Below are 104,551 nucleotides of genomic sequence, written 5' to 3'. Positions count from 1 at the left end.
AATGACCAAGGAATGATACATTACCTCTCCTAAATGACTGAGGAAAGATACATTGCCTCTCCTAAATGACCAAGAAAAGATACATTACCTCTCCTACATGACCTAGGAAAGATACATTACCTCTCCTAAATGACCAAGGAAAGATACATTGCCTCTCCTAAATGACCAAGGAAAGATACATTACCTCTCCTAAATGACTGATGAAAGATACATTGCCTCTCCTAAATGACCAAGAAAAGATACATTACCTCTCCTACATGACCTAGGAAAGATACATTACCTCTCCTAAATGACCAAGGAAAGATACATTGCCTCTCCTAAATGACCAAGGAAAGATACATTACCTCTCCTCAATGACCAAGGAAAGGTACATTACCTCTCCTAAATGACCAAGGAAAGGTACATTACCTCTCCCAAATAACTGAGGAAAGATACATTGCCTCTCCTAAATGACCAAGGAAAGATACATTACCTCTCCTTAATGACCAAGGAAAGATAAACTACCTCTCCTAAACAACTGAGGAAAGATACATTGCCTCTCCTAAATGACCAAGGAAAGATACATTACCTCTCCTAAATTACTGAGGAAAGATACATTACCTCTCCAAAGCAAGAGGGCCAAGATGGCCCTAGGTCGCTCACCTGCGAAACACACCATAACAGAGTAAACATGTTTGACCTAGTGATTTAATGGAGATACATATTCTGGCCGATTTAAATTAAGATTTAACCAAAAATGTGGTCTCCCAAGATTAAACAAGTATTTTCTTAGATACGACCTAGTGACCTAGTTTTTGACCCCAGATGACCCATATTCAAACTTGACCTAGTTTTTATCAAAGCATTCATTCTGACCAAATTTCATGAAGATCAACTGAAAAATACAGTCTCTATTGCATACACAATGTTTTTCTTTGATTTGACATATGACCTAGTTTTTGACCCCAGATGACCCATATTCAAACTCTACCTAGATTTCATCAAGGCAATCATTCTGACATAATTTTATGAAGATCAACTGAAAAATACAGCCTCTATCGCAAACACAAGGTTTTTCTTTGCTTTGACCTAGTGACCTAGTTTTTGACCCCAGAGGGCCTATATTCAAACTTGACCTAGATTTTATCATGGCAATCATTCTGACCAAATTTCATAAAGATCAATTGAAAAATACAGCCTCTATCGCATACACAAGGTTTTTCTTTGCTTTGACCTAGTGACCTAGTTTTTAACCCCAGATGACCCATATTTGACCAGATGACCCATATTTGAACTTGACCTAGATTTCATCAAGGCAATCATTCTGACCAAGTTTCATAAGGATCAATTGAAAAATACAGCCTCTATCGCACACAAAAGGTTTTTCTTTGATTTGACATATGACCTACTTTTTGACCCCAGATGACCCATATTCAAACTCGACCTAGATTTTATCAAGGCAATCATTCTGACCAAATTTCATGAAAATCAATTGAAAAATACAGCCTCTATTGCATGCACAAGTCTTTTCTTTGATTTGACCTAGTGACCTAGTTTTTGACCCCAGATGACCCATTTTCGAACTCGGCCTAGATTTCATCAAGGTAATCATTCTGACCAATATTCATGAAGATCAATTGAAAAATACAGCCTCTATCCTATACACAAGGTTTTTCCTTGATTTGACCTAGTGACCTAGTTTTTGACCTCAGATGACCCATTTTCGAACTCGGCCTAGATTTCATCAAGGCAATCATTCTGACAAAAATTCATGATCAATTGAAAAATACAGCTTCTATCTCATACACAAGGTTTTTCCTTGATTTGACCTAGTGACCTAGTCTTTGATCCCAGATGACCCATTTTCAAAACCGGCCTTGATTTCATCAAGGCAATCATTCTGACCAAATTTCATGAAGATCAATTAAAAAATACAGCCTCTATCACATACACAAGCTAAATGTTGACGGACGACGGACAGATGCCGGACGCTGGACATCGAGCGATCAGAAAAACTCACCTGAGCATTGCTCAGGTGAGCTAAAAACTGATGAGGAAAAGTACATTACCTCTACCAAATGACTGAGGAAAGATACATTACCTCTCCTAAATGACCAAGGAAAGATACATTACCTCTCCTAAATGACCGAGGAAAGATACATTACCTCTCCAAAAAAACTGATGAGGAAAAGCACATTATCTCTACCAAATGACTGAGGAAAGATACATTACCTCTCCTAAATGACTGAGGAAAGATACATTACCTCTCCTAAATGACCGAGGAAAGATTCATTACCTCACCAAAAAAACTGATGAGGAAAAGTACATTACCTCTACCAAATGACTGAGGAAAGATACATTACCTCTCCTAAATGACTGAGGAAAGATTCATTACCTCACCAAAAAACTGATGAGGAAAAGTACATTACCTCTACCAAATGACTGATTTTGTTTGTTTGATTTGGGTTTAACGCCGTTTTTCAACAGTATTTCAGTCATATAACGGCGGGCAGTTAACCTAACCAGTGTTCCTGGATTCTGTACCAGTACAAACCTGTTCTCTGCAAGTAACTGCCAACTTCCCCACATGTATCAGAGGTGGGGGACTAATGATTTCTGACACAATGTCGTTTATCAAATAGTCATGGAGAACATATGCCCCTCCCGAGGATCGAACTCGCGACCCCGCGATCCGTAGACCAAGGCTCTACCTACTGAGCTAAGCGGGCGGGTACCAAATGACTGAGGAAAGATACATTACCTCTCCTAAATGACTGAGGAAAGATTCATTACCTCACCAAAAAAACTGATGAGGAAAAGTACATTACCTCTACCAAATGACTGAGGAAAGATACAATACCTCTCCTAAATGACTGAGGAAAGATACATTGCCTCTCCTAAATGACTGAGGAAAGATACATTACCTCTCCAAAAATAACTGATGAGGAAAAGTACATTACCTCTCCTAAATGACTGAGGAAAGGAAACATTACCTCTCCTAAATGACTGAGGAAAGATACATTACCTCTCCTTAATGACCGAGGAAAGATTCATTACCTCACCAAAAAAACTGATGAGGAAAAGTACATTACCTCTAGCAAATGACTGAGGAAAGATACATTACCTCTCCTAAATGACTGAGGAAAGATACATTACCTCTCCTAAATGACTGAGGAAAGATACATTACCTCTCCTAAATGACTGAGGAAAGATACATTACCTCTCCTAAATGACTGAGGAAAGATACATTACTTCTCCTAAATGACCAGAGGAAAGATGACATACATTACCTCTCCTAAATGACCAAGGAAAGATACATTACCTCTCCTAAATGACTGAGGAAAGATACATTACCTCTCCTAAATGACCAAGGAAAGATACATTACCTCTCCTAAATGACCAAGGAAAGATACATTACCTCTCCTAAATGACCAAGGAAAGATACATTACCTCTCCTAAATGACTGAGGAAAGATACATTACCTCTCCTAAATGACCGAGGAAAGATACATTACCTCTCCTAAATGACCAAGGAAAGATACATTACCTCTCCTAAATGACTGAGGAAAGATACATTACCTCTCCTAAATGACTGAGGAAAGATACATTACCTCTCCTAAATGACTGAGGAAAGATACATTACCTCTCCAAAAAAAAACTGATTTGGAAAAGTACATTATCTCTACCAAATGACTAAACACTATTGATGTGATAAATGACTACAAATAACAAGGCTCTATTTCTGAACAAATTTATTTCAACAAAATGTTAGTTGATGGTTAGTGCATAGATACCTGAAGTATATTTTTCTTCAACAACATAACACAAATATAATTGTTACAAAAATAATTAGTCAAATTTTGTATATTTACAAAGGAGAGGTGTATTATGTTTTGGAAAACTTAATGCCTGGTGCCATACGGATTTCAAATATTTTCCACATTATAAAGCACTTTTTAAAGTGACATTGTTGGCACAATGGTGTCACATACCGAGATCTGATCCAGAAACTACTGGTTTACTTCTAAAATTGGCGCATACTGAAATTGCTGACCTATTTCATTTTATCCTAGGCAAGTTTTCCACGGCAAAAAGCAAATTCTATTAACATGAAGTATGAAAAGGTCAGGTGCATGGCAACAGATCAATATTTGTAAAAGTAAACTGTACAATGAAGAAAATTTCTTCAATTTACTGTATACAAAATAAACTTCACAAAAAATAATTTAAGAATCATTTTGCATATATCACATTTTATCGATAGGAATACGGTACACTTAGGAAGATTGGCAATTCCTGAATGTGTAACTAAAAACAAACAGTATTATTCAGAGGTATTACTCGATGATATAATTCATGACTTCATAATGAAGTAAACATTTTATAGTCATAGAGGTAGATTAGTCTCACTACTAATTTGGTTACACCCCTAAATACAGCCATTTCAATTATATTACAAAAAAAACTTTCTACTTTTTTTTGTCAAGTTTTGCATAAAATTAATTAAATTTTGACAAGTCTAGAAACTAACATATGACTATTATGTGATGCAAACATAGCACATTTGTGCATATAGCACAATATTTGCATATATTGTGGATATTACAAGAAAAGCAAGTGTAAATTAAAATTATGACTTTCTTTTTTCTATGAAGCATTGATCTGATGGTTCTTTAATTATAAGACTAATGGGTAAGAAATAATAAGTTAAATATGCAAAAGTGTTAAAGCCAGTACATTGTTCCACACATGGGAAGACTTGTGAAGTGAAATCCACAATAGCTTGTGTGTTTTGAGACATTTCAGACAAGATCAGAGATAAATATGTTTTAATGAATATAGGATGAATAACAGTCTGTTAGTACTTGTCAGTACTTTTGTGTCAAAAGAAAAATGAAGTTTTCAAAGTGGATATTGTGAGCAAAACTATTATAATCTCCCTTCAGGAAGTATATAAGATATCTTGATAAATGTCTGCTAAACAATTATTTGAACCAAAACAAGCAGTTTAATATTTGTCATGGAAAATGATGCTTTTTACTAACACAGATGCCAGTTTTTGCAATAAATATTTGATGAGCTATATATATAATTTACACATATATTGGGACTGTCAATCATTTATGGCACTTTGTTAGTTACAAATTATTGCATAGTTTTATGAAGCAGAAGCACCATTACATAAATATTACATAGCAATTATTTTGTGAATTCATTTGAAATTCTACATCTCAAACTGGCTATCTCAAAATTCCAGCTATCTTGAAGAAATTTTCAAGTCCCTTCCCGTAAACATACTGTGCAAAAAATGTCATTTTAATTCGAATTTCAGTTATTTCGAAGTAAAATGCTCGATCCCTTGGAGTTTGAGATACCTAGGTCCAACTGTATTTAGTATTTTACCTCACTTGCATATCCCTATATAAAATTTCTATTCTGTAATGGATAAAATTTTTCAATGTTAGCAATGTAACATGATGATGTAACACCCCTAAAATAGCACATAAGTCGAACAAGATACATGGCAACACCATGAATCCAGGCTTGACATGTTAAACTTTGATATGAATACTAATTTACAAATGCTAGCAACTGCTCAGTTCTAACATATTTCACAATTCTGTGAACTAACTGAAGATTACAACCTTATCCAACCTTTGTTTCAATAAAAGCTATCTACACACCAAGTTTGGTTATTATTATTATTATTATTATATCAGATTTATATCCTGACAACAGGTACATCCAAGCGAAAATCATTTTTCTATTTTAGTAACAATGACCGGCTCTGACAACAGGTACATCCAAGCGAAAATCATTTTTCTATTTTAGTAACAATGACCGGCTCTGACAACAGGTACATCCAAGCAAAAATCATTTTTCTATTTTAGTAACAATGACTTCGACTCCAGTGACCTTAAATGCAATCCCAACTCTCATCTACACTTAGGCTTCCTACAATCCAAGTTTCACCACTATAATCTCATTCCTAACTCAAATAATTGAGTGCATATCATTTCTCTATTTTAAGTGACAGTGACCTTCATCCAAGTGACCCCAAATATTATCGCAGTTTTTGTTTCTATAAAAGCTTACTTTGCGCCAAGTTTGGTGACAATAGGTGTACCAGAACTGAATATATTGTGCGAGAGCCTGGCCTGTTAAGTATGTTAATCTGCTTAAGAAAAGTAAAAAATGAAGCAAAATAACAAACCTCAGTATTTTCATGAAATTGGGGCTTGTTTCTATTTTTAGTAAAAATGACCTTGACCTTAATCCTAGCTACTGAAATGCAATCCCAATTGTCAACTCCACCTACACTACCTACAAACCAAGTTTCACCACTAAATCTCATTCCTAACTTAAGACATTTTTCTATTTTTAGTAAGTGACCTTGACCCAAGAGACCTCAAATATTATCCCATCATTTCCAACTAAGCTACAAACCAAGTTTCACCACTATAAAACATTATGGATCAGATAATATCACACTGAATAAAGAGGGAATCATGAAAATCAGGTATAATATTTTTAAATAAAGTTTTAAGATTAAATAATGACAATAAACATGTGTTTCCATCATGACCGTAATAGACCGGAAATCTGAAACTGCAAAAAAAAGGGCCGATATAACAGCTTGAGTCATTATTAAAACATGTTTATTGGCAATTTTATTAAATATTTACTTTTAAAATAAACACATAACAATGATATAATCTTGTCTGCTATAAAAATTACACGTCTGTGTGAAATGGTGTGCATGTCAGTAAAATAATGCGCAGCAGGGCAGACTCTAAGATGGCAACAATTGTGTAATCCTGTAACAAACAACTGTACAATTGGAATGGTTTCTATAAAGATTCCTGACATTCTGATATTGTGAGCAATCCTCATTACTTGTAGGTTTTCATGCAAAGGCGATTTTTCTTTAGTTAAATGGTAACTTCTATTCTCTCAAGTCGAGTCCTTCACTCAAATATAACATTTTCTTATCATTTTTATAGTAGGTATTTAAACATTTTTTTCTCCAAAAATGCCAGCAGTCATAGGTTGCTACAATAAACACATTTTTTCTTAACAGCCAATATCAATGTAATTCAATAGTTTGAAAATTATCTGTTCTTCATACAAAGCCCTGCTCTTTATAAATGTGATCTTTGTGTTATCTAGCACTATTTACTTTGAATACAGACATAAAACAAGATAAATGAGGTGTGTTACAACACAAGGCACCTTACTGTCAAAATGACATTATGCAACAAATGATGTAAACAGATATGCTTTCTGCATCTAAACACATAAAACATGTTTTTCTCAATAAATGAAAGTAACAAAATTTAAATGTGAGAAATATACTCATCTGAAAAAACAAAACTTTTGTGACTTTCCTTGATGATATGATTCAATTATCATTTATAAACTAACATTAAGACTCAACAAATCAAAAGAAAAGAATCTTGAAATATCAGTAACATTTTGAGCATAAAATAAGGAACAGACAATGCCAAAATTATATCCCCTTGCCTTTTATGGGTGATAAACAATCTACTGTTTAACCTTTAGCCTGCTGGTGGCAAGTGATTTTGCCTTTGCGACTAGTGCAGACCAAGATCCGTGCAGGCTGATCATGGTCTGCACTATTCGCTATTCAGTCAGTAAATTTTCAGTGAACACCCATTTAATTAGTAAGTGGTACTGCTCAAATTGAATGATTGTCCAGTTCATTTTAGAAATTTAGCAGGGTAAAGTTTAAAATGAAAAGTGGAAAAAGTTATAAAATGTTGCCTGGATGTGATTAAGCATCTTTAAAGTGAGCGCAAGTAGAAGACTGGCCACACTGATGATGCACATATTGTTTCTTTGTAAATGTTATATATTTTTTTTTAAATAAATGACAGAAATTGTCGTCTGCTAAATATTCTCTATGAATAAGCTTAATGTGACTGGATCTTCAAAACATTTCTGTACTTGAATTGTATGTTACTTGAAGAAAAGGAAGAGCTTCTTGTATGAAGTTACAATCAGTTTGTCTATGTACTCTAAAGATCTTCTTTAAACCTATTTCTAAAATGGACTGGTCCATCATTCAATTTGGGCAGTACCAATTATTATTCAAAGGTGTGTTCACTGAAAATTTACTGACTGAGCAGCGAATAGTGCAGACCATGATCAGCCTGCACTGAAATGAATAGCACCCAGTGAAGATCAAGATCAGCCTGTACGTCCGCAAAGGCAGAATCACTTGTCGCCAGAAGGCTAAAGGTTAGTTATATATTGTTAGAGATTTATTCAAGAAACAAAAAAGGTTAATAAAACAGAGATATATGCCTACAAGAAATATTTGTTTTATTAAATGTGTGTTATATAATTTTGTCATTATTCCCCTTTAAGAAGGAAATGCTGAAATTGGTAGGTGGGTCAAGTTCAGCAGTTACATTATACATGTATTATAAAAATAAGATGGTCATTCTTTTTTGAAAATCCCTCCCTAGCTAAGTGACAAAATGAAAAATTACTTCCAGTCAATATCTGGAGTGTAAAAAGAAGATCAGCTGTAAAAGTACCTATTACACATGGTCAAAATAAAACTGACCACCTTTTAAGTTGGAGGAAAATATACATAAGCTAAACTTGGTGAATTGGTGGATAGTTGAAGCTGTATTTCTTTGGGCAAGTTGACTGTGGTTCATGGTAGTGATGATGACTGGATCTTCTGCCAATCAGACCATTCTTCTCTCCCTTTTCAAAATTTGATAAAGAGTTGTTTCCCTTGGTATGGTAGTATCCACTCGGGTAGATTGTCCCATCCATGCATGACCTTGGAGTAAAATCTTTATTCAGGCAAATTTGAACCTGGTCGATCAGGTGATATACACTCCCATTTTTCTGAAATGATACAAAACATTTAAACATCTACTACTCTTTCAATAGAAGAAAAGCTTTGCATATATTATAATTATAAGCACATGATGTGGGGGAAAAACAGATCATTCAAATACATATGCACATTTTTACTTATCACCTGCTTATACATGTAAGTATGAACTAGATGTTGTACAACAAAAGGACTTAGGTTCACTATAGACTTTTATGACCTACACAATTTGGAAAATTTTCAAATTGGTGATAACTGAAAAAGAAAAATACATTGCTGAGTACCAGAATGTGTATGTTTTACTGTGAATTTAGTTTTTTCCAAAACAGATTTATTATTTTTGTTCCAAACTGAAGGTTTCTCATATCAATAATGATAAAAGTATTTTCATTTACATCATATTTTTTATTCGATAGTGAATAAATTATAAAATATTGCATGCAGTTTGATGAAAAGCCCGTCCCTAGATTTGCCACCTAATGCCACTCTTTGCCACTTATTTCCATGAAAAAAGGGTGGCAGTTGGTGTAAATAGGTGGCATTAGTTGGCGTTTGGTGTAATTCAGCTCTTTTTTCCACCTAAGTGGTAAATTTGCCACCAAAAGCCACTTTATTTTGGTGGCATTTAGGTGGCATTAGGTGTAAATTTGAACATAGTTTTTCTTTATGGTGGCAGAAAGGTGTAAATTGGTGGAAAGTAGAACATAGCTTTTTTTTTATGGTGGAAACTGAGTGGCGTTTAGTGGAAAATAGGGACTTAGCAAATTTTCTTGGTGGCGAATAGGTGGAAAAAAAACTTAGAAATTTTTGTGATGTTTGATTTAAAAGAGAACTGTAAGATATTGGATTACCCTGTACAAAAATCTTCACATGGACTCGGGTTGGAATCAAGGTATAATGCTAAACTTCAAACTTCAGGCCTAATTGACACGGAACCTGACTTTGCTAAAACTCTACATTGACAACAGCTCGTAGAACACAAAATGCTCCCTGCCCCCTTCATACATTCAGTAACTGTACAAGAAACAGAAATCACTTGGTCACTGTGCACTGGACATTTGATGTACTACCTTTAAACCAATAATTATGGGTCATTTACCAGTCATAAGTGACTTCTGTATCAAATGTGATCTTAGACAAAAGCATTCTCTAGTTATTGGGCAAAAAAAGTTCTAATGTTCTGGGTCAATGTAACCTAGATCTTTGACCATCGACTGACCTCAAAATCAGTAGGGGTCGTCTACCGTTCATGATCAACCTCCCTATTTAGTTTCATGATCCTAGGTCAAAGAGTTCTCAAATTAACATCTGGAAACAGCTTAACTGTTCCAGCTCACTGTGACCTTGACCTTTGACCTACTGAACTAAAAATCTTTAGGAGTTATCTGCTAGCTATGTTCAACCTTCCCATTTACTTTCATGATCCTAGGCTCAAGAGTACTAGAGTTATCATCTGGAAACTGTTTAACTGTTCCAGGTCACTGTGATTTTGACCTTTGACCTACTGGCCTCCAAGTCAATATGGTCACTGCTGGTCATGACCAACCTACATATAAAGTTTCATGATCTTAGGCCCAAGCGTTCTTGAGTTATCATCTGGAAACCGATTGGTCTACATACCAAATGACCGACAGACTGACCAACATCTGCAAAACAGTATACCCAGGCTCCTTCTTCAAAGGGTTTCATTAAAATGAGAATAAGTCTATGCTGACTGTAGCTGGACAAAAATAATATTCAGAGTGGTATACAGAAAATTTGAATTTTTGTTATTTTGTGAGACAGAATATTTATTACTTATTATATCTTTGCATTATATTCAATGAAAGACAGAAAAAGGTGGGAAATAGGTGGCAACTAGTGGAAATTGGCTGTACTAGCTGAATCTGAAAAGATCTTTTTAAATGTGTCTGCAGTGTATTATTTCTGCATGAGTGAAAGTTGGTTAAAGATAAGATTAATGATAGATCAAGTTACAAGCTCCCACACAAGTGTATAGAAACAATCCCAGGTGGAATTTGGGTCAGTTAAGATTTATATATGCAGGCAAACATCAGGTCAGATGCAAAGAAATAGTTCTTGCCTTTTCTCTTCATTAATTGAAAAAAAAGAAGTGTTTATAAAAAGGATGTTTTTACAATAGCTTTTCAACTTAAGGACTTGACACCTTCTTTAGCTGACCAAGAAAGTGTGTGTGTGGAATCAATTTATCTGTGTAGTAATACCAAATTTTGAAATCTGGCATTTGATGAGTCAGCCTGGGAGAAACTGGAAACACATTGTGAGAGGTAACAATATTATACTGCTTATTTTTTTTTTTAATTATTACTGTCTTTAGCATTGTCTTAATTACTTACTCTTAACAAATACTTGAATTTGAAACAACATTTACCAAACTGCTTTAAATTAAAATCAACAAATCTCCTTTTATGTCTTAGGAAGTTTGGCAGATGGATAAATCCCAGATATATTTTCTGGAATATAGCTCAATCATGTTTATAACACTGCTTGTAAAATTGTATCATTTTGTAATTACATTTGTATTTACATTATTGATTAGCACTTAGGATACAATATGTACTTTAAACTGTTCATACCAGGTTCCTTCTGTGAAAAAAGTGCAACTTTGTGACATGATATGCCTTCCTGACTGTATATACCTGGGCAGCATACAGCTTATTGCGGCATAAAAGAAACATATCAAGATAATTTTGAATCGGGTAAATATTATATGTTTTTATAAAAGCTAATGTTTAAATAACCCTTAATTTTTAAAGAAATACACTAATTAATAGAATTCCTGGCATATATATGATAAATATTAATTATAAATGTGATGAAAAACCCAAGTGCTACTATTACCTTTTGCCAAAGGCGGAGGGATATTATTTTTGGCGTTGTCCTTTCTTTTTTATCTGTCCGTCAGATTAACTGAAAATGCTTGTAATTGGAAAAATATTTTTATAGCTTTGTCTACAGAATCACTAAACCTCATGTAATTATTATAAGCTAATTAACACTGCTTAACACTGCTCAATTATTTACCTAGTAAAAGAAGTATTTCCCCTTGATTTGGTAAAAAATGGGGATTTTTCCTGTATCTATTGATGGAACTTCATGAAACTTTACAAAAATGTAGATCACTACAGGACAGCATTGAATGTGCAATTTCCATCAGGATCACTTCAGTAACTAGAGTTATTGCCCTTTAATTGTTTTTAAATCCGTAAATTCTTACATAACAAGTAATCCATTGATAAATATTCATGAAATTTGACACAAGGTGTAAATCACCTTAGAGCAATGGTGCTTCCACATCTTTCATCAATTCTCAAGTTCTTGTTATTGATTCAAGATGCATATATTTCCACAAAACAATGTAACTGTTTGAGTGAACAGAATTTTTTCTACAATGTAGGTTTTGATTAAACTTCTCACAGTTATAATAAAGATGTTGCATATTACTGTGAAATCGTTTTTATTCATGTAGGACGAATTTTCGCGTATTTCGCGCTAGAACGGATGCGTGAATTTAAGACTGTGCTGTTATTATTTTTCAATTTATTTTTTCACTTATAAATTGAAAATGTGCGAATTAAAGCTCGCACGAAAGTCCTTTTTACGTTTGCGTGAAATTTCATGCCAGCGAATTTAAATGATTTCACAGTATTTTACATAGATTAAGTTTGACAATGTAGAGCTTTTTGTTATGTCAGTGAGTTAGTTTAGTCTTTCGATTTCATATATTTCCTAGAGGAAATTTACAATTTTTCTGCAAAATTATTCAGAATGTTAGAAAAATATATCTATTAATAGATGTATGGTTTGCTGTTACAGATTGTGTGCTGGAAAAATGGCCTTAAAATCCAAAGGAGTGAAATTTGGAGAGTCATTTGCCATCTACTTAAGCCATCCTGGAATATGAAGAAATAAGACTGCATTGACAACATCCTGATCCTCGTGTTCAGATCTTTTGTGATTTTTTGTGAAGAGTCTTTGATTTTTCATAAAAATAAAAAATATATTAATATAATATGATTTTTGCTTATTACCAAGTTTTTTTCCATTTCAGCAGGTGCAGCCGATTTCCACTAGTTGCCATGTATTTTCCTACTATTGCCAGCTATTTGGTGGCATTAAGTGGTAAATAGGACTGCCACCATAGTGGCGGTTTGGTGAAATTTTGTCCGCTTACTGCCACCTATTAGGTGGCGATTGGTGGAAGTAAGTGGCGTTTAGTGGAAAATAGATTTTACACCATAATGGTGGCATTTTAGTGGTAATTTGTCTAAATACTCCACTTACTGCCACCATGAAGGTGGCTATTGGTGTAATTAAATGGCAAACAAATTTTCCACCATAATGGTGGCATAATGGTGTAAATCTGTCTAAATACTCCACTTATTGCCACCTAAAGGTGTACACAAGTGGAAAGAGGTGGAATTTAGTGGAAAACGGGTTTACCAGTCTGTCCTGTTCATTTTTTCACCATTTTGGTGGCATTTTAGGTGGCATTTTGGTGGAAAATTGTCTAAATACTCCACCATTGAAAAGGGTGGCATTATAGTGGCAATTCTAGGGACGGGTGATGAAAACTTGGAATTTACTCCATTTACAGACTTTCATTTTTTAACCATTAGCCTGCTAAATTTCTGAGATGAACTGGTCCATCATTCAATTTGGGCAATACCATTTAATATTCGAAGGGGTTTTCACTGAAAATTTACTGACTAAATAGCGGACATGCAGGCAGATCTTGGTCTGGGCTGGTTGCCAAGGCAGAATCACTTGCCGCTAGCAGGCTAAAGGTTAAGCCATTTTTGGGCAAAAGTGAACCTTCTCCTTTCTGTAAAATACTGCCATACTGGAAGGACTAATAACCAGTTGCCAAAAAAGCGAATCTTTCAAAACTGTCATTAAACAAGAATGATGTCAAAATTTTATGCCCCCTGAAAATACTTGACAGAAGAACATACAAAATTCAAAGCAAGGCCATAAGTCCAAAAAAAATAATTGGACATGAAAATGCCTCATTATGCACATATGCTGATGATGTAGTCCAAGTTTCATTTCAATTGGATGTAAACTGTATGAACAGTTGAACAAACAATGTTCTGATGTAGCTGTACTATTTCAAAGTCCAAAGAAGGGCCATAACTCAAGAAAAATTAACTTGACATCAAAATCCTGAAAACATATGCATGTCTACTTCATTTTAATTTACACCAAGTTTAATTTCAGTTGAATGGAAACTGTAGGAGGAGTTGAGTACACACTGTTCTGATGTAGTTGTAATATTTCAAAGTCCTTAAAAGGGTCATAACTCCAGAAAATATTAGCTGACATGAAAACACAGCAAAAATATATATCTATCTTCAAGTTTCATGTCATTTGGATTGGAACTGTAGGAGGAGTACTCTGATGTAATTGTAATAAGTCAAATAAAGGACTGGAACCCTAGAAGCAAAGTAACAGACATGAAAGATCTGAAAATATGCACATTTCTACTTTAGGTTGATGGTGTATACTAAGTTTCATATCAGTTGAATGAAAACTATAAGAACAAGAGCTGTCGGAGGACAGCTACGCTCGACTATTCAACAGCCTTGTCAACTGAATTAATATTAAAGTTGAAAAGGGGGCATAATTATGTTAAATTGAAAAACAGGGTTATGGAACCTGTACAATGCATATCAGCTCATGACAATGGATTATTGTGTGAAGTTTCTGTCCATTCCCATTAGTGGGTATTCGGCCGATTTTCGAATATTCTAACATTCGTTCCCATCCCTAATAACTACAGAAAGTAAGTTTTGTTTAACATAACAATTCACCTCCTCTATGACAGTACACTGTATAACTGGCTCAAATCCAATTGCCTTCTTCACAGCATTAACAAAGTCGTTATACTGAAATGTAAATGCATTCAGAAACAACCTAAAAAACATTGGCAATATGTTATTCTGTTACAGTTTGATTGTTTTAAAGACTCATGGAAACTTCAATAAGAAGTAAAATGAATTTAAAAAGGTTTCAATTTATTTGTAATTTTAATGAAATCTTCTTAACAACACAGAAGCTACTATATGAATTTGATAACCTCAGCCAATATATTCTGCACAGGTAAATATTAGAAGAAGCTATATAACTTACACTATACTGAGCTGTTTCACTTGGTTTCACACCACTGTCGGCCAGCATTCTGCAACAGCCAAACAACATTAAAATTAATGTCCATAAAAAGAGTATGTCTCTCTCTTACCAATATTTTCACCTTTGTTTTCATAACATAGTTGAGAGATCTATTTGATGTTATACAGAACATATAATATAGTTAATAAATCTATTGAATGTTATACAGATTTGTCCTTCTTTCCACTTCCACCTCACACTGAACTCTCAAAGTTTACGCTAATTTTTGTTTAGAAATCCTTAACAAAAGATAACATATACGGCAAAAGGAGATATATTTCACATTTATTTTTCTTAACATTTTGGGTGCTGACATCCAGTAAGCATTGTGAACTTTTCAAAACCCTTAAAATGATGTTTTGAATTTTATAGTTGACAATGCAATTTAAAGAAGAAATAATGCTTTCCAGGTCAACAGAGCAAAAAAGCACACAGTATGAGTATAGATATGTGTGCCTTTGACTTCTGAGAATAGACTTGTGAATTTGCATAATTGGTGTTTTTAGTTTGAAAGAATATATTTTACAATTGTATTTCATTTCCTGTGCCCGATTTTTTTTTCATATAGATATATAGAATATAACTAGGATTATACACATGACTGACAGAAAAGCTGCAAGTTTAAAAAGAAGTAATGAAATATGTTAATAGAATTAAACCAGTTGAGAGTGTATTGATAAAGAAAGACCTATGAGAATAGAATGTACTACCAATATCCGCAGAATCATACACCTGAAAACAATGCGATATATTTGTGCCGTTGAGTTTTAAAGTTTAAATTAGTTGAGTTTATTCATTGTTATAACAGTAAGTCAAAGGATAGCGGTGGAAGAGCGATGGTAACAGATAAAATCTAACAGACACTAGTGACAGTGTGCTTGACAATACGAAATCCTTTTACATAATATATATTACTTTACATACAAAAGCTTTATCAAAATGTTTGAAAAAGGGGCATAACTTTGTAAACGGCAGGTCAGAGTTATATAACCCGACCTGGGGTTGATGATGCCTAAGACTTATGAAGAGTTTGAAAACATTCAGTCCAATAAGACCTCTTTCTGCTGTCAGTTAAAAAGGGAAAAAATTTCACACAAAAAGTGAGTCATAGTTATAAACCTGCCCTGTGATGTCACCTCATGATGCTATAAGATTATGCGTGTGGAGAGAAAATATTTAGTGAAGTAGTTCCTGAGAAACTGCTAACATGCAAAACTTTCATAAAATTTCGATATTTGAAAGGGGCATGATTTTGAAAAAAACAAGAGCTGTCACTAATGGTAACAAATGCCCCCGCAGCACCTTGACCTTTGACCTGGTGACCCCAAAGTCAGTAGGGGTGGTGTACTCAATAAGTACTATCAGCATGTGAAGTTTGAAGGTCCTGGGTGCAGTGGTTTGCGAGTAAAAAGCCTTCAAACAAAAAGTTAACGTTGGCTTCTGTGACCTTGACCTTTGACCTGGTGACCCCAAAGTCAGTAGGGGTGGTGTACTCAATAAGTACTATCAGCATGTTAAGTTTGAAGGTCCTGGGTGTAGTGGTTCCCGAGTAAAGTGCCTTCATGCAAAAAGTTAACGTTGTGACGAACGAACGAACTAACAAACGGACGGACAGTTGAAAACTAATATGCCTCCCTTCGGGGGCATAAAAATGTAAGCTAGAGTTGTGAAACCTGCTCTGTGAGATCACCTCATATGCCAATGAATAGCAATAACTTAAAAACATTCAGTCAAGCAGTTTTTGAAAAATCTGCTGACATGCCAAAAGGTTATGTAGGCCCAGTATGGCTCACCTGAGTAAACCAGATGTTTCAAACTTGACACAAATAGCACTAAGACATTATATTCTGACTATTTTTCATGCAGATCAAGTAGAAAATGTGGCCTTGATAGTGTTAACAAGGTTTTTGTAAGACTTGATCTAGTGGTACTTTTACTCCAAACTTCTAACTTGACCTAGATTTCATCAAAACAAACATTCTGCCCAAGAACCATGAAGATCAGTTCAATAATGAGGCCTATGGAGTATACATTTTTTTGCTAGGATTGGACCAAATTAGTGAAGTGACTTATTTCATTTCTTCACATATGGCAAAGTTGTGAACTTAGCCTTGAGTTCATTAAGACAACCATTTTGACCAAGTATCATGTACTGTCGATATGTACCCTCCAGAGTACAAGCAAGGTTTTCCTATAATTAGATCCTCTGTCTTAATTTTTGACCCCAAATGATTCAATACTCTGACCATGCTAATGTATGTAGTATTTCTTGTGTAACAAGCTTTATATGGTTCAAAATTGTGACCCAAGATGGCCAAGATTTCACCAAGACAAACATTCTGAGCAGGTTTCATGAAGATCAGGAAGAAAATGTGCCCACTACAGTATTAACAAGGTGTTTCTATGACTCTGAGTTGACCTAGTATTAGATTCCATATGACCAAGTTTCTAACTTAACTTAGATAACATAGAGACAAACATTCTGACCAAGTTACACATATATTAGGTAGAAAATGTACCCTCTACAGTATTAACAAGGTTTTATATGATTCTGTCCAATTTTTGATCCCATATGACTTGTTCCCAACTTGACCTAGATCACACCATGACAAATATTCTATCAGGTTTTGTGTAAATCAGGCACAAAAATCTACAGTGCTGACAAGGTGTTCCTTTGATCTGTCTAAGTGACCTAGGTTTTTACCCCAACTTAAACCTGTTTCAATCTTGACCTAGATTTCATCAAGGCAAACATTCTGAACAGGGGTCAGTTAAAAATGTTACCTCTGGTGTTTTACAAGGTTTTTCTATGATATGATCTGGTAACATGGGTTTGGACCTCAGATTACCCATTTTTGCAGTGATTAAGACTTTCTCAAATACCCTGACCAAGTTTCATCTAAATCCGATTAAAAATATGGTATCAACAGTGTTAATAAGAATTTTCTGGTACATGACCTAGTGACAAAGTCTCTGATCCCAGATGACCTCATTTTGAAGCTCAAATAGATTTCAGTAAGGCAAACATTCTGACAAAGTTTCATGTAGATCAAATTGAAAACGTAGCCTCTAGAGAATTAACAATATTTTCCTTTTAGTTGACTTTGTAACCTAGTTTTAAACTTCACCTACAATTCTTCAAGTCAAATATTGTAGCCCTATTTCATGTAAATCAGGTATAAAATATGGACCCTATAGTGTTAACAAGGATTTTCTAGGACTAGACCTACATACTCACACCTCAGATGATTTATCTTGTACATGACCTAAACTTCACCAAGTCAAATATTCTGACAAAATTCGATGTAAATCATGCTAAAAATATGGCTTCTATAGTTTTAAAAAACTTTTCCCAAAATTACGCTTTGTCACCAAGTTTTCGATCCATGATGATCCAGTATTGAACTTGTCCAAGATTTTATTCACAGAAACATTTAGTTTTATTCAGATTGGGCCAAAGCAGTGACCTCTAAATTGTTAACAGTTCAAATGTTGACAACAAACAAAATTATGATGGACATAGTTGAATACAGGGCAGTAACAAAAACCTTGAGCAATATGAAGTGAGCTAAAAAGTGGCATAATTTCATTAAGACTTCAGCTAGAGTTATGAAACCTGCTCTGTGAGATCAGCTAATGATGTTAAAGAATTGAGTGGATTTTGCAAGTATTCAGCCAAGAAGTTTTTACATAATCACAACTGAACCTTGAGCTTGAAGCCAAAATTAGCAATATGACATTTATGAAATAAAGCCATTCGACTCTCCAACATATACAAGATGCACATTTCTTCATAATTGAGCTGCCCCAGGAGAAAACCAACATAGTGCATTTGCGACCAGTATGGATCCAGACCAGCCTGCGCATCCACACAGTCTGGTCAGGATCCATACTGTTTGCTTTCAAAGACTATTGCTATTAGAGAAACTGTTAGCAAACAGCATGGATCCTGACTAGACTGCGCGGATGGGCAGGCTGGTCTAGATCCATGCTGGTCGCAAAAGCACTATGTTGGTTTTCTCATGGTGAGGCTCAAATTTAACTTACGTTCCAATGTCGTACTTGCGATTTAAGTTTAGAGTTGTTTTAAAGTATTTGTATTCATTTGAAGTTGCCTTCAAAGAGGTACAACAAGTTCCGTGATGTTCCCACTCATGTTCCCTACAGCGTATTAAAAAACATAGATTATTTAAATTCTCAAATACAATTTTATCAATTTTCCTTGACTAAGATTAAAGAATTTTTCTGGTAACCTGACCATCTAGACTACCATCAATGCAGAACAGCTGAAAAAAAGTAATAGAAAAGGACAAACAGTCATGTCAAATTCTGTTTTCAAGTTCAAGTTTTTAAACTCTGTCTACAATACAAGAGCTCGTCAAACACGAAATGCCCCACCTTGATGCATTCAGTAATTGCACATGGAACAGAAATTATATGCTCACTGTAAACAAAAGTTCTACCATTCTGGTTTAATCTGACCTTGACCTTTAACCTATTAACCTAACAAGAGATTACAGAGTGATCTTGGTGCCATCCACTGAGCCATTTTTGAATGTTTCAAACTTCAAGACTAGCTCAAGGTCAAAGTCAATGTCAAATTTCAATTCGGTACAAAACAATGTGTATGTGGTCCAAATTTGATAGCTGTGGCATGCGGTCCAAATTTGAAGCCTGTAGCTTCAGAAATGTGAAAGTAGGTCACTATGTCAATCTCAAGAGCAAAGTTCATTTTGGTACACAAAACTATGCATGTGGTTCAAATTTGAAGGCAGTAGCTTGAGAAATGTTAAAGTAGGTCACTAGGTCAAAATCAAGGTCAAATTTTATTTCGGAACACAAAACTATGCCAGTGGTCCAAATTTGAAGCCTGTACCTTCAGAAATGTGAAAGTAGGTCACTAGGACAATCTCAAGATCAAAGTTCATTTCAGTACACAAAACTATGCTTGTGGTCCAAATTTGAAGGCTGTAGCTTGAGAAATGTGAAAGTAGGTCACTAGGTCAAAATCAAGGTCAAATTTTATTTTGGAACAAAAAACTATGCATGTGGTCCAAATTTGAAGCCTGTACCTTCAAAAATGTGAAAGTAGGTCACTAGGTCAATAACAAGGTCAAAGTTTTTTTCGGTACACAAACCTATGCATGTGGTCTAAATTTGAAGGCCGTAGCTACAGAAATGTGGAAGTAGGTCACTAGGTCAAAATCAAGGTCAAATTTTATTTTGGAACAAAAAACTATGCATGTGGTCCAAATTTGAAGCCTGTACCTTCAAAAATGTGAAAGTAGGTCACTAGGTCAATAACAAGGTCAAAGTTTTTTTCGGTGCACAAACCTATGCAAGTGGTCCAAATCTGAAGGCTGTAGCTACAGAAATGTGAAAGTAGGTCACTAGGTCAAGATCAAGGTCAACTCATGTCAAGGTTCATCTTGCCACTCAAAACTATACATGTGGTCCAAATTTGAATGATGTATGTTATGGACATGAAGGTTCTAAGTTTTTCCCTATATAAGTCTATATGAACTATATGACCCCTGGGGTGGGGCCATATTTGACCCTAGAGGGATAATTTGAACAAACTTGGTAGAGAACCACTAAATGATGCTACATTACAAAATATCAAAGCCATACTCTTTGTGGTTTGGAGAAGAAGATTTTCAAAGTTTTTCCCTATATAAGTCTATGTAAACCATGTGACCCCCAGGGCGGAGCCATATTTGACCCTAGGGGAATAATTTGAACAATCTTAGTAGAGGACCACTAGATGATGTCATATACAAAATATCAAAGCCCTAGGCCCTGTGGTTTGGACAAGAGCTTTTTCAAAGTTTTTTCCTATATAAGACTATATATATAAACCATGAGACCCCTGGGATGGGGCCATATTTGACCCCAGGGAAATAATCTGAACAATCTTGGTAGAGGACCACTAGATTTTGCTACATACCAAATATCAAAGCCCTAGGCCCTATGGTTTTGGACAAGAAGATCAGAAACTGTTTTAACTGTTCCTGGCCAATGTGACCTTGACCTTTGACCTACTGACCTCAAAATCAATAGGGTCATCTGCTGGTCATGGCCAACCTAATTATCAATTTTCCTGACACTAGGCCCAAGCGTTCTAGAGTTATTGCCTGGCCACCATTATACTGTTCCTGGTCACTGTGACCTTGACCTTTGACATACTGACCTCAAAATCAATAGGGGTCATCTGCTGGTCATGACCAACCTCCCTATCAAATTTCGTGACCCTAGGCCTAAGCGTTCTTGAGTTATCATCCGGAAACCGTTTTACTATTCAGGGTCACTTTGACCTTGACCTTTAACATACTGACCTCAAAATCAATAGGGGTCATCTGCTGGTCATTACCAACCTCCCTATCAACTTTCATGATCCTAGGCCCAGGTGTTTTTGAGTTATCATCCAGAAACCGTTTTACTATTCAGGGTCACTGTGACCTTGACCTTTGACATACAGACCTCAAAATCAATAGAGGTCATCTGCTGGTGATGACCAACCTCCCTATCAACTTTCATGATCCTAGGCCCAAGCGTTCTTGAGTTATCATCTGGAAACGGATTGGTCTACATTCCGACCGACCGACATCTGCAAAACAATATACCCCTCCTTCTTCGAAGGGGGGCATAATAACTTTCCCAATAACTAGAATTAAGACTAAGCAATTTCATGTCTTCCAAAATATAAATATTTTGAGTGTGAAAATTTACTCAAAAAATCAATAACAACATTTTAAAGTTGTCTAAAGAGTGATCACTCTTGTTTGTCCCTTTCCGTTCAAAAAGAGTAGCGACAAGACCAGACATAATAATGTTGAATGTTCAAAGACCAAAATGCTGAGCAATAAAATCATGTAAACGGTTTCCAGCAAATTCTATCTGGTCTTGCCCCTCACAACAAGTAAAATGTGCATTTATTCAGGATTTCCATGCTTCATTTTCATAACATACATTTAAATTCTATAAATGATCCCTCTAAAGATGGCATTTCCAACAACAAATTCAAAGAGCAATAAACTAGGGATTGGATGCAGACATATTTCATGTACAATTGTGAAAGAATGAAAGAGATATATTAAGAGCTTAAAAGTTAACTATCACTTTGCCATTCTAATACAAATTTATTGATTACACTGCTTGAGAAATCCTTTTCAATTTTTAGTGATATGCAAGAAAATCTCAACAAATGCACATTTTTTCCATTTTCTACACTTTAATATACAACTTACTGTGAAACATTGTATTTTTTATTGAGATTTAGACCTGCTGTAAAGTAATTACGTTCCCCTGAAGTTGAGTCAAGATCCGTGCAGCACGTGCCATGCTTGTCCCATTCATGTGCCCTTCATAAAACATAAACAGTCCATGAAATATAGGTAAAATTCTTAATACAGAATTTGAAATAACTGATGTATAAGGCATGTCATGCCAGCATGTACAAAACTTCAAGTGTTGGTACACCCTGTGAGCAGTATTCAAGTTTACTGATACAGACAACTTTAATGAGTCACAATCAGGCAGTTGTTGTATAAACAGCAAATCAAAATGAATATGAGGTTTTTGCTGATATTAAACACTATGTATAATGCAACAGTGATATAAATATTTTCCTGTTAGCAAACAAACAGGTTTTAAATGAAAAATATCTCTTAACCACAATAAAATGCTGTGCAGAAATACAATTGTTGGTCATGTCTGTTCAAGGTCAAGGTTGAAATGTGAGATACAATGTCAATAAAGGATTATTTTGTGCCTGCTCTTTATTGTTTTACCCCCTGGAAAGATTTTCAAATGACTTGCAACAACTTTAAATCATAATGAGATGATGTGCAGAATGCAAATTTCAGTCATGTTGGCTCAAGGTCATGCTCTACTGCATTTGCAAAGGTCATATAGGGATTACCTTGTTTGCTCTGTATCTTTTCACCCTCCTAAAACGATTTTCAAATTACCTGCCATAAATGTAAATAATAAAACATGCAGAACACAACTTTCTGTCATGTCTGTTCAGTCATTGTTGCAAGAAGTGATCGAAGGTCAAATAGCGGTTGTTCTGTTTTTTTCATGTCTGCTGTGAACATTTTTACCTAGTGAGATTTTGATTTAGCATTTGTATTTGTCTATCTTACAAAACAATTGAGCCTCACCATAAGAAAACCAACATAGTCAGGATCCATGCTGTTCGCTTATGGTTTCTCTAATTGCAATAGGCTTTGAAAGCGAACAGCATGGATCCTGACCAGAATGCGCAGATGTGCAGGCTGGTCTGGATCCATGCTGGTCGCAAATGCACTGTTGGTTTTTTCATGGCGTGGCTAAATTCTCTGTGCTATGGCCAGATACCATGTTTTAATTCACTTTTCTATTTAAATAAGCTGCTTAGGGAGATACACACTTTTTTTTAAAAGCAACCCTTAGTTTCTGAGCTGATATGAAGGTATACAAGTATTTAGTAAGACTTAAAAGGAATGCTTTTTCAAAAGAAAACATGTGATAATACTTATGACTAAGGTTCTTCCTCTCCTAACACTCATATTAAGACTTAACCACTAGTGTAACATGATAAAACTTCCAACAAGTAGTGTGTGACTAGTAAGACTGTTCTCTGTGTTATGTCTTACTTCCAGTCTGTATATATTGTACAGCTTGCATAGTACATGCTACTGAAAAGATTATCATATTATATATATATATGGTCTAGTGGTTAAGGTGTCGGCCGCTTTACCCAGGGGTCATGGGTTCAAGCCCCATTAGGATCACGACCATGACTTCTCATACGACACCAGTACTGGTTTTTCCAGGAAGCGGACTAGAGAGTGATTAAAGTTTAAAGCTTTTATCACAATCGAGCTAAAATAAATTAGTATAAACTAAATTCTGCCACACAAATATTATAAGTGCAAGTTATAATTATTTACAATGGCCATTGGTGTGGTTTCTGCTGACTTACTTACTCCATGGATTCTTACTATATTTGACTTTCAACCTGAAACATTTTACTGCTACTTATGAAAGAAACTGTCATGTTTAAATGGACAATAAACTATAAGAATAATAAGACCACAATACTGATATTACAATCTTTATACTAAAACAACAACATTCTAAGTAAAAACAAGAGGACCATGATGGTCCTGAATCGCTCACCTGTTCCCACATGACCCAGTTTTGAGTATGATGTCGTTTTTTCTATTATTTGACATAGTGACCTAGTTTTTGAGCTCATGTGACCCAGTTTTGAACTTGACCTAGATATTATCAAGATAAAAATTCTGATCAATTTTCAGGAAGATCTATTGAAAACTATGGTCTCTAGAGAGGTCACAAGGTTTTTCTATTTTTATACCTACTGGCCTAGTTTTTGACCGCACGTGACCCAGTTTCGAAAATGACCTAAATATCATCAAGGTGAACATTCAGATCAATTTTCATGAAGATCCATTGAAAAATATGGCCTCTAGAGAGGTCAAAAGGTTTTTCTAATTTCAGACCTACTGACCTAGTTTTTAACTGCAGTTGACCCAGTTTCAAACCTGACCTAGATATCATCAAGATGAACATTCAGACCAACTTTCATACAGATCCTATGAAAAGTATGGCCTCTAGAGAGGTCACAAGGTTTTTTTATTATTTGACCTACTGACCTAGTTTTGTAAGGCACGTGACCCAGTTTCAAACTCGACCCAGATATCATCAAGGTGAATATTCTGACCAATTTTCATGAAGATCCATTCAAGGGTATGGCCTCTAGAGAGGTTAAAGGGTTTTTCTATTTTAAGACCTACTGACCTAGTTTTTGATTGCAGTTGACCCAGTTTCAAACTTGACCTATATATCATCAAGATAAACATTCAGACCAACTTTCATACAGATCCCATGAAAAATATGGCCTCTAAAGAGGTCACAACGTTTTTTCATTATTTGACCTACTGACCTACTTTTTGATGGCACGTGACCCCCTTTCAAACTTGACCTAGATATCATCAAGATGAACATTCTGACCAATTTCTATGGAGATCCATTCATAAGTATGGCCTCTTAGAGAGGTCACAAGGTTTTTCTATTTTTAGACCTACTGACCTAGTTTTTGACCGCACATGACCCTGTTTCGAACTTGACCTAGATATCATCAAGATGAACATTCAGACCAACTTTCATACAGATCCCATGAAAAAAATATGGCCTCTAGAGAGGTCACAAGGTTTTTCTATTATTTGACCTACTGACCTAGTTTTTGATGGCACATGACCCACTTTCGAACTTGACCTAGATATCATCAAGATGAACATTCAGACCAACTTTCATACAGATCCCATGAAAAATATGGCCTCTAGAGAGGTCACAAGGTTTTTCTATTATTTGACCTACTGACCTAGTTTTTGACGGCACGTGACCCACTTTCGAACTTGACCTAGATATCATCAAGTTGAACATTCTGACCAATTTTCATGAAGATCTCATGAAATATATGGCCTCTAGAGAGGTCATAAGGTTTTTCTATTTTTCGACCTACTGACCTAGTTTTTGACCGCATGTGACCCACTTTCGAACTTGACCTAGATATGATCAAGTTGAACATTCTGACCAATTTTCATGAAGATCTCATGAAATATATGGCCTCTAGAGAGGTCATAAGGTTTTTTTTTATTTTTAGACCTACTGACCTAGTTTTTGACCGCATGTGACCCACTTTCGAACCTGACCTAGATATCATCAAGGTGAACATTCTGACCAATTTTTATGAAGATCCATTCACAAATATGGCCTCTAGAGAGGTCACAAGGTTTTTCTATTTTTAGACCTACTGACCTAGTTTTTGACCGCACGTGACCCACTTTCGAACTTGACCTAGATATCATCAAGATGAACATTCAGACCAACATTCATACAGATCCCATGAAAAATATGGCCTTTAGAGAGGTCACGAGGTTTTTCTATTATTTGACCTACTGACCTAGTTTTTGAGGCTACGTGACCCAGTTTCGAACTTGACCTAGATATCATCAAGGTGAACATTCTGACTAACTTTTATGAAGATCTTATGAAATATATGGCCTCTAGAGAGGTCATAAGGTTTTTCTATTTTTAGACCTACTGACCTAGTTTTTGACCGCATGTGACCCAGTTTCGAACTTGACCTAGATATCATCAAGGTGAACATTCTGACCAATTTTTATGAAGATCCATTCACAAGTATAGCCTCTAGAGAGGTCACAAGGTTTTTCTATTTTTAGACCTACTGACCTAGTTTTTGACCGCACGTGACCCAGTTTTGAACCTGACCTAGATATCATCAAGATGAACATTCAGACCAACTTTCATACAGATCCCATGAAAAATATGGCCTTTAGAGAGGTCACAAGGTTTTTCTATTATTTGACCTACTGACCTAGTTTTTGAAGCCACGTGACCCAGTTTCGAACTTGACCTAGATATCATCAAGGTGAACATTCTGACCAATTTTCATGAAGATCTTGTGAAATATATGGCCTCTAGAGAGGTCACAAGGTTTTTCTATTTTTAGACCTACTGACCTAGATTTTGACCGCACATGACCCAGTTTTGAACTTGACCTAGATATCATCAAGGGGAACATTCTGACTAATTTTCATAAAGATCCCATGAAAAATGTGACCTCTAGAGTGGTCACAAGCAAAAGTTTATGCACGGACGCACGGACGGATGGACGGACGACGGACGCTGCACGATCACAAAAGCTCACCTTGTCACTTTGTGACAGGTGAGCTAAAAACCATAAAAAACTTAAATTACAAGCACAGATCATTAACCCTTACCTTGCTAAATTTCTATAATGAACTGGTCCAACTTTGAATTTGGTCAGTAACATTAATTGTCAAAAGGATTACTTACCAAAAAGAAACTGACTGAAAGGCGAACAGTGCAGATCTTGATCAGACTGCACAGATGTGCAGGCTGATCAGTGATCATGATCTACACTGGTCGCAAAGGCAGAATCAATCGTGTCCAGTATGGTATGGGTTAAAAGAATCATTTCTCTTTTTCAGTATAAGGCTGGCATACACTTTTAAGGTATATATAGCTTTTCTTACACTTTTAAATATTATCCATTTTAGTTTTAGTAGATGGGCCACCCTTTTGTTATAGTGTGAAGGAATTACTGTACTGCTTCAGCAAGCCAGTAACACAGAACAATGCAACTGTCATAAATGTATTATATACAAGAACAATCATTTCAATAGCATGGAACAATACAACTATCATAAATACCACAAAAATCATTTCAATAACATGGAACAATACAACTGTCATAGATACCAGATACATCAATCCAGTAGCATGGAACAATACAACTGTCATAGATACCAGATACATCAATCCAGTAGCATGGAACAATACAACTATCATAGATACCAGATACATCAATCCAGTAGCATGGAACAATACAACTATCACCAGATACCAGATACATCAATCCAGTAGCATGGAACAATACAACTGTCAAAAATACCACAAAAATCATTTCATTAACATGGAACAATACAACTGTCACAGATAGCAGATAAATCATTCCAGTAACATGGAACAATACAACTATCATAGATACCAGATATATCATTCCAGTAACATGGAACAATACATCTGTCATCGATACCACACACATCATTTCAATAACGTGGAACAATACAACTGTTATAGATACCAGATACATCAATCAAGTAACATGGAACAATACAACTGTCATCAATACCAGATACATCATTCCAGTTACATGGAACAATACAACTGTCATAGATACCAGATACATCAATCCAGCAATATGGAACATACAACTGTCATAGATACCAGATACATCAATCCAGTAACATGGAACAATACAACTGTCATAGATATATAAGGCATTCCAGTAATATGGAACAATACAACTGTCACAGATACCACAAAAATCATTTCAAAAACATGGAACAATACTAGATGCCCATGGGCAACATGTTGAGCCCATCAGCTGTCAAAAGGACTAAGTTATTTAAGAACATCTCCATCCATGGCTAAGTTACAGCCCAGACAAGAGAAACTGCATCAATGTTTGACCTTTAACCCCTAAGTGTGACCTTGACCTTTCAACTACTTACTCCTGACAGACTGTCTCATTGAGGCAAACAATTGTGCCAATTTATTTAAGTTTAAGTTTTAAAAACCTTTGACCTCCAAGTATGACCTTGATCTTTAAAGCTACCAATCTGGATCCTGCACGCAACACACCATGTCATTGAGGCAAACATGTGCAAAGTTATTTAAGAATCCCTTGATCCATTGATAAGTTACAGCCCGGACAAAGTCAGATGGATGAATGGACGGATGCATGCACGCACACACCCACACACACTGAACCGCCATGGTGACAACTTTGTCAAGCTCACTGCCAGCGGGCTCGACAAAAACTGTCATAGATACCACATAAACCATTCCAGAAACATGGAACAATACAACTGTCATAGATACCAGATACAAGACAGAAATGCTTTAACTAAAAATAAAAGACTTCCAAGGGTATTCATTACACCTCGACACCAAGCTGTACTTACCAAAAACTATAAGGGCTTGTGTCATTATACAGGTTTGGCCAGTAAGTCCTCAGTTCCTGTGTCAAACTCTGAAATACAATACAAAATATCAATCTATAAGACAACATAACCAATATCACTTTACAAGGTAAAGGTCCACTAGTGAAACTACGGGTCAGAAGTTTGAGCCCAAACTCCTTAAATAAAATTACTTTCATTCTATCTGACTTTAAATCAATACATAGAAGTTTTTTTTATATTGGAGCAACTTCTGTATCTTGAGCTATCCTTCAAAACCTTACGTGACACATACACTTCAGGAGAGTGGCCATACTGGTAACTGGTTCTAAATGTGAATAAACTTAGTTTGTTTGTCAGATTGGTTTAACAGTGGTTTTCAATGGTATTTCAGTTTTAACTTGGTTCTGTTTACTTTTCCAAGTCAGCAAAACTCACAGGTAAATTAACCATGAAACATTCATTAAAAGTAGAAAGCAGACATAAACAACTGAGTGTATCAAATGTCAGGTCAGATACCTCTTGTTCGTTTTTTTCCATACAGTGCAGAAAGGTGAACACTTCATTTAATTCTATCATCACATCAAAACACATTTGTTAAGTTCTCAGATGCTACAGACAGCTATATTGTAGCGCTCTCACATTTATTCAATTTTTTAATGAAGCTTTCACAAAACCTTGAGGTAATCAAGCTATGGTGAATCTTATTTGAACTTTTAGTATTCATCAAATCAGACACCACTTTAATATATCTGTAACTAAATCAGACACCACTTTAATATATCTGTAACAAGAGCTGTCAAAGGAGACAGTGCACTCGACTACTTTGATGCTTGAAAGTGAAATATGGCATATCTGAGGAAACTAGAGCTATCACTGAAGTGACTTACACCTCTCCCCATGCAGATGATGATGATGTTGGATATTTCTCTGCAAACATTCTGGTATTATACTGTTTATACTGCTATTTCTCTGCTAACATACTGGTATTATACTGTTTATAATGTATTTCTCTGCTAACATACTGGTATTATACTGTTATTTCTCTGCTAACATACTGGTATTATACGGTTTATACTGCTATTTCTCTGCTAACATACTGGTATTATACTGTTTATAATGTATTTCTCTGCTAACATACTGGTATTATACTGTTATTTCTCTGCTAACATACTGGTATTATACGGTTTATACTGCTATTTCTCTGCTAACATACTGGTATTATACTGTCTACATACTGCTATTTTTATACTAACATACTGGTATTATATTGTTTATACTGCTATTTCTCTGCTAACATACTGTTGATACTGATATTTCTCTGCTAACATACTGGTATCATACTGTCTACTTACTGCTATTTCTATGTTAATATACTGGTATTACACCATCAACATACTGCTATTTCTCTGCTAACATACTGGTATTATACTGTTTATACTGATATTTCTCTGCTAACATACTGGTATTATACTGTCTACATACTGCTATTTCTGTGCCAACATACTGGTATCATACTGTATATACTGATATTCCACTATTTCTCTGCTAACATACAGGTTTTGCACTGTTTATACTGATATTCCGCTATTTCTCTGCTAACATACAGGTTTTGCACTGTTTATACTGATATTTCACTATTTACATACTGGTATTATACTGTTTATACTGATATTTCACTATTTACATACTGGTATTATACTGTTTATACTGATATTTCACAATTTACAGACTGGTGATTGACAATTTACTTACTGCTATCTTACTGAAGTCAAACGGCCATGAATTGTTGCAGCTGGTTGGTCCCTTGCTAGCTCCTAGTGATGGCCTGTATCAAGGAAAAAAAATTCCATTAAACTGTATGTGATAAAGGAAATAACTTTTTCTGTACGTTTGAACTACTGATAAACACTGCATACTTGAGTATCAATGGTTTATGTTTTTTTATTGGAATTCTGGATAACTCAAGCCTTCTGCTACCGGTAATCCCCTTGCGACGTCAAGTGATCAGTACTTAATTGTCAATTAAACATTCAAAAAAAGGTGTCCATAAGACGACCTGCTCCCCTGTTAGACAGTTTCAAAGTTCGAAAAGAGCTTTAATTTTCTTTGCAGTCAAACAGGACTTCTATCAGACTATTACAATTAACTTTAATATGTTAATGATAACAACTTGTCAGCAACATTTATCCAAATTTTCTAAGTAAAAAGGGCCAGAATTTGAACTGATATCAACTGAGTACAATCTAACTTGATAACACAAGTACAACTGATTGATTGATAGTATCCCAATACATACAGCGTGACAAATAATTACATGTGAAATTTTAAACAAATTTCGGAGTTAAAAAGGGCCAAGATTTTTCAATCCAATACATACAGTTGTTTCTGAGATACAGTTTAAAAGTTAACTGCATATAAAACTCTGTCTGAAGTTTCTAAGTTGAACAAGAGCACCGCCTTGCGGGTGCTGACGCTCATCTGATTTTTTTTGTATAATAGAAATATTGTCCTACCCATGATTTTCTAAGTCTAAAAAGGGCCATCACTCTTGCAAAAAGCAGGATAGAGTTATGTTTCTTGAAGTACAGTGTCCACTTATGATGGTGAAAAACTGTTGCAAGTTTTAAAACAATAGCTTTGATAGTTTATGAGAAAAGTTGACTTAAACATAATATTCAACCAAGAAAATGATTTTTCTAAGTCCAAAAGGGGCAATAATTATTGCAAAAAGCAGGATGGAGTTATGTTGCTTGCTGTACAGGGTCAGCTTATGATGGTGAACAAGAGTTGCAAGTTTTAAAGCAATAGCTTTGATAGTTTAAGAGAAAAAGTTGACCTAAACATAAAACTTAACCAAGAAATCTGATATTTTCCAAGTCCAAAAGGGGCCATCAATCTTGCAAAAAGCAGGATGGAGTTATGTTTCTTGCTGTACAGGGTCAGCTTATGATGGTGAACAAGTGTTGCAAGTTTTAAAGCAATAGCTTTGATAGTTTAGGACAAAAGCTGACCTAAACATAAAATTTAACCAAGAAAACTGATTTTCTAAGTCCAAAAGGGGCAATAATTCTTGCAAAAAGCAAGATGGAGTTATGTTTCTTGATGTACAGGGTCTGCTTATGATGGTGAACAAGTATTCCAAGTTTCAAAGCAATAGCTTTGATAGTTTAGGAGAAAAGTTGACCTAAACATAAAACTTAACCAAGAAATCTGATATTTTCTAAGTACCAAAGGGGCCATAAATCTTGCAAAAAAGCAAGATGGAGTTATGTTTCTTGCTATACAGGGTCAGCTTATGATGGTGAACAAGTATTCCAAGTTTCAAAGCAATAGCTTTGATAGTTTAGGAGAAAAGCTGACCTAAACATAAAACTTAACCAGGCAACGCCAACGCCGACGCCGACGCCGACAACCGCTCAAGTGATGACAATAACTCATCATTTTTTTTCAAAAAATCAGATGAGCTAAAAAGGGCAATTATCTACCGGGTACATTAAATTCAACCAATAATTATCAAAAATGGTTATTTCAGAAAGTCTGATGACTTGGAAGCCTTGTCTTAAGTTTCAATCCAATATACCAAGATGTAACTTACAAGTCATGCAATTTTAATCAAGGTATGACTCTGACACCCAAGTAAGTAGATAGCTCTCATTATTCTTTTAACAGTCGAGCTTCTTTAGGTAAAAAAGCTATATTCCATGTAAAAATGAAAAGAAGAAAAATTCACTGTAAGTATTTCTCAGACAAAATTGGAGAACATTCATTAGTTTTTAGCACCTGCGGCCGCTTCCTGTGAAATGTATGTCTGGGAAAATAATTATGTTAAAAAAACGCTTTTAATTTTGTTTTGTTGGCCTCACTTTTTATTCATAATGAAGTCTGTGGTAAGTTTATTGCCCAGGGTGCTTGAAGCTGTAACTTTCCTACATGAAACAGACCATGACAAATGTCTTTAAATGTGTTAATCATGGCTACCGAATATATTCCATCTCATCCAGAGGCCAATCATAACTATGACAACTTGATTAGCAGTTGTGTGCTCTCTGTAAGCAGACTAAGCCAGATGAGAAGCCCCTGATGCAAGGACATTAAGGCCTTTGGTTACCCTGCTAAATCTCTAAAATGGACTGGTCTATCATTCAATTTGGGCAGTACCATTTATTGTTCGAAGGGGCGTTCACTGAAAATTTACTGACTGCATAGCGAACAGAGCAGACCATGATCAGCCTGCACTGGTCGCAAAGGCAGAATCACTTGCCGCCAGCAGGCTAAAGGTTAAAACATCAATTAGCTACCACAGAAACTTCTTTATCCACAACATGTCAGCTTGGAAAATATTTTGCTGGAAACCAGGTTGGTTCGGAGGGTATAGAAGGTGTGGGGAGGGGTTGGGTGTGGGGGTGCCATACTGGTGCTAAATGTAGGAACATTAACAGGAGCACTATCAACAATAAAATTTAATCAAAGAAAAATAACAAAATACATTTTAGGACATAAACTATTCTAACTGATAAAAACATGTTAAGTTTACTTCTATCTGTAAAATGTTAGAACACAACCTCTGTGTAACATACATGAAAACTTGCAGAGTCATTTTAGAGCACATCCTCTGTGTAACATACAGGACAACTTCCACAGTGATTTCAGAAAAACCCTTCGGTGTTACATACAGGACAACTGCCAGAGTTATGTTAGAACACAACCTCTGTGTCACATAGAGGACAAATTCCACAGTGATTTAAATTTAGAGCACATCCGCTATGTTATATACAGGACAACTTCCAAAGTCATATTAGAGCACATCCTCTGTGTTTCACACAGGACATTCCAGTCATGTTAAGAAACATTATCAGTGTTACATACAGGACAACTGCAAGAGCCATGTCCTCTGTGCCCTTAAACAATCTGACAAAATTCTGGTGAAAAATGAAACAAGATATGCTCAAGTTAGACAGCAGACAATTTTTGTAGATACCACCAAAACAGCTGGTATGGATGATATAACAAGAGTGCCAGAATGTCACAATATATGCCCAGCATAGCAAATTTCTTTATACTAGCAAATGTATTTGCAAATGGAATTTTAATTCTGTGGTTGTGTAGTAATTCTTGTAATTCATTTGTTTTTGTAAGTCCACAAAAAAACTCCTTACCAGCTAGAGATACCTTAAAATACACCTAAAATTTGAAAGTAACATCAATGTTGTACCACAGAAGTGGTCTTGGTTTTTCCCTAAGGTCAATTATCAAAAAGTTACAATATAAGTTTCTTTAATGTAACAACAAAGGGAAGTTAATCTTAAACAAGAGGGCCATGAAGGTCCTGTATCGCCCACCTGACCTATTGACCTAAAGATCATAAAGATTAAAATTCTGACCAAGTTTCATTAAGATATGGTCATAAATGTGGCCTCTAAAGTGTTAACTAGCTTTTCCTTTGACTTGACCCGGTGACCTAGTTTTTGACCCCACATGACCCAGATTCGAACTTGACCTTAAGATCAAGATTAACATTCTAAGTTTCATGAAGATACAGCCATAAATGTGGCCTCTAGAGTGTTAACAAGCTTTTCTTTTGATTTGACCTAGTGACCTAGTTTTTCACCCCACCTGACCCAGATTTCAATCTGACCTAATGATTGTTAAGATGAACATTCTGACCAATTTTCATTAAGATATGGTCATAAATGTGGCATCTGGAGTGTTAACTAGCTTTTCCTTTGATTTGACCTGGTGACCTAGTTTTTGACCCCACATGACCCAGACTTAAATTTGACCTAAAGATCATCAGGATTAACATTCTGACTAAGTTTCATAAAAATACAGTCATAAATGTGGCCTCTAGAGTGTTAACAAGCTTTTCCTTTGATTTGACCTAGTGACATAGTTTTTCACCCCATCTGACCCAGATTTGAATCTGACCTATAGATCATCACGATTAAAACTCTGACCAAGTTTCATTAAGATACGGTCATAAATGTGGCCTCTGGAGTGTTAACTAGCTTTTCCTTTGATTTGACCTGGTGACCTAGTTTTTGACCCTACATGACCCAGATTCCAACTGGACCTTAAAACCATTAAGATTAACATTCTGACGAAGTTTCATGAAGATATGGTCATAAATGTGGCCTCTGGAGTGTTAACTAGCTTTTCCTTTGATTTGACCTGGTGACCTAGTTTTTGACCTTACTTGACCCAGATTCAAACTGGAACTTAACATCATCACGATTAACATTCTGACCAAGTTTCATGAAGATACAGTCATAAATGTGGCCTCTACAGTGTTAACAAGCCTTTCCTTTGATTTGACCTGGTGACCTAGTTTTTGACCCCAGATGACCCAATACCAAAATCGTCCAAGATTTTATTGAGGGTAACATTCTGACCAAGTTTCAAGAAGATTGGGTCCAAATTGTGACCTCTAGAGTGTTAACAAGCTTTTCTTTTTATATGACCTGGAGACCTAGTTTTTGACCCCAGATGACCCAATATCAAACTCGTCCAAGATTTTATTGGGAGTAACATTCTGACCAAGTTTCATTAAGATTGGGCCAAAATTGTAACCTCTAGAGTGTTAAGAGTCAAATTGTTGACAACGACGACGACGGACGGACGGACGACAACGGACACAGGGCGATCACAAAAGCTCACCTTTGAGCACTTTGTGCTCAGGTGAGCTAAAAAAAAAAAAATTCTAAGTCCACATAAAAATCCTTACCAGGTAGAGATATGTCAAAATTCACCTCAAAATTGAATGTGTATGTTGTACTACAGAAAAGTGGTCTCGATTTTTCCCTACGACCAGTAAGAACAAGAGCTGTCTCCATAGGATGACACATGCCCCCGATGGCACTTTGAATGAATAGTTATGGCCGATGTTAGTGTTCAGGACCTTTGACCTACGGAGCTGGGTCTTGCGCGCGACACGTCGACTTACTGTGTCACACATTCATGCGTAGTTATTTGAAAATCCATGCATGAATGACAAAGATATGGACCGGACACGCCCATCAATGCACTATCATGAAAAATGACCTTTAACGTCTAAGTGTGACCTTGACCTTTGAGCTATGGACCTGGGTCTTGTGCACGACACGTCGTCTTACTGTGGTACACATTCATGCCAAGTTATTTGAAAATCCATCCATCGATGACAAAGATATGGACCGGACACGCCCATCAATGCACTATCCTTGAATGTCTAAGTGTGACCTTGACCTTTGAGCTACGGACCTGGGTCTTGCGCGCAACACGTCGTCTTACTGTGGTACACATTCATGCCAAGTTATTTGAAAATCCATCCATCGATGACAAAGATATGGACCGGACACGTCCATCAATGCACTATCCTTTAATGTCTAAGTGTGACCTTGACCTTTGAGCTACGGACCTGGGTCTTGCGCGCGACACGTCGTCTTACTGTGGTACACATTCATGCCAAGTTATTTGAAAATCCATCCATCGATGACAAAGATATGGACCGGACACGCCCATCAATGCACTATCCTTTAATGTCTAAGTGTGACCTTGACCTTTAAGCTACGGACCTGGGTCTTGCGCGCGACACGTCGTCTTACTGTGGTACACATTCATGCCAAGTTATTTGAAAATCCATCCATCGATGACAAAGATATGGACTGGACACGAAAATTGCGGACAGACTGACAGACCGACAGACCGACGGACCGACAGACCGATGGACCGACAGACGGTTCAAAAACTATATGCCTCCCTTCGGGGGCATAAAAAAGATACAATATAAGCTATTTATAGTAACAACAAAGGGAAGTAATTCTAAACTAGGGACCTGGTTCTTATGCATCACACTCCGTCTCGTGATGGTGTAAAATTGTGACAAGTTACATCAAAATCCCTCCATGCATGAAGTAGAAATGCTCCAGACAAAGGCATTCTTGTATCTGACCTTCAACTTAATAGACCTATGGACCTGGTTTTTTCATATTACCCTCTGTCTCATGGTGGTGAATATCTGTTCCAAGTAACATCAAAATCCCTCCATGCATGAAGAGGAAATGCTCCGGACAAAGTTGTCATTCTTGTATCCTTTGACCTTTAATAAGTGTGACCTTGACCTTAGACCTAGGGACCTCCTTACTGCGTATGACACTCCATCTCATGATGGTGAACAATTGTGCCAAGTTAATCAAAATCCCTCCATGTATGAAAAAGAAATGCTCCAGTCAGTCATTAATGAATTTGACCCAGTCAGTCATTACTGAATTTGACCTTTGATCTCTAAGTGTGACCTTGACCTTAGACCTAGGGATCTGGTTCTTGCATAAGACACTCCGTCTCATGATGGTGAACATCTGTACCAAGTTACATCAAAATCCCTTCATGCATGAAGAAGTTATCCTCCAGACAAAGTTTGTGGACGCCACCCGGCTGCGTATAAATGGACGCATAGAAAGGAATACAGGTACTGGAAAGAAAACTTCTACAAATAGTTCACCATGGGCCCTGTGCTCTGCTGAGGTAAAAAAATTAACAGTTAATGCCACATCTAAAAGTGAAATGGAGTTGGTAACTGAGTTTCAAGAAGCATTGCAAGCATGCAGAAAAGATACATGTACTTACCACAGACCATGAATGGTCCAAGTTTTCACCTGTGCACCTATATGACACACATGATGCTGAAACAAGGAAAATACATCTTTCATATTTGATGGAACAAAATAACTACACTTTGTTTCCTCAGTGACACTGAAAATACAAATTTCAAACCTTTAGCCTGCTAACTTTTTAAAATGGACTGATCCATCATTCAATTTACACTACCATTTATTATTCAAAGGAGTGTTCACTGAAAATTTACTGACTGAATAGCAAACAGTGCAAACAAAGAGTTTGGTCTGCACTGGTCGCAAAGGCAGAATCTGACTTGCCACCAGCAGGCTAAAGGTTAAAGTTTTATAACAATTAACTGTAAGTATTTTCCTGTTAACATGAAGAGAATGTTGTACATCGATCACTATCAGATGAATATTTGAGCCGTTCCATGAGAAAACCAACATAGTGGGTTTGCGACCAGCATCCGCGCAGTCTGGTCAGGATCCATGCTGTTCGCTTTTAAAGCCTATTGAAATTGGAGAAACTGTTAGTGAACAGCATGGATCCTGACCAGACTGCGTGGATGCGCAGGCTGGTCTGAATCCATGCTGGATGCAAACCCACTATGTTGGTTTTCTCATGGCACGGCTCATTTTATGAAATATTCAACAGTATACCAGACCCAAATTATGAGCAGAGAATATTTTTGTGTTATCTAATGTTGAACATTTGAGTATCTGGTGTTACACTGACTCAACAATTTTTAGAACCATTTTCTGTACTGAGGTAACATAATAATTCAACATAGGAAATTTGCCATATTACAGGAGCCACATGAAAAAAATCTGACCCGATTTCATTGTAATAAATGGCTCAGTTGGTGAATGACAGGCAATTCTTGAGATGTTTATAATTTAAAAAGAATCACCTACTACTCCTGCACGATAATTTAAACGACAACATGTTTGTATTATCGTTTGATTGTTATGGTTCTCATGCATCATTGAACCCAAAAAGATTGTCAATGATAGAAGTTAAGTGCATACTGTAATGTTATACAAAAATATTTTCTGTACTGAAATGTTTTAATGAAGAAAAACCATAATTATCAAACATGTTATCGTTTGAGTTATCATGCGAATCTATATTTTACTTGATCTAGTTCAGGAACTATCACAACTGGGTATATGAATAATTTCTATCAAACATCTACAAAAAATCCCCAATACCATTTGTATAGTACATGTATGTAATTAAAAGTTCTACTAAACTCACGGATTGTATACATGTAGGCACTGGCAACATTTTAAGGTGTTAAGCTTAATGTAGACTATGCATGTATCTTAGACAGTTGGTAACCTATTTCAAAGACAATAGACTAGAGTTATCGTTATCTACAAAAATATTTACTATCTGAAAATGGATCATGACAGAACATCATAGCAACAAAGAGTCATGTTAGGCTGACACGATTTTTTCATTTATAGATTTAGAACAAGATTATAAGAATCTTTCACTGGTCGCGGGTAAAGATGGGAATATCCGGCACGAGGGTAACTGTTTAGGCGGTAACGAGGCTTCCAGCCGAGTTACCGCCTAAACAGTTACCCGAGTGCCGGATATTCCCATCTTTACCCGCCACCAGTGATTGATTCTTTTTCTTGCATACCCTATTCTGCAAAAAGACACTAGTATGAATTTGACACGAATTATTTTCGAAGCACTATATTTTTATAGTAGCGTATGAATTTACGCATTCATTCATAATGCGCAATAATATGTAAAGCGCCTCTTTTCAAAGGATGGGATTTAACACTTTGTTACGAAATATAATTCCAAATATTTCATCTCTTTATTTCCGACATATGCTGAAATAAAACACGTTTTAAACACACAAAAAAATCTATAACCTTTCAAAAATACATAACATCATTTTGATTATAACAAGTCATTTGTGAACAGATTTAACATCGGCGACATGTGATGACCTAGATATCCACATTATCAACTGAAGTCGCCATCTTTGTGAAATTTGCTTGAACGAGAACAAACAGAAAACGGCTAAACATCTTTAACACAAGGATTTATCATGTCAGCAACGGTCAGTTATTTATTTTCATTGCCGTTGGATTGTTGCAAAGTAATATTGAAGGTGCCTCCAGTTATAGTTGTGCTGGAAAACAGGCTAAAAGCGCAATTTGCTGGCAGAGCCACGAAGGCAGAGTGGTTAGAGACACTTTGACTGCTTGAATTTACAGCGGTGTTAGTCTGGATATTTGCTGTTGAAGACGTTGCCAAGAGATTTGAAATGGATTTCTGTTGGACATTGGTCAGAGCACGATAGTTATTCAGTGAACTGGCATTTTTGTGTCCTGTCACATGGACGGCGTGTGTGTCTGGAACTTCATTTTCAAGTAGTTTTTGACAAAGCCTTTTTCGGACAGAGGTGTTAGTAATGCGTTTTCCGAACTGAAGCTCAGGCAAATCAGCTTTGGCAGCCATGGATTTAAGCAGGTTGTTAAGCTTATTCCTTCCAATCGGACCACGTAGAAACCATTGATCCTTGACAGCAGGTGTTCTGGTGTGTGTGACCACAGCCAAGTAAAATGGGTCTTCATCTCCTAAAGAAGAAATACTGACAGTGGTAAGTTATGATAATTTTATATAAAATATAATAGATCTAGTTCAAAATATCTTACTGACTTCCGTGTGGTTTTATTAAACATAGGACTGGGACGCTTACTTGGTTAATCGTTTCCGATTTGATTATAGGTAAAATCACTTTTCATTCTGCAAAAATGCAAATCGCTCTCTAAAAAACATTAGGAATCATACTTTTTCTGATCAGCACATAGACCCGCAGTATATTTCCGCTCAAACACATCAATCAACATAATAATATCGGATTTGCCTGCGTGATATATAATTAAAATGAAATATATCAAAAATAGTAATGACTTATTAATAATCACTATGACACTGCTTGCAAACGATATATTTCGCAAATTTGCTCGAAGTGAAGTCATCTGCAGGAAGTACTTTCATACGGTCGTCAATATTTCAATATGGCGGTTCGATTCAATTTCATTGTACATAATGATTTACCGGTTTCAAAATTTTTAAATTGTCCCAGCCCTAATTAAAGACCATTTAGACTTGCTACACACAACTCACCGTGTTCTTATTAGCACAACTTGAATTGTTAATAGTTGCTGCCCAAAGAATAAAGAAAGAAGTGGCATGGGGTCTGTCCGGTTAATCAATATATATGTGCTATTAACAGCCAGCATAAGTCAGGCGGCTGCTTAAAATTAAGGTTTTGAAGTATAAACTTTTATTGAACAGTTAAAATTAAAAAAGAAAATAAGAAATCCTAACAGATAATAAAACTTAGATGCAAATCTGATATTGTGTTATTTTGATCCTAAAATGATTCATTTCATGTTGTATAAAGAGTTACCAGAGAAGTTTTCAGGTCTTTGTTTAGCATAGACTTTATATGTTTCCACAGGGCATCTGTCAGTTCCTGTTGCGTACATTCTTGGCTTTTGACGGCGGATGTTGGACGGATCAATACCAGTGCGAGTTTTTGTCTGGCGTTCATTATACTCAAGGTACTCTGTTCCAGTGGCACTGTCAAATCCAAGCTTTACATCACCCCACATCAGTTGCCTGGATAAATTGGTTGTTTCAGGTAAATGTTAGCAAAAAATCTTTTAATGAGAAAAGTTGATTTATTTAAAATCAGTTTTCATTTTTACACCAAAATCATCATAAAGTCATAGCAAAATTGATTTTATATGCCAGAAACCAATATTTACGTGTACACAATATGTATGTTTTTGCCAGAGCTGGCAGAAGTCATCTTTAGCCACAATTTATAATTCAGAATGGCTTTTGTTGAAATTGTATACATGCCTGTGCTCAGTTCCACCTCCTCGTATTCCGAAATGCAAAGTGTTGTTGTACCAAGTTGTATTGATGAGTGATTCTGGACAGTGGTTGCCTAACTGACCTGTCGCATATAATTTATCTAACTCCTCATCGCTTAAAGTGTCTGCTGCGTGGTCCCTGTTACCTTTGCCTTTTCTTTTTAGTTCTTTGCCCTTGCTTCTTAGGGTTGACATGCATAAAGAAAACTCTTTCCCTCTGGCGATGGATGTCGGATAATTGTTTTCTTGCAAGTGCCTGTTTAACAGTATTTGTAAAGAATTCTAATATGTTTGTCTCTGTTAAAACATGTTTTTTTCTATTCTGTGAAATCATTAATATTCGTGGGGGACTAATTTTCGGATATCGTGGTTGAGTCAATCCACATAATTTAATCCCAACAAACAAGTAAAATTCCCATTCATTTTATGTTTCAAATTTGAAATCCACGAATTCATATGCCCACGAAATCACCGTTTTGACCAAACCCACGAAATTTCATGCCCATGAAATTAAATGATTTCACAGAACATTATTCAGATACATGTGTGGAACAGATATATGTTTTGCATTGTGGGTAGATTTTTTCTTGTGAGTTCAGAAAAAAAAAAAAAAAAAAAAAAAAAACAACAACAACATTATATTAAACCATGTGTTTCAATAACATTTTGTCTGTCGGTATCATCTAGTCAAATATCGAACCTTTCTTAAGAAATATATAGCATTCACCCTTGTTATGCTGGACAGGACTTATTCCAACTTTGCAACCAGTGTAGATCTTGATCAGCCTGCACATCTGTGCAGTCTGATCAAGATCTGCACTGGTCGCCATTCAGTCAGTATCTTTTAGGTAAACACCTGTTTAACTGTCAATGGTACTGTCCAAAATGAAAGACGGACACTTTCATTATAATTTATAGAAATTAAACTGGGTAAGGGTACCTCCAACTGGTGAAAGATTCTTGAGGAAGTAAATTTATGCCTGAGTAACAGCTTTGAACCAAAAACATAGATAAAAAAATTCTGTTATTGTTGTAAATTACTATTTTAAACAAAGTTTTATTTATATACTTTTAGGGCGAATGTGGACTAAGTGTATATTCACTATAAACATCCAGATACCTACCGGTCAAGACTGCTGATCATGCCTCGGATTGTAGATGGCTCATACTCTTCACCATTTTTTCTGCCGGACCCTAATTACAAATTCCTGCAGATATGTGTCTAACTCAGCAGGAGGAATAAGATGCACCTGCCTGTTTTCACCCTTTTCGGACAGAAAGGACACGACTAAAGCAACATTAGAACGTGTCTTGTCTTCAGTACGCTTGTTTTTAAGACTTTCTCTGTACGCTTTTGGATTTGAACTCATGGGTGCAAAGCGGTTGTTTTGATTATTTGCTGATGATCCAGGTACTTGAGGTAGTGTTTTCTGGTCTGAACATTTTTCCTGAATGCTGACATCATTTGAAATACCAAAATCATCATCAAAGGGAAGAATGTCATAAAAATCTTGGAAAGGATCATGATCAGTTGTCAGTGGACAAGGCAGTGTGGCGGGCACATTTTTAGCAATAGGTGTTAAGTCTTGCTCTGGTTGTGTTTTTAATGAACCAGCACAGGCAAATTTGTCGGGATTGTAGCAATTGAACAGTGCTTGAAAATCATCATCAGGGAGCCCTTTTACTAATTCATGTCTTGCAGCAGTTTTCACCTCTCCAGTAAAGTACATGTGTACTTTGTACATGCAGTACGTGCCTAAGGGCCTAATTATGTCTATGATACGCCCCTTTTCACCTACGGACCCGATTTGGACAACGTCCCCGATTTTGAACTCTCTTATGGTATTGACAGTAGACATGTTTGTTTTGTAAACAATGAAACGCTGACGGAAATTGTTATGGCTTATTTTATAAGTGTTTACTCTTTTCCATTTTTTTTCATATTGAATTGTACTTTTTGACTAATTGCTAAATGAGAAGGAACAAATAATTATGCTTTTTTATTTTTATTTCTATTTAATTTTGTCTCGTCTATGACGTAGTTTTGTTGAATTAAAAGGAGTTCCGAAAGTAGTCCGTGTTTACGTCATTTAAAGCGCGTGACTCATCTTACACCCTGGGGTGTAAGATGAGTTTTTCTAGCACCGGTGAAAACACCGGAAATCCCCATCTGGTATGCAAGAAAATGTCAGATTATTAAAATGAGACATTTTTCTTCCTTATTTCACAATAAAACTGATTGTAGGAAGGTTACATCTTATCTTAAATATTTCATTTTTATTAACATTTACAGTACATTCCAGACATTAATATTTTCCTATTATATTAAACATGGTCCTCACATCGTGTGACACATGCTCCTTGAAAATGCTAGGAAGAATAATATTATGAAGTTGAACAGGTTTTATTAAAAAAGTAAACAGAAATGTAATTCCAGACGATACGCCGTCTCCACTTTATGTTGATTATGTATACAAAGATTGAACTGAGATAATTTAATTCCACAAGAAAGTGTGATGGCCAGATGGATTAAAAGGCAGACAGACAGTTCAAATATTATCAGCCAGCCATAAAATTGCCAAGTGGCATAATTACCCCAAAACATCTCTCTTCAAAATTATCTCTGAACTTGTACTGTTTTTTACTATTTTCAATAATACATAATTATACAGTCACCCTGTAGCAATAATTTCTTTTTGATCTTTTGCAGTGCCATCAATTTTCTATGTCCACCCACTTAGCTCAGTAGGCAGAACATACGACTTGTCATAAACCCTGGGCAGTAAGAATGTTCTCAGAGAGGATCTAACAGGAATCTGAGGTCATTCTTCTTCACTTTCTCATGTGAAGCAGTCTCCATCTACTTGTGGAGAACAAGTTTTTACATACTGAACTTAGAGAAATATTATGTGCATTGATTACAAATAATCTAATTTACAACTTTTAAACAAAGTGCTTCCATGACCCATACACTATGGTACATGTGATCATCACATCTACACTACTGAAATACTTTTAACAAAGTGAACAAGGGTGACATAGTCACAAAAAGCGCCTGTCGAGAGCTTGTTAAGTTGTCATTTTTGAATCTGACCTTTGACCTCTAAGTGTGCCTCTGACCTTAGATCTAGGGGCCTGGATCTTGTGCATGACACTCAGTCTCATGATGGTGAACAATTGTGTCAAGTTACATCAAAATCCCTCCACGCATGAAGAAGAAATGCTCCGAACAAAGTCATTCTTGAATTTGATCTTTGACCACTAAGTATGACCTTGACCTTGACCTTAGGCCTAGGGACCTGGTTCTTGTGCACGACACTCCATTTCATGGTGGTGAACATTTGTGCCAAGTTACATCAAAAGCCCTCCATGCATGAAGAAAAAATGCTCTGGACAAAGTCATTCTTGTATCTGACCTTTGGCCTCTGTGACCTTGACCTAGGGACCCGGTTCTTGCACATTACATTCCATCTCATGATGGTGAACAATTGTGCCAAATTACATCAAAATCCTTCCATTCATGAAAAAGAAATGCACTGGACAAAGTCATTCTTATATCTGTGACCTTGGCCTAGGGACCTGGTTTTTGAGCAAGACACACCGTCTCATGATGGTGAACATTTGTACAAAGTTACATCAAAATCCCTCTTTGCATGAAGAAGAAATGCTTTGGACATAGTTTGCGGACGCGGCCTGCTTGCCCATCTGCCAGCCCATTCCCATCTGCCCACCCATTCCCATAATACTTCCAGTCTTTCAGACATGCTTACAAAGATCAAACACCAGTGATAGCAAATAGAAAACTGTTAGCATACCTTATAAATGTTAGAATAAATGCAATCAGAAGTTTGAACCAGAAAAAATAATGAGATTATAATAAAATAATACCTCTCTGTGGGCATCAGCACAAGTGCCAGGAGGCCAGGCTTGAGCAAACATGAAGTGATCCCATTGCTTCTCATTGCTTAAACAAAGATGTAATTCTGGTCAGTAGAAAAAAAGAATATACCGGGTAGATTTGAATATTTCCTTAAAATCTAAAACCCAGACTACAATGTCTGAGGGACTGATCTGATTATATGACTTAAATACTTAAGAGCAATAAAATGTATAATTTAAGCAGTGAAAATAAAGAGTCTAGAAATTACAGAACTAACACAACCTCAAAATTTCCACTGGAATATCTTTTGTCATATAAAATATATAAAACCTTACCAAGTAACAAACTGGGACGGGAGCAAAAATAGACCAGTCAATACCACACTAGCCAGTACATGTAGGTCAGATTTCATAGCAAACATCCTATCTACCTTTCTATAGTACACTGAAAACACACACACAAAAACAAACATAATAAATTTGCAAAAGTGCACTGCAATGAATATTTCTATAAACATAAACAAAATTTTAATGTAAACAAGAGCATATTTACAAATAAACTTTGATAATGTGGCAGTTGACCTAAATCCAATCGACACTGAATATTTTCCAATACAGGTAAATCCAATATTTGCTTTTCAATAGATCTATGACGGATTATTTTTGAACATCCCTGGACTTATTAGACTCAACTGCCACATTATCAAAGTTTATTAGTAGCCTAATTCATTTGTCATTCTGATCAGAATAGACATGATAGACAGTTTTTTGCCAAAACTCAATCCTATTTTTACAAAAAACCTGCAACAGACCTTCAGAACAGATATTATTTTTCTTGCAAGGCAAAAACACAATAAAGAAGTCCTTGAATAAAATTTACCTTTCACAGTTTAAAGGTAGATTTAAAATACAACTTTCATTTTCTGTATGATTTCATCATAAAATTTTCCAAATGAACAAATTCATTACGACAGATTGCCTTTATCATGCTCGGCACGATCGATTCTGCCTTTGCGACCAGAGCAGATCAAGATCAGCCAGAACATCCGTGCAGTCTAGTCATGATCACCATTCAGTCACTATTTTTTTGGTATGCACCCCTTTCAACAGCTAATGGTACTGTCCAAATTGAAAGATGGACAAGTTCATTATAGAAATTTAGCAGGGTAAGGGTTAATGTTTATTGAGTGTAAAACTGACAACTGTACTGGTTTCTATCATGCAGCTGAAGCTGATGTAAAGACAACATGCTGGACTATTCAAAGATGTTTACCAACATTTTATTGTTACAAGACAAGATATGTAAAAGAAATGTTTTTCTTGGAGGGTTGAGGGGAGAGAAAGCAGAGTAGAGGTGTGAAGGGAGGGGGGGGTGCAGGAGGTATCATAGTGTGATTATAAACAACAATGTGAGACATGAAAATGTTTAAGGGGGAGGGGGACAGAAGTTTATCTGTGTGTGTGTGTGTGGGGGGGGGGGGGGGGGGGGGGGGGGGTATGGAGGATACTAAAAACAATACAAGATAAAAAGAAGTGGGAGAGATGTAAAAGGGATAACAATACATTAGCAGGTGAGATAGAAGTGTGGGGATAGGATTATGAAGGCTACTAAGAAAACATAAAAAAAAAAATATGATATTACCCATTATGACAAATGCAAAATAAATAGATGTAGGGAGGAGGGGGGAGAATAAAAGCAAAAGTTAGAGTGAGGAATGTAAAAGAATATAAACAAGAGCTGTCTGTAAGTCAGCCAATGTTCGACTATTTGAATTGTTGACCCAGAAGCAGGAATATTATCCTAAATGTTAAAACATCTATAGAGTTTCAATCTAGTATCGGCATTATTTTGGAGATAGTAATTTGCATGCAAAACTTTCACCTTGATTTTCTAAGTCCAAAATGGGCATAATTTGGTCAAAATACATGTCAGAGTTATGGGCCTTGACCTAGTGAGGTTGGTAAATTGACCTAGAAAAAGACAAGAGCTGTCAAAGGAGACAGCGCGCTCGACTATTTCGATGCTGGAAAGTGAAACTGGGCACATCTGAGGAAGCTGGAGCTGTCATTGGATTGTTTAATGACTCCAATGTGGATGAAGATATTGGACAATAGCTTCAGTCTGTGTCAAAATTATTAAAAGTACCATAATAAGAGAGATAAAGATAAAGTGTATCAAAACATTAAATAAGTATAATTCTAAACAAAAAGGGGCATAATTCATGACATATTGGCGCAAGAATGATGCACCTTGTGTCATATGATGTTGGTGATGATGTGGAACAACTACTTCAAGGTTGAATCAAATCCATTTAGTAATAACTGAGATAAAACGAAAATGCATCAAAATTAACAATAAATTCTAAGTAAAAGAAGGGCATAATTCATGAAAAATTGGTGCCAGATTTATGGACCTTGTGTCATATGATGTGGGTGATAAGATGGAACAAATTTTAAGTTTGAATCAAATCCATTTAGTAATAACTGAGATAGAACGGAAGTGCATGAAAACTTTAACCTGAAATTCTAAGTAAATAAGGGGACCGGGGATAACTAATGAAATATTGGTGCAATAGTTATGGCCCTTGTGCCATATCATGTGGGTGATGATGAGGAATAACTATTTTAAGTTTGAAACAAATCCATCAAGTAATTACAGAGATTAAGAGAAAGTGCATCAAAACTTTAACCATGATGCGGACGCGGAAGGACACCGCCGGGTCAAGTAGGACATCTCTCCCTACTTCATATAGTCAAGCTAAAAAACTATGTGTCAAAGCTATATTATTTCGGCTACCATGGCAGTCTAATGCATACCATAACAAGAGCACAGCCTTGCGGGTGCAGATGCTCATCTGATTTTTTTGTCTCTGTATAATAGAAATATTGTCCTACCCATGGTTTCCTTAGTCCAAAAGGGGTCATAATTCTTGCAAAATGCAGGATGGAGTTATGGTACTTGCTGTGCAGAGTCAGCTTTTAATGGCGAATTACTGCTCCAAGTTTTAAAGCAATAGCTTTGACCATTAAGCACAAAAGTTGACCTAAACGCAAAACTTAACCAAAAAATCTGATATTTTCTAAGTCCAAAAGGGGCCATAATTCTTGCAAAAAGCAGGATGGAGTTAAGTTTCTTGCTGTACAGAGTCAGCTTTTGATTGTGAACAAGTGTTGCAAATTTTAAAGCAATAGCTTTGATAGTTTAGGAGAAAAGCTGACCTAAACACAAAACTTAATCAAGAAGTCTGATTTTCTAAGACCAAAAGGGGCCATAATTCTTGCAAAAAGCAAGATGGAGTTATATTTCTTGCTGAACAGAGTCAGCTTTTGATGGTGAACATGTGTTGCAAGTTTCAAAGCAATAGCTTTGACAGTTTAGGAGAAAAGCTGACCTAAACATAAAACTAAACCAGGCAATGCCAATGCAGACACCAATGCCGACGCCGATCAAGTGATGACAATAACTCATCATTTTTTCTCAAAAAATCAGATGAGCTAAAAATGGGGGGTGCTATAACCTCTATTGTATACCAAAGGTCTACCACAGATGCCTAAAACGTACCAAGAAAATGAGGGTCCTGATTACCAACATCGTACAGGACTACCAGGATTTTTTAGATTTTTCTTGAATCTATAATTATGTTTTGTTTTTTTTACAGAATTTACTATGAAGTATAAACTTTCACTAATATTGCAACCATATTCATATACAGTGACCAGATTTATTCATTTGAATCATTTACATGATATATTGCATTATATTGCGCAATAAATCACAGATGTCATGTGCTCTTGAAAAGAAAATGAATCACCTTGTGTCCAATAATGTACTAAAATTATTGTTAGGTGTAAAAAAAATTGTTTGTTTCCGGTATCCTACCCTAAATTTTTGGCCTGACCATAAATGTTTTTATGGCCTTGGAGAATATTTTTTTCAACTTTTTAACAAAAAGTTGCAAAACTGCACTTTTTATGCTTAAAACATGGAATCAAAACATTAGAAATCAACTTACTGATGCTCTAAAGGCATTAACCCCTTATTTGCATTCATTTTTTGTCACAAAAATTATTTCCAAAAAGTCTCCCTTAATAAAAAGAAATTCCAAAAAAGTAAATTTTCCCACCTACCTACACTAATTTTTTGAGCATGTTACCGGAAACAAAGAGTTTTTTTTTTAAGCCTTATCACCAACTGTAAATAAGGATGCATTTCAGGCTAATCAGGTCAGAGAGATGGCCTGTTTGTCCCAGGCTGGTTTGTTTGAACCAGGCTGGTCCAACTGACCCATAACAAGACATACATGTACACATAGGCCAAATGAACTATACTTGTCATAAATATCAAATTGTACGTGTTGAAAGACTTGTAAAAATACATTCGCAATCTTGTTTTGGCGTGTACGCTTACTTCCCAGTATATAAGCTGCCTTGACTAGATTTTTGCCACAGAACGAAGAGAACATGGAACAGATTTAGAACTGTCAGTAATGCAGGAGTTATTTGCATCGAATTTACAGTAATTTTCAACTTTTATACGTTATTTTGCTGAGTTTCATCAGTTCGCAGCCATTTTGCAATTTTCCCAGCTGTATTATGATCATGTGACTGAAAGCAGCCATCTGATGCTGGCAAAAGCAGGGAGATAACCGAAACAGTACAAAGGCATATTTTAGTTACGGATGCAGGGGATACGAATATGCGGTTGCATCTCAAGTCAGCGGAAGTCAGTAGGTTTTCTTCCTCCTTTATCTCTCGGATTTTACAAATGGCCGAAATAAAGATTTTTCCAACGTTACAGTTACATAATTATTTCATTTTAAGAATTTTATCAAATCTATGGTGACGTAAGTGTACAAGATAACGTACCTGTTTTCAAAGTGATTCGCAGATTGTTGTAACTGTCAAATTAATTGAAATTCCGTTGCACTGCATAAGTAAAAGTTCAGGAAACCATAAGATGTCCTTACCATGATGCAAATATCCGCACAATGATTGTTACTGGTACTGATGATAAACCCGGACAGATGATAAAGTCGACCACCTTAGAAATATTCGATTGCAATCGGTTATTTATAAAACTGAACACACCATCTAATAGTTTTCACTTACAACACCAACTGGTGTAAACAAAAACAAAATTGGTAAATATTCTGTATAAATAAATGACTTACATTTATTTGTATAAAAACTATTAATCCAAAATTACTGGGGAAGAGGGTGTTTTTTGCGCATGCTCACTGTCGAAACATGAAGGCCTGACATTTGGTAACTTTTCATTACTTGATCAGGAATGACTGTTGCAGCTTTTTGGGGAAAGTTTCAATATAATAATACCAAGAAAATTTTGTAAATGACAAAGTGTTCGAATTTATCATCAGTCAACGTTCATACAGTCCCCATTTTACATACCCCTTTCAGGGCCTCACTTCGTGTGCGTTTGCTTACTAAATATAAATTTGAATTATGTAAAGTTTTCAGCAAAGGTTAAGCTTTATTTTGATACCGACCATTGATTACAATTTGCAGAAATAAAAAAGTTACAGGTAAAAAGACTCATTTTCTGTTCGGGTTTATCATCAGTACCAGTACTCCTCTTCTAAAACCAAACAAGAGCACCGCCTTGCGGGTGCTGACGCTCATCTGATTTTTTTTGTATAATAGAAATATTGTCCTACCCATGATTTTCTAAGTCTAAAAAGGGCCATCACTCTTGCAAAAAGCAGGATAGAGTTATGTTTCTTGATGTACAGTGTCCACTTATGATGGTGAAAAACTGTTGCAAGTTTTAAAGCAATAGCTTTGATAGTTTATGAGAAAAGTTGTTTTAAACATAATATTCAACCAAGAAAATGATTTTTCTAAGTCCAAAAGGGGCAATAATTATTGCAAAAAGCAGGATGGAGTTATGTTGCTTGCTGTACAGGGTCAGCTTATGATGGTGAACAAGAGTTGCAAGTTTTAAAGCAATAGCTTTGATAGTTTAAGAGAAAAAGTAGACCTAAACATAAAACTTAACCAAGAAATCTGATATTTTCTAAGTCCAAAAGGGGCCATAAATCTTGCAAAAAGCAGGATGGAGTTATGTTTCTTGCTGTACAGGGTCAGCTTATGATGGTGAACAAGTGTTGCAAGTTTTAAAGGAATAGCTTTAATAGTTTAGGATAAAAGCTGACCTAAACATAAAACTTAACCAAGAAAACTGATTTTCTAAGTCCAAAAGGGGCAATAATTCTTGCAAAAAGCAAGATGGAGTTATGTTTCTTGATGTACAGGGTCTGCTTATGATGGTGAACAAGTATTCCAAGTTTCAAAGCAAAAGCTTTGATAGTTTAGGAGAAAAGTTGACCTAAACATAAAACTTAACCAAGAAATCTGATATTTTCTAAGTACAAAAGGGGCCATAAATCTTGCAAAAAGCAAGATGGAGTTATGTTTCTTGCTATACAGGGTCAGCTTATGATGGTGAACAAGTATTCCAAGTTTCAAAGCAATAGCTTTGATAGTTTAGGAGAAAAGCTGACCTAAACATAAAACTTAACCAGCCGACGCCGACGCCGACGCCGACAACCGCTCAAGTGATGACAATAACTCATCATTTTTTTTCAAAAAATCAGATGAGCTAAAAACCATGCGTCTAATGATTTATGGTTCATAAGGCCTATGTATACATGTCTTATTATGAGTCAATTGAACTAGCCTATTTCAAACGAACCAGCCTCGTTCTGAACTTTCTGAACTTCAAAAAGGCCAGCCTCTCTCTGACCTGATTATTTTAATAATAACAGACTAAGACCTGTGTAACTTCCTACAGTATTAGAAGTCAGTTACCTTTAGTAGTAGTAGGCTTTACATTCATTATTTTAGTTGAATTTCGTAAATAACAAAACTCTTTTTCACTCTAATATGTTATTCATAAGAAAGAAATGACGCATCATCAAGTAGCGTCTCAATTGTAACCCATTTCCTACCCTGTCTTTGTTGTATAAAATGGCGTTTCTGTATTAAAGGGGAGTAACTTAGTAAGGCGCAGTTTGTTGCAGGGTTACTCGATGACTGTCATCCCTCTACGGAGACAGCGACAGTCAAAAGTTATCACGCTGTCCCGAAACGTTCTATTATTTGGACTAGATTCATAGTCAGAGATACCCAGACGCTATTGTTTATGAAATGCCAGATCATTGTGGTGCCTGGGCTGTCTTGTATAAGGTGTAATGAACGCATTGCATATAGGTTCCACATCTAGGCTACATGTTTAAAATAGCCCATTTTGTGAAATAAAATTAGTCTACTATATTGTCTTCTAAACTACAATGTGTTCCATTTTAAGTCTTTTATGATATTTGAGACTGTGCCCAGAGTATTGCTATAACTGTTTGTTACAAATTTTGCAGCTTGTCTTTGAATGTTTTCTAGTTTGGCTATATCCTTCTGATGGTAAGGATACCATTACACTAGAAGTGTTCTAAAGTTTATAAGCAGCTGCCTCGGTGGAATTTTAAGAGGAATGTGTGTTTTAAGAAACCTAAGCTCTGACTAGCTTTATTAGAAATTTTATTTACATGTGGATACCATTACTTCCACGCCTAAATAGATGGCTTGCCGCATGAGGAAGAATTGACCTCATGACCGATATTGCAGAAAATCGATATCAGGGGAGACAACAGCTATATGGTATTGGTAACAGGTGACCGGTATTGCGATGTCGATATCAATAATTGCCTCCGGGTATCAAGTGTAATAAAAGAGAAGGTTTTTCATAAGATAATTAAACAAGCTTAATTGAAATGCCACTGGAGTTACAAACTATGGAAAAGGGATTTTTCATTTTTATTAAAAGAATGTTTAATATGTAATTTTCTGAACCATAGCATTTTCAACATGTTATTTTATAATAATTAAATTAATTTTTATATCAATATAACATATCTATCGGCAATAAAAACCATTTTTTCATATAAAATCATATTTTCATATTAAATCATATTTTCATATAAAATCATATTTTTATACATATTCTTATATAAGAAGAATGTATATATTAGGCTAACATGTTTAACAAATCGGGTGAACATTGCTATCTGTAAACCATTTAGATTCGAGTTAAAGGCAGATATCAAGTCAAGTCAATACTTTTTTTTTTTTTTTTTTTCAAGTCAATACTTTTATTCAGAGTCACAGTTTACATGGTGTAAATACATGTGAACAAATAAATACACATAACTGATAAAGTTCATACGGGAGTGGTAATTTCTAAAGGGGAAGTGATCAAATCAAGAAGACACTTTAAACAGAGAAAAATGATGAAAAATATCAATAACATAATGTCAGATTTAAATAACAAGTAGAAATAAAAGACAAAAGCAAAAATAGAAGTTGAAAAATAAAACAACAAAAAACAAAGATTGCTTTCAACTTATATGGCACGTTATTTTTGTTGTGTAATATAGAAGTAGCTAGGTTTGCATATACTCTGTTTTGATTGGACGAGTTCGATGAAGTCTTATTTTTTAATTTTTTTTTTCCCCCATTTTCAACCAAATCTGAAATGTAAATGACCCTTAATCTCTAGGAAAAAGGTTTTGAATTTTTTATTCTGAAATGGTTGAACATCATACGTATATCAATTCAGTAATTCTTAACATACTGGCAAAATAGGAAGTTTAATTAATCGAAAATTATGGTATGTTTGGAAAATTAAAAAAAAAGAGAGTGGCAATTAGAGTGGTACAGGCATTTTGCCGTATTCAAGCAGACATTACTAATTTTAATATAACTTCACATATTCCACCAAAATAATTATGAAAACTGTTTGCAAAATAAAAAATATGCGAAAGATTAAAATCGCATGATAATTATACCTTGTAATTACAAAAAGAAAATACCCGTAATTCAAAACGCAAGTATAGCCTTATCAGTGTTATAAACGTCTGTGCTGTTTTAACGTTCCTTATTTAGAGGTAATTGGCAAGTTTTATTACAGGTCCGATAAAAAGTATTTATGCGTGATGCATACAACATTTTATTACTTCTATAAACTATCATTCAATAGGATTACAGTATAGAAATTGGTTTCATGTAAAATTATCTTGAACTAAACATGTACAATAAATTATGAAAGTAAGTTAATCACGACGACATTTATGATAACTGAAAAGATCATGAAACCAGGTAAAATTTTCACGAAAACAAAAATATATCATTAAGTTACTGAAGAAAAATTCAATTCTGTTTTAAATGCAGATATTATTTACATTGCAAAAACATTCTTGTACACAAAAAATACTCCGGACATATTTTCCACCTTTAATTTGATCAAGGCGGATCTTGAATTTATTTACTAAGATTTATTAAGTAAAATATATACAAAAAATTCTATATTTTACCTTTTTGTACTGTAACTGAGTAGAAAAATAGCGACAGTTTGCATATGTGATCCAATAGCCGATAGAAAAGCTATCTCTTTTTAATGTTTAATTGACATAATTGGCATAATTGACACTGATATTTAAATGTATATGAAATAAGGTGAGAACAACATCATAAGAAGAAATGCGCATCTCTTTCTTATTAGAACCGAAATATTAATTGCAATATTTAATTGCATTTCTTATATTGTTAATATGTGATATTAACACAAAATGAATTACTCGCGAAGTAAATTACATTAAACGATTAAATCATTACTTCAACCTTTTGATCACAATACCGCATGTTCACGCGGCGTAATAACATCGTCTGCTTATGACGCTACAACAACAACTTCGCGCTGAAGTTAATTTTTCTTCCAAATTAGTGGAAATTAACCGTCTGAGAACGAATCAAATTTTTATTTCACAAAAATGAAATAAATATCATTCAAAAGATAAATTCAATGAGAGTAGAAAATGTTTTGCAGCTAAGCTTTCATATCAATGGTTTTATACAAAAAAAAATGCTTGGAAGAAACGCATGTATGAGATTTTTGCACATTTTATATGGAAAAAAGAAGGGAAAAAATGACGAAATGATAGCATTAAACTTCATGTGAAGAACGAATAAAAAATTAAGATAAAATTTAATTAGAAAAAACCTTGTGATGAATCAAATGTTGAACTTTGGTAATATTTTTGCACCTAAGGTTTCTTATTTTTAGTAATTTTGTTATTAAGTAAAACGTGTACATGCCCTTCTTATATCTATATAGAAAATCTGACCGCTATCGATTAGTGGCCGGAGGAATATTCTTCGGTATTGGTGACAACAGACAGATGCTGATTGTGCAAGGTGTAGACTGTATTTATAGGTTTTCTTGGCCTTAGAGACATGCGATGTGTGGCATTTGTTTATTTGCCAATGTCCTTTTGTAGCTGAGCTGAATCAGTTTGCGAATTTATAGTACTATAAAATTCACAGTCATCTGCAAAAAGACGTCACCAACATTAAATCACCCCTATTCGATGTACATACGTATCGAGTGTACAATATACTGATTATTTAAGATTAGGGTTAGGTTTAATAGGTTTAATTGTGTACATTTAATGCGAGCGTGTACTGAATTCGGGAGAATTAATGCCGACCACAAAGACGTACGTTGGAAGACACAGACGCAGATGTGTCATTCATAAATGTCAAACAGAAATAGAAGAAGTTCTAAGAGTGACCATTGAGGTACGCCTGATAAAACAGGAGCCGAGCTGGGTCCGATTACAAAGAAATGCTTTTACACAAGCGCCTCTAATGCACTAATGGGCTAATTTTAGGAGCAGTCTGCCATGGTGGACTGCATCAAAGGCTTTGGAGAATTTTTTGATGGCAACATCAACCTGGCTTCGCTGTATTGACCGAGCTAAAGAATGAATAAAACCCACTAGTTGGGTTCCGCAAGACCGCTGGGCTTTAAAACCATGCTGATTGTCCACCGGAATATTCAATTTATCTACATGAGCTAAAATATTACTAACTACTATATGCTTTAAGATCTTGCAAGCCATACACTTCAAGTAAACTGGCGTATCGGACCACTCTGAGAGTACAGAACCAATATTAAGGGTTTTATTGAATAAGATAAAATTGGTGCTATCTCATTTGCACATTCCTTAAAAATTTCTAGGTTTAATCTGATCTGGACCTGCTGCTTTTCATTGATTTAAATTTTCCAGAATCTTCTTAACACCATTTTCTGTTACGTTTACTTCAGACATGCTGGCAAAGAGGCCAGGTCCAAGGTTTGGAAGATTATGGTCTGGATCATTTGTGAAAACAGAAGAAAATGTCTGCTTAAAATTTCAGACTTATCCTTGATATATAGCATTCCTTCAAACACGAGTGCACAATCCTTTTTAAAACCATGTTTAAACTATATTCAGGCAGCTGATTTTAATGGTTATTCACCATAATGTAATGTGATTGGAACTGGCATCAGAAATACTGTGTTTTGAATACTTTAAAATAAGTTAGAAAGGCATTTTGCTACGTTTCTAGTGTGTTTTAAATGAAAATACTGACTACTCTCAACTCTGATTTCTTCAGTAATGTAAAGTGAATGTTACTTTCTCATACCTCCTTGAGTGCAACCTTTTAAGAGAATACTGTATCGGACTAAAGAATTTCAGCGGAATATTTTATTCGACAACTTGTCTCAGAAAGGCAAACAGTAACAGTTAAGTAAGAAACAATCAGGCAATTATGTTTAAATAGTTCTGTCACTGAAATAAAAAGTAAACAATGTGTCTAATTGTCATTCACAAAAGGAAATATCGCTACCACATACATAATTTTCATTCGATATTATTATATTACCTCCAACCTATCGCCAACTGATACAAGTTTCGTAGACACAACCACAAAGGAAGTTTATCAAACTTTGTCATTTGACATGAAAATGGAGACATAAACGAATACAGGTATTTTGCAAGGTAAAAAAGACGGTAAAATTATTACATTGTCCCCATAGCCATATAAAAAAATACAATCGTTGGCAAAAACTGAATAAGACCAGATCATGCTTGAAACTAAACACAAAGTAAAGATTGGACATTTTCAGTAGTATCTGTATTGAGCACCTCGTTCAATGATTAGTTTTCAGGTAAAAAAAATCCAATTTAACAAATAAGCCGCACCATGAGAAAACCAGTATGGTGTGTTTGCGACCAGCATGGATCCAGACCAGCCTGCGCATCCGCGCAATCTGGTCAGGATCCATGATGTTTGCTTATAGTTCCTCTAATCGCAATAGGCTTTGAAAGCGAACAGCATGGATACTGACCAGACTGCGTGGATGCGCAGGCTGGTCTGGATCCATGCTGGTCGCAAACGCACTATGTTAGTTTTCTCATGGTGCGGCTCAAATTTAAAAAAAATGATTTGAAAAACACATACAGTTAATATACAAAAAGAACAAAATGATCGCTTGACGTGTTTGCATGTCAGCATTGAAACGAAGTTCACTGATTTACTATGCAATACTTCGGGGCATAATTCTAACGAAACAGGACTGTGCCTTCCCGCAGTTAGTGAAACAGGAAGTCCATCTCTAACACTTGACAATGACCATCTTCCTTTTTACCTCTCTTATTACGTAATAATTATTCTGCGGTATTTATCATATATACTCTCAACGGTTTTTTTTTTTTGGTACGAACTTGCCCAATCGCGGTCTGTATTGCGTTTCACATACTTTATACTGATATTCTTACGACAGTAACAAACACTTTCATTGTAAATATATTCTATAGTATAACTTTAAATAAAACATTAGTTCAGCTCTGTTCTGTTTTAGCAGTGGCTTTACAATGCCCCAGAAAAATGTTATCAATGCTGAATGTGTTCCTTTTCATTGTTAATAATTCATACTATTACTAGTTACATATTGACAGATTGTGCCTGTTGTTTACTAATGTGGAAATATGATGAATTCTGTATTTGCAGGTGGCTTATATGGACATTGGGTCGAGTATATTTTAGCTATTGATAGATTGGAATACCCCATAACAGCTTATCTCCCCCACAGCATCAGGGGACATGGTGTCTCTCAGACTGGGTCATGCTGTAACTCACACTTTGTTGAAAACTCCCATCCTTAAGGACCGAAAACTTTGGTAGACGAGAAACCTTATTAAGTGTTGGATTTATAAACAATTTAGACTTTGGCTTTAAAGACAGATACATCAAAAAAAAATCAGGCGACGTCTAGCTACAGTTTTTTCCAGATCTATACTTCACCCATATAATATAAAAATTTGTGTTTCATGAAAATTTGATTACACGATTTAGCATAATGTATTTTAACTCTTTAATAAAAAACTCTATGGAGAACAGGGCCTTTGATTGTTAGCATATACTGTACATTTTACATTTTGAACTAATGTATTAAAAATGTGTACAGCTCATATCGCGTGTTTCCGGGCAATCGAGTGTCTACTTAGGTTTAGGCCTTTTGACCTTATAACTCGTTTGTATGATTATATTGATCATGACATATTTCGCTCATTAACAATACATGATTTCCTTACTAGGAAATGATAGATTTGTCCGCCTAATCGTTCATCTATTCCATTGTCCCGCCCGAATCTCTTGCTTATACAGTATTATTTCAGAATATCAGTGATCAAGCATATACGCATGATCTTTTGGTTGACAGATAATTTTATCTTAATAAAAGACAGAATGTAAAAAATGCAGTTACTTGTTTGATATTACATTTTCACTGAAGCGATAAGAACGGGGACTATTTTCCTGGTAGGTTTACCTACACGGTAATCTACGTGATTATTTTTTTTTATTTGAATAATTACTTCAACTATATACATTAAACGAACCTGTTATCGTCCCGCCGTGTTTTCTCAATGTATTGTATGTTACTTCCTTATTTATCGAATTTCTCTCGCGTTTAGAAAATAAATGTATTAGAATAATTAATATATATTTTAAACTTTTAACAAAACCGAATATAGAGCACCTCTCTATTGGTATATTTTAGCTGTATCCACACCAGAACCTGATATACAACAAATATTGATTAACATTTTAAAACAAAAGAAAAATAAACCAGATATGAACTTACCCAATCGCAATAAATCACAAAGTACAATGTTTATATTGGTTTAAAACTACCAAATGGAAAGAAGGACGTTTAGTAAATATTACGTCCAGCTTTCCACAAACGAATGTGATGTGTGGTACAAATATATAAACCGCTCTAAAAACTTACGCAAAGTTATGTTTTAATATACTTTTATGTGAGGATAAAGTAAAAATAAGCAAGTAAGTGTGGCCCTATAACTAAATTTAAATTTCTTATCTATAAATCTGCACTTTAACCGAATATACTCACTTTTATTTTCTTATCTATGTAGCACTGGTTATATTATGATAGAACTTTATTTCTAATGGTAGATCAAACTTTATATTCTTTTAAAAATATGCAATGCAAATGATCATTTGTTGTTATTTCGATTTTCTATAAGATTATTGTGCCAGTATGTTTTATTATTGTTACAGGCTCTTACGGTAATATTTTACTGTACCACCTTACTTACTTACTTAATAAAGAAAAATTAATATTGAACTCCTGACGCTACATTTCGTTTATAATACATGACCCCGGCTACAAATATAAATATTGCACGTGTTTCACGTGTACGGCACCGTGTCTGCTGTCTGTGATAGCTGACGTTCCGACTTCTAGATATAATATAGTAGGCCTTTATCAAAGCCCATTTTCTTACACCTACATGTCGCATCTTTGCCATTTTCAAATATCTTTATCTAATATCGTATATTTTCAATGTCTATACTAAAATAATGAAAGAAAAAGTATAGGTGTCATGTATGATGCAAAAAAGTATTAGCCACACGATCTATTATTGCTCAAAAATAAATGTAGTTATGATGTTTGATCAGTTTTAGTGTCCATTTACTTCGTGATTAAAAATGTTACTATCGTGTCCAGCATATACATGTTAGATATTTGTACTTTCATGCAGCAAGAAATTTACAATACTAAAGAAACAAGCAAATTCGATGAATTAGTATCCCCCGCCGAAAGGGTTTGTGGTGAGGAATGGTAAAAAAAATATATCCGGCAAAAAGTTAAGGATGTTAATAAGAAGCAAATAATTTCATTAGTCAAAATCAATTTAACAGAAAACAAATGTTTAATAAAAGAGTACATAATGAATGTATGATACTTTGATCCTGACTAAAGAATTTCTTTGAATGGGATATGCTTACTGTAATAAGCTTAGCTTTTAAAATTAAATGCAGTAAATTGAAATGTGAGCTTGAAGTTTAACTGGAACGAAATATTGTCTTTGAGTGGTTTGGTACCAGGTGTTGCTGTTTAACATGTACATTTGAACTGAAAAGAACAGATGTTCTTAAGAGAACACAGGTAAGATAATCTTGAACATGGCTGAGGACAATGTTTGTGCAGTCACAACTTAATATATTTATTTTTTAGGGGTGGGGGTGCGGGGGAACGGGAGAGGAAACATAATTTCACATGTTGATTATAAATATTGATGGAAAATTAAAAATGAAAAAAAAAAGGTAAAAGGGTGAAGTTGGGGGGGGGGGGGGGGTGCATGATCAGTGGTGGGCATGACTGTGTGGAGGAGTGAGGTGGGGGAATGGTACAACTTTCATGTTGATAAATAATCATGGAAGGTTTGAAAAAAATCTAAAATAAGAAATGAAAAAAAAAATTGGAGGTGGGGGGGGAGGGGGGGGGAGGGGGAGGGGGTGTGACCAAGGCAAGTGGGTGACCAGGTGTGGATGCGCAACTTCACATGTTTATAATAAATGTTCACAGAAAAGAATGAAAGAAATTTAATGAAATTCTGCCAAATGGTAAATTTGTTATGTACAAATATGTGGATTTTTAGAAAATTAAAGGGCAATAACTGAAGTTACAAAAGAAACCAGTTCGAAATTGTGTGTGCAAAACCACATTATAGTGCTCTAATTTCTGTTAAAGTTTCATAGTTCTAGGTCAAATATATCAAAAGTTAAGATGCAGAAATTGCCATATCTATAGATCTATAGTACCCTATATAGTTAACAATGGAAATTTCTAAGGGCCATAACTCTGGCGTTACTTGGGCAATCTGTCTGAAACTTGATGGGCCCCATAACCTCATAGTGGTGAACATGTATATGAAGTTTGTTTAAAAAAATTTAAATAAGGAATTTTTTTGTGGGGGTCGGGGGGGGGGGGGGGGGTGCGGAGGATAGGGAGGGGTGTGATCAAGGTAAGGGGGTGACCAGGTGTGGGTACACAACTTCACATGTTTACAATAAATTTTCATGGAAAAGAATGAAAGAAATTTAATGAAATTCTACCAAATGGTAAGTTTGTTATGTACAAATATGTGGATTTTTATACAATTAAAGGGCAATAACTCTTAATTTACAAATAAATCCGAACCACATTATGGTGATCTAAATTCTGTTTAAGTTTCATAGTTTTAGGTCAAATATATAAAAAATTATGATGCAGAAATTGCCATATTTATAGTACCCTATATAGTTAACACTAGACATTTCTAAGGGCCATAACTCTGGTGTTACTTGGGCAATCTGACTGAAACTTGACGGGCCGCAAGAATTCATAGTGGTGAACATGTATATGAAGTTTTAAATAAATATTCCCAACCATTTCCTAGATATGGCTCCGGACGGACGCACGGACGGATGGACGGACGGACGGAAAGACGGACGGACGGACGGACACTGCCAAAACTATATCCCTCCGACTTTCGTCGGGGGATAATAATACGCCAGTTTTACATGTTACGATTTAAAAAAAATGAAATGAACGAATGAAAGCAAATATATGTATTTCATAAGAACACGATAGCACATGATACTAGTATCATTTTGAGTGCACGCAGAAACAATATAATCAGAAATAACGTTTGTCTCAGAATAAGATGTCACATCAAACATCGGGATAAAATATGAATATCTATTTGACGTTTTCGAACGACTTTGATATCATTCTGATATTATATGAGGAAGTTTACATAGTGTACACAGGGGGCTGCAAATATTTCCCTAAGTAGATAATTGAAAGTAAACAAATGGATATGTCATTATCACCCGATCTATTATTGCTCAAAAATAAAATGCAATCCAAGAGTGTATATATTTGTGTTGTATGACCAATAGTGTTGTTCATTTACTTCGTGATGAAAATGCTGTTATCATGTCAAGCATATATATGTTAGATATATTTCCTTTCGTGCTGAAAGAAATTTGCATAATATCAAACAAAGGAAATCCCTGATACCTACTTGGAGGTAATAGACCACCGAAACTATGTCATTTTACAAATGGTATTCTGTCCGTAGACTGTGTATTTTCTTTTTGAATAAAATCCTACAGTCGATTTAATTGGAATGTTAACAAGCCAATGTCGAAAGCTTGTGCTATATTGTTTCCTTGAACGAGATCTTTCTCAGATATCATATAGTAAGGTTCCGTTTTCGTCTGCACTCAGTTTTGTGCACTGATGTGTTCTTTTCAAGGTGTCTTCTTTATTAAGTTAAATCATCATTTAGTGGTCCTCTACCACGTTTCTTCAAATTATCCCCCTAGGGTCAAATATGGTCTCGCCCCGGGGGCCACTTGGCTTATATAGACTTATAAAAGGAAAAACTTTGAAAATCTTCTTGTCCAAAAGGCTTACGGTCAAGGGCTTTGATATTTGGGATGTAACATCATCTAGTAGTCCTCTACCAAGTTTGCTCAAATTATCCTCCTAGGGTCAAATGTGGCCCCACCCCGGGGGTCACGTGGTTTATATAGAATCATATAGGGAAAAACTTTGACAATTTTCTTGTCCAAAACCACAGGCCTAGAGCTTTGATATTTGGTATGTAGCATCATCTAAAAGTGGTCCTCTACCAAGGTTGTTCCAAATTATTCCCTTAGTGTCAAATATGGCCCTGCCCCGGAGGTCACATGGTTTATATAGAATTATATAGGGAAAAACTTTGAAAATCTTCTTGTCCAAAAGCACAGGGTCTAGAGCTTTGATATTTAGTATGTAGCATCATGTAATAGTCCTGTAATAAGTTTGTTCAAATCATCCCCCTAGCTTATAGAATGAGGAGAATACTAACCCCTCTAAAGTTTTGAAATCAGTGTATCGATCCTGCGCCGAACATACCATCCTGCGCCGAACATGCCGAACATATCCGGTTACCTAGTGTGGAAAGAAATTTAAATTTAGTTAATGGGTCACTCTTAACTGCTTATGTTTGCATTAATCTCATATAAGAAATATATTCAAACATAACTTTGCATACGATTTAAATTTTTTAATGTGGTTTATAATTACATATTTGTATCACTAAGCAAATCTCAATCGTTTATGAAAAACAGCACGTGATATTTCTTTTGATATATTTAACATCCTTCTTCCCATTTCGTTTCGTAGTTAAGAGAATATAAACATTGTACTTTGTGACTTATTGTTGTTAGGTAAGTAAATATCTTGTAATATTTTTTTTTTTATGATGTTGATAAATATATCAATATTTCCTGGTGTAGTTATCGCTAAAATATAAATTCAGCTGTAGAGCACATTTCTTTACTTATAAATAACAGAAAAATGCTCTGTATTCGGCTTTGTTAAAGAGTTTAGAAATTCCGTAAATAAGGAAGTAAAAGGGTTTTTTTTAAAATGTAAGTGCATATATTAATTTCATACACTTTTGATGTTATGACTTTGGACCGTCAGTTTGTTGATAACTATTTCTTCAACTGAAACTATCGAAAAGAATTCATTTAGATAACGGTGTATGCACTAGCAAAACTTGCTAGGAAAAATAATGCAGCTTATATCAAACATGGAACTTCAGTTTTTACATTTTGCCTTTTATGACTTTTAGATAAAACTATTTGCATTTAAAAGATCTCAACTATACGATTGAACGCTGATATTCTGAAATTATACTGGATAAGCAAGAGATTCGGACTGGACACGCAACAGACAAACGGATAGACGGACAGTTCTACGCTCTCCTAGTAAAATATGTCATAGTCATAGTCTACCTGTCTGTCTGTCTATCTATCTATCTATCTATCTATAGACATGTTCTGGGCAGGAACTGCAGCACTGAACTGCTCTAGGGTAGGGAGGTGGGCGACACTGGGGGGAAGTTGGTTCCAATGGTACAATGTTCTTGGAAAATAAGAAAACTTGTAATAGTCAGTGGTGGTTGCAGTAATTAACCTATAACTTAGGGAATGGCCATAGCGGACTCAGCGGGTCTCCATGTAGGTAATACTGGGTAGGAATAGGATGTGTCCCTCTAGTGGCATGGATAACTTGACACTTGGAGGGGTTGAAATTCATATCCTACTCCAACTCTCACTTTTCTAGAAGTTTGAGAACATTTTGGAGAGTGACAGATTGGTCTGCAGATGTCAGAGTTAGATATATTGCCATGCCATCTTCAAACAGACGGACTTTGGAACTGAATGTGGGAGGTCATTTATGTAAGCTATGAAGAGCAGGGGACCAAGTACAGATTAAGTTGTGTGTAAGTGTGGTTAAAATCAAATGTAAAATTTCACTTCTATCATGTTCACAAGGTAAACTATAACAATTTGGCTCTTTCAAGGGTCAATCAGGGGCCGTGACTCTGAAACCTATTACTGGATCTGAAGGATTCATCATGGAATCCAAGATATATTGTTGCTTAAGATATTTTGCAAGTTTGTATCAAACACAACCATAAACGAAGTCTCTATATTGCTGCTGGCCAGTTTTCCAAAGGAACAGAGATATTATGCCAATACAAGTTGTGTATAAGTTTGATTAAAATCCATTTGCAAAATGTGGTCTCTATCGTGTTCACAAGTCAAAATAGCAAACTTTGGCACTTTAAGAGGCCATAACTCTGGAATCAACGATGGGATATGGTCAGTTTTCCAAAGGAAGCGAGATATTATGCCAATGCAAGTTGTGTGCAAGTTTGATTAAAATTGATTGCAAAATGTGGTCTCTATCAAGTTCCCAAGAAATTGTGAACGAACGGACGGACGACGGACAAAATGCGATCACAAAAGCTTATCCTGTCACTACGTGACAGGTGAGCTAGAAACAAGTGCGATGATCTGTGCTTTTTCTTTTCTTATTTGTCTAAGACAATAACGTTCTTCAAAGTCAAAGAGAATGAAATAATTCCTAAACGTTTTGGCATCAAACAATATCAGCCTATAAAAAGGGTCAGATCAGAATGACACACGAAGCAGGCTAAGCATGGTCTTGTTTAATTTTTTTCAAGTTTGCGGAAATATTTACTGTGCATAGTGCACTTTTGCGAATTTATCTTCTTCTTTTTCAGTGTAGCTCTACCGTAGAAAGGTGGTAAAGATGTTTCCTATGAAATCTGAAATACTAGGTGGTGTAGTATTGGCTTGTATGTTTTTGTTACCATTCCAGCTTGTTACTTGGTAAGGTTAAAATATTTTATATGGCCATTGTTTTGTTTTTGTTGTTGTTGTTTTTGTTGTTGTTGTTTTTCAGGCAAACTTTGGGCGGAAATTAGGACCCAGTTCTAATGGCAAATTGTATATTTGTGTGTGTTTTTTTGTTTGTTTGTTTGTTTTTTTTTACCCAATTTCAAAGCTAAAATTCCCAAAAGTATTTTTTCCATTTTGGTTTTACTTTTTCAACCAAGACTAGCTATGAAACTTTATACACTTGAAACACAAGACAGTTGCTGACTAAATGCATTCATGACAATTTTTTCTTAAATGTAACATTCTTTTAAAATTTGATAAGTTGCTCAGACATTGTATTCTGGGATATTCGTAACTATATTGTTTTCTTCTACTAACAAGAATCGCTTCTTTGTTTAAGCTATGAGGCGAAATGGGATCACTTCTTGTTTGCCCAGGCCTGGCCTCCTGGCATATGTGCTGATGCCGCCAAAGAGGTATGTTTTAATTATTGTCATAGTTTTTCTGTTGCATTTATTCTGACATTTATAAAGTATTCTGATAAGTTTCTTTTTGTTGTCATTTGATTTTCACCCGTTCTGTTAAAAGTATTTCATGTAGTATAAAGGAGATGGTGGCATGTATCGGTGGCGGATGCATGTTGTGTGTGGGTGGTTGACACATGTAGTGTATCGGTGGCGGATGCATGTTGTGTGTGGGTGGTTGACACATGTAGTGTATCGACGGTGGACGCATGTATTGTGTGTGTGGTTGACACATGTTGTGTATCGATGGTGGACGCATGTAGTGTGTGTGTGGTTGACACATATAGTGTATCGATGGTAGACGCATGTAGTGTGTATGTGGTTGACACATACTGTGTATCGATGGTAGACGCATGTAGTGTGTGTGTGGTGTGTGTGTGTGTGTGGTTGACACATATAGTGTATCGATGGTAGACGCATGTTGTGTGTATGTGGTTGACACATATAGTGTATCGATGGTGGACGCATGTAGTGTGTGTGTGTGTGTGTGGTTGACACATATAGTGTATCAATGGCGGACGCAAGTTGTTTGTGTCTAGTTGACACATATAGTGTATCTATGGTGGACGCAGTAGTGTGTGTGGCTGACACATATAGTGTATCGATGGTGGACGCATGTAGTGTGTATGTGGTTGACACATAGTGTATCGATGGTGGACGCATGGAGTGTGATGTGGTTGACACATATAGTGTATCGATGGTAGACGCATATATTGTGTGTGAAGTTGACACGCATAATGTATCGATGGTAGACGCATGTAGTGCGTGTGTGTGATCGACACATATAGTGTACCGATGGTGGACGTATGTAGTGTGTTTGTTGTTGACACATATAGTGTATCGATGATAGACGCATGTAGTGTGTGTATAACTGACACGTGCATTTTATGGATGATTGACGCATGTAGTGTATTAATGCTGAACATATAGTGTATAGATGGTGGAAATTAGTATATAAGTGGTGGTATAGTGCAAATATTTCATAACTTAACCAGCTGACATTGATGTACAACATTCTGTTTAATCATATTATTATAAAAGTATTTATAATTATTTATTATAAATCTAATAAGATTTGTATTTTCAATGGCAGTGAGGAAACAGAGTGTAATTATGTTGTTTCATGAAATGAAAGATGTATTTTTCCTTGTTTCAGAAGCACGTTTGTCATATAGGGACACAGGTGAAAACTTGGACCATTCATGGTCTGTGGTAAGTGCATGTATCTTTCCTGCATGCTTGCAGTGTTTCTTGAAACTCTATTACCAAGTCCATTTCACATTGGCGGTTAATTATTTTAGGGCTCATGGTGAACTATTTGTGGGTGTTTGCTCTGCTGTACCTGTTCTCAATTTTACATCATCCATTACAGCTGATCTAGCAGCATCAACAAAAATTGTCTGTTGTCTAACTTGAGCATTTCTTATTTGATTTAATTTTCATCAATATTTTTATAAAGTTGTTTTAATGTACAGAGGACATGACTTTTGTAGTTTTCCTGTATGACTTTGAAAGTTGTCCTGTATGCGACAAAGAGGATGCGCTATAAAATGACTGGAAGTTGTTCCCTTTTGAGACACATATGTTATGCTCTTACATCACTCTGGAAGTTGTCTTGCATGCAACACATACAATATTCCTTAACATGAATGTGGAAGTTGTCCTGTATGTAACAAAGAGGATGTACTATAAAATGACACTGGAAGTTGTCCTGTATGGGACACGGAGATTGTGCTCTAATATGACTCTAGTAGTTGCCCTGTATGTAATACATAGAATGTTCCTTAACATGACTGTAGAAGATGTCCTGTATGTAACACAGTGGATGTCCTCTAAAATGTTTCTGAATTTTGTCCTGTATGTAACACAGAGGATAAGCTCTTACATGACACTGGAAGTTATCATCCACGTGAAACAAAAGATGTACTCTAAATTGACGCTGGAAGTTGTCCTTTACATGACACAGTTGTGTTCACACATGACTCTGGAAGTTAATTGTGAAGTATGTTACACAGAGGATGTGCTCTAAAATGACTATGAAACTTGTCATCTATGTAATACAAAATTTACATCCTAACATGGCAGTTATCATGTATGTAACACCAATGTTGCGTTCTAAAATACTTCTGAAAAATTTATGTTTGACCTCTCGATGAGGTGAATATATTCCGTATCATTTTAGAACATTTAAAGGCATTTCTAATTGACTGACTCATATGGAAAAGTTACAGCTTCAGGTATCCTGTGAAATCAACTAACCACTATATTATGAAAAAGTGAAGCCAATAAATATTTTTATTCTCCCGAGCATATCGCGATTGAACTACGCGTACAACTGTCCGTTTGTCCGTCCATACGAAGCAGATTGCTATTAATGACCCGATTCACTTTATACTCAAACTCAACTCGTGGCAAGCCATATAAACTGATCTATGAATGACCTTGACCCTAATATGACCTCCACCTTCAAATTTAAAAGCTTAATAAACAGCATGTTTGGTCGTCCTACAGCCCACAGAAATGTCCAAATTTATACTTGCCCTAAACAAAGTTTGTGGCAAGACCTACAAACTGACAAATATATAAGTAACATTGACCCTCATATGGCCTTCACCTTCAAAATTTAAAAAAAGAAGAAAAAACAACCACTTAATAAACAACAGCCCCCATTAATTACCAAGTTTATTTCATACTCACACTCAACAAATTAACCGATATATAGACGAGACTAGCTTTCACCAATCCGTACAAACCAGATTGGCTATACAGCCCACATTAATGACCCAGTTTAATTCATACACACACTCAATAGTCCTTGTGGCAAGACCTAAAAACTGACTTATGTATAAATGACCTTGATCGTCCTATGACCTCCAGTTTTAAACTTAATACCTTTATAAACAACATTTTTGGTTATAATGGGGGCATAACTGGCTACTAGTCAAGATTGAATCAAACTACCACCCACTTCTTGCATTTAGACTTTGAGCGATACGGTAGGATAAACAATGAAATACTGGCTACCTGTTTCAGAAAACTACCAATTTTTATCACAACCTTAAAAGGACATTTTTTTTGAAATTTGTTTTCTGTGTTCTAACAAGTCCGCACAAGTTATCTGAACCTAAACAATTTTTTACCTATGAAACAGAAAGTGGTAAGTTTTGTTTTGGCTCTTATTAACTCCTTTCGGTCATAATTAGTTTAGTCAGTTATCGTATTGGTTTGGAATCAAAGATGAAAATATATTGTAGGAAAAATACCTAATTATTACACTTCAGAGTACAGCAAGTATAAAACTTAAAGATGACAGCATGTATTTTCTCGACTAAATTTCAGCTAGGGCATTTAGCGGCAGAACTGTCCTTCCGCCCGTACGAGCCAGATTGCCTACAGCCCACATAAATGACCCAATTAAGTTCATAACCTTGTGACAAGACTTACAAACTGACCTATTTATGAATGACCACGACCTTCATATGATTTTCACCTTTAAACTTAAGGTCTCACTTTGGGCATTGAATTCTTTATGTGAATAAGCCATCCAGGTGGATTACAGAAGGTTGATGGCTCTACCCAAGTGCCCGAGTTATGAAGGGTTCTAAATAGAAAACGTAAGCCATTGATACTCGAGTGAGCAGTATTTCACATTAGTTCACACATCTATGCTGTATTATATAATTTGGCAGCCAGTGATAAAATAGTTTTTGATTGGATTTTCATATACAAAAAGTTTGTCACAAATATTTGATAAAATTTTGTTGTTTGATTTACAGGCCACAACTTGGAGCTGACAAGGGGCCAACCAGCTGTAACAGCTCATGGCATTTTGACTTCAGTCGGATAGCAGTAAGTAAACTGTCAAGTAGCTATCTGTAAATAGTGAAATATCAGTATATCAACAGTGCAAAGCCTGCATGTTAGCGGAGAAATATCAGTATGTAGACAGTGTAATACCACAATGTTATCATAGTGGTATGTAAACAGTGACATTTGTAGCAGTATGTAAACAGTCTGTGGAATAGCAGTAAGTAAACAGTCAGTCGACAGCGTTTAAACAGTAATAATGGTAAGCAGACATAATGGAGATACTGAGCAGTTGAATAGCTGCAAATAAACAGTGAAATAGCAGTAGGAAAACATTGAAAAAGAACACAAAAGTCAACAGTAAAATAGCAGTATGTAAACAGTGAAGTACCAGTATGTAAACAGTATAATACCCGTATGTAATGTAATAACAGTGTGTTGGCGTGTAAACTGACAAAGCAGTGTTTAACAGTCAGTGGAATAACAGAAGGTAAACAATCAAAGACAATATGCAGTGAATTGGCAGTATATAAATAGTTAAGCAACAGTATGTAAACAGTTATATAATGGTAAGTAAGCTGACAAACAATTGAAAAGCAGAAAATAAACAGAATGAAGACCCAGAGAGCAATCAGTAAATTAGCTGTACATAAAATGTAAACTAATGGTATGTAAACAGTTAAAAAGCAGCATTCTAAAGGTGAAATTGCTGCATGTAAACACTGACAAAGCAAAAGTAAACAACAACAACAACAACAACAACAAAAAAAGACATAAACAGTAAATCAGCAAACACTGAAGTATATAAGCAGTGTAATAAAAAAGTGTAGAATGTAAACTGAGTCAGGCAGCAGTGTATGAACAGCAAACTAGTAGCTCTATATAAACTGTGAAGTAAAAGTATGTAAACAGTAAAGCAGTACGTTTGTAATTTAACAGTCAAACAGTAGTGTTAAATTAGATATAAAATGGTAAGCAAGTAGGCAAAAAGCATTAAATGAACAGTTAAACAGTAGTAAAAACATTGAAATAGTAGTAAATAAACACTAAAAAGACCCGCCCGCTTAGCTCAGTAGGTAAGAGCGTTGGTCTACAGATCGCGGTGTCGTGAGTTCGATCCTCGGGCGGGGCGTATGTTCTCCGTGACTATTTGATAAACGACATTGTGTCTGAAATCATTAGTCCTACACCTCTGATTCATGTGGCAGTTACTTGCGGAGAACAGGTTTGTACTGGTTCAGAATCCAGGAACGCTGGTTAGGTTAACTGCCCGCCGTTACATGACTGAAATACTGTTGAAAAACGGCGTTAAACCCAAAACAAACAAACAAACAAACAAACTAAAAAGAACAGGAAGAAAGTAGTAAAATAGGAGAATCTATACAGTAAGATATAAACAGTAAGATATTAGTATGTAAGCAGTGAAAAAGCAACATGTAAACAGCGAAATATCTGCATGTAAACACTAAAATTAAGAATAGAAAATAAGCAGTTAAATAGATTTACATAAACGGTAAAATAGAAGTATGTAAATAGTGAAATAGATATACATAAGCAGTCAAATAGGAGCATGTAAACAGTGAAGTGGCTGTATATAGATACTGAAAAAGAAACATATGAACAATGAAATAGCTGCATGCAAACACCGAAAAGCAAAAAGGTAAACAGTAAAATAGCTGTTTGCAAGTAATGAAATGGAAGAAAGATATATCTTTTTTATGCCCCTCCCCATCCCCAGCGAAGAAGGAGGTAAATATTGCTTTGCACATGTCTGTCGCGTCGGTCTGTCTGTCAGTAGAGCAAACTTCTTTTATTCTACTTTAAAAATTGAGAACCACTTGACCCAGAACATTCAAACTTGGTAGTATGAGTGGGCTTATTAGTTTAGTTTAGTTAAGTTTAGTTTAAACTAATTTGTTTTAGCTCGATTGTGATGAAAGCTTCAAGCTTATTGGAACCACTCTCGAGTCCGCTTCCTGAAAAAAACCAGTACTGGTGTCATATGAAATGTCATACCCTTATGTTTTGGGGGTCAAAGGTCAAGATCACAGGGGCATAAAACTGAAAAATGGCTTCCGCTCAATAACTTGAGAACAATATGACCGGAACCTTCAAGCTTGATAGCATATTTCATGATTTATTCAACTTGTTATTTAGAATTTCAGGTTAAAGTTTTGATATACATGTACTTTCACACTATCTGTATTATTACCAAATGGATTTGATTCAAACTTGAAACAATCGTTCCACAATATGACTCAAGATTTGTAACTCTGTCACCAGTATTTCGTGAATTATGGCCCTTTTTACTTTCAGGTTAAAGCTTTTATGCATTTTCACTTGGTATTAGAAATAACCCGACGAAATTGAGTCAGACCTAAAATGGTAGTTCCACACCCATATCATATGACAATAGGTGCATTACTCTGGCAAGAATATTCCATGAATTGTGACCCTTCGTATACTAAGAAATTAATTCTGGTGAATATTTCGATGCCCTGTTATTGCTAAATGAATTTGAATCAAACTGTGTAAGTCACTCCAGTGATAGCTCTAGTTTCCTCAGATTTGCCAAATTTCACAATCAAGCATCAAAATAAACGAGTGCACTGTCTCCTTTGACAGCTCTCAATAGAGTTATTTTAAATAGTTGTCTCATTTAGTGAACACTAAAAGTTCAAATAAGATTCACCTTAATTTAATTTTCTCAAGGTTTTGTAAAACATTGAATAGGTGTGAGAAAGCTTGACACATCCATAACAATATAGTTGTCTCTAGCAACTGAGAAAAAGTGTGTTTTGATGTAGTGATAGAGTTAAATGATATTTTCAACTTTCTGCACTGTATAAAAAAGAAACTACATGTAGAAGTAATTGACCTGGCATTTGGTACACTCAGTTGTTTATGTCTGCTTTGTACTTTTAATGAATGTTTTATGGTTAATTTACCTATGAGATTTGCTGGCATGGAAAGTACACAGAATCAAGTTAAAGCTGGTCAATCAGATTTTGGTCAACTAATGGATTTGTTCCAAACTTAACCAACTGATCGGCTACAAATATTTACGAGTTCTTAATACATGTCAGATTTTCACTCGAAGTATTTTCAAAATTTGATTTTCCTATCCTGGTTGCCCAACCAAGATAGTGTTATTTTAGAATAAGACAGTATGAATTAACTATTATAGTATTTGGCCTGACGAATAATATGAATATAATCACTATTGTATTAAAGTTGTCAAAGATTTGCACCAGATTTGACAATTACAACAAACATGTACATATTTTGCCAATTTTAGTTAAGAATGCAAGTTAATAAAATCATTATTTCCTCCCTTTGTCTATCGCGGTTGTACAATCAATATTGATTTAAAAATAAATGAATTCCGAAGCTACACGCTGTTTTAATGCTTGCCTTTTGTTTCAGCTAGTTGAAATATCCCAATATTTATGAAATTTATGCAAATGTAAGACTAGAAATTATATTGAAATCAAAAGAAATAGTCCAGTTTTTAATTTTTTTTTTTTGTTTTTTTTTGTTTTAAAGAGAAGTTAATTGCAGAATTTCGTAAAAGTAATAAAATATACATTTTCAATAAATATCTAACTCTGTGTAATGGATCTCTGATGGAAAACTGAAAAATGTCATTAAATACTGCTCAGATGTGATTGACCGCCTTTAAAACTGACATATTATTGAAAAACACTGTTAAACCAATCAAACAAACAAAAAAAGTTTATTTACATTCAGAACCAGTTATCCGTATGACCCCATTTTCGAAGCTTGTGTGTCACAAAAGGGTTTGAAGGATAGCTCAAGATACAGAAGTCGCTCCAATATCAAAAACTTCTCAGCCTTGATTTAAAGTCAGACTGAATGTCAGTAATTTTATTGAAGGAGTTTGGGCTCAAACTTCACAAGTAGATCATTAACTTGTAAAGTAATATAGGTTATGTTGTGTTATTAATTGATATTTTGCATTGTTTTCCAGAGTTTGACACAGCAACTGAAGGCATACTGGCCAAACCTTTATAATGACACTATCCCTGATAGCTTTTGGTATGTATAACTTTATTCATACATTTGTGTCAAGGTGTATTATATACATTGAAAACTTCTATTTGAAGCATTTCTGTCACGTATCTGGTATCTGTGATAGTTGAATTGTTCCATGTTATTGGTATCTATGACAGTTGTATTGTTCCATGATATTGAAATGAATTATTTGGTATCTATGACAGTTGTATTGTTTACATGTTATTGTAATGATTTATTTGGTATCTATGACAGTTGTATTGTTCCATGTTATTGAAATGATTTATTTGGTATCTATGACAGTTGTATTGTTCCATGTTATTGAAATGATATTATATTTGGCATCTATGACAGTTATATTGTTTCATGTTACTGAAATGATTTATTTGGTATCTATGACAGTTGTATTGTTTCATGTTATTGAAATGATTTATTTGGTATCTATGACAGTTGTATTGTTCCATGTTACTGGAATGATTTATTTGGCATCTATGACAGTTGTATTGGTCCATGATATTGAAATGATTTATTTGGTATCTATGACAGTTGTATTGTTCCATGTTACTGGAATGTTTTATTTGGCATCTATGATAGTTGTATTGGTCCATGATATTGAAATGTTTTATTTGGTATCTATAACAGTTGTATTGTTCCATGTTATTGAAATGATATTATATTTGGCATCTATGACAGTTATATTGTTTCATGTTACTGAAATGATTTATTTGGTATCTATGACAGTTGTATTGTTTCATGTTATTGAAATGATTTATTTGGTATCTTTGACAGTTGTATTGTTCCATGTTACTGGAATGATTTATTTGGCATCTATGATAGTTGTATTGGTCCATGATATTGAAATGATTTATTTGGTATCTATGACAGTTGTATTGTTCCATGTTACTGGAATGTTTTATTTGGCATCTATGATAGTTGTATTGGTCCATGATATTGAAATGATTTATCTCGTACCTATGACAGTGCTGTATTATCCCATGTTATTGAAATGATTTATCTGGTTACTGTGCGAGTTGTATTGTTCCATGTTTCTGGACTGACCTATCAGGTATCTATGACAGTGTTATTGTTCCATGTAACAGGAATGATTTATGTGGTATCGATGTCAGTTGTATTGTTCCGTGTAACTGGAATGATTTATGTAGTATCGATGACAGTTGTATTGTTCCGTGTTACTGGACTGTCCTATCCGGTATCTATGACAGTGTTATTGTTCCATGTAACTGGAATGATTTATGTGGTATCGATGTCAGTTGTATTGTTCCGTGTAACTGGAATGCTGAAGCAGTACGGTAATTCCTTCACAATATTAAAAAAAGTTTAGCCCACCTACTAAATGTAAAGTGGATAGTATTTAAAAGTGTAAAAGAAGGTTACAGGGAATCGATCCCTCTATGGTAACATATATGCGATTTACAGAATGAGATATACTATCGAAAAAAAATGTGTTCTTCCGGCACGTGCACAGAGCGTCTGACTTCGGACATTTTGGAAGAACGTGCCTTTTCTTTATGCCTAATACGCGTTCACATAACTTGTTTGAACCGCAACGTCTTGTACATCAGTACAAATATGGGCATTGCTGGTTTTTTTATTTCAAAATCTACTTGTAAATTTATACAAACGCATATTTGTAGGCAAGGTGATAGACTGTAATGACTGAAAAGAAAAAGAACGACTTAAGTGGTAAACACGAGTTATTTTCCGCCATGACTGAAAATAGCATAATCTTCGACAATTCTCAATATATGGGATGAAGTCACGAGGAAGGCGCTACCGCGTGTTGTGTTGTTGTCTTATGGGATGAGTTGAAGTCGGATCGATTCCCAATTGAGGCAGTGCCTTATTTCAAATTATATATCTTAAAGGTTTATACCATTCTTATACTGAAACAAGAGAAATGATTCTTTTAATAGCCTGTAATTGTAATTTAAGCTTTATATGTTTTGTTTTTTTTTGTTGTTTTTTTTTTACTTAAGAATGTTGTCATTTTAGTTTAAAGGATGTGATATCAGTATTGTGGTCTTATTATTCTTATTGTTTATTTCCATTAAAACATGCCAGTTTCATTCATTACGTTGCAGTAAAATGTTTCAGGTTGAAAGTCAAATGTAGTAAGAATCCACGAATAAGTAAGTCAGCAGAAGCCGCACCAATGGTCATAATAGATAATTATAACGTGCTTTTATAATATTTGTGTGGCAGAACTTATAATCAGATACTCTTTTCAGTAACATTTACTATGCAAGAATCAGTCTTGCAGGACCAGTATGCTTGCTGTACAATATATACAGATTGGAACTTTTTGTCCGATTGGACTTTACACAGAGGGAAGTCTTAATATCAGCTCAGAAACTATAGGTTGCTTTTGAAAAAAGCTTGTATCTACCTACGCAGCTTATTTAGATGGAAGGGTAAATTGATACGTGATATCTGGATACAGCATTAAGAATTGTTTTGTGAGACAGACAAGTTCAAATCATGCTTAACAAAATTTCTTTGGATAAAAAAGGTTTAGAGCAGGCATGATTGTTTGTTTTTGATCACTCAGTTCAACATTGACTGAACGGACTGAACGAACATGACAGAAAGTTGTGTTTTGTTTGTTTCATAGAAAATCCTTCTAGGAGTAGGAGGTAAAGATATACAGAGCAAACAAGTAATCCTGATGACCTTGGCAAACACAGTGAATCATGACTTTGAGCAAACATGATTGAAATTTGCTTTCTGCACATCACTTCATTATGGTTAACAGTTGTTGAAGTTGTTTGATAAACTTATCACAGGGTGAAACGATAAGGTGGATGCAAAATAATTCATCATTGAGATTTTGTCTCGCAGGTCAACCTTGAACAGACATGAACGAAAGTTGTATTTCTGCATGTCGTCTCTTTGTGGTTAACAGATATATTTCATCAAAAACCTTTTTTTTATGAAAAATGAAATTTGTCATCAGCAAAATGAATAAAATTGACAGTGTATCATACAGTGTATTTAATATCAGAAAAAACACATACATGTAATTTTTAGTTTTTTAATCATGTTTTGGTTTGCTTATACATTTTATTCAATAATTGCCCGATCGTGACTCATTAAAGTTGTTTGCATGTTTGCATCAGTAAATTTGAAAACTGCATCACAGAGATGTACCAACACTTACATTTTTATGCATTATTAATTTGGTGGTGTGACATACCTTAATGATCAATTATTTCAAATTCTTTAAGAAGTTTACCAATGTTTCGATGAGCCCGCCTGCTTAGCTCACTAGGAAGAATGCAGATCTACGGATCGATCACGGTTCGTGAGCACATGTACGTTCTCCGTGACGATTTGATAAAAGACATTGTGTCTGAAATCATTCGTCCTCCATTTCTGATATATGTGGGGAAGTTGGCAGTTACTTGGTACAGAATCCAGGAACACTGGTTAAGCTAACTGCCCGCTGTTATACAACTGAAATACTGTTGAAAAATGGCATTAAACCCGAAACAAACAAACAAACAAACAAAACACAATACTTTATTGAGTGTTTATGTTTTATAAAGGGAACACGAGTGGGACAAGCATGGCACGTGCTGCACGGATCTTGACTCAACTGCAGGGGAACGAAATTACTTTACAACAGGTCTTAATCTCAATAAAAAATACGATGTTTCACAGTAAGTTGTATATTTAAGAGTAGAAAATTGAACAAAAATGTGCATTTGTTGAGATATTCTTGCGAATCAGTAAAACTGAATAGAATGTTTATACTAAATTTTGAAAGAGATTTACAAAGCAATGTAATCAATAAATTTGTGTTAGAATTGCAAGGTGAAAGTTAATTGTTAAGCTTTTATATCCTTTTCATTCTTTAACAATTGTACATGAAATATGTCTGCATCCAATCCCTAGTTCATTGCACTATGAATGTGTTGGTAGAAATACCATCTTTAGAGGGATGATTTGTAGAATTTAAATGTATATTATGAAAATGAAGCGTGGAAATCATGAATAAATGCACATTTTACTTGTTGTGAGGGGCAAGACCAGATAAAATTTGTTGGAAACATTTTACTTGATTTCATTGTAAGCATATTGGTTTTGGGACTTTCAACATTATAATGTCTGGTCTTGTCATATCCCGTCTTAAATGGAAGGAACAAACACGAGATATCAGAGAACTTTTAAATGTCTCTTTTGACTTTTTTTACACTCAAAATGTTACTGTTTTGGTAAACATATAAAATTGCTGAATCTGAATTGTAGTTTGGAAATTATGTTGTAGAAAAATTGATTTAAAGAGTAATTTTGATCACGTCTCTATTCTTTGTGCATTTTAGCTGTGTTGACCTGGAATATATATTTCTTCTTTTAATTATATGGTTACCCATGAAATTAAAAATGAAAAAGAAATTATATGAAACAGGTTATTAAACATTAACGGGTGTCAGCACCAAAAACGTTAAGAAAAAATATAATTACGTGAAATATAAAGATGATTGGGGTACCCTTGTCATACCATAGCTACAGCATGAAACATTGTCTTATTTCCTAGAGGGGTCTCTCCTGTTGCCGCATATTTAATCTTTGTTTAGGATTTCTAAACAAACAAAAAAAAAAATAGCGTAGACTTTGACAGAGTTTGGTGTGAGGTGGAAGTGGAAATAAGGACATTTCTGTAACACATTCACTATACTTCTAAACTATACACCATTCAAACTCCTTTCAACACAGGTGAAAATGTTGGTAAAAGTGAGACCTACTGTTTCTGTGGACATTAAAGGGAAAGGCAACGTTGCTGTTATGTTAATTTCGTCTGCTGGGATTTCTTAAATCATTTCACGAAGTGAAAGAATTTTCAAAATCGGAGTTAAAATGAGAAAGTTATGAGCATTTAAGTATTTGGTCAAATTGGCGGCCATTCTGTTTTCATGGCAACAAAAAAGAAAATGGCGGATTTATCAAATATTTAGGTACACATCTAAACTAATTTACTTATTTCTGCAAAATAATTTCTCTGTTTATTTCAGCTATAATGGAAGAAATAATCATGTTTTACACCTTATACTCAAGAAACATGAAAATTAATCTATTTAAAAGATTATATGCTAAATAAAGATTCAGCAGTGTGTAAATGACGTCATAAACATACTAAAATGGCTGCCTCCATGATCAGCTATTTTCTTAAAATTTAAACTGCCATATCTTTTTCAATAGTGGTCCGATTTTGAAAATTCTTTCAGCGTTATAAAAGGCTTGAGCACGGCTTTCATAATATAAAATAAGGCAAAGCCTCAAAAGCGAGCTCAAAGAAATCGGATTTAGCTAAAAATATTATGCATCATTTATTTGTCACAAAGAAACTATTCCCTACTCACAAGAATTCAGGAGAACCTATTCACTTGAAAAAGTCTACATTTAGTGTTACCATACCTGTAACAGTGAATATCATACGTTGCAAAAATTATGGGAAGCCGGTGTCACGGTGACGTCATTACCGCGTTCCCGTTTCTTTCTGCTTATTAATGACATTTTTTTTCCATTTTCTGGCCGATGCTTGATCTTTTAAATGAAAATAATATTTTTTTCAAACAACTGGAAAGTATTCTTTCATTATTGTTGAGTGATAAATATTTTTTAGCAATTGAATGAAGTTCTGTATTCACTCCGGAATGAAGTACTTCCTGTGAGCACCTATCCGTTAGGGTGCGCTTTTTAAGAATTTCCGACGAAACTTTTCAAATCCATCACCAAGTGTGGAAGTATACTTGCGTTACCGTAAAGCTCGATTCTCGAGCTCGCTATCAAATCAACTTATTGTCAGGCTTTCCTTACCCTTTAAATGTTGTTTGGTTGTTGCAGAATGTTAGCTGACAGTGGTGTGAAACCAAGTGAAACAGCTCTCTATAGCGTAAGTGATACTGCTTCTCTTCTGGATGTGTGCAGGATAAATTTTGCAGTTTATTAAATTCAAATAATAGCTTCTTTGTTGCCTAAACAGAATTTGCAAAAGTATTTATTTGATATGGAATTAATAGCAACCATGTTGATTTCATTTTACTCTATCAAAGTTAACAAGATTTCAGAATGAATATCAAGCACATACTAGTATATTAGACTTTTAAGAATGTCCAAATTGGTACTTTGGTTGCCTCCTCCCTTTAGTTTGTTTGAACTTTTGAAAAATCATTCAAAGAAAAACAGAAATAGCTGTCTTACAGTGCAATTATGAAGTTGTGTAATATTTCTGTCTCTCCAGAACATGGAATCGTAGAAGTATGAATTCTGCGAGTCTTTAATACTATATTGCCAACCTTTTCTAGGTTGTTTTTTAAATATAAAATTGTATTTATATTTCAGTATGGTGATTTTGTTAATGCAGTGAAGAAGGCAATTGGATATGAGCCGGTTATACAGTGTACTACCAGAAAACAGGTGAATTATTATGTTAAAATAAACAAAACTTAATTTCTGTAGTAATTGTAGATTCTGGACACTGTGTTGTCATATTTCTTGCTTCTTTTAAATCTTGGGGCCCTTTTAAGTGCACCTGATTAACCATATTCAGGTTAAGCTGGTGCTAGGGTGTTTGAGGGGTGTTGCCCATTTCATTACCTATCATGAACAAAATCAAGCAAAGTATTGTAATATTGTCTCATATCCCATGGAGGCTTATATATGAACTCAATTTTGTCATCGTGACTCTGCCTAAACCTTAAACAAAAAGTACATTTTATACAGAGCATTTCTAAAGATGCACTACTTAGGTAGGAAAATGTGTTCAGTATAAAAGTTTTCACAATTTATTTGTCACTGCATGTGTTTAGAAAATTATTAGTACTTGCGATCATTTCCTAGATCAGTTATGCAATCAGTCTTATGGTAATGAATGATTTCAGAAAGCTAATGAGGCATAGTAATTGTTTTAGCTATGGTTACACAGGGAAAATGGTATTTATGAAACACTATGCAAGTGTTGTGTTTTTAAAATATTTTTAATTGTTTTTTCTCTAAAGACAGAATTGCAGGCTTAATGCTTAATGTCATTCCTGGAATACAGCTTTATGAAAGACTGAAATAGTTTACTAACAGTGTTTTCTAGATATTATTAGGTTATTTAACGCTGTTCTGTACAATACATAGACATATTTGGACGAGTACCCAGCTGAGAAAACCATATTGGACGATCCGCTAGAGGCGAGTCCAATATGGTCTCAGCTGTGTACGAGTCCAAATATATCTCGTATTGTACAGTACAATGTTAAATAACCTTTTTTATTCTACATCTATTTTATCTTAGTTTAAATTAAAAATGTTTCACTGAATATTGTATTCTTGCCTTTTCTGTATTACATTATTTTCCCAGCTTGGGATGAGTGCAAATATATATTATACAGAACAATGTCAGGCCCTGAATAGCCTTTTTATTCTATATTTATTTCACTTCATACGTAATATACGTAATTCATTGAATTTTGTTTTTCTGCGTATCAGTATTAAATAAATTATATGGTGCAACCTCCCTACAGCAGCCATTTAGCGATTTAGGTGGTTATGATACTTGACAGAGATATTATGCCCACAAACATTGTCAGCAAGTTTGGCGAAGATCCGATGAAAACTGAATTAGAGAGCGGACATGCTTTGGATGCCGACCGCCCGCCCGCTGCCACGGGTGGTCACATAACACGCCGAGATATTATGCCCACAAACATTGTCAGCAAATTTGGTGAAGATCGGATGAAAACTGTTGGATTTAGAGGGAGAACAAGGCTGAATTTCCTGTACGGGTTGTCTAAAGGTCCGGTTACCAGACCCCTAGCCACTACCATTAAAAATTTTCTCGACTAGTGACAAAATGATTATAGAGTTTTCCAGTCAATAAGATTTTCTTCCAATTATGTCTGTATAGATCTAGATCTATATAATTTCTATTTTGGAATACCTGTTCTTCTTCTTCTGAAACCTATTCTAAATCAGATGGCATTGCCGTCACTTGAATCGTTTTCGTGTGTTGTAAAAGGTTATAACACACTAAATAGTTATTGTTCTTTATTCTATATAAAATTGACCTATGTCCAATTGCCGCAGCACACATCATGGCCCATTTTAAATGTCTGTAACCTACATTTTCTTGAAGAGTTTTGTCAATGCTAAATAAAAATGAAAAGAAAAGTGGGGGTCATGTTTGATGCAAGAAAAATAATTTCAGTCAAACACACAAATTGCAATATCAGCTAAAAAATGAGACCCCAAATAACACTGGTGGTGTATGATCTAAGTTTCCATGAAAAATTTTGTCATGTTGTTTTTTCATTATGAAAATGCTACCTACAGGTCAAGCATAGATCTGTCATGTGATTTTAGCAAAACAATTGCAAAGAAAATAAGGAAAATAGCTCTACAGAGCAAAAAAACTGAGAACTATTTGTATCCGCCATTATGCGACTACCATTGTTTTCGCGCCATTTTTCTATTTAGTGTCTGTATGCCTAAAACAAACAAACGACAATTAAATCCTGGTTTCAAGACGCTTAATCAAACTCTGTATATAGAGCGCCTACTTCGTCCGATTTACATTCGGAACATTTTCTCGCGTTTCGGGCTTTATCGTATGTTTAAAATGGGACTGTTGAACCGTCCAAATACAGAATATACAGGATTTTGCACGCACGTGCGTCCAAATAAAGAAAATATAGGATTTTTGTACGCAAGTGCGTCCAAATACCGTAATATATTACACGGTCACGTGTTGCAAATGAACGTTCGCGATTGGATAGATTAAATAGATAAACCCAATTCAATTTCATTCAGCTGTATTTTCAAAATTGTTTATACCACTCTTGTAGCGTAAAAGTGAGGATATGAGGTGGCACTTGTCTCGGAGTGAGAATTATAGTTACCAGTAGTCACAGTAGTATATGGAAAATAATATGTATATTTTGTTTAAGAAACTGAGCCTAAACATAATTACTTTTCGCTTAAAACTGGTTCTGTCACATACCATGTTTTAACAGATTGTCGAAGACAACTCCGTCCAGCGGAACTACAATAATACATATACGAATTTCGGCTTAATCGATTTGTGATAACAACCATATATTTCACATTCCGCTCTCAAATGGCAACACATTGAACAACTGAAATCACCACGCTTCACTGCGCGCTATAATTGAATGCAGAGGATTTGTGTAGTATAAACTCGAGCAGACAATGTGCCCGTTGACCACTGTTCTTATCGCTGGGTGACGGATTTTTCATTGAAGATTTTACACCAATGGAATTCACAAATAAATTAGCTGTACTATAAAAAATTCAGAATTTAGGGGAAGTAAAAACTCGGATATTATTATTATTATTATTATTATTATACCAGATTTATATAGCGCCCTTTTCATGATCAATTTCACGTTCAAAAGCGCTTTACATAGTTCTAATGCAGCCACCCAGGGCGCATAATTCATCCTCTACTAGTACAGACACAGAGCGATCTGACCAGAGGGACAGAGTGAGACAAAGACCCCACGACAGGGAGATCAGAAATCAGATACAGGCTTGTCCGGCTAACTTAGCCTAGCTCGTTGCAAATAGACAGCCTGGTTCTTTTAACGTGCCCAGTGTATAGCACTGATACACGCAAGGATTGTTCTGTTTTTTTAATCACCACAAAGAAATGAAATAGAATAATAGAACTATGATAGATGCTTTTGATTCTCAAAAAAAGTAAAGGCTTTTCCAATGATTTATGATACTTGGAAATTTATGGGGAAAGGAATCTATTATATTGCCGAATACAATATTACTTAGCTCTCGGTAATTAAATCTGTAAAAATTATTACTATTCTAGAGAAAAATCCAAATATTTTATGCTCAAATGATTTGGCTATTACAGTCTATTTTAATTTGCAACACGGTAATCAGTTATATGTGTATTCCTTAAAAGTATGACCGTCCCTGCTATAATTAGTGACCTTAAAAAATGTGTTTCAGTTCTGTTCCTTGTGTTGTTATAGTTTGATGTATATTTGCCCAATAGTTATTACAAAATGTTTGATTGTTTTGTAATTGTGTGTATGTGTCTACATGTACATCTGTGCAGTTTGATAATGATAGTCTGCATTGTTCATATTTAGTCATTAAATTCACTATGAACATAGAAATTTGGCAAGGAAAAAAAAAACGAAAAAGACATTTACTACTACTAGACATTTAACACTCCCTACAGAAAAGGGACATTGCTGATCTTGGACCTGACTGAATCAATACATTTCAAGACAATCCGTCCTCCAGTATTTACAATGCTTTGATTTTCTGTATGGTTCTGTCACAACCCATTTTGTATGGTTCTGTCACATACTAATCTTTCTATCTGGTTCTGCCACATACCATTTTGATATATAATTCTGCCACATACCTTTTTTCTATATGGTCCTGTCACATACCATTATTTTACTATATGGTTCTGACAATTACCATTTTGTGTATATGTTATGTCACATAACATTTTGTCAACATGGTTCTGTCACACACCATTTTTTTTTTCTATAATAGTCTTCCATTCATTATGTTTATTCTATATAGATCTACTATACACCTTTTTTTCTATACAGTTCTTCCAAATACTGTTTATTTTATATGGATCTGCCTTATTCCATTTCGCTTTCAGATATCACGGAAATTTTAAGGTAAATGCAACAGGGGTAGGATAACCTCTATGACAATTTAGTTATTGCACACATTAAACATCTTTGCAAATGGCAAATGTTCCAGCTGTTCACTGGTGAAGATACAGCCTTATTCTCTATAAGTGAAAATCCAGTAAATACATTGTCACTGTTTACAGCATACTAGAAAACAGATGTGTGTCCATAGAACACAGGTTGCGCAGGCTGGTCTGGGTCCATGCTGGTCTCAAATGTTTTGTATCATTTCAGAAAAATGGGAGTGAATATCACCTGATTGACCAGGTTCAAATTTGCCTCAATAAAGACTTTACTCCAAGGTCATGCCCGGATGGGACAATCTATCCAAGTGGGTACTTCCATACCAAGGAAAGCAGCACTACATCGAATTTTGTAAAGGGAGAAATAAATGATCTGACTGGCAGAAGATCCAGTCACCACCACTACCATGGATCACAGTCATGCCCAGATAAATTCAATTATCCACCGATTCACCAAGTTTAGAGTGTATATTTCCCTCTAACTTTAAAGGTGGTCAGTTGTATTTGGTCATTTAACAGATTTTTAAAAACCTTTACATCAGATCATTTTCACCTATTCACATTCTTAAAGCAGTTGATACGTTCTAGATATTAATTGGAAGTATTTTTTTATAGTTTATCACTTATCTAGGGAGGAATTTTAAAAAAAGGCAAACTATTAATAGTAATATATTATAACTGTTGAGACTGACCTACTGACTGATTTCAGTGTTTTCTTCTTAAAGGGAAATAACTACAAAATCAGTCTCAAACCAATATTTTTTGTAACTCACGGAGCTTTTTGTTTCTTGAATAAAGCTGTAACGAAACATAAAATTTATGAAAAGTGAAAATGTCATAAAATGATGCTTAAATGTGATTGGCCACTTTTAGAGTGGGCATGATTGTGGAACTTGTATAATATATATTGCACGTATTGTTCAATTGTTAATATTATATTCAGTTTTAATATTTTTCAAGCATGATGAATGACAGAAATTGTTGTCTGCTAAAATATTCTGTACAAAGCAGCTTAATATTACTGGATATTCAAAACATTTCTATATATATACACTTAAGTTGTGTGTTACTTGAAAAAAAAGGAAGGGCTTCTTGTCTGAAGTATCAGATAGTGAACGGCAAGTGGATATAATCGTAATCTGGGAAATTGTCAGCCCAAAATTCGGTTACTTGAAATATAAAAATATTTTTTGGTTACTTAGTTCCGTTAGGTATGAAACATAAATCTTTACTCTAAATCTAGTATCGGTAGGCCTACTTAGGTATCTTGCACAGGAACCAAGGTTCAGTAGCGTTAAATTTCATTCTTACATTAAACATAAAAAATTAAATTTCTGTTAGATAATGAGGAATTGCACGAAAAATATGTAGGCTACTTCAACTCTATAACTTCGGTAATGACTGAGACGTTGGCACCAAACTGACATCCATTTTGAAATAAAAAGATCTACTCTTTGTATGCAGAGAATGATTCTTTTATGGATAAAACACTTTTCCCATTCGGCAAGGGATAGCAGTTCACTGAATTTGCTTGTTTATCAGGATATAATTCCCCTTATATTATGCTCAAAATGTTAGTATTTTTTCGAGATAATTTTCTTTTAATTTGTTAAACCTTAATGTTAGTTTATAAATGATAAATGAATCCTATCACCAAAGAAGTTCATGTTAAGTTTTTTTCCTTCATGAGTACTTCTTCGATCATTCAAATTTTGTTACGTTCATTTATTGAGAAGAAAACATTTGAGCCGTGCCAGGAGAAAACCAACATAGTGAGTTTGCGACCAGCATGTTCGCTAACAGTTTCTCTTATTGCAATAGGCTTTGAAAGCGAACAGCATGGATCCTGACCAGACTGCGCAGAAGCGCAGGCTGGTCTGGATCCATGCTGGTCGCAAAGCCATTATGTTGGTTTTCTCATGGCACGGCTCATTTATGTGTTTGGATGCCGAAAGCGTATCTATTTTCAACATTTACAGCATAATGTAATTTTTAAAGTAAGGTGCATACTTTGTAACACACCAACTATTGAAATACAGTGATGTTGGCCGTTTAGGTAATATTTGCAAAATTGTGGCAACCTATGATTTAAAAATCTGTTTAAAACACCTACTTTAAAAATCATAAGAAAATGTTAAAAAAGATTGATGGTTCATAAGTTATCATTTAATTGAAAGAAAATCAACCGGGGAGAGAAGTATTTGTGTGTACACCTGTAACCATAAATAATGATTACTCACAATTTTCAAATGACTTAAATGAATTAATTAAGTCAGGGACCCTTATAGAAACTATTCCAGTTGCATAGTTGTTAGGATTACATTGGCATGGTCATATTATGGTCTGTCCTGCTATGCAATATTTTACTGACATGCCCATTATTTCACACAGAGATGTATTTTTATGGCAGACAAGATTATTTTATTGTTATTAGTTTGGTTTAATAAAAATGCCAATATGTTTTAATAGTGACCCAATCTGTTTTACTGACCCTTAATTTGCAGTTTTTAGATCTATTCCTTTTTCTTATGATAAAAAATACCGACAGTTACTAACAGGTTTAAACTAATCCTATACATGTATTCTGTAAGACATATTTACCTTTGATCTTATCAACACACACCTATTTTGGGCAGCTCATCATTTGTCTTCCACTATGTCTAGTACTAGCTTTAACATTTTTCTTTGCATATTTAACTCGTAATTTCTTTCCAAAAAGTCTTCACGTGATCAACCCAAACCCTGCTAAATTTCTATAATGAAGTTGTCCATTTTTCAATTTGGACAGTACCATAAACTGTTAAAAGGGGTATTTACCAAAAAGATACAAAGAACCATTTGACAGATCATTGCTTTGTAAAAAAATCTATGATTAATTTGCACTTGGTCATAATGAATATAGACAGGTACTATGTTTGTATCACATAGTTGCTATATATCAATTTCTAGACTTATCAAAAAAACTTTTTATGCAAAACTGGATAAAAATGTAGAAGAAGCATTTTTGCAATGTAATTGAAATGGCTTTATTTTGGGGGCATAACCAAGTTTGTAGTAAGACTAAACTACCTCTGTGTCTATAAATGCTTCCTTCATGATGGTTATGTCATGAATTATATCAGTGAGTAATACCTCTGAATAATAGTGTTTATTTTTAGTTCGCTTTTCTTCAAGTCCAGTTTACTTTTACAAATATTTATTAGAATTTATTTTTTGGCCGTGGACAAAATGAAATTGGTTAGCAGTTTCAGTGTACACCTATTTTGGAAGTACACAAGTAGTTTCTGGATCAAATCTTGGTATTTGACATCATTGTGCCAACGATGACATTGTAAATGGTGCTTTCAAATATGGACAGTATTTCATTTGAAATCACTTTAGCAGCAGGCATTACGTTTTCTGAGACATATACATCTCTACTATTTAAATATACAAACTTTGTCTAATCAATTTAGTAACAATTATATTTGTGTTGTGTTGTTGAAGAACAATAAACATAGAGTATCTATGCACTAACCACCAATTAGCATTTTGTTTAAATAAATTTGTTCAGAAATAGGGCCTTGTTATTTAAAGCCACTTATCAAATCAATAGTGTTTGGTCATTTGGAAGAGGTAATGTTCTTTTCCTCCCCAGCCGTTTGGGAGAGGCACTGTATCTTTCCTCAGTCATTTGGGAGAGGTACAGTATCATTCCGTAGTCATTTTTGAGAGGTGCTGAATCAATCTTTAGTCATTTAGGAGAGGTAATGTATCATTCTTTAGTCATTTGGGAGAGGTGGGTAGTAACAGCCCTGTTTTGGAGCTATAGCATGACTGGAAAGGTTCAAGCTGCGTTGCCATTTCAGAGCATCCTACAGAATCAGCTTGGGTTGACACTATTTAAAGTCTGATCAGATAGAACGGTTACAATGTTAATTTTTCACTTGTTTATCTTTAACGCCACATTTGGAATGTACATGGCAGTTTTAGAAATATAACAGTAATACCTTAAATGGCATATAAGACTGTGCTATTAAATTGATGTGCTAGCTGTGCGTACATTAGGAGAAAGATAACTTCTGTTCTGAAAACTTTTTTAAGGATAATTTTTAGTGTTATCTTTTGAAGTTTAACAGGAGTTATAAAATACATATGTTATATAATTAATATCATCAAGTAGAGTAATGTATCATCAGTTTATCCATATTCTAAACTTGTAGCTAAAGCAGTAACGAGGGGTTTTTTAGTTACTTTTTTCACTATTGCCTGACATTCTTTAAAGTCACGTATTTTGGCAGCATGAGGATGTTGCGTTTGGAACTTTAGAATAATTTTTTCTGAAACATGCTATTTTGTTTAAAGCTTTGAAACCAACATGAATGAGGAATTTTGTATTTCAAATTTTTATTTTGCCATATGGACCTAAATCTACATATTGAAAAAACAATGATAACTTATTCACCGTGAACATGGTTCTGCTCTAATATAATATACAATGTAATATGCTGGACGTAACTTCATTTATATATTTTTTCTGTGATGTTTACCTGCCTTTTTCACAAGTTATTTAAGAAATAATATGTCTCATTTAGTGATCTGTAGTTGAATAATTACAATTATTACTCAATTCATAGATTTGCGCGTTTCTGGTTGGCTGCTTCAGCACACGTGACCAACTTTCATTGAGTATTCATTAGATGTAATTAATATTCATAATTTTACCGACTACTTTTTCGTTTCTGAAAAAAAGTTGGATTTTTTTCAAATAGGAAACAAATGGTAGAAGTTTTTATAGTTGTAATTATAAGAATTGAGACCAGCAGGAAGTTGGCAGTTAGCAGTTGCAGCAGTTACAGCAGTTAACTGTTAGAACTGCTGGCAGTTACAGCAGTTAACTGCTAGAACTGCTAGCAGTTACAGCAGTAAACTGCTACAACTGCCAGCAGTTACAGCAGTTAAACATTGCGAATGTATGAAATTTCAATAATTACAAAGCTGAAAAATAACAAAGCTTTTAGTAAGAATGTAACATCTATACAATGTATACAGTTTGAAGTAGCATAAACCTACGGATCACCGGAAGTTTGCACTTGAGTAGTACTTGCAGTTTTGCTGCTTTTAGGTTTTAATAGCAGTTACGGTAACAACCGATGATTCTTTATTCTATTACTGTTGTAACAACAAACATTAAATTAACAGAATCCATGTTACTACTGTATTCCCAATTTTGAGGGCGAACCATATGTAGCTACGTTGATTTTTGAAATAATATCTAGCATAAACATATTTTAACATAAAAATTATATAAACAATACGCAGAGTATAGGGCCTACACCTGCGAAAGAATTCCACGTGACTTGTCCGAGTGAATTATCCACGCAGCGTGTAACTGACTAGTATTGTTTGGATAATTAAAACATGGTTCCGCTGATTATTATTTCGATCGATTGTAATATGTTTTTTTTTATGTAAAAACGTAGATGGAAGAATGGGGAAGCACTAGTTCACGTCTCATTTAAGGCACCAAATATTGTAGGTGGACACGTCACCGTGCAACGTGTATTTGTGCTAACAACGCTGAAAAAAACGTAGGAGTGCGTAGAGTGAGTTCTATCCTGCGTACCTAGTAATCCATACACTGCGCGTAAATTAGCTTTTAAGTTTAACAAGCCTTTCATATGAAATAGAAGGTTAAATGTATATATATAACAGCACTCTTTATTCGTACCTGTTAAATGTAATTTTCATATTAGAATCAAACTATCATGTATTGCTTCAGCAACAGATTGTCAGTATGCCAGATACCTAATTACAAAATGTGCACATATTTAGTGCTCTGTCATTATACAGCATTAAAAGGCTGGTTCATGTTGAAAAAATGTTACAGTTTTAAATTGTTGCGACATCAACCATTTCTGTCAATTCAGCATACAACGCCAACATCATGTCTTTGGTACTGAATTAATAGAATTATTGTGTCTAATACCTTTATAAAGAAAAAGACCTCAGTATGTTTAAATTGTAGTTACATTAATGTAACTGTTATGATATTACATTGTTATAGTACGTATAATATCTTGTCGAAACAATGTTGTCTTTTTTCACCTAGTATCGTGTGCGCGAAACTAATGTGTCAAGTTTCCAATTTCACTGGTTGCAGTTCCAATGTGGTTTTGTCTTTCGCCCGGCATTAAAAGATAGTCCCGACTGGAGATCACATGAAGTTAATTTTGGCTGGATTGATTAAAAAATATTTAAACGGGGTCAATGTCAAGGTGTTTGCCTTTCGATCCTGGGGTTGTAGGTTCAAGCTCTTATAGGGTTGCGACGACACCTTAATCTTACCTTTTTTCAAGGAAGTGGACAGAATAAGTGTGAATATTTATCACAATTAGGGTGAAAGAAATAAATAAAACGGGAGACCATGTGAAACGCAGTAGAAAATCATTACTGCTACAAAATCTAACGTAAATTATACTCTGGTGATGAAAAGCGCATCTGTCATCATTCTATGTACCTAGACTCATTTTACTTTATATCATTATTTTGTGTGTGTGTGTGGTGGGGGAGAGGGGGGGGGGGGGTATTATATGAACGTACTAGACGAATGCTATTTAGAGAGAGATACGCAACGAGATACCGGTACAGCTTTCTATACTGAAAACCTGTCCTTGGAAGTGAAAACATGGTGTCTTCAGTCAAAACTACACGACGATTATCACACTGCAGAAACATTAGAAATAAGAAAATAAGGAAGTCAAAAAGGGGGAGGGCGTTCCCGGCCAAACACCAAAGTCCACCCTTGCTCGGAAACCAGACCTTAACCAGGATGGCCACCACCCGGGCGTGTCGGGCGTCCACCCTCTCTACAACGACCACCCGGTGGCACCCCAGTTTCTTCTACTGTTGCGGGACTGGACCCCGACACCGAAACTCGCCATTTTACGTTCTGCCCAGACTTTGGAGCACGCTCACGAAAAAACCAGACCTTAACCGGGGTGGCCGCTATGCCGGGTCCGCATGCACGGACCCCCTCTACAACGCCCACCCGGTGGCACCCCAGTTTCTTCTACGGTTACGGCCAGGCAATCAACTGCTGGAGGCGAAATGGCGTTTTCGAGCGTTCCCGGCCAAACACCAAAGTCCACCCTTGCTCGGAAACCAGACCTTAACCAGGATGGCCACCACCCGGGCGTGTCGGGCGTCCACCCTCTCTACAACGACCACCCGGTGGCACCCCAGTTTCTTCTACTGTTGCGGGACTGGACCCCGACACCGAAACTCGCCATTTTACGTTCTGCCCAGACTTTGAAGCACCCCCACTCATTTCGTTTCTTGTCATACATTATGTTTATTCTTTTTACCTCTCCTTTGTTCTATTATAATGATAAATAACTACTTGAATATTAATGCATGTAAAATGCATATACGTGTTATATATAAATTTAGTGCCCGGGACACATGCGAAACTATCAAAACCTTTTCAGTTTCCACTTTGAAATTTGGAATTCCCTACTTTCGTTTTAGTGAAAGATAATTATATAATGGTTTTGACTTTTCTTTATGCTAATATGAAGTTTAGTAACTCTTACTTAATTCTGTAATATCACATGAATTAATTCCCTTTTATTCTGAAAATTTAATTCCATTTGTTTCATAGCATATATACAGTTTGTTAGAATTACATATTAATAATTATTCTAAGAGCAATTTTATTTCTCTTTAAAATGTAATAGAATTCTGATTATGATATGAGTAAAATATTTATTACTTATGAATTTGTTAATATGCTAATTTCATACCAGTTTAACTGTTACTGAAAGTTTACATAAATACTAATGAAATCGAAGCAACCAGGTCAGCACATCTGACCCTACGTCCAGCATATTTGTTTGTCACAAATCCGTGGGTTAAGGGCAGCCATTTTCTGTCATAACCCAGCTGATCACATAAATTTCTACATCTAAAAGGGTACAGGCAGCCCAATTCTGTCATAACCCTTATATAGTATATGGTACATTATGGGTTACGGACGGCCCTCTTCCGTCACAACCCGCAAATTCTTAGCAAAGGCTCATCTATGAACTGTACCTAGTATTCATGATTTTACTTGTCACATTTTATTTTATGATGTATTAACTTAGCTGTTCGCTATTGCTAAGGGTTTTGTAAATATATTTGAAAACTGCTATTCAGTCTAACTTTAGAGTAAACTTGATATACCCAGTGTACGAACCTAGGGTAGTAACCACCCCGCTGAAATATCTGCTCTTTGGAGCTATAGCATGGCTGGAAAGTTGCATGCTTAGTGAAACTTGAGTGAACTTGAGGGTTGCTAGTTAAGTGCATCCTACAAGATTAACTTAAGTTGGCACTATTTTAAGTCTGAGCAGATGGAACGGTTACAATTATAAGGGAAGGCAATTCCGAGGAATTCTTTCTGATTAATTTCCCTTTGATGGACTATAATACAAGTAGCTGTAAACTGCTGCAACTGCCAGCAGTTCTAGCAGTTAACTGCTGTAACTGCCAGCAGTTGTAGCAGTTAACTGCTGTAACTGCCAGCAGTTCTAGCAGTTAACTGCTGTAACTGCTAGCAGTTCTAGCAGTTAACTGCTGAACTGCTGCAACTGCTAACTGCTCACTTCACACCGATAGAATTGAGTGGTATTTTTCTGCGGTTCATCTATGTATGAACTATCAGGAAGTGTACACCTAATTTTTACATAAACACCTTCGGTATTCATGCAAATTAGGTGTAAACTTCCTGACAGTTCATACATCGATGAACCGCAGAAAAATACCATTCAGTTCTTAAATAAAATCATTGTTTGGAGTTCAGATGCGCAGGAATTATATCACGACTGTCGAGGGCAAAGCCTGATATAATAATACACACCTGAACGTCAAACAATTATTTTATAACTGTTTGAGATATGTTATTTCGATTCTACCACGTTATTAAGGGTTATTATCTACATCTTTAAAGATATTCACCAAGTATTTGCAAGTATTTTTCAAATTATGTGTTGTTTTCTTTTCCAGCGTGCCGCTGTGACGTAATAATTTTGACATACTAACTGTGTGGGCGTTGCATAAAAACACACAGTTTCAGTCTTCTTTGTTTATAGGCAAATCGGGTAGTGTTAGAATTGAGCATATAAGGTCATCACATTTGTTTTCAGCATATTCTTTTACTTTTCAATCGGTGATGCCTCGTGGAAACTTCCCGTTCAGGAAACAGTCTATGGGGTTTTCCCTACTTTCCGAACAGGGAAGCAAAATCACCATTTTAGACATGCTTTTAAAAGGCCCAGTGCATAAGAATATACAGGGTATCGGTCAATAAAATACATAATTGTAAACATTCGAGATTTTTCTAAATTTCTACCATTCAAATTTTTTAATGTATTAGTAAAATGTTTATTCAATTTTTGAACGCTTCCCGAATTGGAAACTTAGAGATATAGAAATCTACAATTAAATTTATGTAAAGTTATGGGAAAGACAGTTTACTGAAGTATTCTTATCGTATGCATAGCTGATATAACTGAACAATATCGCTAGAAATATGCAGGAAAGCTTATTACAAGAGAATAAAATATACTATTTACATATATATTGAAATACCAATGAAATTCAAAAGTTAGTAGGACATTTAAAAAAAAAAGAGTTTTGAACGGTAGAAATTTAGAACAATCTCTAGGGTTCACAATGGAGTTTTATTTATTTATTTTTTTGATGTCATTTATATTCTTAGGTACAGGGTCTTTTAAAAGAAGTCATAAAATGCTGATGCTATTGCTTGCCGAACGGGAAGCAAGTTACTACATTTATTATCAAAAGTATGTGAAAACCCATAGATTGTTTCTAGAACAGGAAGTTTCCCCTTTTGTGATGATGTCGTCTGTCTTTAGTTTACATTACTGTCTTGGACAAAACATTATCAGTCTATACCTCTGTAAACCCAATTGTAGAAATGTTTTTGTAAATATTGTGCGTGTTGAATAAAGGTCTGTCTGCAACCGAGATGTTTTTGTTTTTTATTCAGAAAGGATATTATGTGCCTTGTTATTAATGTACGTTTCCTTGTCTGGTAGGCATGATTGAAACTTGAGAAAATTAATACAACTGGATGTTTTGCGACATTAACTCGGCTATAAATTTCCAAAATGGTTATTAAATATGTTTCCCGCGAACGAATTAGCAAATGTATTTTGAATAATTGAAAGTCGCAACACCTGAGACTGTCTTTGCCATTTTGCGGTTTACAATTTAGCAATATCATGTGTCAATTCGTAGTAACCTAGTCCCTTATGTGAACCAACAGGATCCAATTACGGTATCTAATTACTCGTTGAACCGTCTGAGAAACATCTGCTTGGTACTTTGAAATAGAATAAGCACGTGTGTACTCTTTCCGTCAACATCGAACTTAGTAGAAGTTACAGTAGTAGTAGTACTGGCGGTGTTATAAAAATAGAACAAAGCAAAATAAAATATGAAAGTAAATACAAAAAAAAAAAAGAAAAAAAAAATACAAAACACTAGATCTAGTATTTCTCTAATTTATGCATAGAACTTCAGTCTTATGAACACAACGTACATTTGCATATAGGGCCTCTCCAAGAACACATCAACCTTGTATACTGCCAAAAATTCTACACAAGTCTGAAGTCCATTTGGGGATGTTCCTCATCCTCATACTTTAAAAGAACGCTTTCTGTACATACTGGTTCGGATAGAGGACACTTCTAGAATATTTGTCGAGTTTGATTTTTTGAAATTAAAAGGTCATTCAAATATTATGTATGATACATTTTTTGTGGCAATTTTAAAATGTTTTAATTGTTAGTCCTTTTATCCGGGCTAAATGTTATGTTGGCATATTGAAACATTGAAGTTTAGGCAAAGCCAATAAATGTAACTCTGATAGCCTAATTCTATTTTTTCGTCTTTTGTTCTGTTGAAAATGCCTTTGAAATTGAAATTTTACATAATGTTAGATTTGTATAATTTACTTATTTTGCTTTGATGTGTGAAGAATTTACTGAATCTTTCTAAATCGTTTTGCATATTTTTGTTGTCTCGGCATCCAAATTAAACATATAAGCCGCACCATGAGAAAACCAACATAGTGCCTTTGCGACCAGCATGGATTCAGACCAGCCTACGCATTCGCGCAGTCTGGTCAGGATCCATGCTATTCGCTAACGGTTTCTGTAATTGTAATAGACTCTGGAAGCGAATTTAATGGATCCTGACTAGACTGTACGGATGTACAGGCTTGTCTGGATCCATGCTGGTCGCAAATGCACTATGTTGGTGGCAAATGCACTATGTTGGTTTCTCATGGTGCGCTCATATATTCTTAATTCCGCCCTAAGGTGTCTACATATCTGATATAATTATTGTATACATAAGTATGTAAATCACGGGCGTTCTTGTCTGCAGCAGCTGTTTGAAACCCACCCGCGTTAGCCTGCGCCGTGTGAACAGGAATAGATATTGCTTTATGTTTCAAGTTGATATTCAAATAGAAGTCTTTAACGTATATAATAAAACAAAGAAAATAATTGGTGGCTGGATCTTTTTTCTTTAATTTACTATTTTTGTTTGTAAATAATTGGTGGTGATGGCGAGATGATGATGGTGATGATGATTACTGATTACCTGGTTTAAGAAAATTCCACGGGCTTACTAAAGTTCGAATAAATGAATTTAAATATATCGAATGCTGCTTCTTACGTTCATATAATAGCAACTATCTCAGATATTTATGGAACATTTTCGTTTTTCAGAATTATATGTCATCACACCACAGAAGTATATTCCAAAATGGGTTTCATATAAAAGAAGTCGATATGAGTTATTGTCGTTTATAGAATTTCTTTTGAATTTTAGTCACTCATTGAACTCTTTTGCCTTCGTAGCTTTTTAGTGTTTAGCTATAATACTTAGGTTTGTATCCTTTCACTACGTTTTGTACGTATATAGACCTCGTTCGTTGTTGGAAGGTCTTTGAACTCTCAAAGCAGATAGAACAAAACTTATAAATATGTCCTTTGACTATGAACAAAATATTGAACATTTTAAATATACTTTTGATACAGCGGGCCACCATGTGCTGTAAGCCTTGTTCTAAAATTGATGTTGGATATACTTACGTGGGACATATTACTTTCATATTTTCTGGTCTGTTTTGTCGAATACTGAATATGGTTCGTCAACTAATCGTGTTTTATGATTATTTACACGACCATTCTAACACGAACCGACTAGGTCATTCTAAATTCGTGTATTTTCCATAGGACTGCTTTATAGGAAAATCTGCTACTGCTTTTCCTACATTTCTTTGATTAAAACAACTAACCTGTTTCAATAAAAGTATCCTTCAGGCAGATAGAATAGATAACATTTTTACGCCCTTTATATGACATTCAGTCGAAAACCTTCACCTTGAACTTGGCAAGGGTCCTCACTGAATTAAAAGTGCCAATGTTTTTTTCTATTGTACTGACTATTTTCATTTTTCAGGGGATATAACAAAAATAATTTTATAATAATAGAAAACTATTTTGAATGTTGTAAGTCTATATTTGTCTTGGACTGCTTCATGTAATGCCAAACTGTACTCATTCTTTTTCTAATCAAATTACAGCATTATATTAAACCTAATTAACCGCTTTCATTTTTGTAAGTATGGCACCTGTTCGCTTCTTAGCTGCTTCTGACCTATTTTATTTATCAGAGCATCAGATGTCAGAGGCGCGCTGGAAAAGAAAACAACATAAAACTGGCAAAAGTCAGGTGAGTGAGGCGATAACTGATGATGATGTATTGATGATGATGCCGTCAAAGAAAGATTTTGTCGTTGAATAGATTGATTGTCTTTCAGAAGCGCCCTATAATTCCTTTGCATCCAAACAATGATTTTATTTAAGACAACATCGCTGTTTATTAAATCTATATATAATTTCTTAAACAATATTACAGCAATATACTGTATCCAGTGAGAGTTTAAACAACTTTTACCCTGCCGATTTTTATAAATTTTGTACAATTCATGATATTTCCTCAAGCTCAAGTACAGACAAATTTCAAAGTGATGACCACTGTCCAAAACGTTTGCAGAGTATAAGATTCTTTCACTAGTTGTAGGTGCAGATGGGAATATCTGGCTCGATGGTAACTGTTTAAGCGGTAACGAGGCTCCTGCCGAGTTACCGCGTTAACAATTACCCGAGAGCCAGATATTCCCATCTGCACCTACAGCCAGTGATTGAATCTTTTTCTTGCATGCCATATTCAACAAATGATAGTAAAATTATATTCAAACAAATGATTTTCTTATAGCACATTTTTTCTTATAGTAGCGCACTAACAAAGCGCGGGAACTTTACGTCCGTAAACAGGAAGTACGTCATGACGTTACAAATTCGAAAACAACGTAATAGTTCCGGTTTAGTTTTATCATGCATTGAAACGTTATGTTATTTCCGTAAAATGAAGTTTTTTGAATCGAGAAAGATGTTATAAGAAACGAAGAGAAACTATCAAGGTATTTGATTTTTATCCCGTTTTACGTAAAACATAATCATTACTACACAAATCTACTGTACATATGTAGTTCTTTATACGTCATTTACGGCACGAGAGTTTGCTATCACCGGTGAAATCACCAGAAATCCCAGTCTGGTATGCACGAAAATTCATTATACCATTAATTTTGATAAAAGAAACGTCAACGGGTAATCAATTATAAAACACAAAGTAAAACCGTATCATTTTTCTAGGGTGCCTCAAGGAAAAGGATTTAATGAGACAAATTCTAACTCCGACATTGAAAAATTAAGGTCGAATCCTGTGGGACTGTTTTAAATTTTGCTCACCCTGGGACAGAAGTAAAACCTACCTACGAGTAACGACAAAATAGCTGATCTTCTTTATTCTGTATAAAATGGACATATTTCCAATGGCCGCAGCACACACCAGGACCCATTTTAAAAGTCGGCAAATAACAATGAGACCCCAAATTGTAGTGGTGGTGTATGATCCAAGTTTCCATGAAAAATTCTGTCATGTTGTTATTTCATTATGAAAATGCTACCTACATATCAAGCATAGATCTGTCATGTGATTTCCGCAAAAAAAAATTAAAGAAAATAAGGAAAATAGGTCTACAGAGCAAAAAAATAATTGAGGACTATTTGAATCCGCCATTATTTGGCTACCATTTTTTTCGCGCCATTTTCCTATTTAGTGTCTGTATGCCTATAAGAAAAACGCTTTCCTCTGACATTGTGCCAGTTTCATTTGAAATGTACAAGCAACTTAAATGCATGAAAAAATACATTGTTTTAGCTTGATATCAACAGTTTCTAAGGTTTTATGGCATTTTCAGTAACATAAGAAAACGTGTCAGATTTTGCCAAAAGTAGCTGTCTCGACATAATTTTCAAGCAGTTACCCTAACTGTAGAGCTCCTTGTTTTGCCCTGTTTTGTCATTTTCTACTCTGATCTGCATACAAATTACACATTTAAACTGTTTAATATGTTCATTTTTACCTCTGATTGCCAGAAATTAGCAATCTTAAGGCTATAAATATGCAGGTTTTGAAAAGAGAACACCCAAGACAGTGAAAATGTGATATTTTTGGGTTTTATCCTCATTTACAGCAAAATTGCAATAAATTTGTCATTTTCTATCAAATTCTAATCAAAGGAGCCCATTTCCACTCTCATCTAGCTAGATTTCAATTTTTACCAATGTTCCCTTATAGGTTACAACACACTAAATAGCTTATATAAAATCGACATATTTCCAATGGCCGCAGCACACACCAGGGCCCATTTTAAAAGTCTGCAACTTACATTTTCTTGATGAATATTGTCAGTGCTGAATAAAAATCAAAAGAAAAGTGGGGGTCATGTTTAATGCAAGAAAAATATTTTCAGTCAAACACACAAACTGCAAAATCACAAATTGTAGTGGTGGTGTATGATCTAAGTTTCCATGAAAAATTCTGTCATGTCGTTATTTCATGTTAGTTTATGAAAATGCTATCTACATATCTAGCATAGAAAAATCGAGAAATATAACAACTTGATTACCAGAAAGGGGGACTTAAATAACAGATAGTAAATGCTTTTTAAATCTAATAAAAAGCAATTTGGATAAACAAGATTTCTGTGTAACTGTGAAATGCACTGTGGTGTATATTTTAGAATGCAGCTCTAGGAGAGCAGTGGGAGAACGTTAAACAATGCATTTCTTAAAGATGCTCTTGTTGCATGACAAACCATTAAATTACAATTCAAGTTAATTAGGCGTAAAAAATGTTTGTTTCCAGTATTCCGACCTACCCTAAATTTTGGTCCGACCCTAAATGGCCTTGGAGAATTTTTTTTTCAACTTTTAAACAAAAAGTTGGAAAACTGCATTTTTTATGCTTTAAACATGGTCAGCGATGTTAGAAATTAACTTACTGATGCTCGAAAGACGTAACCCCCTTATTTGTCTTCATTTTGACACAAAAATAATTACAGAAAAGTCTCACTTAATAAAAAAAATCGACAACAAAAGAATTTCCGACCTACCTACCCTAATATTTTGAGCATGCTTCCGGAAACAAAAAAAATATTTTAGGCCTTAGGCGGAGAACAAATAATCTGGAATAATTCTAGCATACAGAAAGGAAATACATATTTTTGTGGTAAAGAATGACAGTCATGTGAAAGGCATAAACTATTTAGATGATTATTGGAAAATGATTTTTTACTCGTTTTAATAGTTAAATTACTTATATAATCCAGGAAACAATGAATTCATAAAACTTTATCAAATCATTACAAATATAAAACCGGACCTCACTTAAGTACATACAGATATAACAACTCTTATCATAATGGACATGACTGATTCTGCGTTTGCTACCAGTGTAGATCATGATCAGCCTGCATATCCGTGCAGTCTGATCATGATCTGCACTGTTCGCCATTCAGTCAGTATCTTTTTGGTAAGCACCCCTTTAAACAATTAATGGTAACATACAAATTGAAAGATGGACAAATTCATTACAGCAATTTAGGATGGTAAGGGTCAAAATGTACATTCCTGTAGAGAACCCAGCAAATAACGTTCACACAGCTAGACACCAAATAAAACCACTAAACACTTAACAATTAAATGTTAAACTAAAAACAGAATTAAAATCTGAAAAGACACGGGGAAAGATTCTTGAACATAATGATATAAAATGGAATATAGTTTACAGACAAACTTTTATAGAAATATATGACACAAAAATTAGAAAAACTCGGTATAAATTTCTAATGAAAATAGTTCCAACTAATAAGGTTTTTAAAAAAATTGTTGAAGAAATAAACTTGTGACTTGTAACATGCGCTTGCACATTATAGAACACATTTTCTGGGAGTGCACAAATGTTAACATTTTGTGAATAAATTAAAACAATTTCTTAAAGCAAATCCAGGAAAAACCATTCTATTCAATCTAGAAGATGTTTTTGGTATTTAGTGTTTTGAAATTATAAATATTGATCTGATGAAATGTTTAAGATTTTAATGAAAACAGACAAAGGTTCCCCGTTTTTAACCATTTTTATCATACTTAATATTCAAAACATCAGAATTTGTCTAGAAAATAAATAACAATTATCAAAATGAAGCTGATTATAACGTTAACAACTTACAGTGTGTATCTTTACAACACACCGTACAGAGACACACGAGAAACAAGTGTAAAAGTCTACTTGAAATAAAAGTAAATGAGCACAAATGTGTACAGTCTGCAGCTCTTGACTTTACACTGTATCTTTCTCATAACTACTTTTCATGCATAATTGATACACGTTTTTGACATATGCAACAGTTTTAAATACATATTCAGCAAAATAATTGAAATGTTGAGCATAAATAATTGAAATGTTGAGCATATCATACAAAGTATTTGTTTGCTGTGTGAAAGACCAGTAGTATTAAATAAAGAATAACAGCACGATATTTTTGGCAGATATGTTATTGTTCATATAGATAACGACCTTTAGGTGGAGGCGGGGACTAAGATATGGAGTTTAGCGAAGCATGTGTCACTGTGACGTAGCCAATTGAATCCGCTACATATAATATTTCCATGTATTGTTTATTTTTCTTTGGTATTTAATTATTCCTTAGTAATACTTTCAGGAAAGGTATTTTCTTCCCGAAAACGTTTGAAAATGTGAATTCCGATTGCCTGAGTTTTTGTATAGATAATTATTCGAAATGCTGGGTCGAAAAAATCTTTGCGAATATCAAAGGTTCTAGTGTGAAGAAATCTCATCACATGGGAGTTCACACTTATATGACAGTCAACAGTATGGGAATGACCTCTGACTTTTGACTGAATAAAAACATACGGTCTAAACGTAATGACAGAATCCACTCCTTTTGCAAGTATACATTTGCTACTTAACAATTTTCATATTATATTCTTTTCCTAAACACACCTTAAACTTTCAGTTAGGCAATCTATTTTATTACACCGAGAATATCTCTTGTATAACCCTATCGCCAGAAGTGTCTCGTGTGAAAATGTTTATGATAATTTCTCGGTAAATACGATATCTGTCAAACGATTTAGTACAGAGCGGTGACTTTAACAGTTCGTTCTCGGTGCTCAAAGGGTATTTAAGAGTTTGTATATAAATGCTCGCATTACTTTGCGTTTATTTCAAAACATTATTACATCCTTAATGTGAAAGATCTTTAAGTTGACATAAAGTATATTAAAATTGTTACATAAATTTACTATTTCTTTTATACCTTTGAACCGTTGGATGCACTTCCAAAACACAATGCAGTTTCTTGAAGTTTCAACGTAAGTAAAATTTATAGTTTGCAATTTGAAAGTTTATTTGACTGTATGCTTAATTTCGTTTGAAACAAGGGTGTTGAAATATTTTTTTAAAACGTGCTGGTAATGTGTACAGTATTGCTTTTCTAGCTATTGAGTGAATTTGCAGTATTTTCGTTTTCGTTGTTTTAATTGTGAAATTATAACTTTCACTTTTTAACGTAACTTATTTCAGATTATCGCGTCGAAAAATGTGTCTCTGAATAAAGTTTCGAATTATATATTGCATTTTGCAGGTGGTTTTTGGGTTAAACATGTGTGTAATATAAAACAATGTTAGTTTTTAACGACCATTCACTGCAAACAGATGCTGATGTTTAACATTTAATTAGAAATATCAAAACATCAGACATATTTTCAACAAGCAAAATTTTAGGAAACAAATCAAAATGTAGTTCTACACGTTCCGACAAGTTTTTCTTACAACGTTAAAGTTGTTTGAATTCTGAGTTTTTAATAATAATAATAATAATAAAATCTTTATTTAATGAAGGTAACATACAAAGTGTACATAACATGAAAATGAAAGCACCATGATATATTAAGGAAATTCAGCCAATGAAAAACTTTGCTAACTACACTTCAGACAATCCGAGTCTGCTTACGGTACTATTTTGCACCCCCCCCCCCCCCTCCAAAAAAAAAAATCTCAAAATTTTCATTATGAAAAACTCACAATTTCATTTTCGCTTATAGAAACATTTCACACACAATAATCAAACGATTTTATATCATGCAGTCATATAAAATGCATAGATGTGCTTAATTTTGTTATATTTGCATAGCATTACAGAGAACCAAAATGTTTAGTCTATTCCATTTAACCCACTGTAAACATTTTTGTTTTTGTATTTAACTTACGTTTTAGATTGATTATTTAAAATAAAATTACTTATTCGTGGCATGTTTTACACTTCCGTGTTATTTTAGCCTATCCAGATAGATATTTTGTGTAACAAAACTACCCGTTTATAATTACGAGCAGTAAATTCTTGCCAATAAAGAAATCATCCGGATAAGTACTTTCATAGTAACAAAACACAAAACCGCCTACAATACGAGCAAATGTATTTTATCAAGATATTTAAACATAAGGATAGATATTTTTATTGTAAAAAAACCCCACAAAACTACCTTCATTGTGAGCACCGAGTATAAACAGGCAAAGAAATACTATAATTACTGTACTTAATTGCAGGAAAGCTGGTAAAAGGACATGCACGGCAAAGGTACAGATCATTTCTGGCTTGATGGTGCTAAGCTTGATTTTAGCACAAACTGATGCAGGTGCTTGCAAGAGACGCTTCACTCGACAGGTTATACATTACAAGGACTGTCTACCTAAACGAATATTCACTCGTGCATGTGTAGGATCATGTGTTACGCATGCGCATCTTTCTGAAACCAATCCTTTGAAAATTACACACACATGCTTCCAATGTAAAGAGGCAGTCACTAAGCAAAGCAAGGTGAAAGTTCTTTGTCCAAATCGGGACGGACAAGCGCCATTTAAAGAAGAGTTTTTAAATGTTCCTGTACCTCAAGAATGTCAGTGTGAAGCCTGCTCCTTTGACGACATGATTGGTGTTGCGAAGTCAACGAGCAGGGAATGAATTCTCCAGCAGAGAATGAAATGAGGTCCAAAGCAATAACTTTCCCTGTGACTTGGTGGCAGGAGATCGAGATAGAAGCGAGTGGTCGAGGTTGGCAAGAAATGGCGAATTGTCAACGAGTGAAGCAAGAGCCATTCAAAAGCGCAGAGAACTGCATGGTTTCAAATGGAGGGGTATTAAAAGGAACCTAATGTCCGACTTTCTATAGCAATAATGAAATAGTGGATAGGGTTAAAAGGGTACTATCTTGTAACACCATGACTTCGATATAAGTGGCAACATTTTTGATATTGTTCCAATCGTGTGCACTACCTTACCGAAGTAAATTTTACAAGATAAATGCTAGTTTATAACTGTATAACCCGCAACTGATGGGAAAATAATCAATAAAGAAGGGAAAGGGAGATTATAAATGTTTGCAAGAGGTTTCGAGTTCACGATGAAGAATTTTTAAGTGCAAGCGACGTGGACAATTTTAG

General features: G+C 35.0%; 3 protein-coding genes and 1 long non-coding RNA gene across 13 annotated transcripts; 2 read left to right on the top strand and 2 right to left on the bottom strand.

The window, feature by feature from the left end:
- Window positions 1-3,713: 3,713 nt before the first annotated feature.
- Window positions 3,714-59,194, bottom strand: LOC123549636 (ribonuclease Oy-like). Of its 7 annotated transcripts, none has more exons than XM_045337878.2 (11): window positions 59,055-59,194; window positions 45,350-45,458; window positions 45,023-45,098; window positions 37,230-37,285; window positions 30,381-30,453; window positions 28,629-28,696; window positions 22,293-22,406; window positions 19,093-19,206; window positions 15,007-15,055; window positions 14,688-14,762; window positions 3,714-8,864 (listed from the first exon to the last, which is right to left on the bottom strand). In XM_045337878.2, exons 2-11 carry the CDS (start codon window positions 45,433-45,435, stop codon window positions 8,604-8,606), a joined length of 972 nt encoding a protein of 323 aa, XP_045193813.2. In that variant the 5' UTR covers window positions 45,436-45,458; window positions 59,055-59,194; the 3' UTR covers window positions 3,714-8,603. The 7 variants fall into 7 exon arrangements, with proteins under 7 accessions (XP_045193813.2, XP_045193814.2, XP_053401114.1 ...); XM_045337879.2 differs by lacking the exon at window positions 59,055-59,194 and adding an exon at window positions 51,842-51,981; XM_053545139.1 differs by lacking the exon at window positions 59,055-59,194 and adding an exon at window positions 51,842-51,981 and having other exon boundaries at window positions 19,108-19,206.
- Window positions 39,041-40,867, bottom strand: LOC123535109 (uncharacterized). The gene is made up of 2 exons (XM_045317650.2): window positions 40,663-40,867; window positions 39,041-39,823 (listed from the first exon to the last, which is right to left on the bottom strand). Exons 1-2 carry the CDS (start codon window positions 40,865-40,867, stop codon window positions 39,309-39,311), a joined length of 720 nt encoding a protein of 239 aa, XP_045173585.2. The 3' UTR covers window positions 39,041-39,308.
- LOC128557603 (uncharacterized) lies at window positions 39,707-42,317 on the top strand. Its single transcript, XR_008371262.1, has 3 exons — window positions 39,707-39,846; window positions 40,714-40,896; window positions 42,210-42,317. It is a non-coding gene; the product is annotated as an uncharacterized LOC128557603 (long non-coding RNA).
- LOC123549637 (ribonuclease Oy-like) lies at window positions 59,137-94,570 on the top strand. Of its 4 annotated transcripts, XM_053545145.1 has the most exons (11): window positions 63,373-63,478; window positions 63,889-64,024; window positions 65,350-65,458; window positions 65,868-65,943; window positions 67,148-67,203; window positions 69,768-69,840; window positions 73,790-73,857; window positions 77,400-77,513; window positions 79,699-79,747; window positions 80,197-80,271; window positions 84,771-94,570. In XM_053545145.1, exons 3-11 carry the CDS (start codon window positions 65,379-65,381, stop codon window positions 85,020-85,022), a joined length of 843 nt encoding a protein of 280 aa, XP_053401120.1. In that variant the 5' UTR covers window positions 63,373-63,478; window positions 63,889-64,024; window positions 65,350-65,378; the 3' UTR covers window positions 85,023-94,570. The 4 variants fall into 4 exon arrangements, with proteins under 4 accessions (XP_045193823.2, XP_045193822.2, XP_053401120.1 ...); XM_045337888.2 differs by lacking the exons at window positions 63,373-63,478; window positions 63,889-64,024 and adding an exon at window positions 59,137-59,254; XM_045337887.2 differs by lacking the exon at window positions 63,889-64,024 and having other exon boundaries at window positions 63,332-63,478.
- Window positions 94,571-104,551: the final 9,981 nt, after the last annotated feature.

Source organism: Mercenaria mercenaria, chromosome 6 (genome assembly GCF_021730395.1).
Source record: "Mercenaria mercenaria strain notata chromosome 6, MADL_Memer_1, whole genome shotgun sequence".
In the NCBI taxonomy this organism is placed as follows: domain Eukaryota; kingdom Metazoa; phylum Mollusca; class Bivalvia; order Venerida; family Veneridae; genus Mercenaria; species Mercenaria mercenaria.
This window is presented reverse-complemented; position numbering and strand designations above follow the sequence as displayed.

Bases quoted from the DNA above. Each gene is read 5' to 3' on its own strand.
- LOC123535109 (XM_045317650.2), bottom strand. From the start codon at position 40,867: ATGTGGGGTGATGTAAAGCTTGGATTTGACAGTGCCACTGGAACAGAG. The intron at 39,824-40,662 runs GTAACTCTTTAT...TTTCTTCTTTAG, and splicing joins AAGACCTGAAAACTTCTCTG to GAGATGAAGACCCATTTTAC.
- LOC123549636 (XM_045337879.2), bottom strand. From the start codon at position 51,869: ATGAATGTAAAGCCTACTACTACTAAAG. The intron at 37,286-45,022 runs GTATTATTTTAT...TCCTTGTTTCAG, and splicing joins GTGCTGATGCCCACAGAGAG to CATCATGTGTGTCATATAGG. The intron at 15,056-19,092 runs GTAAGTTAAATT...TGGCTGTTGCAG, and splicing joins CGCAAGTACGACATTGGAAC to AATGCTGGCCGACAGTGGTG.
- LOC123549637 (XM_045337888.2), top strand. From the start codon at position 65,379: ATGTTTCCTATGAAATCTGAAATACTAGGTGGTGTAGTATTGGCTTGT. The intron at 65,459-65,867 runs GTAAGGTTAAAA...TCTTTGTTTAAG, and splicing joins CCATTCCAGCTTGTTACTTG to CTATGAGGCGAAATGGGATC. The intron at 77,514-79,698 runs GTAAGTTGTATA...TGGTTGTTGCAG, and splicing joins AAAAAATACGATGTTTCACA to AATGTTAGCTGACAGTGGTG.